The sequence below is a fragment of the Lathamus discolor genome, chromosome Z (assembly GCF_037157495.1).
Source record: "Lathamus discolor isolate bLatDis1 chromosome Z, bLatDis1.hap1, whole genome shotgun sequence".
NCBI lineage: Eukaryota > Metazoa > Chordata > Aves > Psittaciformes > Psittacidae > Lathamus > Lathamus discolor.
This window is the reverse complement of record NC_088909.1, coordinates 11,655,165-11,785,455: the sequence shown is the minus strand read 5'-3', so window position 1 is coordinate 11,785,455 and position 130,291 is coordinate 11,655,165. Positions and strand designations below refer to the sequence as shown.

The window sequence follows — 130,291 nt, the reverse complement described above, 5'->3', positions numbered from 1 at the left end:
TAAGGGCTTAGGCTCTATCCACCACCCAAACAGTAGGATGGGAGTGATAACCTGCTCTCTGTGGGGCTGACCCATCTCCATGGCCTCTCAAATGGGGTAAGGCCAAGGGAACTATTTTAGTGTGATTGCTGTGCCTGCCTTGGCCTGGTGAGAGTCAGCCACTTCTGCTCAGTGCTTTGGGTAGCTTGAATCAGCTGTTTCACTGCTGATTTCCTGAGCCCTGGTAATGCACCACTGTGTTCCCTTGGCTCAGGCTACTTGCACGGTCCTTAACAAGGAGAAGTGTTTTTCCCCAGCCAGATCTCTTGGCCTGGCTTGTCAGTGTATAATTAGCATACTGCTGAAAACATGAATCTCTTCAATGCCCAGGGAAGAGCCATGGACTGATGAATGCAGTCATACCGTGCTCTAAGTCTGCTTGTTGATCACCTTCAACACCAAGAGACCTCAAGAGAATAAATACTGGTTTCCTTCAGGGAGGCCCATGCCACATAGTGAAGATGTTGGCTGCGTAACTGAGGGGACTTAATCTGTACTATTCACTGACTCAATGTAGACAAGAGCAGCTCTTAAGTTGGGCGCAGGGCCAAGGTCAGAAGGCCCTGGAGACCCCAGCTTTTAGGGACCTGTGGTATAACCACGTTGGGTTACTGCTCTGCTACAGGCTCTGAAAAGCCATTTAATCCCTTTCTACCTCATTTTACCCTTGTGTCTCCATATGCGATAGAGCTGAAGGTAAACAGAAAAAAGGATGAGATGATGCAATACTGCTGCAGTGAGGGCAGTACCTAAAAATGGGCATATTCCCTTCTCCGTTAACCATATAGTAAAGTCTTTACTCTTCAGAACTCAGGTTTTATCCTCTTTCCTGCTGTACCACAATGAACAAGATGCTGAGGAGACAGGAGATGAAGCTAGAGTGGATCTTGAGACTGAAGGCTGACCCATACAGTTACATACTCAGGATAGTCCTTAGATCTGAGGTCTGCAGTCATTTTTATATATGGCTATATCTTATATGCCACATCTCTAAACCTATTTAAGCTACTGCTGACTAAAGCCAAGTCCAGATTGTTATCAATGGCACATGAAACTGTGAGGCTGAGTGGTGGCTGCTGACTGACAGGGTGATAACATTGTTGCTGTAGCAACTACGCATTTGTAAAGAAACAGGAACATTTTTGGTGTGTTTTTTGTCTGCAGAGCGCAGGCAGTCCAGTGCAGAACCCCTTGCTTGTCTTTTGTTGTAGATTTTTCCCAACAATGCAGCTTTTGACTTTACATTAATGAAAACATGGGTGCGTTTGTCACCAGCAAGTGAACAAAATGTAGTATGGAGTGACATAGCAAAAGGCCTGGAGCAGGCTGCCATATAGGTGTTTTCCTTCCCTAGTGCAGCAGCAAACAAAAACGTGTGTCTATAGCCAGAGTCTGATTTTGAGTGCTTGCCGAAGGCAGATAGGGAATGGTGATTGGACAGTCAGCCCACATACATCACACGAATCCTATTTTTTTTACATTTAGTTTAATTCTGTCGTTGTATTCTTAGGACTGTAGCAGCCAGAGGTGTTTGATATGTGAGCAATCATAGGCCTTGTTAATGCTGTCGAGTAAATGCTTTCTTTCACAGCAAGTAGAAAAACAAATGAAAATCCTTTTCTGGAGTTGTGGCAGTGAGCAATAGGAAGCTGGAGACAATGGGATGAGCTGAAGGCAAGCTGGGGTTGATGGATAATTTCTCTAGGAATGGTGGAAAGTGTATGGGGACCAGGGAGTGCTGAGCTTCATCTGTGCGGGTGTGCACAGCAGGGAAGAGGAAGCAGGAGGTAAGAGAAGAGGTTCCAGGCAGAGAGACAAGATTTCCTGAGACCCACACCTGGCTAAAAAGGTGTGCTTGGGATCTGTAACGTAAGCGGCTGCTTGCTGCCATCAGCACCACGCGTTTATATCAGAGCAGGTTTGGGTATGTTTCTACTAAGTATGGAGAACTGCACCAAAGAAATACCTGATCTCCATTTTCAGCTGCTCATTGGGTGGTGCAGCCCAGTGCTGAGTGCTTAAAGACAGACCAAAACAAATATAGGCAAAATTCACTTTTGTAAACCAAAATTTCTTCAGGCAACACAGACTAAAATGTTAACAGTTGAGCAATTGGTGGGTTTGGGTTTAGTTGCTGGTATTTTGTTTTGGTTTGTTTTTTTAGAGAAAGAAATCCTATAGAGCTGGCAATTAATTTCATTTTCTAATCTCAGAGATAAGCATGGTTGGTGCTTCTTCTCTGTATGTTACCTAAACACACCTCATGCACACAAATATGTCACCTGGCTTAGCCTTCATTCCTTCAAAAGTGAGAGAAGTCCCCAAAGTCCATTAGCTATAACATAGGAGATATGTAAGGCTTTCTTATACACCTGTTCTTCAATTTATACAAACAGCATTCTAATAATGCTGTTTTGAAGATTAAAAACCCCTTATTTATGGTCTCTGGTTTGACTTCACTCAAGTATTCCATTTTTTTAGATTAATTTCACTAAGGGAAACAGTAGCTTCCAGCTGTAGCCCCTTGCTCTGTGTGATGTTTAAGAAATACTATATCGCTTCTTTGGTTTTATAGAACCATTCAGTCAAACCTGAGTTTGAAGATTTTGCACTTCTTGTAATATATTTTAATTTCTTTCTGTTTCACATTCCTCCTAATGCTGCCCTGGCTACCTTTATAAACATCTGAACAGTTACTCTGTTTTCAGATACAAAGAACAATAGCACCTCAAGCACAGCGAAAATACCAAATATTGATCTGTCCCTTGAATGCCAAAAAAGCTCAGCAGGAGGCATACAAAATATTTCTGACAAGCGATAGCTTATCGCCTGCAGACCTCGAGATTGCTGTCTGTTATTACAAAGACTTGCTGGGGGGCTCCAGTGACCTCCAGCCTTCAGCTATTTGCATCTCTTCCAAGGCAAAGAGAAAAAATCTCAACCCTCTCCACAGTGTTTGCACTGACCTCATTTCCTGGGTCTTTCACCTCATTCTATGGAGGTGGACTGCAATACATCAGCCACAGTGATGCAGCAGCATCAGAATCTCGCAGCAGTGGAGGAACCTGATGCATGAGCTACTTTCAGAGTAAAGATCTGGCTGGCTTGTTCACACCCTTGCAAATATCCCTATCACTTAATGAAGTGGTGCTGGTGGGGTGTCTGGGGACGTGATTCTTGCTGTATAATATTATTAGATACCTGTTTAAAACCAAGCTGCACCTGAATGCTGATTTGCACTGTGCGCTCTGATGTGCTAATTATCTCCCTGTTAAAAACACACTTGCATTACCCTGGGGATACCAGAAATGTTAATGCTGCTTTTCCAGTCAAATATGGCTCCATGGGGACAATGAGGGTTTCTGTTTGCTCTCCCTGGCTTGTAGGGTGGGAGCAGCAATGCACCCACTGCTGAGACAGGCACTCATGGCCTCTCAGGGTACCACGGGGAGCTGGAGGAGTCACTGTAATCTCCAGAGTAATCTTTTCTTAGAGGCATAGAAACTACTTCTATTTTGGCCTTTGCTTTTTCTCAAAGTCTCAAAGACATTCATGTATGGTCCCACCATCTCCACAGTTCTTGGGGCTCTGCACCCAGTGCTTCCCAGAACAACAGTGGGTCTGGGCTAATGGTCTGTAACCAGAGGAAGAAAAGTACAGTGTTTGAGTGAATGACTAAGGAGAATTTGAACCCTGAGCATGTGGTGGAAAGGGAAAGAAAAACTGATCTGTGAACAGTAAATCTGCCATGTCATGAAGAACACCCATCCCGGACAGTCCTTTGGGATTGTGATTGCAGGACTCAAATTGTAAGTGTGGTGTCCATGCATGTTGTGGAAATGGGTGGCACAGCACAAAGGTGGCAGTGCTGCTCCATGGTGTCACACAGGTCTCCTGTCCTGCCTGCATGTTTGTTTGGGTTTTTCATTGTGGCCATAAGGCATTAGTGAGCAATAGTATCTCTCAGTTCCCCCTTTTACCATCATAAACCTGGGTGATAAGTGTTACAGCAGTTCACCAGACATTGAATTCAGCTGGAATAACTAACTTGGAGTTTTGTATGGGGATGTGGTGGTGGTCAGTCTGTGTGTGTGCCTGGCTGGGGAACAGCAGGAGCTGTTGCCAGACCTTGGCTCTCCTAGAAGCCTTTTGGATGGAGAAAAAGTATTTTTTTCTGCTGGGAAGGGACAATAATGTAGAAGCTTCTAATTTAACAGCTATAAATTGAAACTGTGCCTGTCCCTTCTGCGCTCATAGGAGAGGTGGTCATACTCTTCCTTTTGTCTGGAGAGGAAATAGGTGGAAGGTAGTATTTGGGATGGGCCAGGTGCAGCTCTCTGGCAGGGAAAGCTGCATGATGAGCAGAGAGAGAAACCAAAGCTGAGCACAGTTGAACTGTGTTTCCTTGCATGCTTGCAAAACTTAGACATACTGACACAGAATGCAGGATTGAGTGAATAAAATGGTCAGTGTCTGTGTACAGCATAAATCCACATCATTTCCTCTTTAAAAAGACTTAAAAATCTTTCAATATTAAAAATGTTACGTTCAAATTTCTTTTTTTTTTTTTGTTTTTTAGCCACAAAAATTGGTAACCTTGGGGTTACTAATTCCAGAGATTATTCAATTTAGCTCTTACTTTTACATTTCTTAAAACTTTTTGTCCTCTCCTATATAAAAATGATCAGCAAATTGCTCTGAGAATTAAAATTAATTTTTTTTTCTTCTGTTTTACAACAGAGGGAGCTCTAAAGAAGCTTATCTTTCCATAGACAGGGTAAACAGACCTGATCTTCAAAAGTGCTTCAGAAAATATCAGGCGTGTATGCCTCTTAGAATGAGTACACACATGCACATTCATGTTTCAAAGTGACATTAGGCCAGCCTTGAGTTCTCTGCCACAAGTGAGTTGTCATTAATTGTTGTGTAGAGACTGATCAATAGCTGTGTCTTGGTGGGAGCCTCTGGAAGACTCATTTTACTGTATAGTTCTCTGAGAATGCCTGAGGGCTCTGCTTCCTGGTATTGCTGTACCAGGGAGCTAGGAGGTCTTCTTTAAAGGAGATTTACAGCACAGCATATATATCTGGATGGGTGTTTTCATATAAGTGAGTGCTGGACAACTTTAATGGAAAGGTTAATTCACACTGACTGGTTAGAAATCATGCTCTGTGAGATTGGTACTGACAGGTGGACTAGTTATAATAAACTGTGGTCACAGTGATGCTAAGGTGTTCCTATGTGGTGAAGCAGACCAGCAGCGTGGTTACAGTGCCCACTGAACGTGGGATCACTACTGCTGTGGCTTTGAATGCCTTATTTAGCCACCCTCTTCCTGTGTATAAAATGCAGTATCAAAGTGCTTTCATAATTTAAATATAGAAACCTACTATGGGGAGCCAGGCTGGTACTGAGCATGTAAGTGCTGTGTGTAGAGACTGGGTCTGGCTTTATCAAAACCATCTGTTGACAATATATACTTAATATCTGGCAGGGACCTACGGATTTTATTTTACCCAACTTTGTATATGCAGTATCTGGAAGCACAAGACAAAGCTCTTCCAAAAATCATTTTGATTTTCACTTTTATGAGGAAAAAAGCATAACAGTTCTTAAAACCGTTATTTTTCTGTTATAATGCAAATATGCATTCGACTGTATCATTAGGGCTTTTTCCAATGGGTTTCTTTCCCTAAACGCGTAGGGAAATAGAACTGAGAAAAATGACAAATGCCATCCAGCCTTGTTACAGCATTAACTTTTAGAAGAAGCGGGGTGTTGCTTATGGACTCAGTATACTTTTGCTTTCTGAAGATCATCTTTGCTGTACTCCTTGCACCAAGCCCTCTTATTAGCAATTGCATATTCATTATCTTTCAGAGACTGTTGTACTAAAATGAGATTACTCTTTTTCTAAAAAATTAAAGATTAACAAACCCCTGTTCCTTGCCCAGATGAAAAGTACTATTTAAATTATAACATAATGCTGTAACCTATACATCCTGCTGACTTATTCATAGAATCATAGAATAGTTAGGGTTGAAAAGGACCTTGAGATCATCAAGTTACAACCTCCCTGCCATGGGCAGGGACACCTCACACTAAACCATCCCACACAAGGCTCTGTCCAACCTGGCCTTAAACACTGCCAGAGATGGAGTGTTCACAACCTCCCTGGGCAACCCATTCTAGTGCCTCACCACCCTCACAGGAAAGAATTTCCTCCTTATATCCAATCTAAACTTCCCCTGTTTAAGTTTGAACCCGTTACCCCTTGTCCTGTCACTACAGTCCCTAATGAAGAGTCCCTCCCCAGCATCCCTATAGCCCTCCTTCAGATACTGGAAGGCTGCTCTGAGGTCTCCACGCAGCCTTCTCTTCTCCAGGCTGAACAGCCCCAACTTCCTCAGCCTGTCTTCATACAGGAGGTGCTCCAGTCCCCTGATCATCCTCGTGGCCCTCCTCTGGACTTGTTCCAACAGTTCCATGTCCTTTTTATGTTGAGGACACCAGAACTGCACACAATGCTCCAGGTGAGGTCTCACAAGAGCAGAGTAGAGGGGCAGGATCACCTCCTTCGACCTGCTGGTCACGCTCCTTTTGATGCAGCCCAGGATACGGTTGGCTTTCTGGGCTGCGAGCGCACACTGAAGCCGGCTCATGTTCATTTTCTCATCGACCAGCACCCCCAAGTCCTTCTCTGCAGGGCTGCTCTGAATCTCTTCTCTGCCCAACCTGTAGCTGTGCCTGGGATTGCTCCGACCCAGGTGTAGGACCTTGCACTTGTCATGGTTGAACTTCATAAGGTTGGCATCAGCCCACCTCACAAGTGTGTCGAGGTCCCTCTGGATGGCATCCCTTCCCTCCAATGTATCAACCGGACCACACAGCTTGGTGTCATCGGCAAACTTGCTGGGGGCACACTCAATCCCACTGTCCATGTCAGCGATGAAGATGTTGAACAAGACCGATCCCAGCACTGATCCCTGAGGGACCCCACTCATCACTGGTCTCCAGCCAGACATTGAGCTGTTGACCACAACTCTTTGCATGCAGCCATCCAGCCAGTTCTTTATCCCCCGAGTGGTCCATCCATCAAATTGTTGTCTCGCCAATTTAGAGACAAAGATGTTGTGTGAGACAGTGTTGAACCCTTTGCACAAGTCCAGGTTGATGACATCAACTGCTCTACCCCTGTCCATCAGTTCTGTAGCCCCATCATAAAAGGCCACCAAATTGGTCAGGCAGGATTTGCCCTTAGTGAAGCCATGCTGGCTGTCACCAAGCACCTTGTTGTTTTTCATGTGCCTTAGCATGCCTTCCAGGAGAATCTGCTCCCAGATTTTGCAGGCACAGAGGTGAGACTGACTGGTCTGTAATTCCCCGGGTCTTCCATTTTCCCCTTCTTGAAAATGGGGGTTATATTTCCCTTTTTCCAGTCGTCGGGAACTTCACCTGACTGCCATGATTTTTCAAATATGATGCCCAGTGGCTTAGCAACTTCATTTGCCAGCTCCTTCAGGACCCCTAGACTTGTGCACATTCAGATTTTTAAGATGGTCTCAAACCAGATCCTCTCCTACAGTGGGCCCAAGGTCTTCATCCTCACAGTCCCTGCATCTGCCTTCCAAGACTTGGGTGGTGTGGTCAGAGCATTTGCCAGTGAAGACCGAGGCAAAGAAGTCATTCAGAACCTCAGCCTTCTCCAAATCCTGTGTAGCCAGTTCTCCTGATAGCTTCTGGAGGGGGCCCACATTGTCCCCAGTCTGTCTTTTATTTGCAATGTACCTACAGAATCCCTTCTTGTTGTCCTCAACATCCCTGGCCAAGTTTAATTCTAACTGGGCCTTAGCTTTCCTAACCTGGTCCCTAGCCTCCCGGACAACATCCCTGTACTCTACCCAGGCCGCCTGTCCTTGCTTCCACCTTTTATAAGCCTCTTTTTTCCCTCAATTCCCAATTTAGCTTTCTATTTTTGGCCTGTACAATTCTGCATCATTTTAAAATACAATCTGCTTTGTATTGAATCATATGACTGAAGAATGCAAACTTCTATACTATTCAACTGAATTTGAGTTCTCCCTCCTTCCCCCCGCAATGGCAGTTGTAGAAGGCTTTTATTGTTCTGTGCAAGTCAGGCTCTATGCAAGCAAAGGTCAGACTGACTGCAGACATAACTGTATTAACAAAACGATTTGCTAGTAGCGGTTGTTTTGCTTGTAAACCGATACATGGTGAAATTGATTTAAAACCAAATAAACAGTATCTTTTTATAGCATGTATTCTTCAACACTTTGTCCATTGTACCTGTATGTGCAATCTTCATGAATGGGTCTTGTTTTGGATAGAGGTATTTCACAAGGGCTTGCTTCAGATTTTCAGGAGTGTGCTGCAGTTGCACAGGGGCAAAGCTGTGTTGAACCTGACACCTCACAAGGTGGGAAGCAGGAAGCTTTCTCTGTGATCCTTATCCAGCTAGATAGAATTATAAAAGCTTAGTTTGAGAGAAAATCTGTCACCGCTGCTTGAAGTCTGTTGAAATTTTCTTAGGTAACTCAATGTATTTTGTCCTTATAATCTCTGCGGGCTCTTTATTTCTCATGCACAGCCAAAACCCCCAAAACTTGCACTGAGAGGCTGTAGTTAAACAATGTAAAATATACATTGTGAGTGGGGCACGACTGAGGCCCATGTGAGGACAGTCTGGAAAAGAGCAAGCCCTGACCCAGGTATGTTCGTCCAGGCAGGAGGAGATGCGAACCCTAGTGGTGGGTTCAGGAGAGAAGGGCAAGCACAGCCTCTTGTGCTGGTGTCTCGTCCTCTGCACCGCTAGCAGGAGAGCTTGAAATGCAAGATGTATTGACAGGGGAATTTAAGAATCCCCAGCTTATCCTGACGAAGGCGTAGCCAGGAGATGTTTTTGACTGTCAGCTAATAAGCTGTTGCCACTGTGACACATGACATCCACCACATACTTTAAATTCACTACTTTATTATGTTCAGCTGACTTTCAGTTTAATAACACAGAGCTGTTAAGGAGGGAGCAGTGGTATAAAAACTCTAATGAGGCAATAATTTGAAATAGATCTACCGATGTCTGTCTGGCAATGCAAAACTGGTATCTGTCCTGGAGCAGTGTACTCTGTATACGGTTATTTGTATCGTTCGTAGTGACTATTCAGTTCTCATAGCCACAAGCCTATCAGCAGTCTTTCAGTTATTTTTAAAGGCACATAATAACAAATACCAGTTGGCGAATAATTTCTTCTTTTAAAATGTTTCTTTTCAAGACCACAACAACGTACAGCTTTGCAGAAATGCCAGGTTTGAACAAAGTCCATGTTCTTTGAACAAAAACCCTCCTTCAGTACTACAAAACAGGAGTAGGCAGAAATCTCTTTGCAGTGGCGTGTTTCAAATTTCAATTTGCTGCCAAGAGCAAATGGAGACACCCGGTGCCTGTGCCCTCACTTTGGCCAGTTTGCATCACCTACCCGAGCAGTGCCTTGCTGTCTCCCAGCCAGTGCCAGCCTGAGGGCTAGGCTGGAGGAGACACCTTTCTCTGACCTGGGAATAAAACCTTGCTTGTTCTCCGTGTTGGTTTGCTTCTCGTATATGTTTGAGAGTATGGCTGTGCTTTTCCCAGAAGTCAAATGTGTAACTGCAGGGTTTCTCAGATACTGCAATATAACCATGAAGCACAGGTCCTTGCAGATAGCTGTTATACAGGAAAATACAATTGAATTTTGCATACATGAACTAGGGTGGTAGTTTTGTTGGGTTTTTGTGCGCGTTGGTTTTGCTGTTTGGGTGTTTTTTTTTAACCAGGCTGATACTAAGAACACGCCTTTCACCTTTGAATATTGATGCTGTCTTTATTTTTAAATGTGAGTAGCCAATTCTATTTGTATTTACCCACAATACCCATGAACAACAGCTTTCACAAATCCTTGCTTTCACAGATTTCCATTAACGTGAGCATATACCTTATTTAAAGTATACAGATAGGAATTATTCAGTGCAATACTTTCAGTGTAATTGATACACTCACATTCATATTTGTTACGCTTCAAAAATATCAGCCAGTAGATATGCCATACAAATACAAAAGCTATCCTGCTTAATAAATTTTCAGACTGAAAGTCTATGCAATACAGAAAAAGGCTGTTTGAGATGCTCAGCTGGAGTGATGATGGGAGCAGGAGGGCAGGAGAATTCTGTGGGCTTGCTTTTCTGCTTGCTTTTCTGAGGTGGATTTCAGGTGTGGAGTGTGGCAGCAGGGTCTGCAACCTGTTCCCCATCCCCTGTCTCTATCAAAGCCAGATGTGATATGGGGCAGCTGTGTAAGCTTGGTGAGAAGGCTTCTTGAGGGCTTTCTCCCTTTGTTCAGGAGTCGCATTTAAGCTCAGTTCCCTGCCTGAACTACACTGTGAGTGTGCCTGTACCTGGCTGTGTGCCTTGCTGAGCCTGACCTTGCCTTGGCTTGGCTTGACTTGTCTTGGCTTCCTGGCATGACTTTGGACCTACCTCATCACTGCAAACTTGTCTGGTGAGTGTGGCTGACCCCAGTTAATGTCACTGGACCTGTGCTGCTTGCTCAGAGACTGTGGGACTGTGTCTCTTGCTCATGAGGTCCCTTCCTGCCTTGCTTTGCCCCTTGCTCCTGGCTCACCTCCCTGGGCAGAGGTCTTGCTGCTGAGAATGAATTGCTGTGTGGTTCTGAGTGTCCATGAGAACAGACAAGTTTCCTTGGGAGGATGGATTTGTGGACATATGTGAAGAGGAATTATTCTTGATGGGGTATTGCCTTAATCGTAAAAAATCAGCTGTACTGATCGGTGCTCATGGATGGTTCTTTATGTCAAAATGGTACCTGTTGTGTGCTTTTGTGATGTTGAAAAATAAAAAACAAGGTATATAATTGACTACACTGTAAATTCTTCAGACAAGAGGCTAGATCTGTCTTATGATCCAAGAGAAGGAGACTATATCACATATTATAATTTTTGTTGACTTAGTGGCTCAAGATTTGATAGCTGGTAACTAATGCTTTCCTAAGAAGCAATTCTCAAACAAAGGGTACTTTGACAGTAAAAAACCTCATGTTTTAGGTCAAAGATCTTCCCCTGCCATGACTCTGGCTTGCTGCTCGTGGTAGCAGAGCTACCGTGAGCTCCTCTGTGTCATGCTGCCTCTCGGGCTGAGCTTTCCACCCTCCTCTCTCTGGAGGGTTGCCCACTGGCAAGAGTGGTGGTGGGAGACCTGTGTTGTTCTGCTCAGCCACAGGGCATGGTGCTCAGAAGGAGGATGTGTGGACCCAGCAACCACAGCCTGGAGCAGTGGGTCCCAGCCTTGTTTATTGATTGAGCCTTATTTGAAACAAATGCTGCTCCTGCTCTGTGCTTGGCATCACACCCTCCCGGCTAGCCCAGAGCTGCTCTGGCCCATCTGATCTTTCCTGTTGGACACCCTTTGTCCAAGGCTGTTTCACTGCTCTCTGCTCTTTCCCTGGCAGCTCTGGGTGCTTTGGTCTGGGCCTATGCTTCCTGAGGACTTTGAGAGCCTCTTGGGTGCTGCTGTGCCATGCTGCAGTGGACATCAGGCCAGTCCATATGCTGCCACTGTCCAGCATCAGGCCCTAACTTGCCTGCGGAAACCCTCTTGTTCTGCAGATGTAAACCAGCTTGTGTGATGGAGACAGTTACAGGACGTAAAGAAATAACTGATTATAAGTAATAATAAAAAATTCACTGTTTTGGAGGCTGCTCTTAATTTTCAGCTTTGACAGGTCATTATTAAAGGACCAGACGTGTTTTAGAAAGGGTGAGTGTAAACATTACTTCATCTCTTTGCTATGACTACTTGGTGGAGCTCTGCTCCCCCTTCTTCTTATTTTTTCTTTTTCCTTAAGAAAAGAGGAATGTTTTTTCTTTGTGAATAGGTGTAAAGTACAAGCTTGTGCCAAGATGCCTGGTATTTGGCCTCCTCACATGCTTTCAGGACATGGGTTGCATGTAAAGCAGGAGAAGTGTAGAGAGTTGGGACAATGGATATTGGGGAGTAATTGAAAGATTAAAAAGAAATCTCAGACATTACAGGGAGACAAAGATTATAATGAAAATAAAGGAAGGTATAAGGGCAAAACGTTGTAGGGCAAGAGAAGCATTGCTTTTTTTGTGAGGTTTTTTTTTGTTTTGTTTTGTTTTTTTTTCCAGGGACAAACACAGCTTTTCTTTGTTTCTTGGCAAGTATGTGCTTTTAGTATAACAGGAATATTGCAGTGGAGCTGTTTGGTAAGGACTTAGGTTAAAAAAAAAGAAAACCTATAGTGGTTCTGTACCCTGACTTTTCCTGTCCTCTTCATCCTTCTCTTCCCCTTCTTTAATTCTCTGCAGGCAGAGTAATGGAGAGATGGTGCTCCTGGCACCTAAATTGTTCTCTTCCCTCTGTATGAATCTCTTCATTTGAGTTATTATTTGAAATCCGGTGAACTGTTTTCTAAATAACTGGAGACCAGTTTAGAACTTCACATTAAGCAAGTGAACAAAATCTCCTCTGTTTTGCTGCTTAATTCAATAAATAGATGTTCCAGTTTGCCTGTTGTGCTGTGATGTACTGCATTCCTTGATCAGGCTGAACAGCTACCGCCTGGCAAGTGCTCAAGTTAGCCAGAGCTCGTGCATTACACCCTCCTGAGACAGAAGCAGGAGGCAGGAGCAGGTCACTGGCCTTGCTGTGGATCAGAGTAGTTTGAGCCTTCCTCTGGAGTAACTTGAATCCATCCCCTTTGATACATTTGGAGGAAAGGTGCCTGGCTGCCGAAGGAGTCAAGAGCAACCGGAGCTGATATTAGCCCCGCGGGTTCTTCGTGTACTTCAGAAAACGGTTTTAATTGCTTCATTGCACACAGCCACGTAGAGTAAGGCTGTACCTTTGTCTCTGAAGCAGAACAGCATGATCTGTTCTGTGGTAAATGGCTGTTAGGAATGATCAGAGTAGTGTAAGGCCCTATCATGGTCTCATAATGATAACAGGGTGGGGAAGGCAAACTTGCTGGCTTAAAAGCTTTCAAAGTAATCAGAACTTGAAGAGCAATTGAAGGTGGGGAATTCATCTGTGCACAGATCAAGTATTCTTCACTGATGTTAAGGGACCTTTATCCATCTCTGACACTGCAAATTTACTTTGAAGATGAGATTTAGCTGACTTACCAGTTCTTAAACAGAGAAACATTTTCAGGAATCTTGATTCTGTAATAATTCGATAAAATTTCCAACACAAATGACCTTATTCATCAGCAAAACTTTCCAGCAAAATAAATAATCCTTTAATTCAGAAGACTATAACTTTAGAAACACTAATTATTGTTCAAAATACCTCAGTTTTTAAAGTCTTTTTCTTGTAACCGAACATACTTTTACACCACATCTTAGGAAGAATGCATAGCAATGTTATATCAGATTCTGTCCCAATGCAAAAGACTTCATGAGTATTTAAAAAAAAAAAAAGTAGTACAAATGTAAACAAATCAAAATTATTTCCAAGTACACCTGAACAAGAGTGAGTGTTTACATTCTTGCATAGAAATTATCAAACTTCTAAAACCTCAGAAGTTTTTCACAAAATAATATGCCTAACCTCAGTACCTAAAAATAATATTGGAACTACCATAATATCATACATGCTATGCTGTAGCAGTGACACTGTGTTTCGATAAAAAGCTAACGCAACACTGAAATCCTGAATTTTCACCCAGAAAGTCCCATTTGTAGGAACCTCGAAAATATTTTGCATTTCCTACTGAAAACAGCCATCACGATTTTCTTTAAAAAATAGAAACTCAACTTTTATGTAGCTGCATTAATAAGCATAAAAAAAGATGTTTTCAAAAGAAATTCCCACCCTTGTAAGAAGGCTTAGATAAGGCTCCAAGGAGGCCTCATTAGAGTCTTTCAATATGTAATGGAGGCTTATAAGAAAGATAGGGACAAACTTTTTATCAGGGCCTGTTGTGATAAGACAAGAGGAAATGGTTTTAAACTAAAGCAGTACGAAGTCAGACTAGATATAAGGAAGAACATTTTTACAGTAAGGATGGTGAAACACAGGCTGCCCAGAGGTGATGGATGGATGCCCCATCCCTGGAAGTGTTCAAGGTCAGGCTTGATGTAGTTCTGAGCAATGTGATCTGGTGGAAAATATTGCTGCTCATTGCAAGGAAGGTTGGACAGGATGACCCTTAAAGGTCCCTTCCAACCCAAACTATTCCATGATTAAAAGAATTACTTTTGAAAACTGGAATGCATTTTCCAAAAGATCTTAAACCCTTGTTGTGATTTTGTCTTTCATATGTGAATACGTGGTTGACTAAGGAATCAGCCTTTTGGGATAGGAATTGAGGAGTTGCTGGTGTCCTGGTGTCATTGAAATATGGTATTTTTATTTATTTTTTTAAATAAGCAGTCACTAATGGGATGCAGACCAGGACACACATTCAAACTTACCAAGATCTATTAGGTTGCTGCTGTTCCCCTGCTGGGTGCCAGGCACATGCTCTAAGTCACATGTGGCAGGGCCCTCTCAGTGTTTGGGCAGTACAACATCCACCCCTGCCCAAGAGCAGGAAGGTGCCTGAGGAGGGGAATAAGGCATCTTTAGGGAGTGTTTTACCAAGATGGTTCAGCTTTGAGCAGCTGCCTGCAGCCTCACATGTGCCACACGCTGCCTTTGCCCTAAATGCCCAGGGAAGCACCCGTGTGTGCCAGCTTGCCACAATTGTCATCTCTTGGTAGGAAAGTCCTAGAAAACTGCTTTTCAGAGATCAAATGTAAGATTGCTCAGAAAAGCCTGATTACGGTGGGCTGAGCATCAGGAAGTGGAGGTCGCGGCTCACTGCCTTGATGGAATTCTTTGAAGACATCGCTGCACAGGAGATGTAAGGGAAAGCACACCTAATGCTTGCCAAAGTGGGTCTGAAAATGATGATGTGCTTAATCTGCATTTCAAGACTGCCTTTTTAATGCCTTTATGAAAAACTATATGTGCTACTCCGCATTTACAAAGTACAGCGAAAGCCAACGTTGTAAGCATCATTGATGAGGTCTTAGAAAAATGAGTTAAATGGTGTGTTCTGAGTGAGTACGAGTGACAACTACTGCCAGGAAATTAGGCCTGATCAACAGAGTATGAAGATGCAACAGAACATATAATTTGAAAATTTCACAGAGTAGAATTCATTTAGATTCCGTTTCATATTTGTATCAACAGTGAAGAAATTCAGGGACAGGAATGAGAGATTAAAATACTAAGCAGAATGGATGGTCTGGATTTGTATGTCTGAGTAAACAGATCTGCTTCAGGTTCTTTTCTGAAAGACTTGGAACTGGAGAAGCTGTAACCTCTGTAATACCATCCCTTCTTCTTCTATGAATTCCTTCAGCAGCTGCTCCATGAGGCTTTATGTTCTGCAAATGGAAAGGGGGTCAGATCACAAGGGCAACATCTGTGTGCCAGAACTGACCCTCAGCCATGTATGCTGGCCTTGTGAGTTATGCAGACATGAATAATGTTACCTGCTAGATTGAGGTGATTCTTTTTCATATCATGTTCTACGCTTTGTATCACTGAATGCTGAAGGACAGCCATTGAGTCCAGGAGGATGTAGTATCCCTCCTCTGCTTCCCAGAAGACCTCTTTCTAATTTCTCAACTCCACACATCTAGAGAATCTGGACCAAGTTTCAGTGCCTGGTGCACAGTAGGTCCTTCCTTGTTTACAAGGCGAAGAGGAAATGTGACCCTCAGTAATGATGTATGATAATTTGTGCGTCTGATCATAGCATCATAGAATCAACTAGGTTGGAAAAGACATTTAAGATCGTTGAGTCCAGCTGTTACCCCAGGAATACAGTATTTATTGTTAAAATTGTGCAGTTTCAGTCAGTTGGCAGACTTGGGGGAATACCAGCATATAGAAACACTTGTGTTCTTAAGATGACAGTATGTCTATGAAGGCATGAAGTATGAAAAGCCATCTGAAGGTGTAGGACCTCCTGAGCTCTAGAGGTAGCAATGGGGACTCCTGAGCAGCTGGACTGACCAAAATGTGTGTTTTCTCCAGAGAAAACATGGAAGCCCCTAGGGGAGGGAGAGGAAAGGAGAAAGCAGTTAAGAAAACTGCCTCGTGAGCAGAGGAAGAAGTGGTGGGGAAAATGAGGATAGGCATCTGTATTTCAGGCTTCGTCTACCAGCAGGAACTGAAAGCAGGCTGATGCTCAACAGAGCTTTTAATTCAGATGCCTGTTGAACTCAGGCTCCATGTGAAATAGGGAGTAATATCAAAGCTGTGAGGTTGTTTGTGGTATTCAGTTCCTTCCTGGAAAACTGAATGAGGGTGAGGAAATGCATAGTTCAATCTATCTTTGCATCTGGGAAGTAACAGAAAGGCTGTGTTAAAGCTGAGAGCTAAAGCTGTAGATAGTAAGCACCGAATTAAGTCTGGACTGACTACCTGTGCATACACATTCTTCTTAGCATATAATCTTCCAAATCAATATATACAAACTAAACACCTTTTTTACAGCTGTGGGTTTGATAAGGTCTAGCACAGATGGTGTTTTTTTGTTTGTTTTGTTTTTTTAACTTCCATAGTATTATTAAGCCTTTTCCTAAAGAAACTGTGCCAGAAACAGGGATTATGCCATTGCTTTATCAGTCTCTGTCACTTCAGAATTTTGGGCAAACTTCTAACCAAATTTGGTTGTTCTTGAAGTGATGTGAGAATAGTTGGGGAGAAAATAGAAAGGAACTTTAACTTTTACTGAAGGGAAAAACTGTATTCATTAGAGAGTCCTCCGAACACTTGAACCTTAAGACATAAAATCTATGAGAAAGAATACCTTATTTTGTTGCTTAATGTCTTAACAAGTTAAAATGTTACATTTAAAGAGAATTGTCTCCATAATTTTGAAGCTATTAGTCCCTTGTGCTCCAAAAATTTATGTGCAAGACTAGTCTTGGCAGATCATGAGTCTCATTAACTTCTTCAAAGCTATTCTCCATTAAGCCTGTGCATAAATACTTGCAATATCTGGCCTTTGCTGAAACGAAATAAATGCTGAGAAGAGCTCTCAGCTGTGGCTGGAATGAAATGTCTTCAGTGGTGGTGTATCATGTCATTGTAACATTCAGCTTGCTTGTGGTACATGGAACTGAGTGAATACCCTTTGTAGGTCAACTTACTGCGCCTCTGCTCTGGCATAGTATAGCTGCGAAGACAAACACAGATTAGATAAAAAAATTCTATTTTATGAATTATGGTGGTAAGCAAATGCCTGTGATGTGCAATGCCGTTTGTATAGTTTAAAAAATTTGATAAATGTTCTAAGGCTGTTGGAATGGGAGCTGAATCAAATGTTTTGTTTTTTAAAAGCAACACAGTTGCTTTTGATTATTTAAAAAATACGAAAAAATGCCCCACTCTGGAGTTAGACTGTGTTTTAGGATTTAAAATTAGCATTGAACAGTCTGTTCTGGGAGCCCATGGTTTTAGCACATATTTTTTCTACCACAGTCAGCTCTGGATTGACTAGTGTTGCTTTCCTTCCTTCAAATACTGTGGCTGTTCAGTCAGGAATGTAAAACTAAAATGAACAACAGGGAGGAGAAATTATTAGGATTGTTTACAAATTTAGATTTGCATGACGGAGCGGAGATGTTGACAGTTATACTTTACGAATCAAGCTACCGCAGCTGGATAAACATTTATTGGATATCTCAAGGCATTTCTTCCTCCCCACCCCCGTGGCAGAGAATGAACCAAATGCAAGTCCAAGCTAATCTGAAAAATAATAGAACAGCTTTCAACAAAACCTATTTATCTATGAGGTCAAAAAGCCTCAGCCTACTTACACTCTGAGATAGGCTCTTCTTGACAACATCGTCATACTATCTAGGAGGCCAGGAGTTGTAGTGTTACAGACCACCCAGAATCATTGCTCCCACAAGACAATGATAATGATGGTATGATTTCACTGCCTACAGACTTGAACTAACCTTTTAATAGCTTGAGTAGCCATGGGAAACGTACAGCATTGTTGTGTTTTATGGATCACTTTTCCTGGCTGCTTTTTACTCACCGGTAATGTTGGTTGATTGGAAAAATAAAGAAAAATTGTAAGAAAAGAAATGAAGAAACAAGTTGGTATCATCGTGCAGAGCTTATCAAAGCTAACTGTGATTAATAAATGGCTCATATTTTTGGGATTCAGTAAATTTGACACACCAGAATTCTGTCAAACTCCTTATAGAAGGAATAACTGATGTTTCTTGTGGTAAACAGATAACAGTTTGTCTTTTGGAATGAAAATGTGAATGCATCCTAAATGCAAAAGGTCTGCAGTTTTCTGAATCTGTAAACAAAACTTCTGAGGCCTTTGGGTGCATTAGCAATATAAGTCTGAGCGCACTCTGCAGGAAATAACCACTTCAAAAGCTTTACTGACCTCATGTTGAGAAAAGATTGCAGAAATAACTTCTGATAAATCCATTCCAATTGCTGAATGATTTTCAAGTTGATGGACAGTCCCATATGCAGGTCTGATTTAAAAAAACCAACCAGCCGACCAAAGCCCAAACAACCTTGAGAATGTTTTTACAGAGGTTGAGTTTCTATTCTTGCTTCCTCTCCGGCCAAATGAGATTGTGCCATAGGTTTGAGCGGGAGCAGATTTGGCTTAAGAAATGAGCAGCTTTCATTGGGAGACGTTTGTACACATGGCGATCTGTTTGTGTAAGTACCGATTTCCATACTCAAGTATCTGTTTGCATAAGGAAGCATATTTGGGCCCAGCTGTTCTTAAATACTTCAAGGTGCTCATAAATCTCCTTTTTGTCATTGCTATTTGAAATTTTCTGCTACCATCCAACTACCACTGAAAAGTAACATGACCTCATTTGTCTTTTTCCTCTCCAAGCACCCCCTTCCACAAATCCAACAAGATAGCTATGAATTTATGGAAACTATCATGGTGCTTTCCTGGTAAATCCTTGGTATCTACAAATATCTTGCAGATAAGGTTATCTTTGTTACAATCATGCAGACATGAGTAATGTTACCTGGTAGGTTGAGATGGATCTTTTTATATTGTGTTCCACCATGGAGAAATGCTAGCAAATACTTCAACCAATGTGATTTCTCTTTCTATGGGTTGTTGGATTGTTTTGGTTTCTTTTGTTAGGGCTGATGTTGGGGTATTTTCAGTGCATTAGGATGCACTCACTAAAGTCTGTATGTTTGTGGAGGGTTTTGGGTGAGCATTTTGTTTGTTTCATTGGATTTTCACACATTTCCAACTCTGAACAGTGAAGTCATATCTAGTACCAAATAGGAATGGTGCCATCAATGTCTTTCAAAGAAGCTTCCACATTTGTGACTGCAATTCTACTCCTTGAGCTGTAATTTAGCATAAGCACAAATATTAGTAAAATATAAGATTAACCTGTTAGGCTCCAATAGGCCCTCCATGACCACACCTGGTGTCGTGATCCCTAGTATATGAGCAGTTGCTTCAAAATGCTTCCCAGAAATGATTAGCTCTGGTGGCTGGAAAAGCACATGTGGAGGAAAGAGGCACGGAATGTTCTGATGTTTCCCTCCCAGGTAGTTCAAGTGACTTTGATCCCAAGAACTCTCAGAATTCAATCCCCTTCAGTGGTTATAAAGGTGATATCAGATAGCATACACCTTTTGGTCTGAGCTAACCTCTGAGAGATAGAGGTAAATGTTAGCTGCAGATTGTTAGTAATGTTTCTATATGGCTAGAAATGGGTTTCATTTAAGCAGGATACTGTAAAGTAAAGATGTCTTTCCATAGTCAGTGTGATTTACTTTGGATGCTGCAGCTCTTCTTGTTTACCATCTTGTTTTATATAAAACTTTGTCATCAAAACAGAAGTTTGTGTGATTTTCTTCTTCACTATATCATATTAGTCATAGATTTCTTTGGTGGGTTTTTCCTGTTTGTTTTGTAAACCACAGAGAAATGTCCCACTCCTTTTGTTTTAATTCCATGTGCAGTGTGCCAGGAGAATGAGGTGTCACAGAAACATCTCTTCCCATCTGAGTAGATGCATTTCACAGCCAAAAGAGTGTGGGGTTTGGTGTGCCTCTCTCAGCAGCCTTAGTCATATAGCCCAGGAACAGGGCTCCTTTCCTCCATTGATTTGGCAGCATATGGTCCCTATAATGTCTACAAAAAATCATAGAATCATAGAATAGTTAGGGTGGGAAAGGACCTTAAGATCACCAAGTTCCAACCCCCTTCCCATGGGCAGGGACACCTCACGCTAAACCATCTCACCCAAGGCTCTGTCCAGCCTGGCCTTGAACACCACCAGGGATGGAGCATTCACAGCTTCCCTTGGCAACCCATTCCAGTGCCTCACCACAATCACAGTAAAGAATTTCCTCCTTATATCCAATCTAAACTTCCCCTGTTTAAGTTTTAACCCGTTACCCCTTGTCCTGTCACTACAGTCCCTAATGAAGAGTCCCTCCCCAGCATCGCTATAGGCCTCCTTCAGATACCGGAAGGCTGCTATGAGGTCCCCACGCAGCCTTCTCTTCTCCAGGCTGAACAGCCCCAACTTCCTCAGCCTGTCTTCATACGGGAGTGCTCCAGTCCCCTGATCATCCTCGTGGCCCTCCTCTGGACTTGTTCCAACAGTTCCATGTCCTTTTTATGTTGAGGACACCAGAACTGCACACAATGCTCCAGGTGAGAGCTCACAAGAGCAGAGTAGAGGGGCAGGATCACCTCCTTCGACCTGCTGGTCACGCTCCTTTTGATGCAGCCCAGGATACGGTTGGCTTTCTGTGCTGTGAGCGCACATTGAAGCCGGCTCATGTTCATTTTCTCATCGACCAGCACCCCCAAGTCCTTCTCTGCAGGGCTGCTCTGAATCTCTTCTCTGCCCAACCTATAGCTGTGCCTGGGATTGCTCCGACCCAGGTGTAGGACCAGTAATAAAAAAAAAATTAGAATAAACTTGTGGTGTTTCTCAAAGGCCGCATGGTCTCGTCTTCTGAGATAACTGTAAAGCCTTTCCCTGTTTCGTTTTCTAGATGAAGAGCGTTTTTATTGAAGAAAGGCCCAGTTACTTGGTCTTGTTTGAAAACTGGCACAAGTGCTCTTCTCACCTTGGCACAGCCAGTGGCTGGAGGCATCTGAAACATCACCTACTTCCTATAAAGTCTAAGACCTCAGTTACTCAGTAGATGAACTCAATTTGCTTCTTAGGGGCAGAGTGGGTTTCTCTGGGCAATCATTGCAAATAATGCAACACCAGGCAAAAAACACACCTACGTATGAGAATACATGATATTGCAATATAAACATGTAGTGTTGTCTTTTTGTGAATCATCAGGATGTTTTCAACTAGGGGAATATGCTGCGTTGCTTCAGGTATTCAAGGATAATAGGGTCATAACTGTAGCTTCATAGAAATTAACTTGGGCAGTGGGTATTGTGCATCTACCAAACATTTAAACATTGAGAGTGGGCTTTTTGTATGTTCTAGAAGTTGTTTTGAATTAAATAAGATCTTGGAAATTAAATTAAACCATTGTGCAACTGTCACTTAATTCTTTACAAGAAAAGATGCATCTACTCCTGTGAACTATTTTAGCACTTTTCCTCCTAAGAAACAGGTTTTTTCTTGGAAAAGAGAGTTATTCTTACCTTCAGAAATCTGCTTTTTGTCTTGTAACTGTTTGAGATGCTAGCATGGATCTCAGTTGACTTCAAAGTCAGATGAAAGTATCCAAAATATTTGCAATGACATTTTCTGCTAGGAAACAGCTTTCAAAATTTCATCTGATAATGGAAAACAATCTGTCTTGCCAAAACTTTCCCTCCACGTTTAACAGGATTTTAGTTTAAAAAGTCTATTTCCTACTTAATAGCAGAGCAGCTGCATTTTGAACGCAAGGTGACTTCATATTTTGCTGTTTGGAAAACTTGTGTTCAAATGCTCCTGCAGTAAATGTAACTGTTTGTTATGTGTCTCTGTTTATCAAGCGTAATATTATTATGTTACTAATACTTGTATTTTGGTGATTTCAGTGTTTTGGCTCAATCGTATCAATACCTGAGACATGGCTGTGTAAATGTGAAGATTGCAGGAAAGAGTTTTAAAGTGTCACCATATTTTGATGCAAGATAGAATCATAGAATAGTTAGGGTTGGAAAGGACCTTAAGATCATCAAGTTCCAACCCCTCTGCCATGGGCAGGGACGCTGAGATAACAATGTAATCAGAAGGATTATATTTTAGGAAAATATGGGTGCAGTGTATTTGCCATTTTTTAAACACAATCTTATTTTTTCATGAATAAGAGTATTAATTGTACTAAATACACAGTCGGTTTGTGTTAGGCAGGGTTCCTTGGGCACTGATTCAAAGGCTTTTGTTAGTTTGAGATCCATTTCTTCCCAACCTTTAAATTAAAATCTTTGTCCCAGTTTTACTTGTGCATGTGGATTTTATCTGGTGATTCTCGATGATCAGCAACATAGATATCTGTTATTCTCCTAAGTATAAATATTTTGTTCTGTGCTTTTGTATCCAAGACAATAACTTTTCACACAGGACAAGTCAAAGTGACATGACCACAAGGAGGAAGGATATAAGATAAGATTAGAGATAGTCAGACTAATCTTGGCTGAACAAAATGTGAACAAAATGTATCATGTTACTGGAACATCTCTGTGACAAGTGAGACAGGAGAAGAAACATGGGGAGATAAACACTGATTGCATTTGAGACATGAGAAGACAAGTACTTGCTATGTTTGAGACAAAGTGGAGTTTTTTTCACTCCAGGTCACTGGAGTCTGACAAGATGAGCCTTGAGTGTGGCTCATCCCAATGAAGTCCCCAACATCTGCTCTTGTGTGTCTTGATGACCATTAGTGTTTGTTTAAAGGAATCATGCCGAAATGTCCATGCTTTGCAGGAATTGTGTTTCTTGTGCTGTGTGGCTTTAGCGAAAAAGAAAAAAGCAGTACAAGATGCAGATCCTTATAGTTGCAACAGAAGAGGCTTGTCCTTGATCTGTTTTAATTAGAATGGAGTCAAACTACTAATTAGATCTGGAGTTGGCTATGTTCTTTGAGTGTGATTTCTGTGGGAATTAGTGCTCAGCAGCTCTTTGGGAGCTTCTGGCTAGAGTAATTTTGGTCGTACTTCTCTCTGTAGAAAGGTCTTTTTCCCTGCAAGCCTTGTGTTCCTTCCAGTCTCCACCACTGGAAACGTCAAGGGAGAGATTTTTTTCTGCTCTGCTGTTGTTTCTGGGACATGGGTGAGCATGACCTGGGCAGACTGGTTTCCAGAAGGGTGAACCTGAAGCTATGAAAGGAACAGGAATTAATGCACAAAAAACAGTAAAGAAAATAGACATGAAATATTAGCAACAAATTCTGGTGTGCAGAAAACTGTGGTTTGTCTCTATGTCTTGCCAGACTTTGTCAGCTGGCCTTAATTGAGGTAGAAAGTGGTGTGGGATGATAACAAGAATGTACCAATGACTAACCATAACTAAAACTGTTCCAGATAAGCAGCTTTAAGTGGTTGTCCCAGGCACTTTTTTATTATTTGTTAATTTTTTCGGTTCTCTGAGATGAACAACTTGTAATGCTCTTAAATTGTGCCTCCTTTGAAAGTTAGAGTAAATGCCCATGTTACCCAGCCAGTTTTCAAGTCTCGATTAAGGTATTAAAGAAGCCAACATTATTTTTTACTGGTTCTGAAAATCTGTTTTGCAGGTTATTGTGGTGGTGGTTGACTCAGTGAGGCACCAGTCTCTGAATCCTGATATGTGGGAATGGAGCAGCAGCAATATTCTGGTATTTAGGGCCAGCAGTCTGTGAAAACCCAGATCAAGGCTTTATTGCGTACAGAAACTTCTTGTGAGTCTCCCCTCTAACATTTGTTGATAGTATCCTAACTTTATTGATTAATACAAGAAATCCTTCCTCCTTAAATGTCAGCTGTGTGATTCTAACACATAGTATGAGAGGGTCTTTGCTAATAAGGAAGACGATCTTGTCCTTGGTTAATGTTCACACAAGGTTTGCCTGCTGGAGTGCAGTCCTTATGTCAACTTGGCTGGCTGTCTTCTTTTACCCTCATCTTAAGGAGGAAAGAAATGCTCAGTGCAAAACATCCTCTCTGTTATCTCACAAGCAGTGCTGGGGATACTATCATAGAAAGTATAGTCATAAAATCAGCTAGGTTGGAAAGGACCTTTAATATCAAGTGCAACAGTTCCTCCAGGACTGCCAAGTCCACTGCTAAACCATGTCATTAAATGCTCCATTTACGTGGTTTTTTGAACAATTCCAGGGACAGTGATTCCACCACTTTCCTGGGCAGCCTGTTCCAATACCTGGCTATCCTTTTGGTGAAGAATTTTTCCGTAATACCCAATCTAAACCTCCCCTGCTGCAGCTTGAGGCCATTACCTCTTGTCCTACCGCTTGTTACCTGGGAGAAGAGATCAGCCACTTCCTCGCTCATCCCCCTTTCAGGCAGTTGTAGAGAGCAATAAGATCTCCCCTGAGCCTTGTTTCCTCCAGACTAAACAACCCCAGGTCCCTCAACCGTTCCTCATCACGCTTGTGCTCCAGACCCTTCACCAGCTCCGTTGCCCTTCTCTGGACCCACTCCAGCAACTCAGTATCTCTTTTGCATTGAACTCTGTGAGGAAAAAGCACATCGACCTTCTGTTGTAGTTCAGTTTGTTCTGAAACCATCCTTTAATTATGCTTACCAAGTAGTTCTCTGTCAGACAGATTTGGATTTATATAAGTACTAAATATTATATGTTTATACATTCACAGGTGGTTTGGGTATTTTTCCCCTCTCCACAGGCATCTGTTTCTAAATTTTTTTCTGGTGCCCCTCACTACAGAGTCAAAACAACTTACAGACATCATTGACAAATTATTTCTGGTGGTATTTCAGCTTTGTGGATGGGTTATTGAGGATTAAGCAAATTGCTTAAAGAAAGACAGTGAGAGAAGGCAGGAACAGAAGTGTTAAGTAGCGTCCTTGCACCCACTCACTAGGGAGGGCTGCACAAAGGAGCTATCCATTCAGCTGACAGGAACCCACCCTGGGTTATGACACTGTCTCCCTTCAAAACTTTAAACTATGTCAGCAGGCCAGGCATCCATGGTATCCACAATGGACTTGGAAAGAAATGTCTGTTTGCACTTTGAGCCCTACTCGTTTTGGAAATCTCAACTTTGGAAACTTGTTCTGCACAGAATTAGAGGGATGCTCAAGTTTCAAAATGTGGTTCTCATCTTTTTTTGTCATTTTGTTGACTCTTCAGCTCTGAGGTTTGGTTTCGGCTGTATGTAGCCATAATAAGATTGCAGAGAAGTCTTTTCTGTATGTGTGCAGGCTTTGGCAAAATGCGCTGCAACTTTAGGTGAAGTTTTTCCTTAAGAGAAAGAGCCGTTACTGCTCTTCATATAATACTTATCTTCATTACCAAGAATTGCATTATTTCACCTATTTAATTTTTTTCCAAATATCAATTTTACATGCTTACTTGTGGACTTGCAGTGGTTTTGGGGTTCTGTATATAACTACTGTCCCTAAATTCTCTTTCCCAGTGTAACTGTGTGATCATGGTTGTAGGTTGCTTGCCTATTCAGCTTCTTATGGTGAATGCTAGTGTAATTACAAATGTTGCTGCACCTCAGAGAGTCAGTTCTCTGATGCTGATAGCACTAAGTTACCAGTGTTCTGCTTTATTTGAGAGGTGTCCCTGGCCATGGCAGGGGGATTGGAACCTGATGATCTTAAGGTCCTTTCCAATTCTAACTATTCTATGATTCTAAGTCTGTGTTACCCGGATAAGTCTGTAGACCCAACAGCTTTATTTCTGCCTGGATTCCAACAAGTCTTTGTTTTTACACTGGGAAATGTAAAGGCTTAGCTTCTGCAGGAAGCTATGCATGTAGCTGCTCAAAAATTATTTACCCACTTTCAAATACTCACCAAGTGATGCTTTGATCCATGAACAGGATATATTTGTGACATCTCCCAGACTATTCTCTTTTACAGTCTGTCTTTTTATTTTTTTTACTTCATAAAGTCATCTGCACTACTTAAATTTCTAGAGTGAGGCTTCAGGAGGTCAAGCACACAGGAATAAATAAGAAAGAATATGGGGTGTGTACATTTGGAAATTACTGATTGTACCTTTCCATTTTGCTTCCATTGTTTTCCACTCGGTCATGAGTTACTGAGTTATCATGTGATAGGAGCACACCAGTGATTACTGCATGGTAAACCATGATGTGTATGTACAGTCTGTACCTGCACCCTTAGAATCAATCAGATGGGAGATGTGGGAGACTTGTTTCTGAGGACGTAACCAAACTGGAGTGTTCTGCTGGATTGCCAGAAATGTCCCATTTCCAAAAAATCACAGTAGAGAATATAAGCTTTTGGGTTTTTGGCAATATTATTATATTGCTGCCCTACAAGCAAAGGAAGAAAGCAGTAAATGCATAGTTTTAATCCAACAAAAGTTTGCATATGGATAGAGGCTTTTCTGGATGGAAACCAGGTTCACCATTACTGCACTTGCTGGTGGGGCCAGCTGTGGTGCTTGCTGGTTACTTACAGGAGGCACAACATGCAAATACATGAAGGGAAGAGAAAGACTGGGACTGGGGGGGGGGGATCCCTGTAAATGAGCAGATGATGACGACTGTCAGCAGGAAACTTGAGGTAAAGTCAGGCGTGCAAGCAGCAGTGGTGCCTGCTGGTGTGGCTGTTGGTATTTGACACTGGTGTGCCATGTTACTGCCACAGAAATGGTTACTGGGCTGAGGTCCTCCTAAGGACAGCCAAATGTGCAAGGAGAGGTGCAAGCAAGCTTAGCTTCCTTGGCATCGGGAATCCATCAAAGGTTATCTTGGTCCAATCTCCCTTACAGAAATGTATCTGGTGAGTGCAAAGCTGCTTGATTTGGCTAAAGTGTGCATGGTAAACGAAATATCAAGAAAGTAAAGTAGGAAGGCACCTGAGTACAAATTCTTAAAGCTCTTAAAACCTCACATGGAGTCTAACTTAGCAATTGAAATCTTTTTAAATGCAACTGATTTCTTGAGCCTGCAGTCAGTATTCTCATGGGTTACATTTCAAGCATTTATGCTGTAGCTATATAGACCTCTGTGTATATATTTGAATTCCTTTTTCCTCCCTTGTATCATTTCAGAGCTTGAGGCTACAGCAAAAAACAAAGTGGGGGGGGGGAGTGTTTCTTAGGGTGGATTGGCTGATTTGTTTGTTTGCTTCTCCTCATGAGCCCTATGAAACATTCACTACCATGAAGAGGCTTTGTGAATAATTTGGGGGAGCTATGGGAAAAGCTACATCAGCTAGATCAGCCTTTCTGATCTATTTTAGTCCTCCAAGATGGCAAAAAAATACCTTCAAAACTGCAAAAGTAATTTGGAGGTAGGAGGTTTACTATTTCCCCTTTGCATGCCACCACTGCTGCTCTGGAGACTTTTAAAAGCCCTGAGTATCATGAAAGGTAGATGTGACATTGTGCAGGGAGTTGCAGATGGTAGGCTCCCACAGGCCCATGAAAGTAAACTTTCTGAGGGCAGCTGTTCTGTGTCACTGCTGTCACACTGTTGTTTAACGGGAGGCAACAGTAATGAGAGAGAGATGGTGCTGCACAGAGCAGCTTGCTGCCAGTCATACAGGGAGTTTTATCCAAACCAGGGGAGTCTAACAAATGGAAAGGGAATCATCATCAAAGTAATAATGCATTAATTCAAGACTTTACATTTTTCGCGTTGCCATACTCTGCTGTGGGACTTTCAGATGCAACAAGTTACAAATGGGAAAATCCAAGCCTCCTGACTGCTATTTCTGAACACCTTTCAATCTCCCTGCTTCTTGGCAGATGACTCTGAAGCTCGGCTGCTTGGAAATGGTGGTTGTTCTGGTCGCTTATGGCATGATTCAGAGGCTTAAAATTCAGATGATACTTTAGGACTCTACCTGATACCCTTTTTTGGAGAAAGAGGGTTTGGGGGGAAAACCAGAATACTCCACTGCATCATTGTCTTTCAGCGATAAGGTGCCACTTAAGACACTTCTGGTGACGCATTTCTCCATTTCATGGATACAGAAGCAAAGAATAGGAAACCATACAAATATTCTTATTAGTAAATTTGGCTGAAGTTTAACAGGTTTGCTGGAGAAACTTTTCTTCCATCAGAGCATGAAAATTGGCTTTCTGCTGTGCTACAGTCATGCCAAAGGGCATGTATAAATGTATATACAAAGATTTGGGATGAATTTTAACCTTTGGGTTATCATTGCTGTTTCTTCTTTTTCAGTACACTGTCTATGTGCAGATTAACTCATGAAAAAGAATAAATAACAGACTGTCTGACTCTATTATCAGTGTAGGGCAGAGTTGCAGATACTCTTTTAATTTTGGCCAAAAGGAACATTTGTCTTTGTTCAGCATTAAAAATGACTTGTTGGTGAATCTTCATTTTTGCTGATAAGACAAACCTTTAAAAATCATCCCAAGCAAGTCCACTGGCAATAAAATGAGTTTACCATGAATTAAATTAATAACTTCATACCACTAATACCAAGCTGATGCTTTACATGTTACAGGAGAACTAACCTTCAAAAACCATTTTAAAAATACCTCTCCAATTTAAGGCAGAGCTGGATTGCTTTGGTGCTACTTTATTATGTATCCTCATCTAGGAAATTGAGATTTGGGGGGGTTTCCCACTGAATTCAGTGTTCAGAATACATGAGGAAAATGCTGCAGTTGTCCTGGGAGAGCACCTGTGGGTGTCTCTCACTGCTAACCAGCAGGAGCAGGAGCACTGGTCCTGGCACTTTCATTTAAACACCGTAACATGTAATATTTCTCTGATGTCCTTTTGGTCCTTTTTCTTGAGGAACTGTATCTAGTGAAGCCGTTACTGTAAACACAGGAGACATTCAGTGATGTTCCAAAGTGCACATTTTTGGCAGCAGTAAGCTTTCTTCGGATAGCTGCCTGGGAAATTCACAAATCGGTCACATCTGAACCCATTTTGTGAACCTTACATGAGTCTGCACCTGCCTCCCAGAGACAGAGAAAAAGAGAGAGGCTATAGATATGTTATCCATTTCCTGATGCATAGTTAGACTGAAAGGAACCAGCCACATTTTAATGGCTCAATTACAACACCTTGGGTGGCAAGACATCATGTTGCTAGTTGGAAGGGAGCACTTGGTGAGCCAGTTCTGCTTTTTTGCTGTTTCCCACTGGACTACAGGGATGTATTTTTTCGGAATGAAGCACAATATTCTCCAGGTTATTTTTGCTGAGAAGAGCACACAAATACCAAAGTAATGGACACTTGAGTCACCGAGCTGGAGGTATTCCTGGCACCGTGTGTTTATCATGCATTGGAGCTGATACTGGAATAAAGAGGGCAGCAGCGAGTCATGATTGTGCAGGGTTGGACGGGATGAAAGTGGGTCTGCGCGTAACGCAGCAGAAACCTCTTTGTAAAGATTTGAGTGTTGAATTGTGCTAAGAACACTGCAGCAGTGTTCGTGCGTGTTTACTGGTGAAATGTAGGCCACAGCAACTCTTCCTGCAAAATTTATCAAAATGTTTGTCCATAAAATATGAAGGCTTGTTTATTACTGGCAGTTGGCAGGTCGTCCTATTAGATTCAGCTATAGAAACTGAATTTAAAGCTTACTAGCATATTTTCAAAGTGATTTGGTTCTTGTTCCAGCTCAGCACCTTTGGAAATGCACTGAAATTCTTTTAAGAACCACACAGGATTCTTAGTTGATTCATGGCTTTTTCTATCTGCAGGGCAGTTTCATTACTGACCATGACACTCCACACTTGCTGTGTTATGTGATTGTTACAGGAAGATTGCAAGTTGTTTTGGTTTTAATGTTGCTCTAGTCCCAGGTACAACTTGGTTGATGTGAGCGCCCACTTACTGGTGGAACTGAATGCTCTGTAATGACAAGAGGGGACTGAAAGCTTCATTTCTTGGTAACAGCTTTTGGTCAGCCAGAAAAACAAACCCATGGATTTAAGTCTTTGGGTGCAGATGCTTTATAGCCCCGCTGGTTTCAATCAGACCAACCACAGAGGTATAAAACTGTGAGGAACTGACAATTCATGTTCTTCCACGATTTCCAGAGTTTTGGGAGGGATCTCCTGACCCATTGTGTCTCTAGGGGGCTTACTAAGAAATACATCTACATAGGCACACATACATACTGGCTAAAACAAGTGCTTTCTCTCTAATCCTTTTTGAAGTCATCCTTTCAATGCTGGCAATGACATGAAAGTAGAGTATCTACTGGGTTTTTTTAAAATAATTCTAATATCTGCTTTCTAATACTTGTTTCTAGTGGGAATAGCATCTCTTAAAGTCTTCCTGGGGTTTCATGAACAATTCCAAATGTAATTCATGATGTAGCCTCAGAGAGGCAAATATTGCTCTACAGATACAAAAAGCATCTGTACAACTGCAAGGCATTCTTTACTAACAAGGAATTGAGTTTTTTGCAAATAAACTGTTGGATTTTATCAGTTGTTCTCCCTTTTTTATGGCATGAACTTTGCTGAAGAAGTTTGAGGCAGCCTAATGGTGACACTCCGTACAGTGCAGCCTATCTTCACAACAATTTACAACAATACCTTTTGTTTCTTCACCTCCTTGCTCCTGCTTAAATCTCCTGATAAAAGCCTGGTTTTATCTGGGAAGGTACCAATAGCATCTTTCACACCTCAGCTAAATAGTTGTTCACATGGCAGCTTTAAAAGCCTCTAGGTTTATTGGTGGAAAAAATGCTTGGAAAGGAGAGATTTGGGACCTTAAAAAGTGCTGATGGTATTTTTTTTTTCTTTTTTTTTCTTTTTTTTTTTTTTTTTGGCTGGGACTTGTTCTCACAGAACTTCAAGCTGGATTATTTGTGTTAAACTTCCTGACTGAATTCCGAACAAGTCATCCTGCCCCACAATGCTGACCTTTAGTACAAGGCCAGAATAATTTTATTTTGTTTCAAGTTTTCCTTATAAGCAAGAGAACAAGAAACTATGCCCTTCTAAGACCTGGTTAGCTATCTGCATGGCAAAATATTTATGAATTCAAAGGGGAAAAAAACAATAAATTTGGATATTCCAAACTGACATCCAAACAGCACACTTCCTGAGCGGGGTCAGCTCTGCCATCTTCCAGGCAACCAGTCTGAAAGCTATGGAAGAATAAAGACTTTAAAGAAAGGTATTCGCTACCTAACCTGGATTTAATCAGGGTTGTCCCCTAATGGAGGCACCACGGGGCACATTCTGTTCTGTTTTCTGTTTCTGGCCATAGTGGGGGAAGAGATGGTGAGCTGGGCTGCAGTTTGCTGAATACATCAGACCATCACCTGCTGCTGGTGCTGCCCCCAGCCTCCTGTTGGCACGAGCATCTGTTCACCCATGCAGTGAACAGGAACCAGCTAATTGATCTGGCTGAATGCAAACTTTTTGTTCTTTCTTTTTTCTTTCTCTACTGGATTAGTTTTAAAACAATCTGGTTCACTGATCTGCTCCACTGCACACCTGCATGATTGCTTGTGCCACCACATGGGAGGAGGTGTATGAACCTAGGAGCAAGTGACTTGGAAAGAACATTCTGTGGTTTTATTTTATAGCTGTGCTTATATGTGAGGATAGGCAGTCTTCGTCCTGCAATTCCAGCAAGGAATTGCTGAGAAATGAGAAGGATTTGTTTGAAGCAAATTTTGATAGTTCCCTGTTAGGAAGAGAAGAGAGGAAGCTGTTTGGAGAGTCAGAGCAGGGAGGGCCAGCAGTGGGGTCGGCAGCTCTTAAAAGAGTGGGTATCCTTAAAAATAGGTAGATCTACTTGCTACTCAGCCCAGCACCACAGAGGAAAGATGCCACAGATAACAAGGGCCAGAGAATCCACAGCCAGTAGCCATGTCTGTTGTGGGATGTTTCTTTTTTCTTTATCGGGATAAAAGTGCGTTTCCTGTGTGCACAGTTCATCAGCCGTCTTGTTCTCAGACTTGCTGCTGCCCATAACTGGAAGTGTGCATTCTTGACTTTTACAGAGACTTGGCTTTTGCTCCTCCTTGCCCGACTCTTGGTCTCAAATACGGGACTGCAGAGGATAGTCACAGAGTGGGGAAGAGATTTTGTTTCCAGCACTAGGTGGCTGTATGGAGTTCTGCAGAACCCTACACACAAAGAACCTAAAAGTTGGCAAATGGGCCATTATCTAACGTAAAACCTTCTGCCTTTTCACAGCTCTTCCTCAGTATGACTACTTTTTCCTTTTAAGTTAGAAAATCAGAGAATATAGAAGTTTTATTTATATAAGCTTGCCACTGGCTGCAGACACCTTCTCTGAGGAGCGCAGGCAGGTATGCAGCCCACCACAGAAGTGACTCAGGCTACTGGACAGTGACTGCTAGAGTTGGCTGGTGTTGCTGCTACTGCTCTTTGCTTAGAGGCTTGGATTTAAGTATTAAAGGGATAGCCTGTGTGTGCAATATCTGGTCCTGCTCTTTCCAAATGCTCATGCTATTTGGAGGCCTCTTGGTGCCCTATACAAGACATGAGGATGGCTGGGTGGAGAGTGTCAGGTCCCAGACTGCAGGTGATCCTCAAGTGCTGTGAGGGGTGCAGAAGGACAGGATTAAATTGTCCTAAGACCTGACTGTGCCTCCCCCCAGGCTGAGTGGCTTTGCCAACGCTAACAAACTGCCTGGGGAGCCATGCTTGGCTGTTGTTTTTTTCATGAACCCCAGCCCTGAGAAGCAATTTGTTTCCAAATGAAAGGCAGGCAGTTGTTTTCCTTCCCCCTTGCTGTACTGTCTTCTCTCCTTGCTTTTTCTCAGCCATGATCTAGTCTCTGTGCATTTCCCTGTACAGGACGTGCCTCTCATGGGCAAACAACAAGACAGAGAACTAGAGTTCAGTGTAAAAGGGAATATAAAATCCTAGAGTAGCGGCTGTGCAATCTGGCATATATAAAGACTGATGCAGTGTCGGTTTGGCAAAATTCGGTGGTGCCTCTCTTTACTTCTTTGCAGTTAATTGCAGTGAAAGAAGCTTTTATAACCAGGATCCTTTATGTGTTTGAGCTTCACCTTCTAAATATTTTATAATGATTGAAGCTACTGTAATTTTCCTCCTTCCAGAAGTCTCGGGAGTATAGCTCACGCAGCTCCACACAGAAAACCGCAATAACACGAAGCATTTATTTTGCATTCTTGTGGTGGCACATCCAGTGCGATGATACATATTTTTAAGGGAAGAGGCCCAGCTGGGGATTAAAGATGTTGGAGTATTCAAAACCCCCATAAATGCAAAAGGTAGGACATCTAATGAATTATCAGATCTGTTAAAATGAAAAAGTTTATTAAACTATAAAGCTTAGGTGCTTAATGATAAGTTAGGTCTCCAGTGTGCTGGGTACTGTGTGCGGACAGCAAAAGGCTGGTTTAGGCCCCAGTGTTTTTTGTAACTCTGCTTAAATTTTTAAATGACGTCGCTTTGCAGCCTTGTTTCATGCTTGCTTCCTCTGAATGCTCTTGAATGAAGACCCCCAGGACATAGGAGTAACGTGCAGGAGTATTTGTCCCCAGGATTTTGCACAGTTGATCAGACGTGAAAGGGAGACGCTGCAGTGACTCATCTGACCTTGCAGACCCAGGGCTAAGAGTGATGACAGTGGTCTCTCGCTAAGGTCCCCATCAGAAGAATGCAAAAGCATTCCAGAAGCTTTCCTCAACAATTCTGGATAGTGGCCAGCAATTTTTCTCACCACTGTTATCTATAATGGACAGAGAAAGCAAAAGACTAATTGGGTAAATTATCGTGAACTGCCTGTGAAAATTCTTTAAGTTATACTTACATAAACCCACTGCAGGAATGGTACTACTAAGGAAGGCTGTGATGGGTTTCTTTTATTTATTTATTTATTTATTTAATTAATTAATGAGGACAGATTTCAGTGCTAGACACAGAAATAATTTCTATAGCAGAACTGCACTACATTAAGCTAAGAAGATTCTGGCAATATTGAAGGATTTGCTGGCATTTAATTGTAAGCTTGCTGTAGAGTTGCAAGTCTGTCCTCCTGGTAATTAAAAAATAACTTTTTGCCCTCAAAAACTTACTGTCCAAATTTAAGATGGGATAGATGGGTACAGATGGTAGCCATAGTGTGCTACCAGCCCTAATTGGCAAAATTTATTTAGGTATCACGGCAGATGAGGGTATTTGGGAGGGATTTGAAAGAAGATAATGAGGTAAATAACTTTGCAGTTCCTTCTCAATGCCAAATCACCATAATTAGGAAGGGCCTTGCAGGAGAAGGCATGTAAGAAGCAGCAGGCAATAAGCAGAGGGCATGCTCTTAGCTGATAGCGGGGTTTGAGCTCTATCACAAATGCCTACACGTGACTGCAGTGGGATGTGAGCTTCCAGCCCTGGCCAGGAATTTATCCAATGGTACTGACAGCAGGAGGGGAAAGAACATAAATGCTGGCTTATACAAACCAAACCACTCATATACATGTGAAGTACTGTCGTGGAATATGTTTAATGGAGAAGTAGTAGTGCAAGAGTTTGGGTTTTGGTGGGGATTTTGGAAAGACAGCTCCAGTGCCTAATCTTACATTGAAAGCAAAGTTTCTTGTTTGCTGTCTGGAGGCAGCAGCCAAGCGTGATGGGTCTCTGGGGGGTCAGCGGTGCTGGACGGAAGTGGCCTGCCAGGGCTGCTCTGGGATTTGTTTTCTTTTGATTATGGGAAAAATAATCCGAGATATTTCTGTGCATGCAGAGCATTCTTAATGACTGAAAAATCTCCTGTCAAGTAGGGGCAAGGGGAAAGTGCCATATTGAAGGACGACACAAATATGTGTTTAGATTCCATTTAAAAACACAAACAAACGTATTTTTAGTGAATTCCAGAAGCTTCTAAAAAAACCCCCAAAACCAAACAAAACCCAAACTAAAAGAAAGAGAGAGTTGCACAGCTAAACCTAGATTTGCTGTGGTGGAACTCAGTGGAGTGGCTCAAGTGGAGCAGGCTCAAGAAGAGGGTCTCCTCTGTGACATCTCAGAAATTAGTTACTGATATTATCCAGGCAAGAAACATGGCAGAGGTGGTGTTGGGCCTCTTTGGGTTACTTATACAAAACAGGGGGTGTGAATGAGGCTTTGTGCCAGCCCCCCTTAGAACAGCCATTTTGGAAGAGGAGGAGAGGGACTGGTGGTGCTGCTCTTGCCCTATTAATGCTTGTTTGCGGTGTACACCAGGAAGCAATGGGGAGGATGGAGTATACACCTCAGGGGTGTCTGTTTTGCAATAACTTTGACATTTGCACTGGAAAAGGAAAAGGGTGACATTCCCATGTCCTTCAAAGTCAGGACATTGGCACAACGTGGGAAGCTGAGCGGAGGCCATCTGCTCCTCCAACCAAGCCATTGACCGGTCACCTCCATTTCTCCCAAATCTTTGCCTTGTTTACTTTAGTCCAACATGCTGCAACCGTGTCTTCCTCATCTGAGACTCAAACACAACAAAGGCCAGGAGGGTGCCTCTTGCTGTTCTCATAAGCCTGTGTTCTATTGCAGCAGGCTGTGGGGCAGCACCTAGAAACAACCACCCAAAGCAGAACAAGAGTTTGATCCCCATCCTTTGCCACAGCCCTGCCCCAGCTTGTGCCCCTCCACAGCTGCAGTGGGCAGAGCTCACGGGTCCTGTTTCTGCTGCCTGTCCTTGTGCACGTATCTGGAACTTGGGACAGGGAGAATTCCCTCCCTGGTAAAATGGGATAATTAGTAAACTTCAGCTGGAGAGGGAGTGAGGAGTAACATACACTGCCAGATAGCAAGAGGAAATGTGCTTATGTATGTGCAAAGATAGCAAGAGGAAATGTGCTTATGTATGTGCAAGCATTGTTACCACCTTCTTCCAAAGAATAATATTAGGATACATTTAAAATACTCTGTAAACCTTTGCCAGTGAACCTCCTGTGGCCTGGTTCCCTCTAAAATGAAATCTTTGCACAAACCGGCCATTCAGCCCACTTACACTTCTATATGCAGATTTATTATTAATGTATATTGTGTACAGTATAGACAGTAAGTTCATCTATGTGGGTTTGTTTTCATTTTGAGTTGGGAGTAGTGTTAGGACAAGAAAAACCTTTGCCATTTCCACAGGCAGATACAAAGGATAGCATTCAGTGATAGTAAAGCTGCAGAGATTGTGGATGAAGAGACTACTCTTACAGCACAGCAAGAACTAGTGGCTTGCTTTGCTGTTCCTCTGCAAACAGGGATGGCAGCTGGCAGGTTATGTACAGTCCTGCTCACCTCTTCACTCCTGTTCAATACAGAAACATTGCTGAGTCTCTGCAGCATCCTCTTTACAACGCTGCTTCCTTTTGGGCTGTGAGTACACACAAGGCTGCAGTTGAAGATCGGCTCAAAGAAAACATCAGTCTTTGGTACCTGGGGTGCAAATAAAGCCATAGAATTTTTAAAGGTGATCTGGAAATTACTGATTGCTGTGCAGTAGGTGTCGAGCTTCAAACTATCTTTTGGCTCATCAGCAAAGGAAAAGATTCACCTTTGAAGATGTTATAATTAGTGAAAAAAAAAAGAAAAAAAAAGAAGAAAAGAAATCTAATTGAAGGTCAGCTATGTCGTGGAATCCAGCTGCTTTAGCAAAGCATCGTCCAGTGGCTGCCAGAGACATTGATTTAGCAGATTTTCTGCAGCATGTTGCAGCTTACAAAGAAACATTTAAAGAAATCTTTGTTTTATCTTCTTTTTTGAATCCATTTGGAAGATGCAATGGCACGTTCTTTAAGGAGTTCTGCTTCATTTCAGAAGCATTCATGGACTCTTACATATAGAAACGTTAGTTATTTTTTCCCCATTCTGATGGGACTTCTAAAAAATAATAAGCAAATTACACATAAACTCGCAGTGAATTTATTTTTTTTTTTTAATTTTTTTTTCCCTGGCTTTAAAAAAACCATGGTTTTGGTCCGGAGCTTGGAAAATGTGCTGTGAGCAAGAGAGCAGCGAGCAGCTGATGCAAGGCAAGTTATGTTATTTAAAAAAGGTTGCAAACATTTTTTATTTAATTAGAGAATGAAGTAATGTTTATAACCAACTAAAGGCAGATCTTACTACAGCTGAATGTCAGTTATTTTTACCATTAAGTGTGGTATATTGGGGTGATAAAAGAATAATGAGCTATATAAACTGTAGGTATAGCTTTACGGGATGGGAATGTAGGTAGCAAATGATCTATTCCAAATGATAAAACATTGCTAGAAGCAATAGTGTGTATAAAGTGGCCAAAATGTTTGTTGGACCAAGACTTGCTATTTTGATAAGAGGAATCCATGTGTGACAGAATGACCACTGGCAAGCAGCCTGTGTTGAGGTGCCAGAGCCCTGTGCCAGGCAGGGTGTCATCTTCCTCTTCTTCCTTGCTTCGAAGTGGAATGTGATAAAGTTCCTTATAAGCAATGGAAAAGTGAATGGTGCATAAAGCTGTGATGATTTTTTTCTTTTCTATTCTTTTTCTGATGTAGGAGGGAGGAGTGAGGAAAAGTGTCAACTGCAGAGTAAGCCCAGGTGTGGAGGAGTGCCACCACAATCCTCTTGAACGACACTCAGCAGTTTCTGGTGCCCTTTTTTACCTCAGCACTTTAAAGATGATCTGTGAAAAAAAAATATCTGGGAGCCATGTCCACCAGTAGCTGTTAAGTACAGTTTAAACACGTGGCTTGCAAGTATTGAAGTCTTGTTGCTCTCTCCCCAGCATTGCACCCTGCCACACATGCCAGATTCATTTTTTCCCCTACTCTACTGCTGTATCCGTCCTTACACACAGTGTGTTGACTTTTGCAAACTTCAGGTAAAGGCACTTTGGTGAGACCACAGCCACACAATAGCTGCCCTTCCCACAACAAAATTTACTGCTGCTTTATTTCCCCTCTGGTAAGCTTGTCACATTTGGCTCATGAAGCTTTCAGCTGCAGAATTTAGGTGGTAAGAACACAGCTTGACACAATAATTTTCTTTCCTATTCTAATGCCGTCTTCCAGAAGGAATGAGACACTCACACTTAGCACGAACCAGCTTAGCTTCCTTGGTTTCAGTAGAACAAGACCCAGTTACACCAGTTGGGAACTGAGCATGTCGCCTGGAAGCATTGAGGGGTGCCTGTGGCTCACCAGAGCAGCCAGTAATTAACTGATCAGTTGGCTTTAACATTCCTGCAATAGTTTAAATGTGCCAAATTTTTAATGAACAGTCCGTTTTGGACAGTTCATTTAAGCACTTGAATTACTGTTAAATAACCAATGCAGTACTTGTTCTCCGAGATGATGACTTCCCAGACATGCACATACAAATATGGGGTTTTGTGAATTTTTTTTCAGCTATGAGACAAACCTTTAAGAATTTGTTGTTAAATTTATTGCTGGATAGATACTTATCACTACTGGAAAATCAGCTCTCCATATGGTTTCTTTCTCTTTGTACAGTTTGTACTTCTTCGTTGCTGGTTATGTGAATACGGTGATTTATGTTATCTATCTAACACAGTGTATTTTTTTCCAATGAGACAAAAACTGCCAGCACAGGAAAAATGCAGGTATGTGCTCTTAAACAATATGGTAACTTCTTTTTGTTGTCCTAGTGTTAAGTGAAGAGATGGTGAGAACTGCACTGAGCACTAGGATAGGATCTTAAATTTGAGTTTTGAACTGTTTTCTGCAGTTTTACCAAGAATTGTGGTTAAGTCCATAGCTTTTGAAATACGTAATTCAACTGGTGATGAGCCCTACAGCGGTGACTGAAGCGCGACCTGCAATTTATTCCAGAAACCATGCCCTCTGCCTTGTGTGTGACACTTTTATGTCCAGCTTAGGCATCCAGAGACGACTGATGTGTCCTACTCAATGTCCAAGTTGTGCAGACCCCAGGAACATCTGGGAAGGTGAAGCGCAGGGCTAGCAAAGCCTCCTGAATAATCTGCATGCCAGATTTAGCAACCATTTGTCATGCAATAGCTTCCAGTTACACACTTCCCTGTGGCTCAGACGCCATGCCAGGGAGTCCTACAACACTGTGGACTTCTGTGGTGCTCCCCTCTGGGAGCTATGTCCTGACTCACAGCCTTCCTGCAGTGAATCTATGTTCATTTTCCAGTATGTGTTTCCTGCAAGAAGGCCCATGAGGGGCAGTTAATATATTTAAATACTCTGTTCTTTTCTACCAGGCTTGTTATGGGTTGGTATAAATTCTTCGTGCATTAAGAATATGTCCTAGATTCTACTGACTACATTTGTGTCACCTTTGTGGTAAGGAACTGTGAAAATGCTTTCAGATGGCCAGCCTTAGTCGTCCCATCCCCTCTCCCCTCCCCCACCGTTTTTTTAATTCAAGGGTATGAATTGCTTGTTTTGAATGAATTTTAAAAAAATTAGGAGAGTGAGAAAATGGCATGTGTGTGAAGGCCCCACAGAAGTGCATACATCTATTCCGAAGCACAGAAGTGCAGACTGAGTCCCTGACACAGCTGTGGTGTTGATAACTCCTTCTGTTCTGACTGTGCAAAAGAAAACTTCGCCAAAATAGCCACTGTGTGAAAAATGCCTGAAAGTTCCATTTCCAAACGTGAAGGCAGTTGTACTTTGCAAAGCCAGGGTGAGAGTGCTGCAGGGCAGGCCTTCCTCCGCTCAAGTAACAGCTTGAGAATATTTGGACTCTGCGAGTCACTGGAGAAAAGAGCATCCCGAGGGTGGTAAACTGACCAGCTTAATGGAAAGGAAACCCACTAAACATGAGGAAACCAGGAAGAAACTGGTTATTGTACTCTTTACGTGGGCATTCACTTCTGACCATAGTAGGAGACAAGATACCAGCGCTGATGAACCTTTTCCTTGACAGGTAAGAGCTGCTCTTGCAGGACCGCTGTGTGCAGAACATAAATGTAACCCATCTGTGCCATGAAGTTGGAGACAAGAAAGAGGCAAAGACATTCATAAAGGTAAGATATATATTAAAAAGCATCTTTCTGGTCCTATGAGAGCTCTGGCTGAATTACTGTGACTTAGTAAGAATATTGGTAAAATTGCCCCCCACCCAAGGTCTGAGTGCTTTATGCAAGTTCATGGCCCAGGCACCACTCTTCTGGAACACTCCAAAAAATGTTGTGAGCCTTGAGAAGAAAGTGTTCCTCAATACTGACTGTTCCACACGTGAACTAGCCAGACTGGTTAAAGCTTAATTAGAAATTGCCAGAGTGGCTAAATTCTTTTCTAAGTGCAGCTGCAAAACGTTAGCTGTGGGCATATTTTAGCCATTAATTAGTAACACTTGCACTGGAGGACCAGAATCTTTCATGAATGCAGCTGTGACCAACTAATATCAGTTAGGCATTTCTGTAGGCAATACAGGGGTCTCCTGAAAGTTGTTTCAGTGCCCTCCTAGATTAAAAAAACCAAACCAATTTATATGCAACAAACTACAAAATCAAAGATCACTACAAAGTGTCTTTATTGAAAAAAAGCAGATTATAGCATCTAAGGTTAAATGAAACTTCTGACTTTAATATTAAATAACTTAGAATGACAGGAAGTAGCTTCTTCTTCAGATAAATAAATCTACATTTCCCAATTTTTTCTTCAACAATCAAGAGAATCAAACACTGAAACACAAAACCACAAGTAATTCTAAAGACTAAGACAGAAGCACATTGAAAGGTTTTACAAGGATATATATATATACAAAAATAGTTAAACTAATGTATATTTTCAGCATGTAAACTAGTTACATGATATACAAACTGGGAATTTATATATTTCCTACAAAATAAAAATCAACGTTGGTCCAAGTTCTTGGAAGAAAACTATATTCTTTTAAAGAAAATGAAAATATTTCTTAAATGAAAACTTAATTTAAGTCAAATTATATACTCTAGTTACGGCATTAGTTACAGGATGAATCACAAACGTAAACTTTTCTTGAAACACAAGAAAGCAGTTTTTGTCCCCTTTAGAGCTTTGGTTTACTTTACTACTCTGGAATTTCTGGTCTTAAAGAGCTCCTCTAACCATGTTTTTCTTTTGAAGCTCCACCTTACAAAATACATACACACACGTGCACACAAGTTAAAGGAAAGAAACCCAAACAAAACCTCTTTGAAAGCTCAATTATCTGAGTGCATTCTTGTTTTGTTTCCCGTTATTGTTTTGGTCCTTTCTTTGGAATGCGTTCTCCAGTGCATGAGGGACTCTTGAATTGCCTACAACAGCTTTGTGCTGTAGGGACTTCATAACATTCATTACCAAAATGGAAAGGTGTTGTCCTGATGCAAATGAGAACAAGTTGTTATTGGTTTAACTTTATGGAAATAGTCTGAAAGTACAGCAAGGGCTTCTGAAGAACAATCACATCATAAAATGAACTACAGAAAGTTTACATCTGTGTTGAACTTATTTAACATACATAAGAATACTCTTTAAGAAAATAATTAAGAGAAGCTTTTACATTTACATAAATCCCCAGACAAGAGGTAAAATGTGCATAAACTATCACTAGCACGAAAGAGTACAGCATATCATTATTTTAGATTTGCTTTTATTTTTATCTTTGATTGAAAAAAACTTAAAAAAACCAACTGGCAATTTTCACTCGAGCTTGTTTTTATACTAGAAGTTGGAAAAGCAAAGCTGTACTTTGTTATACAGTAATGGAATGCACTTGTCTATAGAAAATACTGGAATAATAACTGCTGATTTCTGGTTTTAAACAAATCGCTTACTCTATATTGAAGTATTGATGATAACACAACAGAACTGAGAACTACAAGAGACTGACAAATTAACATGTGAAATGAAATAAAATATTCTGTTCTACTGTATGATTGTTTTCAAAAAAGAAGAAAAGATATGGTATGTACATGTTAGCTAGTGTGCTGTTGCTTGAAAACTATGCTGCAGTGGAAACTTGAACTTGCCACTTAATTTGGGTCCCTTAATATATGTTGTAAAGACAAGCAAGTGAAAATGCTTCAAAGCTAAATGTGGTCCAAAGCAGCTTCCTTACATGGAAAAGTATTACATTGCAGCTGACGCTAAAAAGTGTATCCTGAAGCTCTGATATCTTCCATGTTTGTAATAATCTTAAAGAACTTAACTAGTAATACACTCCAATTTAAGGCATTTTTTTCTCCTTTTTCTAGCATTTGCTGTTTGGACAAGAGGCACACATGTACTTCCACTTCCTTCTGAGGCTGGGCTGGTGATTATGAACACAGAGGTAACATTTGCAAATGCAGAAAAAGTGTGCATGCACCCAATGTCCTCTCTTCCACTCCTCTTAGGCCAAACTGTAGAAAAGAGGCACTAGTTGCACTGTAGTTACTTGAAAACATGTCTATCACACTAAATATGCTAATTATAAACTGATATATATTAATTAGAAAATGACTTTTTAAAAGAGCATCTGACTTGCCAAGGAGCATTCAGTAGGACAGGTTAATCTAGGCCAATCAAAGTTTGGCAAAAGTTCAGAAAACATACCTTTTGTTCCTTACTAACAGAAAAAAAACGAAGTTCATAGGAACTGTTCCTGCCCCTCCCTTTCCCCCTTAAGGAAATTCCAGACTATCAAAAAGTTCTGCTAAGGGAGTTAATTATTCCACTTAGGAATTAGCGTCCATTGGATGTTCTTTGTATTTTTTGAGAGGGGCTTTCAGAAAGTCAATGGAGCATAAGAAACTAAACAGCAATGGTGTTGCCAAATAAGTAATTTCACCAGTCTGCATGCTGACTTTAACATGGGATCATTTCTGAATGGATCCATTAAGATCTCGATGTTTTGAGAACTGGCATGGAAATGTCCCGATTTACAGATGGGGAGAATCTGGTCTGGTATTTCCACTTCCTCTGGAGCAGAATAATTTTATTTTATTGTAATTTTTGGTATAGTTGACGACAGCAATGATGGATTTATTTAAAATATGAATTCAGGAAGGCTGGATTAATTCTCATGAGAATGCAGGGATTTTTTTTAAACGTATTTTCTGTGATTTGCATGTAAATCATCAACACATGGTAGAAAACAAACCATAAAAAAGATTCATCTAACTTCCTATATGGAAGACATATATTTCCCCAGAGCTCTGAGGTTACTGTAAAAGCTTATGCAAAACATGAAAGTGTGTACATTCTATGTACATCTAATACTTGTTATAAAATACCAATGTTTGAATGGTCTCTCTAAATTATTTTTCTGCTAAACTGGACTTTGTTTTCCAATTAAGAAAATCACCGTAATCAGTTCAAAAGTACATCTAGAAAAGAACACAAAGCTGAAAAGATAATACAAAAAACACTGTCCCCTCTTCTTTTAATAATGTATCAACATACAATCATAAAGCAGTTGGTAACAAATGGAGTCTTGTATAAAACAAGTAGCATAAATACAAGTGTACCTTTGCATAGAAAGGGGCAGCTAACCCTATTAAACAAAAAATAGCTGTGAAAGATGAATTATTTATTAAGTGCCAAATCATCAAGCTGATATGAATGCATTTTGAAACCATGGCTACAGTTGTACACAGCAAGCAATGACAGAGGTCTGCAACTTTCTTAAACTGTTACGACCCTGCGTGTGCCAACCGTTTGGATATAATCCTCTGTAACGTAGTTTTTTTGAGAGATGCTTGCTATGTTTGTTCAACACGTCTTTGTATGACTGTGGAACCTTGTAGGACGGAAAGCTGGCCTAATGCTACTTTAGAGAATGCTATTATTTAACCCCTGCTGAAAACTGTCCTTACTAAAAACACTTGTTTACTTCATGTTATCTACTTTTGGGCATCTAAGTTTTAAAAAATGTGAGCCTGTATTCTCCAAGACCAGAATTCAACAAAGCTAGCTAAAATACTAGCATTTATCTTACCAAGCTTGCTGCAATATGATAAGGTGCTAACTTTTGGGAAGTAATTCAACACTCCTTACTTCGGTGAAAATCCCCACTGAAATAAAGTGAATAGGGAGTGCAGAACAGCCCTTTGTACCATTGCTTTAAGAAATGCTGCCATTTACAGTTACAGTTTAGTGCTGAATTATTTGTTCAAGTAGATGGTGTCTCAGTGAAAACATCTAGATAAAAGAATGCATATGTACAAGATCAGAAAAGGACCCCTCACCTCTGATTTAAAAAATAAATAGCTGGTTTAGATCGTTATTACTGGAATCTCATCTTTAAAGGAAAGGAAAGGGAAGGAAAGTAATTTTAGATATTTGTCTTCTCTTTCAACGGCTTATTGGTTGGAAATGTCTTTCAGAGTTCTGTGACATGCATCGGGTAGCTCGGAGGTGGATGTGATGGCAGTTTAATATTAAGGCGCCTGATATGACAGCCATGGCAGAGCAAGTGGCCCTCTAATGGGTAACAACGATGGCCTTCCTCATCATTGAGCTGCAAGCCGCAATCCTAGAAGAAACATATACATCTCATGTTACTGAGTGATTCAGGTGTCATCGCACAACAGTGTTGACCTACCCAGCCTCTGAAGCCAGCAACCTCAAGAGTTTTCAGCAGGTGGACTGTGACTATCTCATATTAAGCAAAATGACATTACTGAAAGCAAACAGGACAGTCTATAATAGTACGTAGCATTTTTTTTCCTGTTGTTTTCCATTCTGGTCTCTTATCTAATAAATGTTGATGCAAATCAAACAAAAAAAAAAAAAACCGAACCCAAACCAGGCCAAGACCCTGACACATACAATCTGGAAGAGGTTAGGAATGAGAAGGAGCCAATTCTACAACAAGGCAGCAAGCAAGAAATGGGGGAGCATAAGTGGACAAAATGGGTAAACAGCAGTGGAGGAACAGAGATAAAAAGAAGAGTAACAAACAATGATCCTGCCTGCTATTATGTACGCTGCAACAGAGACAATCCTGGTTTTCAGTTGTCATCATTATTATTTGGGCATATAAGTCATTTTAGTATTGAAAACTGCTGCAAAGTTTTTAATTGGACACATGCAGTTTTAGAATAGGGGTCTACTGATCTATAACCCTACTTAAACTTCTCAGCATAACTTAAGTGATTAGACAAGAAAGAGATCATAGAGAAAAGCAGCAAAGTTTCACCACTGCCCACTGACCTTTGCAAGGCCACCAGGTGAGGACAACTTTAACAGCATTTCAGAAGTGGCTGGTCAGAGACTTTGCAGAAGTCTCCATGTGAATACCTCAAAATACTGGCACTAAAATACTGGCACTAACTTTTCTAGCACGATTCCGGGACAGCAGTGACCCAGCATGCACAGTTTGAGAGCCTGATTTGAGACCATGAGGCAATAACTTACCCCTCTTAACACATGGATAACCCCTGATTTCTGTACATAAATGCACTCTGCCATTCTGGGCAGATGTGGAGGCAGCTTGATTTGCCTCAAACTGGAAGGAGAATGGGGAAATGAATAATGAAATAGAACAGAAAATAAACCCCTATTGGGACATTCTAACATAAAGTCAATAGCCTGAGAGAGAAGGGGAGGGAGCTGTCATTTTAGGTGAAGCCTGCACAAAGCAATAGATGGGGGAAGAAGGAGGAGGGAAGTACAGCTCTCCAAAGTACTGCAATTTCCTGTGCCAATTTCTTGTTAAAATTTAATAGAAAAGGATGGAGTATCAGGTATCTCTGTTGGAAGGAGACAGCTGAGTGGAAAGGGTCTTCCTTACACCTAGGTTCATATACTTTTCAATATACTCCAAATTTTGTTATTTTCTCCCTCAATCAGAAGTCTCTTTTAAAACTTTTTTGTGTGAAAATGCATGGAAGATAATATCGCTGCATTTCTGCCTCTGGTGCTAAGACAGGTGGAATCTGTGTGGATATTTTGTATTGATTTCAAATTAAACAGTTTGTTTCCCTCCTCATACCTCTGGATGGAAAGCTAGGACTGAACTCAGCTCTTCTCTCCAAAGCAAGAGCACTAATCCCACAACTTAATCTGCCTCAGTAGAAGTTTAAATTTTCTGCACAAAAAAGAAACTACTGCCCAAAAAGTAACACACTGCTATCTCTATCTATTTTCTACTAAACCAAGACATGGTACTGGGGATGGCAGCACCACTTGCAGACCAGTTAGCACTCATGCCTCCCTCCAGGAGCCATGGGGCAGAACCCTACCTGCCCAGGCATGTAAGAGCCAGCAAGTGCGCCCTGGGTTGTGCGTCAGGCATCCACCAAGAGGCTGCTAGGTATTAGCAAAGCCTTGCCATGGGTTGGGCCGTACGCTTACCTCGCAGTGATAGCACTCCACATGGTAGTCTTTGTCCATTGACACCACCCGAATGGTCTCCTCAGAGCCCTATTGCAGAAGCAGAAAGAAGGTAAGAGTGGGCTTGTAAGTGGTGTTTTCTCCATCTTCTCCCAGTGCCCGACCTTTTGCTTTCCAGAGCTGCTTCCCTGGGCGATCCCTCCTTCTTTGCAGAGCAGGGGTCTGTGACCACTGGAGGTCTTGTTCCTGGTGCACCCTGGTTTTGATGTAAGGAGCAGCATGGGTGTCTGAAACACCTAAGCTGTAGCAGTCATCTGGGAAGTGTGGCCAATACTTTATCCTCAAGGGAGAAACTAGTCTTGAAATCAAATTATTTTCCAAGGACACCCAGGTTCTCAACGAATTACCAGCCAAAAACTATGATCTGCCGACTGGGTAACTTTTCATTGTAGACATCCTGGCCTGAGTTTTCCAGGACTTGTATTCCCCGCAAACCATCTGCTGCACAGCTATTTTGCACATGCACATGTCACTGTATGTACCCCACAGGGAGTTACATACCAGTCCAGCAGGTAATTATGTGCACAAGCCAAAACCTCAGCATGAGAGTGGATATGGTGGAGTTGTGCAATTCCTGGCTAAGCCCCAGGCCCTGCAAAGCAGCCTATACCCTTCTTGTAACCTGACAGACTCCCTGATCTGCTCTGAAGCCTCTGAAGACAGAGCTCATTAAATCTCTTGCCTTTCATTGTTTCCAGTTCTAGGTGTGGTTTAAAGCATCAGATATGACGTAGACTATGTCTGAGAGAAGCTACGGGCAAGTTAGTACCTGCACTGCTAGACTTGAACTACCTAAGAAACCTCCATGGGAAAGAATGTGAAGGCTACCCTGCTAGCCATCAGATGAGTCAGCAGTAGCACTGCTTTTTCTTTCCCCACTTTTTTTAATTTTTAGCTAATTTTGTAAGACACAAATCCAGTGAAATTTACAGAGAGGTTTTCTCCTCACATCCCATCACCAGAACAAGCAGTTCTGGCTCAGCCTTTATGAGGTTTTTAATTATGTGAAACCTGCCCATGTAACAGAAATAATAATGACAAATGAGACTAACGTGCAGAGTGATGGAGGTGGGCATGCTGAGAAGCTCTATCCCCAGGCACAGCAGCTTATAGGATGCAAGCTATGGCTCTATAAACTTGACAAGAGGAAAAAGAGGGAGGTGCTGAGGCCCCTGCTTACAAGTGATCTCATCAGTGACCTCAGCAATGGGTCCTGCACCCTGAGAGTTTGAGGTACCACCACTGCAGGCAGGCAGAAAAGCAATGTCTTAATGCAAAAGTGTTATCATGCTAACTATCCTGTCATAGGCTGAGGTTGCAAGTATGTCTGCACTTGGCTTCACTTTCAGCCAACTTTTCTGCTGCTTTCTCCACCCTTGTAAGCACTTTTATTACATTGCCATCCCAGGACAAGAGATTGTGGCCTTCTCACAGGGTCAGGGTAACCCTCAGCTGCCTTTTCAAGTTTGAGCATCTTAACAGATCCACATCAGAAATGCAGATGTAGCAGACAAGGAAAATTGCTACTTGAGCTAATAGGAGATTCTAAAAATAAGCAAGGCTTCTTGGGTTGTTCTTGGAGCCCCAGTCAGAGCTTTCAATTAAATGAGATTTATATCAGCATAATTAAGAGCTGGAAAGCACCCTAAAGATACAAAGTACTAAGCTCCATAAGTAGTATGACTATTACAACCTCTGTGAATGTTTGGGAGTGACATTACTCTGAACTGTATTTAATTTAGTATCTGACAGTATAGATTCTGGGAGAAGGGGGAAAAGCATCAAATGTGTTTTCAGAAAGTGCTCATATGCCAACAGCTGTTTTCTCTAAAGAGTCAATGCATGCTAACATGTACCTGTGCTGGGAGGATCGGCTGGTTACAGGAAGCGCATTTTGGTGCAAAAACCCTAGGGTGCAAGAAGAAAGTGTTCAAATCACATTTAAAGCTTCTTCAAAAAGTACAACCGAAAGACCTATCCTGATCATGCCTTGTTTTTAGCAAAATGGGGATCCACAGGATTCAAAACTACTCTAAGTGTTTGATGGTATTCAGGGTAAAGGAGATTGATGCTAGTCCAGCTTTATTGCTTAGCTCTTCCTGACTGCTAGGCATAGTGAACCCAGCCCTCTTCCCACATACGCCATTTCTCTTACCTTCCTTTACTCAAGTCATTCAAATTCTTCCAGAGATTCACTGCTTTGACTGCAAAGCAGCTCCTGACTTGGGGATTGTTACTGATGTCTATGCTAAATAGAAGAGCGGCTACTCGTGGCTAGGTTCTACTTAAATCAAATACATCAACTGGTCTTACTGTTACCCAGACAATATAACTGGGCCAACACTCACTCTATCCTTGTAACACAGTCATGTAGGTACCAATAGAATTGAGTGCTCTTGCAGTGTAAGGTGAGTTACTGGTTTACTGGAGCTAAGAGCACATTACCTTTGAGCAGGAGAAAGGAGTCCAAATGCAATGACTTAAACCACAAAACTTTTTGTCAGGTGAGGCCGTAATCATTCTAACACTGGCTGCTAATTACATGTCTACTGTCCAGTCAAAACTAACCTGATTTACACTCCCAGTATCACGCACTACCAGAAAGTCAATTCTTAGGAACAGCCAGTAGAAACCTACCATCACTTGCAGAATTAGCCTGATCTAATAAATACTGAAAGTCCTAAAAGAAGTAGAGAAACAGTCACCAGAAAAGTACTTCCTCTGACATTTTCAATCTTACTTGGCAACTGTATGTTGCGCGGGGCCCATGAAGTGACCTTTATTATAACTTTAAAAAGCTTTACAGATGCCAATGTGTGAGAGCAGCACTTAGACATCTGAGCAAACAGGAATGACCCTTTTTATTTACAACTTACATAGGCTTATAATTATACACTTTATAACTATAAGGCTTATACAGGCTTATAACTATACCAATAATTTAACTACTATAATTTTACTAAGCATCAATGGATTTGCATACTTACGTATGGTAATCTTTGACACAGTAAATATTGTTCTCCACATCTACAGTGAAAGGGACTCCATCCAAACACTCGTTACACACCACACAGCGGAAGCAGCCAGGATGGTATGACTTTCCAAGGGCCTGTAAGATCTTAAGAGGTGGCAAACAGCAAAATAAGCAGATGCCTGGTTACATGAGATCCAACCCTCATATACTGCTGTGTCTGATTCTTAATAATGACAGTGAGAAAAGCTCTTCAGGATGAAATTACCACTCCACAGATCTGTCAGCAGGAGGCTTTTAAAACAATCAACTTGCTTATTTCAGTGGGTTTCAGTTGGCTTCCAATAAAGAGAGCTAACTGTGAAAATCAGTCTAACACCCATCAGCCGTAGCTCTGCAGGGCCAGTACTGCCAACAGAAATTAAAAACTACTTCAGAGACCACTTCTTGGAAAATCTGTGGCAGCCAAACACAAGTTAATGGGATACAGAGTTAATTCACAAAACAGGCTCTAACAGACAGAATCCAAACCAGTCATTACTCAAACTTTAAAATACCAAACCAATCAAATAAATAGGTGTCCCTTCATTTATTAAGGATGCTAATCCACCAGTTACTGACTCAGTCATAGGGGCCCATCAGTTTCTGTTAAAATTCCATCTGCATCCATGTGTACGGATACAGATTCATCCATCTGCCCAGGCTTTTCCCATGCTGACCTTCCCTACTTCATTTTAAAGGTTTCAAGTGAAGTGTTTGATGCAGTCAGTCTCAGTTACACCACCACAGAACAGATCCCCACCCTCCTGGCATCCCTGTCTATTACCCTCACTGTGGCACTGGGACATCAAGGAGGAAGCACCAAGTCTATGAAAAAGCCTCTGGGAAGAGTGAGACATGGTATCATCTTCAGGCAGCTCTCAACAGGTTACAGCACCAACTGCATACATTTCAGGTATAAGAAGTACCTTTGGAAGGTAATTTCAAAAAGTATCTGCTAGCAGCAGTGCTCAGCTGAGAGCTGCTAATAAACTGGAGATGAAGAACCTCCATGTGCCAATCTTCATGGCCCTGTAGATGATTCTACGAATAACAATCAGATCAACAGGAAATAAGAAGTGCCACATAGGAAAAATGTGCAAAGTCAATTGAATTTATTTTCATTCTAAAGAAGCCCTATAGTTCAGTTCTGGTCTGCAAGCCTGTTCCTAGCCAGAAACAACTCACCTGTGTGTGTTGTGATCGAGGCAGATATGCAACACACATATGCCATAGCCTGGCATAGTTGTGCAGCCACCCTTTGCACAGAGCAACTCCTAATTCAACTGCACTTTCAGCCTTGAACAGCTTCAGGTGTGCCCTGGGCTGTTCTGCAGCTCCCTGCTCCTTAGCTGCACATGGGCACCACTGCTGTGCAGTCATTCTTATTGTTACGAGCACTCCCAGGAAGCAACATGAAGGAATCAGCCAAACAAGACTGCTTAATTCCTGGAGCTCCCAGAGCTGTTTCCTTTTGTCAGAGCACACCTCCAGATGGAAGAAGGGCAGACAAGCACCTGCCATGCTTCCAGCTACAGAGCTCCACCGATTATGGACTCTTGCCTGGGATTCTGCCATTAAGGGCCAGCGCAAAGCATGCAAGTCAGGATACCCCTCTCCCAGTATGACAGGACTCTCAAAATTTGCTCTTGGGCTAAAACAAACAATATCCTTGTCCAACCAGTGGTGCCAGGATATGAGCCAAAATCCTTGTTAGATACGTCTCAGTTCCAGCTCGTACCGAACCTCTGTGTTTGCATCGCAACAGCTATTTCCATTAGGCATACCGAGGTTCACATACCTTTTAAAGAAAGAGGAAAACAGATATACTACAAGATCTGCACTACTTTAGTGTGGAAGCCACTTCATTTTGTTTGGGAATTTCTCATTAGGACAAACAGACTTGATTCTTCCTACTTCCACCTACTGAAATAAATGATGCCAGCAGTATCTGGCCCAACCCACAGCCCTTTGATTCTGACTGCTGCCTCCCTGCAAATCCCAGGGCAAAATACATTTTAACTGACATGGAGCAATTGGCAGAACGTAAATAAAGTAAGTAACATATCAGGAAACAAGCCTCAGGACTACTGATACTGTCTCCTCTCTAGCCCAGTTTCCATCCACCTGGCCAAGCTCTTGCTATTCTACTGTCTTACAGAGCACACCCTATGTTCTTTTACCACATTCTCATACAAAGCTGTGCTGTATTTTCCCTCCTTAGTACTAAAATTCCATTTATCTTTTTGTTCTTAAACTGGCATGTGGCAGAACAACAGCTTTCCATGAGCTCAGCTAGAAAAGAAGCCCAACTTACTGTACTTTAAAAGTAATAGAGCATGAACGTATTTCTGTTTATTTACTGCCTAAGTTTCAAATGATAGGTTGAAAGCGGTGAGGACACAATGACAGTCTGACTAGTGAAAAGCACAATGTCTCACAATGCAGGGCCTGAAGAACATGAACAGCAAGCTGCTCCGCGGTAGGGATTTAGGTTTCTTACCATTTCCATTATGAGGTGTCCACAAACAAAGCACTTGTCTGCTGTTTGCTGAAAACCTGAATACTATTCAAATGACAAAAAAGAGAGAATTATTAGTAGCCACTCCTCTAGCTGCAGAAATACCTTACAATAAGTGAGCACAATGCTATTTTCCAGCCTGTGCTATATATATGGCAACAAACTTATACAATATGTTTGGGACACAGTAGAAGCCTTTGCTTTGCTCTTGCAGCATGCTCAGATACCAGCTTGGCTTTCCAGTGCAAGGTTTCCACTGAGATTTTCAAAGCAGCAATATTATTTTAAAGTTTGATTTTTATTTTGGAAGCTTAATTGTTGAGTTTGGTGTGTTAGAACTCACTTGACTTAACTTTTTTGGTTGATATTGTTGGGTAAGTAAGTAACACAGAACTTCCCTCCCAACTCCTGTTCAAATTAGTGACCAGATGCTTACTGATCTCAGATATTGGCCTACATTTCACTCTTACAGGCAGGCTACAAAAATGAATACAGGCCCAAGGAGGATTTAGCTGTCTCATGGATATCAAGCATTTTATCCAGGGAAGAACTAAAAGTCCAATCATAGGAGATCAGGCTCCCTGCACAATGCGAACAACAGTGAGCTACCTCAGAACGATGATGATACAAACCCCATCCACCAGCCTATGCTCCAGCCTTCAGTGGCAAATGGGAAAGCTGGGCATGCCTGGCAGCAGAGCCCTCTCGGGTCCAAATGCAGGGGCACAGCAGCAGGGAGTCACTTGGCCCACCTGGGACTAAAGCTCTATGTTCCCTGCCTCAGTCGTTTTGACCTTAACTTTGTACTTGTGTCCCCAAAGCAGATCCTGTTTCAGATGCCAAACTCTGTCTTTAGCCTTGCGTTTAGAAGTGTACAAAAAATGCCAAGGTTATCAGGCCAGACAACTTACGCACCAAACAACCGCCCTACAGGCAAGAGGAACTCCAGCCATGTAATTTTGAAACTGGTATTTGCAGTGGCTGAGCTTTACCCTCAGCCACTGCAGTCCCATATAAGCAAAGTGGTGTGTGCTCACTCTTTCCTGCCAGAGGGAAGAGATGCCCAGTTATTTGTATGGTGCTGCAGAATGATGCTTATTTCAGCAATTAAGGTTGTAGCAAAGCTCACCTGAAATGTACTTCAGTTGCACAAGATAAAAGAGAGGGAATGGGGAGAATGACTGTAAACTGGACTCTTCTCCCAGGGCACAGGTTAACTGGCTCATGCATCTAACATATCTTCAGAGCCTCAGCCCAACAGAGCTTAGGGCTTGCTCCATTGCCCCTTGATTTAGTGAAGATTAACTGTCCTCTCACTTCACAAGCAAGTGGTTCCTGCCTAGAGCTGCCTTATGTTTTCCTTTTTATTGGTGCTAGAGGATCACATACTATTTCCAATCAATACATTGGAGACAAAACTATTGTTGCTATGCAACAGAGTAATTATAAAGGAAAAGGTCTCGCAGACCCTCTGACGGGCCCAGAAAGTCAGTACATGACAGTATGGCAGCTGTCACAGCTCAAGATTTACTACACACTGAGTAACACAATTTATGTAATCCTAAGAAACTGAAACTTCATCACAAAAGACTGGGGTGCTGAGGAACAAATACAGAGTCAGACAGTCCTAGCTGGCTATTACTACAAGATACCGGTTTGCCTTTTTCTTACAGATGCAGAACAAAAGGCCTCACTGCTTGGGATGCTTCTTGGCTGCACTGTATCTGAGTAACCATCTGGCTAGACTATTTCCTAAGGTTGCAAACTCGAGGGTTACTGGAAACAGGTGGGTAGGTCCAAGTGGCGCAGACAGCAGAAGACTAACAATAGTACAAACCCAGCTAATTCTAAAATCCTGCTGGAATGAATTTACCAGCTCCATCTGGCTGTCATTTGATAAGGAATGCAAAGGAGCATTTACCCAGCTATTGATTAAGAAGGAACATTATTCCCCTGGAACAGAATGGTACAGTGGTCAGAATAATGTCATTTATTGCTAACTAGATTGTCATAAATTACACTGTTTGTCTGAAAGAAAGGTTTTGCTGACACAAAAATCACTCTTTATATGACTAACCCTATTAAATTAAAACCATGATTTGTTTTTAACAAGAGAATTGTTATTTGTCAGACACATCCAGAACTGGATTACCCAATTAAGACTCTGCAAAAGGGCAGTAAGTCTAATAGCAGTGATAACACATTTCATGGGTTCGGGGAGTTGTCCTTTACCACTACACATTCTTCTGATCACAGTCTTGATCCCAGACAAACAATGAGATCAGAGTTTTGGATTCGTCTCTGCTTGTGTTTTAAATCTACTTGGACTGGAACAGAGAAACAGCCTCAGATCCCTGTAGCAGTTTCCTACATGATGGTAGTACTGTGAAGACTGGTGTTTAAATGTAAATAATAACTAATTTTCTCTGCTTGTCAACTTCTGCTTTGCAGTGTTTGTTCTTAACTTGGAGACTTCAAACAGGGCTCTTGTGCTAAGTTTTCAATTTTAGAAGTAGAGCTTACCAATGAAGTCTTAAAATACTAATTAAAATTGGCAACCTCTGTCTTTGAAGCATTTTATTGTTATTAACCGTCAGAAATCCTGAGTGTGCAATGAGAAGTTGTGACTTGCTCCAGACTGCAGACAAGGCAGAATGGCCTCTTTATTATCTCCCTGCACACCCAAGAGCTTCTCCAACGGTGGATGTCCAGTGTGGCTGGGTGGAAGAAGTGCTAGTCCCGCAGCACTTGTTAACTAGGTGACTGCAAGAGAAGAGGAGGTTATGATCTACAGACTTGTAGCCTCTTTTATTACTGACACAGTTGGAGCAGGAAAATGAGCTTTTGCACACACCAGCCCTCCCTCACAACCTGGAGATGTGAAAAACAAACTGAGGTGAACCAGTGAAGTAATACAGGCTGATAGGCAAGAGCCTTGTGGAGAAGCCGCCAACTCACAACTAATCTTCCTGTGCACAGGGTATCTTACATTGCAGTTTCATTTGGGATGTAAGCAGTCCTGGGCTCAGTTCTAGACTTATACTATGAGGTTTTGTACGTGCCAGGCTTTTTTTTTTTTTTGTGTGTGTGTGTGGTTTTTGTTGTTTGTTGTTTTTTTTTTTAAATTTTGTTGGCATACCAGTACAGTGATGTAAATACAAACCGGTCTCAAACTAGACAGAAATGTTCAGCAGTCTACAGACAGTCTGTACCCAGGATACATAAGAAGCTTAATTTTCAACTGTCCCACATATTCATTATAGATAATTAATAAGCATATATAAAAACACTGAAAGAAGTTGCTATAAAAACACAAGATTCAAAGCTGAAAATGAACTATTACCCTCACTCTCACTTCTGTGACTTAGAAATAAGATGCTAGTTACCAAGACGGAAAGAAAACAAGTGCATCTTGAAGAGTTGGCATAGTGTTTTTCCTGATTTCTTAGTTTGGTCCCAGGTGTTTCCTCACATATTTACCTTGTCCTCCCAGGATAACAAAATCACACTTCATGTGCATGAATCAACACCCTGTAATCAAGCTTCCCAATGATACTCATATAAAATAAGACTCTGGGAAACTAAATAAACCTTGAGAAATATGTTAATTATGTTAGAATAGAAGAGTAAAAATAAAGTAGAAGACTTGGTTTGCTGATCCTTTCTTTTGTTTGCTGTCCAATATACTTTGATTATCAAACAGGCAAAAAACCTCTCTAATGATTCTGTCCAAGAGTCTTTGTTTCAACGCAAGAGGAAAACAAGTCCCTTTCTGTCCCAGATACTTAGGCCTCTTAGTGTCCTCCTGTGATAATCTTGAGGCTTATAACTCTTCTGTCTAATGTGAAATACATCCAAAAGAAATTAACAATGAATTTTGAGCATATAATGAACAATTATGCATGGAGGATAATCCCACCAAGTACTATGAGAACCCATTTCTCCTGTCTGCCCTCAGTCCTGTAACCAAGCCTGGTTGTCTACACAGGGTCTTTTAAAGTTTGATCTTCACATCACTGTTTTCTAAAGCAAAAGGCATTCAGAAAATAGCATGCCTGAAAAAGGCTGCAGGACCCCAAAATTCTACCTTAGGCAACGTCAGATCTCTGAAAAGACATGTTGCAGCTTCTCCTTCACATGCCTAACTGTGCCCAAGGAGAGGCTCATACACTTCCCTGCTGTTATGCACTCAACAAAACAAAACCTTCCTCCTGGAAACAGACCCTGGAATCTCATTCAGGCCCGTTTTCTTCTCTGATGAGGATGTTCAAAACCTGCTAAAGGTTTGTGCAAGCAGACAAGAGGGTTACATTTCAGTAGGTGTGGCAGTTGCTGCCCTGGTAATGGTATGAAGCCGTAAAAACTACAATTCACTGTTACAGCACTGCAAACTCACCCAGTGTGATCGCTCAGCCTAGACTTGAGATTCCTACTCTTTTATGCTTTAAGGGCTTCTGAGAGGGATGATCAGGAGTTTTTGCCAAAATGCCTCAGGCATTTAATTCTGAAAACTAATTTCTGAATTGGGTGCTATGCTAATAATGTATTCCAACCCCAGGCTGCCTGTAATCCCTCACAGACTCTCTTCTCCTTGGTTTCCCATTAGCGGAGCATCTGTCTTCTCGCTGCTTTATTGTTTGCTCTCTGCATGGGATCCTCAGTACATGGGACGCAACAATGCAAGAAATTCATGGGATCACGTTAAGAGAGGGAGAAAATATCAAATTTGGTTTCATGCAGATGGGTTTTACTGTTGTTTTTTTACACACATATTTAAAGGCAGCGATCAAACTGAACCGAACAAAATGAGGCCTTCTCAGGCTCAAAGATATGGGAGCCTCATGGCAGGTGGCGCAGAGATTAAAGGAAAATAGTCCAGAATTTACTCTTCATCTCACCGAAACCGCTTCATATACCCTGTTGCTTAACCCTGTCTTGCTGCCAGTGAGGAAACATTACCACAGCTTATCTTCTTGCTTCTGCGTTTCCACTTTGTTATGTTTGAAGGACATGGGTAGGGCAAGAAGGGACTTCATGTTCTGCACAGAGGCAACAGTTGGTCTGGCTATGCACAAAACTCTGCCAAAAGTTAGGAATTCAGCTGGCAGCTAACCTTGCCTTAGCAGTCAGGCATTTCACAGGCTCTGAGAATGGAGCAGCCATTTACTTCCTAGAGAGCCTACAGAGACCCATGTGTACACTCCCCAAGACTACTTTCTGTCCAATTAATTAAGAGACAATAATGATTTTCTCACCTAGAACTTCCTTAAACTCCTGTGGAACCTTTGAAGTGACAATGATCAAGTAAAAAGCTTGAAGCAACAACTTCAACTCTGCCTCATACCATACAGCCCAAAAATCTATTAACTTGACCCACATCATACATTTATGCTCTTGCTAGGGGTTATTTATTGTCACTGCTACCATCTATTGTGTACACTGCAAAAGAGCTGCCTCCATTAGAACGTATCTTCCTGGAAAAATGAAATTAATCTGGATTTTATTCAAAACAGTTGTTGAAAGATTCAATTCAAAACATAACAGCAACTAATACCAACGTTTACTACAGAAGTGGAAACACCACTTTCTCACGTGTTTTTTTTTCTGACTCTCCCATAGAAAAAAATTAATGCTGTCTGCTTCCAAGTGTTTGGCAGGAGTTACACATAATTAGAAAGAGCTCTAGTTCTTTTAAGTGTGCTTGAGTTATTGTAATTTATTTTTCAATGTAGGATTAAGAAAAATGCGATAATCTGACTTTTGGATTGCCATCTCAAAAGGAAACAGGGCAGTGACTATCTGGCATGAAACCAATTGGACTTTGTAACATACTCTTCAAAACATTCCACTAAATGCAAATGTAAAGCACGGACAGTTGCAAAAGCTAGCATCTAGTGATACATCTCCAAAAAAACCCATCCTTTCCTTGTCTAGTTTGTTATTGCTCAGAGAGCGATTCCTGTGACTTATTTGACAATTTGTAACCTAGCTGAGGAAACGCTGAGCATCCTTTAAGTGAATACACACCTTTCATCATGTTATGGTTATCTACATTATCAACCGAGTCTACGTACTGCCTGTGTATTGCTCTTGAGAGATTTTTCTGGGCTCTAGTTGATCTTCTATTTCAAAACACCAATGTTCTTCAATTAGCAGACCTGCTAACGGCACTTGCTGTGCCATGCAGCATTCACCCTTAGCCTCTCAGCCTTGTATGCCAACATTTTTACGTAGACCCTAGCTCTGGGATGAATTCCTGGGAGAAAATCCAGACCCCCCTGAAGTCAATGGGACTTCTGCCACCAGCTTCAATGGGCTTGTAATTTCTTGATATGGAATGCAGCACTACAGTATTGTGTTGCAATGACAGGTGAGCCCAAACTGCCAGATCGACATGCTCCTCATGCTGATTCGCATTCAAGCCCAAAGTGCAGAGGCCAATCAGAATTTGACTATCCCCAGATATTTTGAAATTTGAATTTTAAAGCCCATCTGTAGATTTGATGCAACACTCTAATTAGAATACCCCAATTAAGTGTCTTTACTGTCAAATTTGTTTATAAAATAAAACCAGACCACTGGTATATTACAAACTTAGGAAAAACTAAGGAAGGGAAGTATTCAAGTTTTTTTTTGGCAGGGAGGGGCTGGAGCGAGACACACACAAGTAGCAACACAAAGTTCACTCCCTCATGCACTGATTACAGTAACAGGTTATAATCTGTTTGCCTTTGTTTTCAGTGACAGTATCTGGGACCACAGCAATGCTCGGCATTCATGATACTTCTGGAACTTCAAAGGCACTTTCTGTCATGCCTAGAACCATCAACGCCTTGAAAACACTCACAGAATTCCTTACACTTCTGTACATCAGGAATATTGCAGCAAATCCCTTTTCAAGCTTTGATTCCATCATTCTGTTAAACATATCAGTAACACCCATATCTGTCTGTTCTCTGACTGGAGTATGCATTTTAATAGCAAGTCTTCTAAACACAACATCTTCATAATTACCTAGAACTCCATTTGCTCTGTGATTCCCATTAGATATGAAATGGACATAAGCTGCAACTTCCCTTTTCAACTGAGTCTAGCTTTTTTGAGAGTCTCGCTCAGCAGCAGTGGGCTCTGACTAATGCACTAGTCCCAGTGCTCACCTCCCAAGGGAGATCTCCAAACATTTATACTCACTCAGATGGAAAATCAAACCTCTGACTCCAGCTGACACCAGCTTCCATTACACTAAATGAAAACTCTCTTCCTAGGGTCCCAGCAAGTGGGCAGGCCATTTCCCCCACCACCAGGCTTGGAAAACAGCATGTGCACAAACTGAGAAGAACAGCCTAGTTAGTATTAATATTTACGTTGCAGCCACGGCCAGAGGCCCAAATTAGGGTATGGGTCTTGTGTTTGGTGCTACAGGAGATGAGGGTGCAAGCCCTGCTCTCCTGAACTGTTTATCACCCAGATAGTCCCCCACTGACATCCTGTTCCTTTCTCCCCATGAAAGGCTCATCATTTCCATTTGCCACCTCTCTATCAATCTCACACACCTTCATCACCTAATCACTGAGAGTTTTACAGCTGTGGATAGAAGATGAGGCCCTGTATGTTCCCTGCAGCCAGCTTTGGTTAAGTAGATGGAGAGGAGAAGGAAGACTTGAGAGGCAACCTGCAAGGCCCTGGAGGCTTACAATGCACTAAGTCTCTCTCTCTGGTTGGCACATGCAAACAGAAGGTTTTAGAACCTTTCTCTTGAGGATTTATGGGCAAAGTGACAGATTTTCCTCCAGTCTTACTCACTGAAATGGATGAACAGCTTTAGTAAAACTTTCAACAATTAATGACAGCAAAGTTAGCCAGAAGCAAAAACCTGGCATGAAGAAGTTCAACCTAGACGATTAAATTTGGCAAAGTTATAAGACAGTGAAAGAGGTAATCTTAAAAGGGGAAGGTTTGGATGACCTTAATGCTATGCACTGCAGCTTGTGGCATCTGTAATAGGTTATTTTCAGAGCATCTAAGTGTCTTCCAGTAGTGCATTAAGCACTGTAACTAACATCTGTCACGAGGTTCATTTTACCCCTCTCATCTCCTCCCTGGAGGGAAATTCTCCAGTTTCTTAACCTCTACTGGACCCCCACTCAATAATGTTCATTACCTCAAGAGAAAAAGGGAAAACCTTTCAAAAAGGAAAAAAAAGGGGGGGGGGGGGTGCAAAAAGAAAAGATAATAGATGTAAGATTCAGGTTGCTTTGGTGACATTTTAAAGTCTTTTTTGCCAAGAAAAACGGTAATTTCTTTTAAATTTCTTTCCATGATATTTAAGCATTGAAAGGGAAAGACAGAATTATTGAGCTGTTTTTCCGTCACCCGTGATTATGCAGCAATTTATCAACAAAATGGAACAAGAACATCTGACTGGGATTATTTATTACACAGCAAGGCATTTATTTTTCATTCACTGCACCAGGAAGTGTCCCTGTTATGGCTAGTTACCCATCTGTGTCCAAACAGCTTTCAGGGAAGGATTAAACTGCCATTTGTTTTATTTCCTTTCATGAAATAACCATCCTAACAGGGCTAAGGCAAGACTTGGATATTGCTGGACTTGCTGCTTTATGATGGCATGAAAAAGCATGACTGGATCTTCCCTGGAGCTAAATCAAAGGATGTATGAGGATGACTATGGCATGCAGCATCCCTTCCCCATCCACAGCTCCACAAGCATGTCTAAGAACTTCTAGCATTTCTTTCCTGAAAAGAATGAGCAAAAAAAGCTGCCTGATTCAGAGAAAGATAATCTGTGCCCTCAGTAAGAGCAAACATGTGGGGAAACTATTTGCTAGAAGAATGTACCTTGTGGCTATTGCCAAAGGTTTTGATGGGTGTATCTGCACTTTGGATAGCTTTATGGCTGTGCAGTGGAAATTGTTCATAATGAATAACATCTACATTTCTCTAACACCTTTTGTCCAGAAATCAAAAGCACTTTTCAAAGGAAGGCCCTAATTTTGAACACTTGACACTAACAGCTCCTTATGTCATACTTTTATGGACCCATTTGTTTGGAAACAACTCTGGCACTTCTAAGGATCAGGTAATGACTTTTCTCAAGGTCTTGTCTTCATGGACCATATGCAATACTGCAGCAAATTCCGCGCATCACCTCTGACAGAGGTAAAGAGCTGACCTGTCTTGAGTGGGAGTTAAAAAAACAGGTATCACATATAAGCCATCAACCACAGTTCTGGGGGCTGTGCTCCAGCAGGAGCCATTCTGATGCAGAAAACAGCAGTGTTACTGTAGAGTTAAATGCTGACATCTGTAGGATGTTAAACATTTCTAACAATTACAGTAAGAAGAAACCCATAAATGATATAAATTCTTCCCTAAAATTTCCCACATTGACTGGTTCATAGCAAGAACAGATTCAGCTTTTCCACCCATCATTGTTCATGTGCCATTTACTGCAATCCTAAAGTGGGACTGACAAGTTCCTGTGTCTTGCCTGGCCTGGCCTTCAGGACATCCCCAGAGTGATGTCAGGGATGAAGGAGAAGAAGCACCTGCATTATGTTCATGGGATACACAGAGGTAACAATTGGAAGGGACAGAGCTCTGCAAGAGCTACAGCCCTCCATGCTGCTTGCTGAGCGTGGGAAGGGGCTGGGTTCTCCTCCAGGTCATGGGGAGACTCCTACCACCCCTGCTCCCAACTGGCATTACATTTGCAACTGCTTCTCACCAGCATGCCTGTTGCTGAAAGGGCATATGAGGGGATCACTCAAACCACTGCTGCTTCAGTAGACTGTGAGCAATGCAAACCCTCACATCTGTCCCTGGCAATCCATCAAAAGAGCATCCTGCTATTGCAAGCCTAACCATGTACACACAGGCCCCTCCAATTCAGTTGTTACTACATGGATTTCACCACTGACCCCAGCCTGATAGCACAGTACCTCCTGCCCGATTTTCTGAAGCTGCTCTGCTTTCCAATTCCTATTATCTCTGTGTCATACTTGACATAACCAGGTCACAAGTTGCAGGGTCACAGCTCTGAAGAGCTGTGACCCATCTCCCATACCTATAGAGCATCTAATTTTCCTGACCAGCTCCCAGGCAAGCAGAAGCTAAAGAAGAGCAAGGATACCCCCTGGGGACAGTATTTTATTAGCTGGAATACAATCATAACAGAGGTAGACTACCTCTGTTACCTCTCCAAATTAAAATAATCTTTTTCCTATGCTCTTACCTAAGAATGACATCCCTGACATCCCACTACCATACTGTTAGCAGAGAATCCATGTATAAGATTGCACTGAGTCACAGTAGAGACTGAAATTCTGTTAAACAGAAAAAGGTTTGGTTATCTGCTTTGGACTGAAAACACCTCTTGTTAGAAAGGACTGAGGTTTCCAAGTGGATAAGAGGAAATATGGAAATATGAAGTAGTTAAATAATTTCCTTTATAATTGCCACTTTGCAGCCTTTTCCTCCAACTTTGAGAGAAGCTTTGAGCTTTCTCTGACCACAAAACTCTAAAATAAGCAAAGTTGTTTTATTTTATTAGGGAAACAAGACAATTCCTAGTAATCTTGCTATAACATTTGCTCAGGGGAACTGAGAGAAGATGAAATCACTTTCTGAGAAGCAGCTGGCTTAACACAGGCAGGGACAATGTCAGAATCTGATTTCTTTGCTGACTTACACAGCCTAGAGTCCCTTGGTCTGCTTCTGTCCCATTCCTCTGTACTACTGGGAATCTGCTAAGACACACTTGCGGGAGGTTAAATCTGTGTCTTAAATGTCCCAACAGTTTCCTAATGTGCAGAATTTATTCCTATCAGGCCCTTAATCTCTTTGGAAAATCACTGCAAGTATCTCCCCAAGCTGACTACAGAACATGTTGAAGAATCAAAGAGGTTCCCCATCCCCTGAAAATTGAATGTTCTCCAGCAGATTGAAATTTTAAGATTTTAAATTCTCATGTTTAGGCTGGAATTACAAGCCAGTAACAATAATAATTTCATTAAGTCTGGATGAAAGGTTTTGGCCATGGGGAAAGTAGACAGTTCAAAATAAAAATCTCAAAGGTCTGAGCCCCTCCACCTCACGCACCACCTCTTCCCCCTCCCCCCGTGCTTCTGCAGAAACACAGGGGGAAAAGAAAAAAACTGAAAAAGCAAGGGAGAAAAATAATTTTCTCTCCAAAATGCCAGCAAAACAGTAACACATTTAAATTGTAACAAGAAACTTACTTTCTGCACAAAATATAATTTGCTCCTTTCAACAGGGTCCAGCTGTGGTAGGCTGAGAGTAAAGGTATAACACATGAAGGCAAATATGGCTTATATTTTGGGGACTTTCCATGAGTTTTATGGATTGAATAGATGAGAACTGCATTTGCACACTCTTTGAACCGCCAGTAGCATTTTTGTTGTGGGATGTATTTTGAATAATTCCTTTGCAAAAAGCACAGCCATATTTTCATTAGAAATGGAAAGTAGTTCTGGAAGACCCAAGCTGGTATTTCAATAAATACAGGTGGTATACATTCAACATACTGGCTGTCCAACATCTCATCCTCTAAGCTAAAATATATCACTCCCCTCTCATTTCAATTCCCAGACATACTGTCTTCTTAATCTTAATTATAAATGGTCTGCCACTTATCAAATCATTCTCTGTGTCCTGCACAATCCTCACCCCTAATTGCACAAATATTTTATTTCTGGAACAACACAGCTCAGCAACAAGCTTCATTTTTCTTTTCATGACTTAGTCCCTATTAAAGTAAAGCATTTATGAAAGCTCTGTGTGCATGGAGAGAAAATTAGTTGCTCCTCCGTGGCTAACAGTTTTTAGCTAATCACAATGCAGCTCCACATCAGTCTGAGCACCGGGGTGATTAAAACTGTGCCTGCAACAAAGCAACATTGTACATGGCGATGACGTGCTCCAGTCAAAAACGTCTCCCCTCTTGTTATGACTGGTATTCCCCAGGTGTTTGACTTTGAGCTCTAGCTTGGCAGGCGAGCCTTTGTGGCTGCAATTCAAGTCCCAGGCTTGAGCAGCTCCAGTGTTTATTCTCATAATTTACACTTTGTGATGGCTTATGGACAGTTATGTACTTGGTTTCACAGCCACCACTTCAAATCAAGGGCCTGATCCTGCTGTTACGGAGTTAGGGGTAAATGCTTCCCGATTCCAGCACTGGCAGGAGGCCTTAGATGACTAAACTGTGTCTCAAAGCAAACAAACCAATATAAAAGAACAATGTGGTTTAAAAACAAAACAGAAAAAAAAAAAAAAGAAGCCTGAAATCTTACTTACTAGAAAGTCTTCTTCACAGTACACCTTCCCATTGACACTGTAGAACGCTTTTCCTCGTAGTCTTCTCCCTGTTAAAACACAGTACTGTCAGGATTTGTGCTATATGCCCAAACCCAAACTCAGGATGCAAAGTGGAAAGTACACCCTGCTGTGCCTGCCTGCATGGCCGGCTCCTGCCCCGGCCCCTGCTCCTGGGTCAATCCAAAGAAATGGGTGGTAATTTGGCTCTCAGCTCCATTCTGCCTTAACAAATTCCTTATCAACTAAATGTTGTTCCTAAGTGCAGGTCATGGAACCCAGCTGACACCAGTGTCTGGAAATCTAAACCCAAAAATTACTATTCTGGGGTGAGGGGAAAGGCTCATTTGTAAATTAAGACCATTTCCTTAGCAGGTGAAATCACAGCAGGCATACATCCACTGCAATCAGCAAGGTGTTTGTCTCTGAAGGACCAAACAAGGGTCAGACACTGCAAATGGATGTTCTGTAACCTTTACAAGTATTAATGCATTCAGCAATGCCACAGCAGCTACACACACAGCTGCCTACATTACTAGAGCAGTACAAGGCACACATGATGGAGGGAAGGGCAGAAAAATCACACTGAAAACAAGAGATCTCATTTTCAAGTTTGAATGTTTGCCATTTCATTAGCACTTTTGGAACTCTATTGACAAAGCCTGTGATCGTCATTAACTGATGGCTCCCTTTACAGCTAAGAATGTACAACAGACTCCAGAGAGTCACAACAAAAAGGATTAAAGCCAGGACTTCAAAAACCACCCAGCCCAAACAGCTCAGATAGATCAGATTTGTCTTAACCAGAGCTGCTCCACTGAAAGCAACGCCATTTTATCAATGAAAACCAGTGAGGGAGAAGGGAAACCGCACTCATCCTGACTCACCTTATTTCCACTCTGTGCCAGAGTCCCACTGGCCAAAGCTCCCAAATGTCTGGGGGCTCTTACAAGCTGTTTGCAGCCTTGGCAAGCAGAGGGCATGGTGCCTACCATGTGTACCTGCTGCTGTTAGCAGTGACACAGAGTGAGGAAGAGGGCAAGAGGCTCTGTATTTACAGGTCAACAGATGAGCCCCCTGGTCGCTGCCTAAGCTTTTACTCCACAGAATAATCCTGGATGACTCCCATGAAGGCAGAGTGAGTGGCTCCACCATAAACACGGCTGGTCTTTGCAGAGGGTTTGACTCCAAGGGCTGGTGAGCTGAGCCAGCTGGCCGAGTACAGAGGGGCAGGAGCGTTCTCCAGGGTTTCCATAAACAATGTTGAGGAAAATATGATTAATTTTCAGTGCCTGAAAATGCCTTTTACACGTTGCCACTGTGATCTGATCCTGGGAAACAGTGTGTGGCACAAAGAAGTTGGGATCTGGGCTGATGCTTTTGGGAAATCACATGCTGCATGTGGTTGTCTGGCGGTTTTACTGTCGTGGCCGAGGGAAATGCTTCTTTTGTGTGCACATTCTTGGGCTGTCGATCTCACGGGCTGCTGTCTCCATACTGCTGGTAGGTGGAGTCAGCTCTTGTTTGTCTTTCCAGCTGCCTGGTAGCATGGGCAATGCACTGAGACTGCCCTATCTCCTCTGGGACTCTTAGGTCAAACTGGTCCATCCTACATGTCACACAAACAAGGCACGGGGCTGGGACAGCAATTAGTGGGTCACAGGGCCTCTCTCAACTGATGCAGGAGAAATCACCTATGGATCATCCTCCCTGTTTATCCAAGCTGTTTTAAACCTCTCCACTGAAAGGTAAAGGAAAGGTAAATGGAAAGGAGGGAAGAAAAGAAAAGAGGCAAGAATGCCTTTTTAAAAGACACATTGGCTCTGTCAGACCCAGAACTGATGCACAGCTTGTCTTTAGATGATGGAAGTCAAGTGGCTGCACCCAGAACAGGGACTTACTTGCCTTACTCACTCCATCACCAGTACTTCCACCTTACTTACACCATCACCAGTGCAGAGCTGGGGCATTTGCTTCAGGCAGAGAAGCACTGGCCACCACCCTAACCACACACCACTATTATGGTTGAAAGAAGCAGAGATAATTAAGGGACAAATCCTGAACTCCATTGCTGCAAGGATCTCTGCAGGAAAGGAAATCCCTAATTCGGGGAGGCGTAAGCATCTCCTGAGGCGCTGCAGAAGGTCCATGAGGACCTGGACATCCCACTTTGTATCCCAGTGTGCAGATCCTGGCAGTGCTGAGATTGATAGAAACACCCCAAATTCTGCTCCTGTTGTTTCCATGTTGTCTGCCATCACTGGCAGAAGCCTATGGGAAGCCTATGACCCAAAGCTAACAAGGCAAAGTGATGTTTTGGACTGGGTCTCAAAGACATTTATGTTATCAGATGCATTTGGCAGCTGATGGCCCTGTGACATCAAACAAGCTCACCTTGCTGCAAACATCCTCCTCAGCCAATGCACAGCCCATGAGCTCCTGCTCACATCCTGTTCTGCCAAACACAGACCCCTGCCTTCCCTGCCATACAGCTGCCTTGGTGAAACATCTCTGTCACACACTGCACTCACAGAGCAACACCTCTCAACACTGAGGAAAAATATGATCTTCCCCATTTTACAGCAATCTATTAGGGAACTGACTTACCTAAACCCATAAAGCAGGCAAGCAGCGTGCTCACATGATAATTACTATTATTAGCAATAATTAATAAGATTGACAGGCCTTTTACCTTAGAAGAATTTCATCCAGGCATCTTACATTATCTCATGAACAAGAAACAGCAGATTTTCACACAAATAACCCTGGTGCACTATGTTGGCTTCTACATGCTGCATTTTAGAAATAAAGGCAAAAATACACATTTCACTGTCCCTCCAGAAGAGTTTGCTAAACGATAGCACTGAACACGGTCAGACACTGAACTCTGCAAATGTCCAGGCATCATGTGAAAACTGCAATCAAGAGGAAAGTGATAGCAGCTGCAGCCAGGGAGATACAAATCCTGAAGAGATGCAACAGCACTGATGCCTCCCAGCCTCAGGGCAGCCTTGCAGATGGGTGGATGCAGCATCCTGACGTTAGGATACCTGCCCTGAGCGCAATGTACTCGACAAGGCAGTTTCACCTCCCAGGTCATACCATAGAATCACAGAATGGTTTGGACTGGAAGGGACCTTAAAGCTCATCCAGTTCCAACCCCCTGCCACGGGCAAGGACACCTTCAGCTAGACCGAGTTGCTCCAAGCCCCATCCAACCTGGCCTTGAACACTGCCAGGGATGGGGCAGCCACAGCTTCTCTGAACAACCTGTGCCAGCACCTCAGCACCCTCACAGGGAAGAGCTTCTCTCTAGGATCTAATGTAAATTACCTGCCGTCAGTTTAAAGCCATTCCCCCTTGTCCTGTCACTACATGCCCTTGTAAAAAGTTCCTATCCAGATTTCTTGTAGGCCCCCTTCAGGTTTTGGAAGACTGTTATAAGGTGTTCCTGAAGCCTTCTCTTCTCCAGGCTGAATAAGCCTAGTTCTCTCAGGCTGTCTCCATAGTAGGGGTGCTCCAGCCCTTGGAGCATCTTCATGGCCCTCCTGCAGCAACTCAGGGGCCTGCACAGCACCAACCTCTTCTCTGTAGCCATAACATATTATTCTCAATCAGCAGAGATTACAAGTTTAAAACCCCTAATGCTGCTTTAGCCAGCTGAGTCAAGCGCCTGGCCAGCTAGACAAGTAATACCATCCTGCCCACTGGTCCACAGAACCTGCTGCCTGGCCTTCCTTTGACTGGCTTCATGTAGCCAAGCCTGGATTACTGTCTGCTTTTGTAATATTGAAACAAAAATGTCAAGAGTTTCTGACAAAACTTGATGCAACTTGCAGATAGCTCATTATAATAATAATGAGCAGTTACAAAGAGCAGCCCAGCACAGAGTTCAAGAAGTACGGGGTTTCACACACACACACACTGTGCTTCCCTCCTCCTCCTGCTGGATACCCACCTTGGCACGTCTGCCCTGTCAGACCAGTTCCCAACAGCAGTGGGAGGCTCCAGTTCACACCGACTAGGGGAGCAGCAGGTCGGCCAGGAACGCACTGGGGGGACCATGGATGGGGTAGAACCACCCAGCCTGCAGCCCGCCTGCAGGCACATAACACCAGCTTTGATACAGAAGCTCCTTTTTCCCCCCAAAGTGTTCTTTAGCCTTGTTTTACTGTAGAAAACAAAGCTTATGCACTCACGGTGACAGCAAATGCTTGCTGCAAGTAACTTTTCCTGACTGATACCACACCTTTGAGGGATTCTTAGTGCCAGGATAAAGGGATTCCCCCATCTCAGGTGGGGAACAGAGACCTCGCAAATGCTCCAGCAAAGAGAGCAAAGATTCCTGTAGATAACCTAGTAGTTAATAAAATGCAAGCTAGAAATGACTCTGTCACTACGAACAATTGTAACTGGTGTTTGCAACCAACACACAAACATCCACGAGAATGCAAGCTTTTGAACTTCAAAAATATTTATAAAATCAGAATCAGTTCTAGATTTTTAATATAAATTCTCATATTTAACCAGTTTATGAGTCTCTGGTATTTAAATGTGTCCAGCAATTGCTTGCTGCACAGTTTTATCTTCTATGCATTGCAAACTAAATGTTAGGAACAGGAGAGCTGCTGCTTTAGCAAAGGACTCAAAGGTTCAGCTTGCAAAAGGAAAAATGACCCACAGTTGACACCGGCTGTCCACAACTATTCTTTCCAGTCTCCACCACACTTTGCTGGGTGGTGAAAACACACCAGCCAGGCAGGCAAGATGGGGTAAAACTCTTTCCAACAGTGTTTCAAAAGCTGCTCCAGGCCCTCATGGAACAAAATGTGAAGCAGACCAGGTTTTACAGCCTTGAGGAGGTGCTCGAAAGAGCACTGAACATGTCCTGCCCCTCCCCACTAGCCTCAAAAGCATCTCCAAAGCCCTCCCTGCTGCTGCTGGCAGCAGGGTATTTGCCTATAGGGAAGTAAGTTTATCAAGTCACAGCTTTCAGTGGCAGATCTCCAGTCTCACATGGGATGATGCAACCTCGTCGGGCGCTAACACCCCCCTCGCCTTTGTAAAACAAGAGATAGCAGTGTCTCACTGTCACAGCATGGTTATTAGACGTAATTACTGTTTGCAGCGTGCTTTGAAGTTGAAAAGTGCCAAGCATTATTATAATATTTTAAGTACTTTGATGATTAAAAACATACAACCATTGGGTAATAATCATGATTTACTAGTACTGTAATGTAAGCAAGTTCATGTGAGAAGCCTGCATTGTTTCAGTGCCTCATGCTACTTGAAACCAAACAGCTCCCTTCTGACATAATGGGAATTCTGCAGCCCCGGCCCCGCCTCCCAGATAAAACCAGCGTCCCTCCTCAGCATCACGATCTCTCGCATGATAGATGTGCCTCTTGTCGGAACTTCATGCAGGAAAGTTTCAGCGTTAGAAGAGACAAAGCGCAAGACGACTAATAATATCCTTGTTATTTCTAATATTACAGCTCTGTGGACCAAGAGGATTGTATTTGAGTCAGAAAATGTAATTAAAACCTCCTCATATGGAGTGCAATCAAAGAGTTCAGCTGTATGTATCTCTGCTAAAGATAAGAAATTCGTTAAAGCAGAGCTAATTAAAAGCCTGGACAGCCCAAGCTATCGCCATGGAGTATTATTCAAGTACCTGCTATTCCTAGTGGCTGAGGACATGCCTGGGTAGGTCTGACCACACAGGAGTACAGACCTCAGCTCTGCTGCCACTTCTGCCATGGGGCATGGCCGCTCTGCACAGGCAGCATGCGGGGTGCAGGGTGCGGCAGGACCGATCAGGATGGCTGCGGCTGCCCTTGCAGCATCAGGGCTTGCTTGAGCCCTGAGGAGCTCGAGCTTGTCTCGAGGAGAACCCATGAGGAGCTACACACTTGTCTCACAGCAGCAACAATGCACAGCATCCTTCTTTAACTAACACCTCTTTCTGGAGGAAAAAAAGCACATCACATTGCTTGCCTCATTGCTTAGATGGGGCTTTGAGCAACCTGGTCTAGTGGAACGTGTCCCTGCCCATGGCAGGGGGCTGGAACTGTATGAGCTTTAAGGTCTCTTCCAACCCAAACTATACTGTGATTCTCACTGGGATTTCTTCCCTTTCCTTTTATTTTACTTATTGTCAGTTCTAAGGATGAAATGGACAGTCAGAGAGAATCTCTGCATTCTGGAAGCTCTGGTCCACGACTCACACTGCTTCCTGAGCATGGCAGCCCCGACTCTTCATGCCTGACTGACTGAAGAACTGTGCATAATTGTTTTAGTTAGCAATGTTAAATACAGACCTAATTGCTTGTTAACTGCTTCAGACACCATTTCTGCAGTGACTGATGTGACACGAGCATCGTCACCAGTCGCCCGTTAGCACCGTGACAGTCTCTCGAAGTGTCCAGACTAAAGCGACATGTAAACATACACACAGGATTAATATGCAAAAAACAGTTGCTCAAATATTTCCCAGCTTCTATAATAGGGAAGGAAAATTGCCACATATTGCCCCAAAGCCCTGCAGAAGTGAAACCAGACACAAGGTGCCTTGAGCTTAATCTGCCTGTCCACTGCCCATCTGGGGTCACAGCCTCTGTCACTGTTCAATGCAAATGTAAACTTCACCACATCAAACCTGGTGATTTTGCTTTGCAAAAGCCCCTCACGCAGGCTGCTCTGATTCAGAGCCTGTATGTGGTGAACATTCACAGGCTGCCCATGCTCCCAAATGCAGACAGCACCCAAATGCACTTTTACACCCCACAAGGCACCCATGGGCTGTGGCGGGGCCTCTGTGCTCTCTTATGTACACATCCTAATGATTGAGAAACCGGGACCAAAATAACTCGAGAACCGAAGGATAAAGGGAACCTCCAGAATCCAGTCTGCTCTCCACAAACCCCCAGGCTGGACAATTACTATTTCTAAAAAGTGGATGCTAAACTTTAAGTCACAGGGTGATTCCAGGAGCTGAAACTTCAAGAGAAATAGCAAGTTCACACACGGGATAAATAGCTGAAAACATTAAATAATAACAACCCACCTCTGCTACCTCCTCTTCCCAGTCATCTCAAGATAAAACTGAGACAGGATTTCACTGTTCCCTTTCACTTGGTAGAGGAGGCTTACCTGCCCAGGATTCAAGATGTGCCAAAAGAAAACAAAAGCTTCCAATACTTTATTGCCATTTCTCTTTTAACTCACATGTGAGTTTGGGCCTGCCATTCTCCATCCTTCTCCTCTGGCTTATGACTGTCTATCTGCACAGAGATTTTCTTTACATGGGGTTCCTGCCACTCCACCTGCTTGAGAACAGGGAGCACCGAGGCTACTTTAGCCCTGGAATAACTGCTAATCACATTTTCCTCTTCCATCTTCTACAAGGGACTCACACAAAGCCACCAAGAAACATGAGCACCAGCTCTTCACGATGGGGTCCTGCGTTCCAGCCACAGTGTCCGCTGCGGGTGCCAGGGAATGGTGCAGTGGGAATGGAATGCGGGAAGTGGAGGACCACAGGAAGGACTGCAGGAGGACCATGCGGAGGACTGCTCCAGCTCCAGCCCTTGGGCTTGGAGAATCTTCCATCCCCCATCGGCACTGTCCCCTCCTCACAATGCTCAATTGCTCAGGCTTTGTGAAAGCAGGGGTGAATTTCTGGGGCTTTCAAGGTTTTTAAGATAGAAAAAAAAAAAAAAAAAAAGAAAATCAATGCCAGATTCCTTTGAATAGAAGATACTGCCTGTTGGCAGAAGCCACTTTTCACAGACTCCAGCCGTTTGAAATCTGAAACACTAAAAAGCTACTGTGGATGTGCTGTATTCTTCTTTTCAAAGCAATCTGGCACACAATTTTGCTCCCCTGTTTCAGGACCCAATCCTGCATTCTTTTCACGCTCAGACTCCCATTGACTTTAAGGAATGCAGGACTGGATCCTAAATGTGTGCTTTACTTGCACAATAGCTCCTCATGGTTACGATCTATTGAGAAAAGCACACTTTAAAAACCATTTGGAATTGCAGGCTCATCAACCAGGCCAGAATGCCTGTAAAGATCCTCCATTATGTCAAGAAAAATGCTCAGTGTGTGAATTACACACACACACTCTCACACATTTTCCTGGTTTCAAGCTGCAGGCACAGCTTAGCTTGAGATGCATCAAAATATTTTGAGCACTGGCCTTATAGCTCATACAGAAACCATGTGTAATTTTTGGTTTGGAAAAAAAGAACTCCAGGGGAAAAAAAGCCACCAAAGCAAACATATAAGCAGCTGAACCTATAGCACAGTTTTTCAGAGAACTTTTTTAAAAGCCCCCAAAAGACCGGCACTGCCCAAGACAAAACAGAGCCTTGCCCTGGTATTTTTGAGGATGCTGTATATTGAGTTACGAGGCTATTACGATGCAAATCTCAGATGTACAAGCTTTTTACTTGGCCATAAACACAAAACAGTATACATTGTCCTTTCAGAAGAAAAGGTTTGCTGCTAAAATAGCAGAAGCCCTACGTAAATAACCAACATTCTTTCTGCCTGAGGTCACCGACTTGGCCTATTCAATTCCGGGCTAGTCTGGGATTTGACAATCTAAGCAGGGGAGAGGCCCTTTCCTTTTTTTTTTTTTTTTTTTTTTTTTTCCCCCAAAAGAATGCTGGGATTTTGTTTGAAATTTAAACTCTTGCAAACAAAAGGTGACATCGTATGCTAGAGGCCTATGAAGGTGGAGTACAGGATGTGTATTGTTTTCTGCCTTTACATAGGTTCTTTCAGGGAAGAGTATTCAGAGTCTGTGAACAAATTCTAATGAAATATTATCATCAGGTAGGTAGACACAGCAAGATATGAATGAACACTTTTAAGAGATTGGGAGATTTACTTTTTAAAAGAATTGATGTTGGAAAAGCATAAAAATGTTTTAAAATTATAATTTATCATTTGAAATAAATTATTTTTAAAATCTTAATTGAAAATACCCCCATAGTTTAAGTTCCTATAATAATTCATATTTGTACACTAAAAAAGAGCTTTACAGTGCAAATTAAGTGTGGCTACAAAGTCAGTATTCATTCTCGCTCTCCATCTCAAGTTGATATGTCCTGGAGAGGCAGATGGCAGTTAACTATTTTTCCTCCCGATTACTTCTGCCCAGCTCTTACTTGGGCTCTCACAAAAGTAGGCTCTTGTATAACACAATTATCATTTCCATTTCTGGGCTGCTGTCCAGGTTCTACACTGCTCTGTGCTCTGTGCCACCTCTCCGGAACGGCAGCAGCATGCCAGCTCCGGCTGCACAGACGTGCTAGTACCACTCCCCTCCCACCCCAGCAGACTGTGCGAAGCTGAACTTGCAGCTGGTGTGAATCGTGACAGCATCACCAAATTCATCACCATTTATACAAGCTGCAGACCTGCCCCAAGGAACTTGCTTTGCGAGAAAAAAAAAGTCTGTCTTTGCTATGCACTCACTAATGTGCAGTAAAATCCAGATGAAAACAAGGCAGTTCATCATTTTGACATGTTTGTAGCCCAGGGTAAACTCCAGCATCTCCACTGCAGTTTACCTTAACCTGCCACGATGTCAAGTGAAAAACTTCATTATCTTCCCTAGCATTTTGCCTTGTGTCAGCTATCACACTGAAGGAAGCACCCATCTATCCAGAAAGCACACCACTGCTGCCAAAAACCCTCGCACTGAGGTGGATAACGTGTCTTGCACTTATCACTCTGCAGCATTCACTACCACCAAAGCCAGCAAGCCAAATACTGGGTGGAGAGGAAGTGGAGGGTACATTTCTGCCCCAACCTAGCTGTGTTACTTACACTGTCAGTCTCCAGCAGGATTATGTAGATAGCTAGCTAATATCTTTTGTTACCTTGCTGGAAAACCACACCTTTCTTGGCAGGGTATCCATAATCTCCGTGCCATGTTTACTCTAGTGTGGAATTCTCTCTTCCCTCCCCTCTCCTCCTACTCTTCAGTCAGGTTATTTAACCAAAAGGTTACTTAATGCTGCAGGGATGAGAAGATCTCTGACCTCTGGTACTCGGGCAAAGCGTTCCTGTGCAGACGGTATTATAAACTTAGCAGATACTTTCAAGCTTCCATATAATTTGCAAAAGTTAAAATTGGCAGATGTTTCCTTTCTCTCCCACTTATGTATTTATTCTATCCCATACCACCCATCAATCTCAGGGCTAAGGCATAAATTATTTCCATGGAGCTCCAACAGGACTCATGTTGAAAAGGAGTTTGTAAAAACATAAGCCAAGCATGTATTTAAAAACAGAAATACAAATGCCTGCCTTGATCTAATAGCTATTTTAGGTGTACAGATTAACATACATCTTAAAATACATTTCTTAGTAAGCTAGCAAGCAGGCACACTAATAGGGAAATGTAAACTAAAACTAAATGTAATTTCATTAAGTTGGTTTTTATTTTTCCTGGGGCTGGCTTTACAAAGGCAAAAAAAAAGTGAAGAACAAAGGCAAAGCAACACAGACCACTGAGTAAGAACCACAAGAGGCCTCCCCAGCACTGAGCAAGCTGTGAGGGGAACTGGTAGAGCTCTCCCTCCAAGGTGGCTTCCACTGTGGGAAGCTTTCATCACTCCATCACAGACCCTGCTTGTTATCAGCAAAAAATGCCACTTTCCCAGCTGCTGCCTCTAAGCCAGGACTTGAAAGAGTACTTGTCTTATCACACTATCCCAGGGTCTCAGTGCCAACCCATTCTATGGCAAAAGAAATCCATGAATCACCAAACTGCAGCCTATTCCAGCCCAAGTCTTCCTGGCTCTCGCAGGACGCAACCTTCCCAAGCAGCTCTGCTGGCAGCTATCCATGCAATGTGGTAGGTGGTTTTCATTTGAGCTCCAACAAGAACCACCATGATGGCAGCAACAAGGATCCATCTAGCACGGTATCAAGGCCTGGCCAAGAGTGGAAGCTGAATGGGAAAGAGCATCAGAAACAGGGCTTGCACAGGCTGATGTGTTCCCAAGAATAACCTCCCAGCTTCCAGCAGCCAGCACTTAAGGCCTTCCTGCACTGCAGGTTGCATCATAACTATTATGTTTAATAGCCTCACTGGACCAATCCTTCTTTAATTTGTCTAATTCCTCTATGAGATCATTTATACTTTTGGCCTCCACGCTGTCCTCATGGCAGCGAATTCCACAACTGCATTATGCATTGTATGAACCATTCCCTTTTGTCTGTTTAAAACCTCCGCTGATCTCAAGCTCCTGTTGCATCCTAAAACACAAAGCCTCTACAGCCATCACGAACAGACTAGAGAAGAGCTTTGAAAGTCAAAGCCTGAAACTTAAGTTTTCAACTGTGGAAATGAATGGCACAACTGGCATTTTTATCTAGCATCTCTTTTTAAGATTCTGCTCAGGTACTCTTTATACAGCACGGAGGTGGACACATGTAAGTGGAACCAGCAGTCCTGGCTGAAAAAGTCCTTGCAGAGAACTTGACCAAGCCACTGAGTTCTGTACTGCAATGAGCAGCTTTCACAAGGCTGAACTGCTGTAAGACACAACTGGAAACAGTTTCTCTGGGAATACATCCAAAAGATGGTATCTGGTTCCTACGCTATCTGGACTGCTACCTGGACGTCTGGAGCAGGGCAAGAACCCACCGGAAATTTCACCTGACAACTAGTAAAAGTTAGGTAGGTAAACTTGTTGAGATAAGCACACAGCAGACCCCTCACCATTGCTACTAGGTTCTTCCTCGCAAGGCATCATTCTCTTCTTCATTCAGCCTCTACTAAAAATCACAGTTTAGCCTGGCTCTGAAACAGATAATCAGAAATCTGATCAAGACCTGAAGCAACAAGTCAGATTGCTGAATGTTATCCTTGCACAAAGTGAGCTGCAGCATCACCTTCACTCCTAATACTTTGCACATAAGAGTATGTTGAACAAAAGGAGTGGACACAGCCCAATCCTGTGGCAACATGCAAGACAGCCTCAAGGGAGATGAGCAATTTCCCTAAACTATCTTCTGCGTTGTCTCAAAAAAACAAGAACGGATTTGCACAGGAACAGTTTACTTTCTTCCTCCCCATAGGATTGCATGCGTCAGCACCTCAGTGTGAGCAGCATCAAAGGGTGCTGCTGCTGAACCTCAACATACCAGCAATGCTGCATTTGCGTCATGTCCAGAGAGTGCTCAGCAGTCAACACCAATGGCACCCATGTGTTTCTGAAATCAAGTGCACAGTGCCCTGCTCTCATTTCCTTGAGATAAATTTTCACAATAAAGTGAAATTGTTGAGATCCACAATGCCTAGAGATAGTATCTTGAGCAAACTTTTTTTTTGTTTGATAATGGAAAACTGTATTGGGGAATAATCCCCAGGTCCAGACAGGTTAGTACACAGTAAAAAAAAAATCTAAATATTCTCAGGATAGCAAAGTATTAAAACAATCTGCCAGTTTTCAAGCACATTTTTGGGTTTAGATTATTTCACAGTATTACACAGAGACAACTCTTCTCTTGCTCACACTGGTGAAGAGTTACACTGATGTGAGTAACATTACTTCAGATTTACTCTGTATAACTTTAAACAAAACCTTACTAGAACCTTAGCTATGTATTTTACACCATATTCCAGTATGCTCTGCTGTAGATAAACCTGAAAATTACAGTTGTACCATATTATTGAAATGAACTGGGGCTTGCTCAGCCAATTCCAAATGTAATCAGAAATCAGCCCTCCAAAATGCCCTGTCCTTGATGTTTTGTGGTGGACTTACCACAGCTTCCTGCAGCAGGTCACATTAGAACTAAAACCGCAAGCAGCTTGTAGACACAAAACTGAATAGGTAGAATTCCTGATAGTACACTAGCTTCTTTTGGCACTCAGGTACAATCAGGATATTGTTCCTTTAATGCTTAGCTTTCCTTTTAAGAAGTATGTGAGATTTCAGCCAACTCTCCCCAACGATTAGTTCAGGATGAATGTACTTAACTCAAGATTCAGCTGGAAAGAGCCCAAGTAGATGCAATCAATTTTCCACTAAATCCACTTCCTTCCTCTCTTCTCTACCCAGCATGAGACATCAGCTCGCCCCTACAGCCAGCAATGACTAAGACAACCAAAACCCCTGCTTTCAGCCATGCTCATATTAAACCTGGTTATTCCTTCTTTTGACTTCCCCTGGTTTTCAGTTTTTGCATATCCTGTTCACTAGCCCACTATTTGGGCTAGGTGGAAAAGCAGCTATACAGCAAATATGAAAAAGCAGCTACAGCAAACCACAAACACCAAATGCACTGTCTGCTATCAACCCCAAAGTGCACAGGATCAGCTGCAGAGCTTCACTGATAAAAGACAACTTTACCCTTTGCAAATATTTAAGTGGAATCTATCCAAGGTTTCCATGTGCAGGTACTGTATGTCTGCATCTGCCAGCATCAGTGCTGTGCCATCCCTGCATGCAACACCAAATTCTCTTCACCATCATCATCTGGATGCCACAGTACTTCTGAGGTATTACTAGCTGCTGGCCACCTTACTAGAACCAACTTTATGCAGTGTGGCCTGAAAAAGAACTGTTGTAACAACAGTGATGATTTGCTACTAGAATCTAATCAGGCCAATAAAAAAAAATAACATCTATTAAAAAACAAAGCTTAGAAAACATTATCTCTGGCTCTCACCTACTTGCATTCTTAAGTTTAAGTAGATGATTTCCACCCTCATTTTCCCAAGCATATACATTCTCCTTTGCCAAATAACTTGTGGAAACAGTAAAACAAGTCCTGGTGGCTGTATATTCCTCAGGGTTTCTTCCTCTAGGACAGCAAGTGGTCTCCAGACTTCTCCAGTCTTGCTCCCCTATCAGTAAAAAATGTTTGAGCATGCACCCCCAATCCAGGTATGTTTATTTGCTTATAAATTATAAATGCTTCCACTTTGGAGACTGCTGCTCTAGAGACCACTGGACCATTAATACTGACTCACAAATTGTTTCCATAGGTCTGCATTTACCCTGCTGTGGTTCCTAAGGTCGGTAATCCACTGACTCACTCAAGTAAGTTATTTGCATTATTTCCAGGAAAAATTTTGCACGGAATGCAGCTGGAAGAGGAACAGTGTAGAGTACCCAGGCAGCCTGCTGAGTTAAGTGACTGATGTTCTATGACTATATGCAATTTAATGTTAGGAAATACCACACTTGTGTTTTAAAACATGCTGATAAGACAACCATTGAGACACAGCAGTCAGTAATAAAAAATGATTGCTAAATCCATTCCTGCTTTTAAATACTCATTAAATCAGATGCCTTTCACTCTGCACAGGTACAACTAAAAGCGCTGGCACATAGCAGCAGCTGTATTCTGCATGTGCGCTGGCACTATGGGTCACCCACACCAGCCGATCAACAGTGCTCTCAAAAGCCAGCAGCCACTACTGATTTTATTTCTTGTTACAAGACATACTTTAAAGATTCGTTACTCACTTCCTTGCTTATTTCTTGCCTAGCTCATCATTCACTTTTTTTGCTACTATTCCAAATACGCTGCAAGCTCACAGGAGCACAGCAAAGAGTCAAGACCTGATGGTTCTAGGCAAGAAAAACCAGCTCAAGGCCTAAGGCAGAAAGAAGCAAGCCTGAGGATATATCCACAGCAACGAACACTGCTGGAAGACGACTCCCTGCCAGTGGAAAGCAAGGCAGCTGGGCTGAAGGATCAGGCAGGAGATGGCAGCACTAGAGACTGACCATCTGAGTCATGGGGGGAGATGCGGTAACACCGGATAACGAAGTGAGGACAAGGTTACATGGGACAATGAAGAGGAAAGGGAAGGAATATGGGGGGGGGGAGGGAGGGTTTGCATGTATTAATGCAGAAGGAGTGGGACAGCACACAAAGCAGTGAGGGAACCCCTCAGTGAGCACCCAATGCCTCTGTGCCACCCCGTGATGAATGGGCCAGAGGAAAGGAAGGGTATCCATGCAACTGGAAACCTTGCAAGTGCACCCCTAACACCACAATGCAGCAAGCACTCACAGGGGACATCGGGAATGACTTTGCAAGGCCCCAGTAACCTCACAAACAACTGAGTTTATCATGGGGCTTGAAACCCATTTCGGAGGCCAGGCTTGTCAGCAGCCTCCCCTGAACCTTCCTGTTCCAAAGCACTCTTACCAGACTGATTGACATGATGGGAGTGCTTGCAAAACCACTCACCAGAAAGATGCTTCAAGAGTGTTAAGCCACGCTTAGGTGCCTCCACCAGGCTTCCATACTTCTCTGGTCACGTCTGATGCACAAACTGAAACTTAAGTGCAAACATACTGACCTACATCTTCATGTGCCACTTGGCTCTGTCCAACAGGACAGAGACTGGAACGCTCTGCATCATTTCAGCTTGCAGGGTGGTTGTTTCATCACCCAGGAACAGCTAGGTTGTGGGTGAAATGCTGAAGTACCTGAGCCTCCACTACCTCAAACAATGGCAGGAGGTTATTCTGGCCCAGAACCACCGAATGCAGACCTGTTTCCTCAAGTACTAGAAGTCCCTGAGGAGCGAGAGGACCTAGTGCCCAGCAAATGTTCAAAGCTGTTCCCTGAGGAAACCCTCCTGACTCCTTCCATGCCCTAAGCCTGTTTGAGGCAGGCAAGGAACACAGGACTGCACTCAAGGTTATTACACTCCCACTTTCTCCACCACTTAAAAAAGGTAATTCTCATTAATTTATTTCAGCGCTGAGGCAGGAGAGCAGGTGAGCTCTCACGAGAGGGTGGATCACCAAGAGAAGGCGACTGCTTAAGGGACAGCACAGAGCATCTGCCTATCAGGTACCAGTCCCAGTCAGACTGCTTCATCCTCTGCAGCCCAGCATGGGTTTCCAGGCATGCACCAACACTACAGAGTATCACTTTACCCCTGCTGGCTGCCAAAGCGCTGCCTGCGCTCAATCAGATACTGGTCCTTAGAACTGCCAAATTGAGTCAATAATCCTATAAATGGAGGGAGTACTGAATACGGACTGGACGCGGGCCATCAGGAGGCCACGGTGGAGTTTTGCTTCAGGTTTGTTTTTAGAAAGTATTTACTGTACCTAATTCGAGACTGTGGGATTGAGTTCACAAGCATGAAGATTTCCTATTTTTGTCGGTTCAGTGCCAGGCACCCACACACAGGTTTCATGCTGGTAAAATACTAGGAGTTGCTCAACAAAAACATAAAATATTTCCTTACTATTTCTGGCAAGGTGTTCATAATCAAAGCTATATTGCAAAACTTTAATACAAGGCTCACCTATGGCAAACTACCGTTCACGTCAGTGTGATGGGAGCAGGCTTCTGCTGACCAGCTAAGAGCTCATGCTACTCTCCACGAAGTCAAGAATACATTGACACTACCTGAAATGTGATTTGGCCATGGGTGATGATAAATCTAAAAAGTCCTGGTAGAAGTATTGGTCAAAAGTAGGATTTTCAGGAAATGAGATATTTATTGGAAGGGGAAAAAACGCTTTCTGGCCAAATTTACTGAGTTTCTTCCTGTGGTGTGTTTCGAGGGAGAGAGGCAGAGAAGAGTGGCTGGGAACAAAAGCTCTCCCTTACCTGGGTTAAAACCAAGCTACAATTTCCTGAGAAGTCCAAGGACAGGAAAACATCCACTGCTGGTAAATAACTTTTGAAAGTGACGTATAGAAGTCCATTTACCAGAACCAAGCTGGTCACTCTATAACAGTAACTTCATAAACAAGCAAAACATTCCACTCATGTCAAATACCAGGGGTCACCAAAGCACTTTCTTTGGTGCTCAAGGACAGCCCACTGCAGCTATAATCAGCCAATCCTCCTGAGTCCCGTCATCTAAACGAGAAAAGATTTATGGTTGTTTATGTAGGCTTCATGCCAAGCCTGTTTCTCTGACAAGCTTCTCTGGTGCATTTGTCTCTCACATCCGATTTAGAGTCCTCCAAATACTGGAGACAGCATTCCTTGGATACTTAAAATAAATTAAAAACACAACTTTGGGCTTGGACAGAGGAATGGGAACGTTATTCACGTGGCTTAGGCACTAGGGGCTCTGGGGAGTGGTGCTGGGAAAGTAGTCTTTTAAAAATCTTCATTAGCCTATGTATTTAATGACATATAAACCTCAAAACAGTCCTCCATAAACTGTAAATATGCATTATTTGACCAAGGAATTATTTTCAGTAGCATGCTGCAGCAGCTGTATGGCTTGGCTGCCAGACACTGCAAGTGCTTCCTCCAGCAAATGCATCTATTGTGATCTAACAATAACTATTTAATAATTTATAAAACTTCTCAATTCTCCAATACTTCAACCTCAGGATCTCCAAAATTTCAAAGTGCTAAAGAAATCAGCACAATATCACCCATGTGAGGCAGGTGAGTCGAATTATCTCCATACAGCAAGTGATCGGCCCAAGATGAGAAGGAAGCCCATAGCAAGTGGAATAAACCCCTGTCCTCTGCCTTACAGGCTGATTTTGTGACCACCAACCCATCAACCCTGTCAATCAAGAACTCTTTTCTCTGTTGTTTGCCAGTACCCTATACCAGAAGAAAGCCTGAAAGACAGAACACTAAAGTTTGCTGCCAACATTAATTTTATAAATGTGAAAACAAACTGGAAAAAAACCCCAAAACTTTAATTTTGTTTTGTACATGGTAAGATTCTTATGGGAAACACCTTTTCTAGACCTGCAAGAAGTAAAAGCATTTTAAAGGTGAAGAGTGGCAGTGGAAATCTTTGATCTGTAAAATTAATTTGTAAGTAAAACCCAGGCTGTTTTCTGGTGTGGAACATCAATGAGTTTTCAGGCTATACTGACATCTCTTCCCTGAAATAAGCAGTAAACAAGAATTACTAAGCATGAGTTAATAACCTAGCCTAGATGGGAGGCATGGATGAAATGCAAAGCAAAAGAATCATTTTGTTAGCGCATGAGAATGAAAGTAACAGAAGCAGCAAAAACAGCTTTCCACTTCACGCCATCAATTCTTCCAACATGCCAGGAAAACAATGGTGGCCCAGAGACCACAGCTTGGGTCGGTACAGAGCAGTAATGGCGAGAGGCACACATCCAAAGGAATGGATAAAGATGGAGATCCAGGATTCAGTCAAATAATATTAAAGTATCCCAGTGAAACTTGTTTAGGTGGGAGGCTAAATGCATGAAAGCAGGGGGGTTGGAACTAGATGATCTTAAGGTCCTTTCCAACCCCAACTATATCATGATTCTATGACTGTATGTTTGTGTACATGGACAGGCATGTGTGAGAGGACCAAATTTACAGAGAAAAGCACTGGAAAAGAAATTATTAGTTGGTTCTGTTAGGAAGAAGTGATTTATTAAGTGATGAAGGACAAAACTGATTAACTGGCACATGTGGAGACAGAGCTGAGTTATTGTTGAAGAAGTGATGATGATCTTTATTAAATAAGAAATTATTTCAGAGAGTTATGGCATTCTGGCATCTCATGTTCACATGATTAAAGGATCAAGGACATCATTAAAGGACATTAAAGGTCATTTGCACTTCGCAAAATACTTAGGGACAACATGTAGCAGAAACTTAGATTACTGAAATTACAGGAAGCCAACTGTGTGTTTCATTCATTTCCTCCTTCACTTTCTTCTTGCCACCTGTTTTCCCCCTTTAGTTTTAGGTAATACTTAAAAATTACAGAACAGGGGAATAGGAAACAGAAACATATGTTGATAATGTCAGTGACTTGCCTGTGCTCTGTTCTGGATTATCTGGATTTCTTCTCCTTTGAGAGATGAACTCAAGAGCAGCCCAGGGAAATCTTCTCTTTTGGATAAACTGAGATGTGTTCCAAGAAAACATTTTAAACTGGGGCAGAAGAAGGCAAGGCGAGAAAGAGGAGAAAAAAAGAGTAGAATGGAAAGACAAAAAAAAGGTGCAAGAGATGTGGCTTTCAGACTAAGAGAATCGAGACCTGCAGATAATAGATGCTGACAAGGAAACAGCAATTTTAGCGAATCTCATTACACTAAACAATAGGTGGCATTCCAAACACACAAAACTATGCAAGGAAGTGATTAGGTTCTCTCTGGTTTTTACAGAGAAATAAAAAACACAGGAAGAAACCTTGTTAATTAGAGGTTTTGGGGTTTTTTTTAATTTTTATTTTATGTGTTTTCCAGCCGCTGTCAGTGATTGGCTCTGCACTATGAATACTAAAATATTGTGGAAGGAATACATCTATGATCATCAATCAACACAGAGGAAAGTTTCCATCATTAGTTGCCAGGCAACCCCCTCCAATTAAAATAACCATCAAAAGCCACAGATTTCATGCTGGCATAATTAATAGCAGAATGCAATTACCACTTTTCAAGGAAAAAAGGGGACAAACCGCCAGCCAACTATTGATCACATGCTCTCTGATAATCAGAAATAAGGAATGGAAATATTTCCTGTTCCTCTGTCAGCTAGCTACCTATCTACACCGCCTTCCCCTGAGGATCAGCCTCCAGATCTACCAAAGCTAAAACCAAGCTAAAAGCAGCTTCCAGAGAAGACTGCCCCAACCAAAAAGGAACTTTCAGCACACGCATCTTCAAGTGTCTGAGATGCTCCCATGGAATTAAGGCCCAGGACTGGGCCAATCTGATAATCCACCCTTAAAAAACAGGTTCTCTCCTCAAGTTGAACTAACTTAAAGTAGTCACAGAATTGAAAACCTTTAATTGTAACATCTAGTAGTATCATCTGTAGAAGGGGCACAGTCAATGGACTGGACTGAAGTCAAGCGCACTGATCAGTGTCCCACTGGACTAGAGCTAGCTGGGACAACAGACAACAATGCAGAGAAACTACTAAATACCTCCTAAAATACAAAAATCCAACTAAATACATTCTAAAAAAAAGGAGAGTTTCCTGTCAGTCCCATTTCAAACATTTCTGATTACCCTTTTCCCATCCCATCATTTTTTGGTTTTTTAAAGCCTGGAATATTATCAGACTAACCACAAATCAAGATAAAGGAAACATTTTTCTACCAATCGGTACCCGAAGGTGTCTTACACAGGCTGCTATCCAAGTTTGACTTTCAGTTACCAAAAGACATTCTTTTGCCGAGACTCATTCATGTTTCAGCCTTGCGCAAGGTGAACCTGAACCATCTGAAGCCAGCTGTCATCTCTACCATCCAACTGACTGACTCTCTAAAGCCAGCACCTCCCTTTCCGTGAGCTCTGCATTAATGGGTCTGTCTGGGACTGCAGCTGCAGACATACCTGAAATAGCTTTAGCTATCTGTCTCGATAGGTGTTAAAAAGGAAAGCACAGGGCTAAGCACAGGCTGTAACTTATCCTGATGATGCAGAATGGCTCAGGCAAAATTCTGCAGTCCTGCAGCAGCGCTGCAAGTTATCTCCATTACACATCTACACAAACCGCAGCCTTAGCAGAATGTACAGCAAATCCTTCAGTCCTTTTTCCTAACAAAACTCCACTTTTTCTTAAGTGCTTGGCTTTTCCTGTGAATCACACCTCAAAGTAACTGCCCATAAGCGGTGTGCATCAGGACCTACTGCCAGCTCCAGTTATGGCTTGGAAACCACCAAATGCTCAGGTGGCCATGAATTCAATTCAAATGCAGGGTGTGAGCTTGGGATGAGTAACAATCACAGTTATGCAAGTTGAGGGCATCCAGCTCTCACGCTCCAGGCCATGGGGGTCGGCGAGGAATGTTCCCACATGCACAGCACTGAATCACCCGCTGGCTTGTCCTCCCCTGAGCACCAGGTATTAGCCAACGGCTCTGGCAGGATTACAGACCAAAAATCCCAAAATTCCAGTCCGCTCCAGTCTGAGAGCATGTGGTTAGAAAACAGCAGGGAAAAATGTGCAAGGACATTAGCTACCTAGCACTTTCACTGCACAGCAATGTACCCCTTGCAGCAATACTCATTAGCTCCTTTCCCTTAAGTGTTCTCACTGTGTTTCCCTGGTGCTCAGAACAGCTGCATAAAGTGGTGGCACTCAGATGAACAGATATCAAACCTACACCTGCATCAGCTGAAAGTCTGCCACGAGGTACTGAAGGGTTAAAAGCCACTGACACCCACACATGTATCTGTACCACTGTGATTACCAACTCTAATACTGGTGGACATACAGTGTAGAGCTCACACATTTGACACTCAACTTTGTTTTAGTCTATGTGAAAATCACATCCACAGAGAATCTGATTTAAGGCTACAGAGCAAGTACTGGCAGTGTGTAGTTTGGGTGCAGTGACTCATGCCAAACTTATAAATATGCTGTGGGGACAGAACAAACGTGAATTAAAAATGAACCTTCCACTGGGAACTGGGGTATTTTAAAAACTCACCAACCGTGGATAAATATACACTGAAGGGACACAGCTCCCTTAAGACGTTCTCTGCCTTACTACCACCAAGAGCAAACAAAGGTTCAACCCAGGGCAACAAATACACAAAAGACCATTTCCAGTGTCACAAGGAACTTCTCCCTACAAGTCTGGACGTGAGCAACCTCCTGTTAAGAGACATCTGCATACAGTAGCACTGACTGGCCTCAGTCAGAAGGGAGCTGTTGTCTCCAAGACTTAATATGAGCAAAAAAGCAGGTTGGATCCACAACCATGAACCAGTTCCCCTTTCACACCAGCTGGAAGGCATGGGCTAGTTCAGAACTGCTCATTATACCTTCAGGGTAATGATACATACTGCTACAGCTGTCCCACACTGGCCTTTTCAAACGGCAATGCTATCAGCCCTCGCTGTGATCCTTCTCTTAGAGGATCATATTGTAGCAATGAGCTTGTGAAGCCTGAGCAAAGGTTGGTGTTGAAGCAGCAGCCATGCCAGTAATCAGCTGAACTGCAATACCTTTACAAGCTGTCACTTAAAATTAAACTGCTGTATGAAAACCCCATGAGTGCTCCAGTCTGATCAATAGCTACCAGGTAAGAAATAAGCAATATATCTTTGCGACTATATGGCTTGCTTTAGGCTTCTGATTGACTTGTGATGATTTCCTGTGCCTTAAAACCATCAGCAAAAGTGCAAATTAAAGATGAATGCGTTGCTCAAACATTTGCCATCGTGTAAGAGCAGAAAATGTTCCTTGTTTTTATGGTCAAATACATCTCAGCTTTGATAGTACAGAGGCTTGAAACCCTTAGCTCTCCAAAGCTCATTCCCTGCTCATTTCCTACACCCTCAGAGTAACAAATAGTAAACTGATATTCCTCATTGTAAAGATGTATCTTACTGTAGTTTCTACAATCACTGCCACTGGATTCAAATTTTCAGCCTGAAGAGATTCTGTGGATGGTACTAGGGTCTGCAGACTGGAGGCACATGGTAAGTTACCTTCTGTAATGAGTATCAAATAGACCCCATTAATTCCTGCAGCAGATCACCTACACTTATAGCACACAAGCAATCTGGCATTACTGCAGTTGTTTTTCAAGAAATCTTGTTATGCTCTGAAATACTACCAAGAGGAATTAGATGATAAGCTTTTCAGGCAGATACCAGCTTTTATCTTCCATAAGCAAAATTTGCAACTGAACTCCTGCCAAAACTAAAATTTTACACTTAACAGAAGGGATAGTGTATGTTGCTGCCTGAATTAATCTCTGTTATTTAAGATTCAGCAAAGCATGATTACACATGAGCAATATAACAAACTTAAGCAGATGTCCATGTGTTTTGCTGAATCAAGAGGTTCCACTGGTGTTAGGGCTGAGAGAGGATTCGAATCTACATTTAAAAACTATCCTAACAAGCTTCATTTGTTTTCTATAAGAGATCGTGGATAAAGATCTGCATTGAACTACTTGATCCTAGGAAACCAGACTGCTTTGGCTTTTACATTACCTGAAGAGAGTTATCAGACCTCTGAAAAAAACGCTATCTGAGGAGCATGGCTTTTTGCAGAAGGCAACAGGAGTTTACACAGAAATGTAATAAAAAATTAACTGACAGAGCAAAGTTCTAAAATGGTGTTATGGGAGCAAGGCTCAACTATCCAAAGCCCACTGAACACATTACAGAGCCAGAAATGCAGCACATAAAATATGCCTGCTAGGTCGTTTACTTTTCCTTTCCATTCTGACCTCAGCTCACTGGCAAGATTTCCTTTTTTTTAGGGACATCCTGTACAACTCTGAATTAATGTATTACAGAGTTTTATCCCAAAGTTCTCAGAACTTAGGAAGACAATTAAGAGATTTACCATCTGAGCATTTACAAAAATGTCTAAAGGGGACAGAAGTCTCCTGACAATTTACTGTATCTCTGGAGCATTTCCCCATCTTTCTTCATTCGTGTTTCAAGAGCTAACCACCATCACTGCAGAAAACCCTGAGAATCCATCCTTTGCATCCTCACACTTCTATGCTCGCAAGGCTGGAGTCTTCACAGAAGTGCCTGCATCTGCGAGTGTATTTTAGGTTAACTCTTAACTACAAGCAACACAAACTCTCCAGCAATGGTGGGAGTTGAAAAGGACAGCACTGGGGCAAGTGCTACACGCTCCCCAGAAGGTGCAGGATGGCCCATTCTGCCACAAGCTGCCCTTTTCAACCAGGGCACCCTGAGAGATGGCACTTGGCACTGCAACCAAAGTTAAAGTGCCTAAGAAGGGACTCTGACTCAGGCAAAATTTCCTATTGAGGGTCCCTTCCCACTTCTCTACATAACCGCACTTGCCTTTGCTGCGTTGAAAATTCTCACTTCTGAGTGCTGAAGCGAGGCCCTTGGAAGCTGCATCGCTCATTATCACATTTCAGCCTGAGCGGTCTCTAAACCACAACTTTTCCCAAGGATCTGAATTATTTTTTTAATTTTGCTGGTTAAATATTTGGCCCTTACCTTAATCAAACATCTTCAGGTACAGAACTTTTCTTCTTAGCTACTGCCTTTTACTTTCTAGATCTGTTATATTGAAAGTAAGACCACTAACTGCTGAAGGACAGTTTGGATCCCTTTTGTTATTTGGGAAATAAAGGCAAGCTTGCACTCTGACTCAGATTTCTAAGTTGTATTGGGTTTAGCGTGGCAAAGTGTTGATAAGAGTGGCTTTGGTGGGGACTTGGTGTCCAGCTGGGGTCAACCCACCACGTAGATGAGAACTACTGTATAGGTACCTGTTCAGGCACAGAGTACTAACATCCTTCTCTACTCTCCTGCCAAAGGCTCAAAGGCGCATTGGTGTGTGTGCTGTGACCTCTTGCCTAACAAAGGTCATTAATGATCACCCAGTTACCTATCTATTGAATCTAAAAGCTTGGCTCAACTTAAAACACTTTCCAAAGGGATATTTGGTCTTAATTTGAAAACAAAGAAGAAGAGAAAATCAACCACTTCTTTTGCTTTTTCATTCCAGCATTAATCCTCCTCAAAAACTGTCTTTGATGTCCTATTTGACTTGTGTAATTTCAGCCTCCAGAAAAGATCTCTCATGTTTGCAACTAACAGACGAGACCACTTTCTAATGCTGCTTAATGGTAAAAATATTGATGAGCTCCAGCCTCATGTCCCTCCCGTAATTTGCCCATACACAGGGCTCCCACAATTAGCTTGTCTCCTCCCTTTTAATACTCTATGTAACTCTGCCACATTAGCAGCACACCCCCCATTTCAGTGCCTAACGTAAGAAAGTCACCACACATTCCCCTTTCAATGGGACCTCGCCTGGAGCATTGTGCGCAGTTCTGGTGTCCTCAACATAAAAAGGACACGGAACTGTTGGAACAAGTCCAGAGGAGGGCCACGAGGATGATCAGGGGACTGGAGCACCTCCCGTATGAAGACAGGCTGAGAAAGTTGGGGCTGTTCAGCCTGGAGAAGAGAAGGCTGCGTGGGGACCTCGTAGCAGCCTTCCAGTATCTGAAGGGGGCCTATAGGGATGCTGGGGAGGGCCTCTTCGTCAGGGACTGTAGTGACAGGATGAGGGGTAACGGGTTAAAACTTAAACAGTGGAAGTTTAGATTGGGTATAAGAGGAAATTCTTTCCTGTTAGGGTGGTGAGACACTGGAATGTGTTGCCCAGGGAGGTTGTGAGTGCTCCATCCCTGGCAGTGTTCAAGGCCGGGCTGGATGAAGCCTTGGGTGACATGGTTTAGTGTGAGGTGTCCCTGCCCATGGCAGGGGGGTTGGAACTAGATGATCTTAAGGTCCTTTCCAACCCTAACTATTCTATGATTCTATGATTCTATGATTGTACCAGAGGTTGCACGCAGAAGGAAATCCAAGCCCTCACTTGTGAAACATCCTGGTGGATGACAGCCGGGCCCTCCAGCCCACAAGCAGTACAGCAAGAAGCTTGGAAGACCAGTCTGGAACACCATTTCCTTGTGTGTGTGTGTGTGACTCATGGGAAGTGCTGTGAATCACGAAATTCCGCTGGCATCGTGAGGTGGGCAAAACTATGCTCCCAACAGACATGTCTCAAGTTGCCCTGTGGTAGATGTACACTGGCCACACACACCTTGCTACAACAGTCAGAAGAGCTTGCTGTCCTTTTGATCAATGAAGTTGGGTTTGTATTTTGCTGTTAAAATACATTCCTTGGCCCTTACGCATTCTTCTGAGGAACAGAGTGACCTGTGTACAGATCTCTGTGGTAGCAAGCTTGTATCCTGATTACTTAAATAAAACACATCTGCCCCGCAGAAGAAGCTGGAATTCACCCATACAATTAGGTTAGGTTAATGTTGGCAATGAGTGGATAGATATTATCTGATACCGTATTTTGTAATCCTCTGCTAAACAGGATGCTGTTCACTCTGGGAGCCAACAAAATAGCTGCTCGTTCACTGTCAGACTTGAGCAAAGTCAAGAGCGATCCCTGAAGGTTTCGGATGAGTTTACTCTTGAACTTGCTAATGCTCCAGAGTCATTTATAAAGGTCACTAAATTCTATGTTCAGGTTACAGGTTTCTTTAAACTAATATTATTTGTACAAATCTCAGAAGAAAAGACAACATTTCTCCTTTCACAAATCAACTTTACAATGGTCTTTTCATTATCAACTTATTTGTTTCTATGCCAATAATCTTTTACTCTTCTTCTAATCCTTAATTAATCCTTTTTATAAACAATGTACACTTGGCATATTCTACTCAGAATAAATCTTTTTCTGTGTATATCCGTCGCAACAAGATCTTCAACATCCAGGCAAATACTTTCAGAAATTAGGTACCTAAATAAATGTGTGGACATATCAAGAAAAATTACCTGACTCATGAAAACTGAGCTCTCATACTTCCCTTGAACTTGTGCAAATTTGTGAGCTCTCAGCAGCTACAGACAATACACTGAGGAAGTTTCCAACTTAAATTCACAATGCTTGACTGAAAGCAAACACTTCAGAAAGTGCTGCCCTGAGTTTTCCAAGTCCTGTTTTCTCTGACAAAACCATGACTTCCCCAAATCACATACGGAATAGATTGCTTTCTGATGCACTCAGGTTTGAAAAGAAAACTAAAAGGGTCCCAAGAACAGCAAAGAGGAACTAGTGATAAACCTGTAAGTTTTCTCCTGCAAAATGAAATAGCTTGAAGTATTTCAACATGCAGTTTCTATTTGTTTTTACCGCATTCAAACACAAAAGAACAATTTTGAGCATCAGGTATACACAGAAATGACAAATATATGTGCTTGGCTAGAGTTACATTTGGAAATAGGAAGTGAGGGAAAATACAGTTTTGGCTGCACAAGTTTTACTGTTTTTCTGTAAAAATGATAAATGCACATTACGGTTCTGTAAACACAGGTGATCTGAAGTATGTAGTGCTTATAATGGCCAGGCTGAAGCCATTTTGTAAATGGAGGCCTTAAACCAACCAAATACTACTTTTCTGGGCTGTTGCTTAGGAAAACACCATTGAACACTTACAGATGGCAAATAAAAAACAACTTCTGAAGCTGGAATCTTGCATGGGAATTTTGCCTCAAGAGCAGGCAAGATAGGGTTTCACTCTGCATACTGGTTGCTAAAGGAATATGTATTACAAAATAAAGCCACTTAATAAAGCTATGGTAGATTTGACTTACCACAAGAGCAGCACGTGAAGCAGTTGGTATGATACAGGTTACCCATAGCTTGGCAAGCCTGGCTCGCTCCATACACACCTTTTCCACACTTTATACAAATACCTATAAAGGAGAAAGAGAATGAAAGTTAGAACCTTCCACTGCTCCAGGCCATTGATTTGCATCACTCATGATACCCCCCATCAGGCCCTAAATCAATGAGATCCTCACCTTGAACAGATTCAAGTACCCCAGACAGCTGCAGATGGCTTTAGTGAAATAGATGCATGGAAATTAACCCAAAATAAAAGGGAGGGAAGCGTCTGCTGGTGTTTCAATCCATAAAGGCTGAGGCTGGCTAAAGACAGAAATCCAAAGGAGGGCAGGTGCAACAAGAGGGGACAGAAAAAACACACACTCTCCAGAAATAACTCTGTTTGCCCAAGAAATTATTTCACCTTCACAACTAGGTGCTCAATCACATTACGTTCAATAATCACTAATAGTACAACAATCCAGTCCAAACACAAAAGACTTCTCTTTGCCCCTCTCCAGCAAGACAACACTAAGAGCACTGATCCATGTTGAAAGCCATGCAGCACCAGAAAAATGGGCCTGTCAGTCACATTTGAGAATTGTTTGACTCTCCGCAGTTACATTAGATAGCAGTATCTAACCACATAAACATAACCTGGCACCTTACAAAACAGAAGAGCACAGCTTCTATCTTCCTAAGGGAAAAAATACTGGCCAGCAGTTTTGCTTCAGTGCGGTCAGAAATTCACCTTCGCTGCCCAAACCTGCTCTTGGTGATGCTGGGGATGACTCTCATGAAGCTTGCATGAGACCAAAGTGTGAAGAACCAGAGCAGCACTCATAAAGTTGGTGGTTAGCTCCACACACAGCTGGGTAATAGCAAAGATCATGATTTCAATAATCTCTCTACAAAGAGGGTTTTAGGAGTGGTTATTTGTTCCATTTTAAAAAGCTTTTTCCTCATAGTTGCAGCTTTAAGAGTCTTTTGCCTATGCATTTATTTCTATCTATGCATAACCTTCCTAAAGTCAAACCAGGGCAGGCAGGTTTGCCTGCAAAAATCACTGCTTCTGTATCCTCATGAAGAGGAAATGGAATGCTGGAGGAGAATCATGTCCTTCTGTCACATAATCAGGACTACTGATTGTAAATTCTTCCAAGGTATCCACTGGTCTCTATTTGACAACAGCAAGACAGTACATCCCAAGAAAAGGCTGTGTGATTTTTCTAGAATAGTACCATAGAAAAGAAAACTTGAGATTTTGCCTCACACAACTCTATAATGATCCATGTGTTTGAGGGTCTCTTTCTACAAATACACTCATGAGCTTAGCATTAATCATTAGCATCAACAAGATGGCTAATACGCTTTCAGAGTTTAGGAACTTGAGAATTACAAAATTTGGCTTTAATCATCCAAAATTCTCCCCTGCTGTGCTGTGAACATTTTATACAGACACACAAAGAAAATACAAATGCAACCTCTTTGGGGGTAAATTAGCATATTATGAAGTGGTAGAAATTTTAACAGCAGAAAAAACAGAGTTAAGCTAACAAAACATAAGCAGTACATTAGCACTCTCTGCCTGAAACAGTTCTTATGCAGTAGTTCCTATGTACAATTAGATGGCGGGTTGACCCTGACTGGACAGTCCCAGAGCAGCTCTTATCAGTCTCCTCCTCAACTGGACAGAGGAGAGGAAATATAGCGAAAGGTTTGTGGGTCAAGATAAGGGCAGGGAGAGATCACTCACCAATTACCACCATGGGCAAAACAGACTCCGGTTTGGGAAATTATTCAATTTATTACCAATCAAAACAGATTAGGGTGATGAGAAATAAAACCAGATCTTAAATCACCTTTTCCTCACCCCTCCCTTCTTCCCGAGCTTAACTTCACTCCCAAATTCTCCACCTCCTCCCTGCCTCCAGCACTGGAGGGTGATGTGGAATGGGGGTTGCAGTCAATTCATCACGTCTCTGCTACTCCTTCCTCCTGAGGGGAGGACTCTTCATGCTCTTCCCCTGCTTCAGTGTGGGGTCTCTCCCATGGAAGACAGTCCTCCATGAACTTCTACAACATGAGCCCTTCCCGCGGGCTGCAGTTCTTCATGAACTGCTCCAGCGTGGGTCCCCTCCACAGGGTGCAGTCCTTCAGGCACAGACCGTTTCAGCACGGGTCCCCTGTGGGGTCACCGGTCCTGCATCAAACCTGCTCCAGCCTGGGCATCTCCCTCCTCACTCACCTTGGTGTCTGCAGAGCTGTTTCTCATATTCTCATTCCTCTCTCTGGCTGCAGTTGTGCATGTTTTTTTCACCCTTCTTAAATGTGTTATCCCAGAGGAACTACCACCATCACTGGCTGATGAGCTCAGCCTTGGCCAGTGGTGGGTCCATCTTGGAGCCGACTGGTGTTGGCTCTATCAGACACAGGCGAAGCTTCCAGTGGCTTCTCACAGAAGCCACCCCTGTATCCCTCCCACTACCAAATCCACACCACATAAACCTAATGCAACACCATTTCAGAAACTGAGCTGTTTCAGTTCAGTGTAGCATTAATGCAGCAACCTGTATGGGCTGTGTAGTGTGATCAGTTTAATCAGGATACTGTCAACTTAAAAACATATTGCATTTGAAGAAAAGAATTTTCCTATACTATTAATTCAAATGCGGAAATGAAAGATTTTTCTTTAAATCACAGGTTTCTTGGTGTTTATACCTTTAGCTCTCTTATTTCAGATCACAGAGAGATTAATTAACCTTTCACTCAATTAGCTCAGCACAATGTTATCATTTTGGACTGTAAGCATATTTGCCACATGAAAACGTAATTTTGAAAAACAACAACAATTTTAAAATCTTAAACCTGATGTCAGTGTTTCCGTGAAGCAGGAACTACAATATTACCAGGCACCAATGTTCCAAGCTAAACCTGTAATACAAATTAGCTGACAACTAGATCCATCAGCTCATTCCATATACAGTGCTAAGAAAATGCTGACCCTCAGGGTAGCTCAACTGTGATCCAGAAAATGGGAATTTCAGAAAATTTGCCTTATCCAAGGCTGTTACGTCTGTTTATTTTTTTGTAACCAAAGGTTATGAAAAACGTGTGCTATTTGCTGTGAGTTAATGGTTAGCTGCTGCTGAAAGATGGTTATTGATTACTGTAGATACTGTGATCAGAAAAGGTGCCCCATCAGCCAGCAGCTGCAAGAATTACTCCCAGCAGCAGCACAGCATCCATAAACCTGCCCTCTGTCTTACCACGTACCATGAACTCTGCAATGGTCCCTCCTAAGCCTGGGGACAGAAAGGGTTGCGTGCACAACGACCATGAGAACATGGGGTTCACATCTGAAAGAAGCAATCTGTTACTTCAGTGTCAGGTCTTGGTAAGAGATTCAGTTCACTCTTGGCAGTAGAGCCAGAAGGAAGCCCCCTTGGAGCGCCCTATCTCCACCCTTTTTGCCAGTCTTTTCATGCCAAACACGTACCCAGGACTGGCAGCTATTAGTCTGTCCAACTGTGAGGTTACACCAAGAGATCTACCATTTACGCTTAGTGTTACTCAAAGAGCAGCAGAAATCCATAGTCTGTAACTCCCTTGCATCTCTGTCTATAAGCTCTCATGCTCAAATCTGCCATGAACTGCTTTGATAAATGAAATTACTGGCTTATTTCTTTGCCATTGCTCCACTGAACCATCAGAAGCAAAAGAAGGATTTATTGTGAATGTTAAACTTACACTGGCCTCTCCGGCAAGTGATTTGTTAGGAGCAGCTGTCAGTTTGTTAACTCATTTTCTCTAAGAGACTAGTCATTAACTCCAGGAATGAATGACCACAGAGACGATTAGCATACTAAGAAAATGTATGTATAATTCCAAAAGTGTATTTTGGAAAACATATATGCAGCTGTGGTGTGAGTATAGTGTGAGCTCATAACTGCCTAGGAAAAGCACTGATTACATGGCTGCTCTGGTCTGGTTTTCTACCAGTCACAGCCCAGACAGCACACTGTAAGCTTGTGAAAGCCCTGACATAACAGCTACATCACTTTTTTTTTTTTTTTCCAGATTTAATTCCAAAGCTCGTTAAACTGCCTATGAAGAATGTTCTGTTACAGAGCAGCATGTCTCGTTTCTGACACTTCACATGACTTCAGATCAACCCTTTTAGCCTCTATACAATTCCTTGCCCCACCCCCTCCAACACCGCTATTCTAAGCAGCCAAATGTATCTCCATTTTTTTTAACACATCAACTATTGCATTTCTACCTAAAGACATCAGCTGTCCTACAGATCTGGTGTCTCTCTTTAGCTAGAAAAACATGTTGCATGTACCCAAAGTTTGCATAAAGATTGGTTGAACAGGAGCACAGTGTCACAGCATTCCTTCACTGCAGCAAAAAGACGTCTGCGTCCTCATGCAGTGTTTGACCAAACATGAGAGTAGAGACTGAACAAACTCTGTAGGCAAAAGACCACTACCAAAACACTAGCAAGATAAGAAGCTCCCAGAGATTCCCTGCTGGAGTCAGCCGCAGAACACTGCCAGTGCTCCCAACACATTTAACCCATTCACCTCACTGAGCCTGACCATGTCAGTTAGAACATCATCTCTGGATGCAAGCCAGGCAAGCCTCCAGCACTGTACGGCAACACAGTCGTCAGGAGCACCATGCTCTGGGTAACTTATGCATCAACAAGAGCTAATATCAGCACTGGGGGAAAATATGATGGGTATCTTCTCATGTAAGCAGTGATTTTGCTCCAGACCCAAAAGCATGCAATGCATTCTAACAAGTAAAACTATCAGCAACAACCCAGAGAGGATATTAAAGCTATGTGATTTTTTCTCAGCCTGAGTTCCCTGTAGTAGCCTACATATCAGAAGTTCCATCTGAGACCTGTACGTCAAATTCTGGGACGCTCTTTTGACCATGCCAGTACAGGCTGGCACTTCACACAGACTTCAAGTACACAGAATTAGGGAAAAAGCAGTAGATTAATGTTAAATAAAGTACCTATAATAGCAATGTATAATAACGATGGATGGAGAGACTTGTCTGGCTAATGAATAACAACCTTTTGGCTAAGCTTTGTCCTCAGAGATGTGTGGAACTCAGCCTGTGCCTACTGCCATCCTTACTTAACCTGAAGTCAAGGGTTTAGCACAAATTCAGGAAAAATGGTACCATATGGTACCATTGCCTCTCAGCTCCAGTACAGGGCAGCTATGTGAGTCAGAATCTGCCTATCGCACTGCTTGACAGTGCACTGCAGCTCAGGGACGAGCTGTAGCTTTGCTGTCTTACAGCCACACCGTATCTCCAGGATAAGTGCTACATGCTGCCTACAGTAGGAAACACCAAACCCTGTCATCAAGAGTTATGGTAAGGCTAAAACTAACAAACAGCTAACACATGGCACAGATGACTCCCTCCATGCCTCTGCAGTTCTGTTCATGCTGCAGTGCTGGAAAAAGGGCCGGTGAACATCACGCTGGGTGACTGCAAAATCCGCTCTTCTTCTCTTGGACAGGAAAAGACCATCTCTGTGTAAGTCCCCAACATGGTTTTCCACACCTGTGGCCCAGCCAAAGCACAGGGACAATAAAATGAAAACCTACAGCTGTAAAACGGGAAGAGCAAAGGAGAAGGAGAAGCCTTAATCCAATTCAAGAAATGAAACTGCAGCAACAGGAGCCAGCTACATGAGCAGGAAGCCTTGGAAGGGCCACAGCCATAGGAGGTGTTCTCCCACACAGGCTGCAGTGCCTGCAGCCGGTGATCTCACACCTGGCCAGGTTTTACACAGTGTTGCTACTGCCTTTAAAGAAATACACTGCTAAGAAGATGGGTAAACAGTGAAGCATCAGAGCTGCCCGTGCCTGGGTAGCCGTGCCACTGCTGCAGCAGGACCTGCCCAAGCTGACAGCAGCTACTGTGAAGACATCCTGGACTGTGGCAGCTTGGGTGCCCAGAGCTGACTTCAGGAGAGAAGAATGCTCTCTTCCTTCCAGCAACCCCAGGAGGAAGGATCCTCTGACACACGTCATCTCCCAGGCAGAGGCAGATAGAAGAAATGAGGCACCTATGCAGGGCAGAGCCTCTACCCAGCAACCAGGCAGCAGCAAAGGAGGCAGCCCTTGAAACCCTCCTGGGCTCTTGCCACCACAGGTGGCTCTGGCTGGAGAACTTAGTCACCTGGCAGACATCTAGCAAACGGCTTGAATAGCCAACAAAAACTAAATGGTATGTACAAGTTATAAATAAATAAGTAAATAACTATATCCCAGACACACTCAGCATCAGCATCTGGTGACAGGAACAATGGAGGGACTTGTCTGGCTAAGCTGCTGGCACTGCCCTCTGCAGCAGGGGAAGACCAGAAGACACCACAGCTTGAATTAAGGTAGAAAATAACAAACTAAGAAAAGTGGGAAATGCTCAAGTAAACATTTTACACTCCCTTTCCCATTTACACCTGACACTACAACACCCCACAGCCAGGAGGGACCTCACCCCATTCAATAACACCACTCTGGCTTTCAAGTACCCATGCGCTCCCTGCAGCAACCGTGCTGGAGGCTGGGGCATGCTAAACTGGAGGAAGATGGGCTGCAACACTTACCCCAAATCACAACTTAAGCAAAGCAAGATAAGAAGCAGGCTGTGGACCGAAAAACCCTTTGCTGTCATTACTGAACCTTATTCCTTGAAAAGGTGGTAAAAACCCCACAAATAAACCACTTACAGGACCTTGAGATATCTACCTACTGACTTAAAAATATGTCCATCACTTCAGCACCTGCCTCCTACAAGAGACTTTACTCCATGTACAGACTTTAGGCAGCAGGGATGCATGTGTTGAACTTACTCAAAACAACCAAAATTTGAGGTTAATTTATGTTTGGTTACAAACACAGTGAAGTTCACATTCACTGGAAGTTTTGCAGAAGCAACTTCTAGGTTCTAACTCCAGCTCCTGGAATAACTTTCAATTATGTCCACTCTGCCTATCGCTTAGCAAGGCTATGGCTCGAATAGGACATAACTGCTGCGAGACGTCATGGCCACTAAGGGAGGTGCTGGGATCAGTTCCAGGAGTGACAGTGCTGATTCAGGACACAGGAGTTAAGCTCTACGTGCCTAAGGACTTGGTGCTGCCAGCAAGGCTCAGCCTCAACCTATTCCCACTTGCTTTGGTAAATACATGGCCTGTACTGTTTTGTCAGAAACCTTGTAGGATGAGGTGATGGGCAAGAGTCTGGAACATAGAAGGCTGCAGAAACAACCCTAAACACCACCCTCCCTGACTGTATTTTCACAGCTAGGAGTCCAGGGCATGTCTGTGCTGGCGAATTAAGCCACAGCAGCTCCAGGTTAACACTGCAAAGCAGGAAATGTCATGAGAGCTGGTATCAGCTCTGATTAGCAGCTGCTGGAAACTGGAAGGCTTTTGTTACTGTTCAGGTAGATCCACCTGGTCGCACAGCGAAAGCCTGAAACTAGCACAGCAAACACCTATTGCTTCATACAGAATGTGAAATTACTGCTCTGAAGCATGAAATTACTGACGCTATCTGCACACAGTTCATCCTGCCTCAGCCGCAGCCGGCTTGCCTCTGCATAACTTCCCTTTGTGTGGATCTCTGACTCTGCCGTGGAGCCTCCCGACGGCACAAGGCATATCACAGGCCTGTTGTTCTGCACCGTGTTTTAGTTACACTGACACTTGGTTTACAAATATTCATTCATTTCTCTGCTTCTTGATTCAGTGCATGGCAGTTCCAGGATGATTTATACATCTCGCTTGGCATTTATAGAAAGATCTTTTGCTACTGAGGCAATGAACTGGAAGACCGAGTTGTTCTGTGGCTGCTCTATCGTCTGTGGCACTTTGGGGTGCTTTGTCCACAATTCAGAACTCAGCTGACTGCTCAAGGTTCATGCTCAAGCTGACAGCCACAGCACACGGGGACTTGCAAGTAACAGCAACTGAATTACTGACAGAAAGAAAAAAAAGGGTGGAAAAAAAAGACACAAAAAGACACAAGAAAATCCTGCTCCTAGAAGAACCTTGTGATTACTGAGATTAGTAATCAGCTGCAGGGGTAAGGCAGAGCACCACTGGCAATGAATGACTTGGAGGGAAAGAGTGTCTGTAAAGGTCTTTCCATGTCCTACTGCCCCTCTGCTGCTGAACATCTGAATCTCTCACTGTTAACATGCATCCTCATACAGCGCAAAAGGACTGTGCCAACCCAACCTTTCAGCTGAAACCATGCTTAATTTGCCTGGAATTACATGTGATTGCATACATAATTCAGCTTAGTGTAGGAATGTGAAATTTCTAGCATGGTGGATGTAGCAATCAGGTGAAAATAAGCCAGGCCAGAAAAAACTTGAGCTTGTACAACTTCTAGCAGCAGAGGATACATCATCCCATCCAGAGTCACCAGGCGAGCCCAACAGACACGCACACATAGGTCACACAGACTGCAGACGAGAGCAATGCTCCTGCAGGTCCCAGTTTCAGTTGAGAATGATCTAATACCAACATCCAAACCTCCCCAGTGCTGCTGAGCAAATTTCTTGTTGTGAGGCTGCTGTAAAGCACCAAGGGCAGTCAGCCCAGCCGTACACGCACGCTGAGGATGAAGACAGACCTTCACACTGAATGGGCAACAGAAGAAGTGGCAGCTCGCAGACAGTGATAGAGAAGATTTCTCAGGGAGAAAAAAAAGAAGAAATCAGGTTGCAAATGCACTCACACAAAAACATTTGGGTTTTAATTAACATAGATACTGCAATTTCTAACAATGTTTTAATTTCTGCAAGTTTTACCAACTGAAGATTATCCAAGCTCTGGGATGAGATGCTTGCCGTGCCATTGTTTTAGACTTATTCTGGCATACTGCAGGGTGAAACGTGCACATGCTAAGCTTTATTCAAGGTGTTTCCAGTGGCAGGTTTGCAGACAATTTTATTACAGCAAGTAAACAATAAACAAATACCTAAAGCTTGTATTTTCATCACCTTTCCTTTGTGCAGGCTGATACCACATATTAGTAATAATCTATTTATCTAGACAGAGCAGATTTTCCTATATATACAACAGTACAAAATCAGTGAGCAACTCTACTGTACCAGCCCCCTTTTCCAGCTTTGACTTTCTTATCTGTCTTTAGCAAACCATTTCGCTTCTCTGTGTCTTGGCTCTTTTCGGTATTCTATGGGAGCCTCTGACACCTGTGTGGTCTTCAGAGAAAAAGCCTCCTAGATGACATGGAAAAGACAAAATCAATATAAATGCTTCGGCTTAGAAAAAAATCTATGCAACCAGGTGACAGCAGTGATACTGAAAGCACCAACAATGCAGCCCAAATGCCCTGTGCTCCACAGCATGTCAGACCTGAAAGCTTTCAGCTGCACAGACATCAAGCTGGAGAGACTTTCATTACATTCTCCTGACATTGCACATGAGTCATCACTCTAATATATGGCAGGAAAAGGTCATTTATTACAGCTGCCCTCCCTGGCATATTTAAAATGGGTTCATGATTAAACAAGGAGACTAGTCTAAAAGTTTCCAGGTGCACGTCTCCATTTCTCAGATAACGGTTCAGTTCCAGAGCATGCATGACAGTCTGGAAAAGGCATGGCATTAGGTAACCATGTCTGGTTATAAATTAAGCAGCTGCTGCCACAAGCGCTACCCAAGCGCTACATGTCCACAGCAGCCCCACATTTCCACTACCCACCCTGCAAAGGTGCTACGAGCACTGGCTCACTAGCTCTCACCTGCCTCATGGAGGTTCTTTATCATTTCCAGATGTATAAATAGGTTTGCCTGAACAAAAGCATGCATATATGTAGGTAATACATGAAGATATTTAGAAAGACTGAATTACTTGAAGAAAGCTAGAGATTACTTAAAAACCTGTCACTTCAACCCTCTGAATGTGTGGGGTTTTTTCTCAGTCACTGCAAGTCAAGTGACTCAATGATGCTTTGAGAACATGGGAAGGAGGGCTATGCCTTTCTGTAAGGATATCATTCAGGAATCATAGTCTGGTTTGGGTTGAAAGGGACCTTAAAGCCCATCCAGTTCCAGACTCCTGGCGTGGGCAGGGACACCTTCCACTACAGCAGGTTGCTCAAAGCCCCATTCAGCCTGGCCTTGAACACTTCAGGGGTTTCTCCCTTTAGCTCATAAAAGATTTTAGTTCTGAAGTACCTGGCCTGGCAAGACTCACTCTCCCTGCCTCAGCTGCAGCAAAACGCCCTGTCTCTGCAGCTGCAAGGCTCAGTTCAGAGAAGTGCTCAGGGCTTGTGCAAACAGCCACATTCCTCTATCGAGTAACACAGAAGACCCTCAGACCATAACAAAAGCTTGTCCTGATCTAGCAAGCTGAAAACCCTTAGGACAACTGGTCAAATACAGCACTAACAACATGTAAACAGGATATTCAAATTTTGCCTCCCCAACCTCCAGGAAACAGTAACAGCAAATGCTACATATACATATATAGGCTCATGTCCTTCCTATGGATCCAACTGGAGGGGAAGGTAAAAGTCAGAAAATCAACACGCTGCCAATTTCCATAGCAAAATGAGGCTTCTCAGACCTGGGCAGTCCCATGTGCTCAGCAGCTCACCACTGCATATCTAAGGCAGGCAAGTGATGATTGTTTCAGGCTTCAGTCAGATTTCTGTCTGCAATGATTCTTACAGGAGGAAAGGACCATGAAAGAACTTGAGCTCCATTTTCACCTTCAGTGACTTGCTCTTCAGGGCAGCTGTGGCCAGCCAGCACCGCTCAGACCCATAGGAGTAGACAGATCTTATTTTTCTCAATAGCAAAGCAATCCTTCCAATGAGATGGGCAGTAGTACTGCAGTAGATGTGCTCCAATGACTGAATATAATCTGCCTTTACAACTCTTGGTACTGTACAGAAGATGCTACACAGTGTAAACTACTGACTGTTAACTTTGTATTAGCACGACTTCTGCTAGGTTAGGTATCATCTGTCTGGACTGATTTGACTTTTTGGTGGATCAGGTAACAGTCTGCTCTCAGCAGCTGGCGTGAACTCCAGGGTATGTGGTCTGTCTGGCTAATATGACAAATGTGAATACACACTTGAACCTTGTCCAACTGGTACCGAGGAATGATCCATAAATGCATGAATATCACACTCGGGACCATCCATCTCCCCTGCTTTGTCCCTGTCTCACTTATCTTGACACAAAGTGGGTATAAAAGGCTGGAAAATTAGAAAAAGAAAAAAAAGAGTAGAGCTAGTTTTCTCAGATGAAGACGGTGGGAAACAGGTACGGTCACAGCACTCAATAAGTAGTATGTGTTGACTGTTTCCCAGCTAGTAATAAACCATCCTCCAGGTTAGCAGGGTGCATGCCTACTTGGGGTTTTGCCATGCACCTTTTACATTCTCAAGCCAGACCAACGGTAGAAGTGCCTGGCTGCTCTGCAAAAGCTGAGCACAGAGCTGAAAAAAAGAAGTGCAAGACACTGATGAGTGAGTTATCTCAGGAAGAACATGGCAAAAAAGGCAAACCCCAACTATAATGGGGTTTTGGCATCGTCTGCTCTTTTCGCAACCTGCCCACTGCACCTGCAGCCAAAACCCTTGTCCAAACCCTCTAGGGGAGAAACCTGCAGCCGCTTAGCTGAAGTGCTAAGCTGCTCCTGTTAAAGAACACGTGTCCTGCTATAGCACTTGGCACTGAGATGCAAACAGTGAGATATAGTTTGGCCCCAATGGCTAATGTCAGAGGCTGTTTGTTTGAGAGGATAAAAGGATTTATCTTGCAAAACAATCGCTTGTGTGGCACTGGTGCCCTGGTGCCTAATGAGTCTGGTCTTCACAAAACAGATGCTGGCAGCTGCCAACCAGCCCTCAGCACTGTGAGACCCAACCATACATCACAGGAGGCCTGTTCCCCAAACCAGCACTAAGTGCATTCTCCAACCCACCCTGCTCACTGTCTCCATGCCAAAATGGCAAGGCACCTTCATTTTAAGCTAAATTTTGGAAGGTGGACTCTGTTTATTCTGGAGATGGATGACACGCTGAAGTCAAAGTGATGAACCAGAAGCGAGATGCTCTTCTCTCTCCTCTCAACATCCCACCATCCCCTCAAGCATCCCACCACTCAGACGTCACTCATTTAATAACTGATCAGCTCCACTGCCCCCAGGCATCAGGCAGCAAAGGAGTTGTGGGTAAATTTTTTGCAACACTTACAAAAACACAGCTAAGCACAGCTGTGGAGCAACCCCCTCCAGGACAATTCATTAAAAAACTTTCTAGAGGCAGCAAAAAAGAAAATCAAGAAACGCAAAACCAGGGAAACCATGAGCAGACAGAAAAGACCACAGCGTTAGGAAGGTGATTTTCCACTTTTTTAGTTACAGTAAATATCTCCAAATAGATGTGATCTGCAATTTATCAGCCAGACCTCCCTTCTCCATTTTGAAAGGTTATACAAAGTGGTGAAAGGTTAGTTAATTTATGTCCTAGGAGACGGACTAAAAAATAACAGAAACGTGTCATCTTCTTTTAATTGTAAAATCAATGCTTAACTGATATGAGAAGCCTCTATTCATAGCAGCTAAAAGAAGCATTCATTCCTCTTGACATTCCTCTCTTGACAGTCCTCTTTAAGTTCCTGATGACTGGAAAAAAGGGAAAATATGACCCCGATTTTCAAGAAGGGGAAAATGGAAGACCCAGGGAATTACAGACCAGTCAGTCTCACCTCTGTGCCTGGCAAAATCTTGGAGCACATTCTCCTGGAAGGCATGCTAAGGCACATGAAAAACAACAAGGTGCTTGGTGACAGCCAGCATGACTTCACTAAGGGGAAATCCTGCCTGACCAATTTGGTGGCCTTCTATGATGGGGCTACAGAACTGATGGACAGGGGTAGAGCAGTTGATGTCATCTACCTGGACTTGTGCAAAGCGTTTGACACTGTCCCACACAACATCCTTGTCTCTAAATTGCAGAGATATCAATTTGATGGATGGACCACTCGGTGGATAAAGAACTGGCTGGATGGCCGCATGCAAAGAGTTGTGGTCAATGGCTCAGTGTCCGGCTGGAGACCCATAACGAGTGGTGTCTCTCAGGGATCGGTGTTGGGACCAGTCTTGTTCAACATCTTCGTCGCTGACATGGACAGTGGGATTGAGTGCGCCCTCAGCAAGTTTGCTGATGACACCAAGCTGTGTGGTTCAGTTGATACACTGCAGGGAAGGGAGGCCATCCAGAGGGACCTCGACACACTTGTGAGGTGGGCTGATGCCAACCTCATGAAGTTCAACCATGACAAGTGCAAGGTCCTACACCTGGGTCGGAGCAATCCCAGGCACAGCTACAGACTGGGCAAAGAAGAGATTCAGAGCAGCCCTGCGGAGAAAGACCTGGGGGTGCTGGTCGATGAGAAAATGAACATGAGCCAGCTTCAGTTTGCGCTCGCAGCCCAGAAAGCCAACCGTATCCTGGGCTGCATCAAAAGGAGCGTGACCAGCAGGTGGAAGGAGGTGATCCTGCCCCTCTACTCTGCTCTTGTGAGCTCTCATTTGGAGCATTGTGTGCAGTTCTGGTGTCCTCAACATAAAAAGGACATGGAACTGCTGGAACAAGTCCAGAGGAGGCCACGAGGATGATCAGGGGACTGGAGCACCTCCTGTATGAGGACAGGCTGAGAAAGTTGGGGCTGTTCAGCCTGGAGAAGAGAAGGCTGCGTGGAGACCTCAGAGCAGCCTTCCAGTATCTGAAGGGGGCCTATAGGGATGCTGGGGAGGGACTCTTTGTCAAGGACTGTAGTGACAGGACAAGGGGTAACGGGTTCAAACTTAAACATGGGAAGTTTGGATTGGATATAAGGAAGAAGTTCTTTACTGTGAGGGTGGTGAGGCACTGGAATGGGTTGCCCAGGGAGGTTGTGAATGTGCCATCCCTGGCGGTGTTGAAGGCCAGGCTGGACAGAGCCTTGGGAGACATGGTTTAGTGTAAGGTGTCCCTGCCCTCATTGGACATAGCAGAGGGGTTGGAACTTGAATGATCTTAAGGTCCTTTCCGACCCTAACTATTCTATGATTCTATGACATCATTCCCTTAGTGTTATGTATTCATGTAATTTTCAGCAGCAGGTGAAATCACTAAAAAATGGAAACCATGTGAAAAATGTTCCTTTATCTGGTTTTAATTAAAATACTCAGCAAAACACAGCGGATCAATAAAAAGGAGCGATAAAGAAGGGTAACCCATTCTACCTCAACCTCACCGTCTGTTCATCCACCACTACAGAGCCTGGTGGAAACCCCACGTGCAACGTCAGTGGTAAATACCTTCCCTACTACTAAAGCAGTGGTTCAGATTAGAATCTTGACAAAAGCAACAGAAGATAATTCACATCTGATTATGGTCTATGTGGTACATGTTTTGTGGCCTTTTAAGTTTGAAAGGGTTCACCTGAGAAGTGGGCACCATTGGGAAGACTGGCTAAGACCTGAGCTACCCCACAGGCTCACATCACAGCAGCAGCACCTTCCATCTAGGCACTGGGTGAGAGCTGGCACCTCTCCCACCCACGACCTACCTGACAGAAGCTGACACAACTCACTCCAAGCCTCCAAGCCCTGCAGTCCCCTGTTTACACACAGCTCTTGTGGGCAAGCTGCCCAGACATTGAGGAACCATTCTATGACCTGCAGCGCATGGACAGAGCATGCGGGTGCCCAGTTTCCAGGCAGACATCCAGGGCATACATTCCGCTTTGATATTCCCATGATCCAAGACAGATGGGTCTGAACACCAGCTCAAGATGGTGTTGGCTTTCATTACCACAAGGGCACACTGCTGGCTCAGGTCTAATAGAACCCAGAGGGTCTTTCTGCAATGCTGCTTGCCAGCCAGTGGGCCCCCAGCTCAGACCATTTTACAAGGTTGTTGCTCCCCAAGTGCAGGACTTTGTGCTTCCCTTGTTGAACTTCCTGAGGTTCCTGTCAGCCTGTTTCTCCAGGTCCTGCTGAATGACAACACATCATCCACCTGATCTGCCAGCTACTCCTCCCAGCGCAGTACAATCTGCATACTTGCTAGATGTGTACTGTCCCATCATCCAGGTCATTACTGAGCAAGTTAAGCAGTACTGACCCCAGTACTGACTCCTGAAGTGCACCACTAGTGACTGGCCTCCAGCTTAACCTCACACTGCTCGTCACAGCTCTGAGTCCAGCAGCTCAACCAGTTTTCGGTCCACCTGACAGCCCACTTATCCAGCCTGCACTTCATCAGTTTGGCTAGAAGGATGCTACGGAAGGCAGTATCAAAAGCTTTGCTAAAGCCAAGATCAACAACATCCACTGCTCTCCCCTTACTCACCAAGCTTCTAACCACAGAAGAACAACCCAGTACCCTGCTCCACATTTTCACTCTCGATCATACATCTGCAGAAGCACTTCCTGACCTTCACATCTTTCACCAGATTCAGCTGCAGGCTACCCTTGGCTTTCCTGACCCTATCCATGCATGCTCAGATATTTATATTCCTGCCAGGTCACCTGGCCCTGCTTCCACCTCTTATACATTAACATTTCCATTTCATTTCTTCCTTTGGAGCTGTTTGCTGATCTATGCAGGGCTCCCACTACTCTTGCTTGAGTTCTTGCACGTCAGGATTGACCGTTCCTGAGCTTGGAGACAGGAATCCTTGAAAAACATCAACCGGCTTTCCTGGATCCCTTTTCTCTTCTTCCTATATAAAGTATAGCTACTTTCTAACTCCTCTCAGTTGGCAAGGTACAAAATTTTTATACGCCATAACCAATGTCAAGACAGTCTACAAGAATGCTCTCCCCTGTCGTAGGTTCTAGTAGAGACTGGACTTCAGTTTTCAAGTAAAGCTTTCCCTAACTAAATTGACAACCAAATGACATGGGTACGTAAAGAGCTACCTGTGAGTATTTATTTATACCTTCAACTTCTATTTAGAGATTTAAGTCCCCAGTGGATTCTTCAGATTTCCAAATTAGAGTTAAGCGCATTTCTGAGTGACCTGTAATCAAAACATTCAGGATCAGTGTGTAAATCACTCAGTTGGGATTTTCCTTCTCACACTAAATCAATGGCAGCATAACCTAATGCAACCATTCCCTCACCTGCAGCAAAGTCCTTCTGGAACATCTCTTTTCATTGTATCCACTAATAAATAAATTTGTAAATATTCCCTAAGAAAGACCCACAACGCATAATACTTCTCTTGAAAACCAGCTAAAAGAATTGGTGCATTTGTTGGGGGGGTGTACTGTACTTATTGTTGCCCCCCCCCTTAATTAATAAAGCCTTTGTTTCCACATGAATGTAGCCTCTTCAGTAATTATATTCATGGAAATAAGGGTAGCTTTTATTAAATCTATAAAGAATCTCTCTACTGTGCTGTCTCTGTAAGGTTAAGAGTGAAGTACAGAGTTGGTACTGAGCTGGTGCTTACACATCCCTTGCTTCTCTCACTGGTATCTTTGAAAGATGAAGGATTTTATCATTTCTGCAGAGGAGCTATTTGTTCATTTCAGAGAAGGAATCATTGTTTATTCTCAAACAAAACATTCTGTTTCAATTTAGTATCAGTCACAAAATGTTTTCTCCAGTTATCTTCCATCATAGCCAAAAAGAGAGATGTCTCTTCAAGCAAGCAAGTAAAACTAAGTAATCACTACAGATGTTTGCTCCCCGTTGGTCTTCATCTGATGGGAGCCACAGCTTTTATCTTGCACTGGTATCAATGACTCAGGCTGACAGGAATGGCTCATGCAAGTTTCTGTCATGGAAAGCACAGGATCTTCCCTTGAACCAAAAGACTTGCTGTAAAGATGTGTGATATCACTCAGGAGTTTGCCATGAAACTTGCATCTTAAAATAATAATAATAATTAATTAATTAATTAATTAAAAGGCCCCATTCCTCTACAGTACTGGGTTTAAGGTTTACATCCTGACAGGTATCCCAGTCCTTTACCTAAGCATCTGTTGACAGCAGAAGGACGTTCAGCTCAGACCTGAAATACTGGGTGTCCCCTGGCCTTCAGCCTCTTCTTCCCCTGCACAATACTGCCCAGTGCCCTGCTTGGTACCATTTCTTTATTACCTGATCCTGGAGCTCTTTGAGGAAAGAAAACTCAAAACATTGTATTCCTATTTAGGATCACTGTTCCCCAGTATCCATCCTGCACAGAACAACCCCATCTCCCCATCCCACCACAGGCTTAAAAATTATGCTGTGACCCACAGGATAAAAACATATAGCTATTTATTATTAAACTGTCACACTTGACCTTGAAGTTAGTCTTACTCTGATTTAGACCCCAAGACAACACTAACTCTGTTCTCCTAAGTCAATTGCTTGGGAGAAGCAGCAAACTATAGTCCAAAAAAAAATAAAAAATCAAAGTACAATTTGTTCACAGGCTTATTGAATACTTCTTTTTTTCTGGCTGGTAACTGTTTTTTTTCAGAACAGCAGCGTTACAGAAGGAAATGATATGTGCAGAACTGAGCCTGCACCAGCAGCGTAGCCAGGCCTCAGCTACTGATCCTTCTTCAAAACAGGAATGTCTTCTGTTTAGGGAGATGTTTATACAAATGATTGCTACATGGGTGTGTACTTCTTGTCCTTTGAAAAGGGAAGACTCCGATCCACCTCACTGCATTTTGGTTGCAGTCCAAATCCAATGTAAAACATATATAAACAAAATAAAGCTTACAACCTAACATTCCCCCTAAATGCCCCTATAACTTGTTCCTGTGCTCAAACTGAAAACAGCTGAAATTAAAAACAAAGTGGTTTTATAGCCACTTTCAGCTCAGCCCTGATGCTGGCAGTTCTGGAAACAATGCCTTGAAATGGCAAAAGCCTAGAAAATGTGTGTGTGTAAACTCACAGGTACAAGCTTCACAATAAAGGTGAAATAACAGTTCTCAAAAATTTAGGCAAATATTGCCACATATTTGCTAAAACCCTCGGCAGCAGCCCCCTCTCCTGTTTTGAATCAGTCGTCTGTTGTGTTTTACACATTGGTTAGGAACATGAATTTAAAACCTCTGCAGACGCACATGCTGGTGAGTGGGCACATCATCCTCACCCCAACCACACAGGCTGGGCGAGTGGGAGGAAGATACTTGGGATGTAGAAGGGAAAAATTCTTCTATCAGTTGTTACCCTGATGTCTGTGCCTTCAGGTCCAGCTAATGTTTGTGCATGGTTGCGTGCTCTCAGCAGCACCCCAGAACCTACCCTCACCCCTTTAGCGCTGCTGCCGCTGACCTCCAACTCCCACGGGTGGGATTCAGCTCCATGCTGAAAGCCCCCAGGCAGAACACACAACACTGCCGGGAGACAGGGCAGCCAGGTCTGCTTCCATCCAGGCACAGTGGCATTCAGCAGCTCCTCTGTCATCCCACCTGCAGAGCAGGGCTAGAAATTCCCCACGCAGGCACACTGTGCTGAACAACCTATTTGGGAATGAAAAAGCTCCAAGCCAATACTCATTATTCAGGGGGTACTTTGTCAGAAAAAAATGAAAGACCCCAGACCTTGCGATGTAACCTTTCTCTGACCTTGCAACAACCTAAGACCACGCTTCCCAATTCTGCCAGGCTTTAACCAAGCAAAACACCCGGTAATTTGAAAGGAAGTTCTGCCCACAAAGGAGTCCAAGATTCAGCCTTAAGCTCAGGAGCTGGGGTGTTCTGTGGCATTCTTCTCTTTCATGAGCCTTAGAAATAAATTAGACACAAGTGACCCAGCCAGAGCCAAGCCACTGCTGCAGCCAGATGAGTCTGAGCTGCCCCCCTCTCCCTTCCCACCACCCCATGGGGAAGCAGGCAAAGCGCTGCAAGGTGGGAAACAGAGGCAGCAGCAGGGAAAGGCACAGCTTCACACACTTGGCACACCAGGAAGCCGATTTGCAAGTCTGCACTTGGAGTATCTTCAAAGTATCTTCTTTGTGAATAAATGCAGATCAGCCTGCAGGGATCACCTCTTTCTGGGCTGGTTCTTCACCAGCCTGAATTCCTCCCAGGTGTGGAGCAGGAGCTGAGAAAGCCTTTTCCCAAAAGAGTAACAGCAGTTTGCTCTTACACAGCATTCAAGACTGTTTCAGCCTAACCCAAGCTGCCCCTTCTCTTTTCCCTTTCCTTAGTATGTCAGGGTGGTTTCTTGGTTTTGTCTTTTAAAAGAGCATGGCTTGGCACTCTCAAGTCTTTGCACCCCACACAAGGGCTCTTTGAAGCTCTAGGGTAGTGTGGAATTTGGTGAGTGAATTGCCGCATCTCCACTTTGCCAGAAACTACAGCAAGAGGCAAACCTTGCCTTGTGTCTGCCCTTGCTGCATTCAAAGCTCCAAGGCCAAACCTGCAGTGGGTTCGGTTTTTCTGCTTTCTCTGAATTGGGCAGTGACATGCTCTGCACGTGCTATGTGTGTTGCTATCGCGAAGCCCTGAACCACTCTCCAAGACCAGGCAACACCTCCCAGCACAGCCGTTCTTACCAACCTCACACTGGAATGTTTCCCTCAAAACTAAGATACAGAAATAAGACTGGGAGAGTCTCTTTCCTGGCAAAGCAAAACAGAAAGCTTCTTCCAATTGTCCGTAACACAGCATCTGGATCAACACCTGATGGACACTAACATTTTAGGAAAAACCATTAAATATCAATAAGCAGGACCTTTTATTTTGCTGGAAAAAAGGCATCAGAAGGAACAAAAGGGCAACAGTACCTGGAGACCCCAGCATTCATTCACAGCACACACAGCATCAAGGAGCTCTCTATAATTACCTGCAAATCAGAGGCAATGCGTGTCACATGAATCACCCATGCTCCTCTGCTCTGTACATCCTCTCCCGGTTTACGTTGTGATATTTTTTTATCATTTATTAGAAGTCATTTATTAAATCACTTCTGTTCTGAACACAAAACAAGGAGAGGAAAAGCAGAGGATGCAGAACTCCACTTCCAGACACTACCTGAACCACACCCTACCAAAATCACACGTACGGAAAAGTCGGGTTCAGTTTCTGGATCTAGTCTCTTCTCACTGGCATTTCAATGCCCCAAGATGGTGGGATCCCAGCTTCTGCTTTCCTAGGATTCACACACATCTTCCATAAACCTGTCTCCTGCAAGCAAGCAGAGTAACTTGGGAAAACAGTGGCAATAGCTGGCTTTGCACAAGCTGAAAGAGGTCAGCGAGACTTAACAGAGCATTATAATCCTCTTTTCACACCATTAACTCCACCTGCTCTTTGTTATTTACATCATAATTGGCTGGAATCTGGTGTCTATCCGTCAAGGTACTAAGCTCCCAGGGTCGCTTTTGCAGCCGCAGCTCAAAGCAGCTATATACTAACAGCTCTACAGTGGATATATCCTGGGAGGTGCAGAGGCAGCCTGGCAGGCCAGGAAGAGAAACATGGCAAGGGTAAAACACAGACATGAAAAATACTTACTCCCTGGTCTCTGTGGTGTAATAAAAACAACTAGAGATGATTACAAGCTGTCAAAACCAAGTCAAACACGTCCCTGCGTCCTAACCAGGCCTGTCATGAAGGAGAGAGGTCTGGATTTATCAGGTAAGTGTTCCATTTTCTAAATAAAAATGTACTTAGTTAATACCCTGCATGGATTTCATTGTGAGATGTCTTGAGGGTGTTTCCTTCCCAAGTTAAGCCGCTAAGGTCTGCGCCTGTGTTGCAGGGGTTTTCCACCAGAGCAAGTGCATCCCTTGCTGTAAACCACTGCTGTTTTCCAGGGCTGTAACACAGAGGCTCAGCCCTGCTCTAGCGAGGAACAGGTACAAGCCAACCCGCTCTTCTTAGAAGACTTGCACTTCAGAAAATTACATGCTTATTTCTCAAACCAGCTCAAAATCTGGACTCTAACACGTTGTTGTGCAGCTCTGTTTTCTATTGAGTGTTTAGATCTGGGAAACGTGGCTTTGATTAAAAGTGGGCAACCCACCAACTGCAGAGAATTTTCACATAACGGCTTGGCAGAGATCAAGCTGCAACAGTTATTAGCCATTCATCAAAACTTGTGCCTTGTCCCTTGAGGAATTACCCGTTTCCCCCACCTACACCTGAGAATTGAGACGCTCAAGGTTAACAGCATGGCAACTGCTGCAACATAAAGAGAAACACTGAGAGTGCCAATGTTTTACCAGTTACAGCTCGTTCTGCTGTCTGGTATAAACAGTTGTTTTGGCTCAGCTGGACTCCAAAATCTTTCGCTTCTTCTACCTTTTTTGTTACTATTTCTTTTTAAAATCAACATTCTCTTTGAACTAGCTTAGTTATGGAGAAGTGGAAAGAAGAGTGCCAGGTGAGACAGTCCACAGAGACCCTGGGTCTGGTCCTGCCGTGTTTCATGTTGATGACAAGAACAGGTAGGGCAGCAGACAGCAGCACATGGCCTGGTCAGCATGCTTTCTGAGTGAAGGAAACCATGGACAGTGGCAAAATCTATTCACTATCCCCTTGGTCAGAACCACTTCCCACCATTCATCGCCTGGCCCACCCTAGTAGGAATTTCACACTAGGAAAAAAGACATTAAAACTGCTCTAACATTACCGAAGGCAGTGTCACATCCACAAGGCCAGGAAACTGAATCAAGCAGCAGCAGCAGCGATTTCAGCCATCTCAATTCAGTCAGGCCAGTGCCTGATGTATTACAGTAACAACCAATCATACTTCTCACCCTATCTCATTAGATATCTCTTCCTAACACAGGTTTCCAATTGGCTACATCCTGCTCCCTGAAACCCCACCGGCTAGTACTGCCAGCACACAGAGAACACTGGAGGAGACTGAGAAAGCACAGCAGAACCACTCAGCTTCCAGCCCCAGAGCTTTACTCATGGGACCCCAGCTCCCTGTACTGCATACACTTGGGGACAAGCCTGCAGCACAGGAGAAAGGTTTATGCAGTGACCACCAGAACAAAAGGGTATTTCCCATGCCTGGGAGAGGCCACAGGGTCTCCACAGGCCACAGGAAATATGATCCAAGTGAGCTGCAGCATCTAAATGTGCGCAAGTGTCAAACTGCATTTAGGAATTGCTTTTCTCTTTATTTTAACTTTGAAATTTTCCAATTTTTTCAAGTGGCCACATTAAAAGGGAGACAACATCTTGTTTTCATTTTCCAGAAGTTGTGTGGTGTCACAAGTGAAACAGTTCACCAAATAAATTAATGTTTGGATGGCCAGTAAAGCATCCGAGAGTCCCCAGCAGTTCTTCCACAGTAGCCATCTACTCTTCACAAAAGCTATAAACATGTTCTGAACAGAAACATGCCTTATTCAGCCAGACATGACCTTTTATAACCTATAAAATGCCCCCTCGTGGTCCATTTGATCCACTCCCTGACTATCTCATGCCAATATGTGGTATTAATATTCTTTGTGTTTACATGCTGCCTTCCCTGCACTTCTCCTGACACAAATACACACATTAACCCTCACAGCAACCCTGATGCATTTCAGTGCTGCTGCCTGCAATTAGAGACTTCAGAATTAACCATCTCCCCCAGATCTAGCATTTGCTATTGGTGGTGGTATTCCAACCCACTCAAATCCCTCTTCAAAGTCATTCGACTTCTCATCCCTGGCACTTGAAGGAACTCAGTTCTGTCAGGTACCTGAGCTCCCAAAACCTCATCAGTGGGTAAACCCTCACACATGCCTGCAGCATGCAAGCAGTGTGCAGCACCCATCACCAGGTCCCATGCCAGCCCAACCCCAGTGGGCAGCAGCTATCGAACCAGACCAACACACCCCTTCCTCCAACCATGCAGTAGCTGCCACTGCTGCTCCCTAATCTCAGGCACAGGGAGGGTTGGGGCTTGCATCTAGGTTGGGTTACAATGGCTGAGCTGCTCTTGTCAGCACACGTGCACCACCACAGCCCTAGCAACACGAAACTGAGGTTTGAACCCAACTGCCTACAGGTTTTCGTGCAAACCTGCCAAGAGAAGCTTTTCCAGCATCTCAAATTTGGAAACAGATGTCACTAGCAATAAATCCTGACCCCCAGCTGAGTCCCCCTGTGTAAGCCCTCACATGTTTTATACTCACAGTAGTTCTCAGCTGAGCATTAAATGAGTGTTTGTGCTCTGGGATGCTGGGTTTTTTTCCTTAATGAGTCATAGGCCTTTTCTTAAAAGTTTGCTGGAACACATAAATGTGACATTACAGATTTAGTAAAACTGCTCCAAAAAAACAAGGAATGAAGTTTCAGATGATGTGAAATATTCCAGCTGGAAGAGATACATGACTTGCTTGGCTGTTTTCTTGTGCTCCTCTGTATCACAGCACAGTAATAAACACGGCTATGCTGATCGGGAACTAAAATACCACAGTAACTTTAACAGAAACAGGTAACACATACCACACAACAGAAATATCGGCTCCAATATAGGAAAAAGGGACAAAATATACTTCCAGAGACAGCATCTGCACAGGGACAGTGAAAAATCATGTAAACGTCCAGTCAAATACTGGCATTTACTGGTCAATTGTTAGCACATCTGCTAATTTTGTTAAGATCTGGAGGCTGGTCCTTCCTGCTACCAAATAAGCCAAAAGGAATCCTGCCGCGAGCCATGGGATCTGTCACGCCCCTGGAGCATCTCCAAGCAATGCCACATCAGAGCCCCAAGCACCTCCATCCTGTCAGGACTTGATCCTTGCATGCAGTTGAATGTAGCCCTCCAAAACAAGCCTTTTTAAGCTCATAATAAAGTTTATAGATACCACGCACATTCCTGCATTTCTTCCTTTTGGCTGCTTAAATTTCGCTTTAATATTAAAATACGTTCCCAGCTCTGTCAGAGAGGAGGCACTTTGACCAGGATGGACATAAATATCAAACACCACATCATACTCTAAGAGAAACCTAGTTTCTCCAGCCTACAACTAATTCTGGTTGCAGAACCACTCCCCTCAGGTAGGCTGCAGGACAAAGCCCCGACCTTAAGAGACTACAGCAGCAGCTGCACCTCCTCTTCCACCAGACAGGCAGGGGACCCAGGTAGCAGGGTCCTACAGGATCCCAACACTTTCACCCCAATGACAGTGATTTCATAGAATCCCCGACTGGTTTGGGTTGGAAGTGACCATTCAGCTCATCCAACTCCAACCCCCTGCTGCGGGCAGCATAACCTTCCACTAGAACAGGTTGACCTAAGCCCCATCCAACCTGGCCTTGAACACTGCCAGGGATGGGGCAGCTGCAGCTTATCTGGGCAACCTGTTCCAATGGCCTTCCCTGTGAGTTCCAGTGCCTGAGCACTGGAACAGAGTGTAAGAACTTCCTTTATCTAATCTAGATGTACCATCTTTCTGCAATTGTTTCAGTTTTAGTAGAACTGTTTGACTTACCACTGCTGGGTTTATTTTTTATTTCCCTTCCATTGCTGAACAAGCCTTTGAAACATCTGGAAATTACTGTGCCAGATTTTTTCCCCCATTTTTTAATAATCATTTTAGTATTTGGCAAATACTTTTGAGAAGGCTTTCTAAGCATCCAGTATCCACATGGCTGTAACAGAGACATCTACATCCTAATTTATTAACTGTGGATATTAAGTATTTCAGTCTAGACCAGTATCTTTGCTGCTGCCATCAAGCCATCAGCAGGAGCACATGAAGTTACATTTAACATGTGTAAATGATATAAAAGTGATAGAACTTCAGGGGAATTTTCCACTATGAAACATCAACTTCAATCATGTTGTAACTGCAGCTACTTTGAGAGCTACCTGTTCCTTCACAACACCATCACATTCCTACTCCACAACCTACAGCAGCCACAGAATCCATTAGACTATTTACTCCCAATTCACACTCCACCATGTATGAACATCCAGTGCATGATTTAACACCAAACTGGGACATTTGCGCCCATAAATCTCTGTGGAAGATGAGGCACAGAGGGCAGGTGAAGAGCTGACAACACAAGTTGAACTGCTCACAATGATTTTTGTGCTTTTAATCTCACTTAGGATGTCTCCCTGACCACCCTAAGGCCACGTACGTGATAGGGTTTTTTGGGCACAGGGAAGGGTGTATTTAAAAGCCTGATGTTACTTCTGCGAATTTGAGAGCTTTTGCTTGGGGAATGCAATACAGACCTGGCCTGGAGCTTGTGACGGAGCCCTAAGAAACCCCGAGCAGAAATAATGAATTGCTCAGTGTTTCAGGCAGCAGTCCCCTTGGGTCTGCTATCAGCAGGCACACAGCACGCTCCAAACCAAACTGCAACACTACTGGTTTGCAAGGGCTGAGTGGAGCCCGTATCCTTTCCACAAAGATACAGACTCTCTGAAACTGGAAAAAAACCAACTTCCTTCTCCACATGCAGTTTGCATATAACGATCCCCTCAAAAGCCACCAGGCACAATGTTCACAGGGCTACACACAGTATGATGTATCAACTGTTACCTCTATTTTCACAGAATTAGAAAAGATCTAGTATTTCACAAAGAAAAGCTTAAAACACTTTAGTAAATACATCAAGTGTTCTGGTCACCAACTGCAAGCTCACCTAAATTCCATTCAGATTTTCAAATTTCATCTTTAAACAATGCAGCTTCTAGGGACTTATCACTGTTGTCTTAATTTTGATCTCACTTGCACATTTGATCACATTTGATCTCCCCATCCCACCAACCTGTACACACAAAAATTAACTCACAGGCATAGTGTAGGGCCCAAAAACCAATCCAGACTTGCATGGATGACTATGCACATAAATGGCAAAAAGGTCCTGGATGGGTCTAGGAATCTATTTCTTCCCTTCACCTACCAGGCCAGAGGCTTTTCATCAGGATGTTATCGACAGCATTTCCTGGTGGTGCTCCAAAAAACCCTGTGCTGGTACTACTGGGTGGCTTTCTGAAATGATGCAGGAGCTCTCAAAAGGCAAGCCAACTTGCTAGGATAACAGCAGACTTTTGCTAGACAGGTGACTATAGTTATTAACAGGATTCAGACTTTGCATCTCATTCTAAGACATAACTCACTCCTGATTCGCTTGGTAAACCTCCTTCATGGTATTGAGAAAGGGGCTGTTTCCTTCAGGGTACAGAAGGGTCAGACAAAGGCATAAAGTAAGAAAGGTGACAACTCTGCAAGGAGACTGCTTGTTTCTCACTACCACGTGGTATGAACTTGCTGTATCCTGCATATCTGATGTGGGAGGTAACGGGGTGAGGTGACCACAAAGTGGGGAGGAAGACACTTGATGTGCAGAGGGGGAGAAGAGCACCTTCACAAAGGGCACAGCATGGGGGTACCAAAGGATGCCAGCAAGACTGCAAACCTGCTCATCTCTCTAGGCTTTGCATAAGCAGGAAACAAGACACACTTTCCCTGCCTCATTTTCTCACAGTGCATTTTCCATTTCCTCTTCACTTCCAGACAGTGAAACAATCCAGTAACTTCTTGCACTGGATCCCCCACCCTGACTACGATGAGCAGGCAGCCCTTGTTGGACGATGGCTGCAGCACAGCAGGAGTTGCCAGGAGCACACGATAGCTGCCTGCACCCCTCCATTGGCTTTCCTTCTATTCCTGACAACAGGCCAGCACAGCCACAGGACATATAGAGATCTTGTTCAAAAGCAAGAGCCAAATCAGCCTGACTGTTCAACACGATGACGTTTCCCTGCCCAGCAGATGACAAGCTGCAGGTTTACAGTCAGTCCCACAAGGACTGCTTGATGTGAATAACCATGCCAAAAGCCAGTTTTTTGCCTTAGACTGCCTTTTTCTACATGTAGACAGACCAAAGAATTCTGCAGAGAAAACAGGATTTAAGACAGCGCCTGAGCTGACGACTTTCCAACACCCACAAATGTTCTGTTGACACCTCAGGATGCACATTCAATTCAAAGGATCCCTGAAACAACTCTGGCAATTCACCTCATCACATACAAATACTCAGCTAAGAATAGTTATGAAAGCAAGTGAAAATACTCTTTTATTACCACTCTTCTCAGCATCTGCCACTACACCAAGCACATTACTAAGCTGTCAGTACCTAGACAGGGGACAGGCAGGAGGTCTCAGAGGGTGGAGGATGAAGCAGTTTGGGCTGGGGCTGCATAGGAAGCAGCCACAAGCTTTACCCAACCCAGCTGTAGGCTGCTGCCAAAGGAACAGTCTCAGCTTCCCAGAACCCTTTCTTTGCACCCTCTCCCTCGGGTCAGCGCAGACACCTCATCGACAGGGATGTATCAGAGCAGCTCACCAATCCAGCCCGGGACAGCCCTCCCTCTCCCTTTCCTCCCCTGCAGGCTCCATATTCTGCAAGATCAGTGCACCCATGTGGCTGCAACGTGCTGGCGAGAGCACTTGGAAGCGGCAGGGCGCTACCCTGCAGCTGTGCAACTGGGGTTAGGGCAGATGCAGAGCGCTCCTTTGCGGCGCTGTCATCTTCGGTCAGACTAAACCAACTGCGGAAGGGCGTTTTCCTCCTCGCTACAGATGCGCTGAAGCCTGCCGGAAGAGAAGGGATGATGGAGAAGGTGAGGCAGCAAAGTAAAACACCCGGCACAGCACTGCTCAGAGCCATTCATACCAGCATGGGCAGAGATATCTGTCAGTCCCTTAGACCTGCTGGCTTGCACACTACTTGGCTCCCCCAGAGCCTCTTCAATGCTCAGACCCTGCACATGCCCTCCATTGCCTATTTATTTGCCTCACACTGCAGGCTCCTACTGAAGCAGAGCAGTGAGATGTGGGAGAGCAGCCAGGGACTGCCAGCATGAGCATGGCTAGGGAACACCCAAACTAACCCACAAACAGAATGAAGACAGGGTAGAGTGCTCTTCCTCCTGTTAGTCACTTGACCTCAGTTTCAAAGACGCTGCTCAAATTTTCAATTAATTTTCAATTCCTCGCCCCTTTTTGTTTCTGGGGGGAGAGTGGGTATGAGTGGAAGGGGACAACAGGGGAAACAGGGGAAAACACTAAAATTACCAGTGTCCTCATATAAGCATTTATTCACTGGACAACTGAGCTCATCTAATTAAGGAGTATTAAACCATCTCCTTACTAAGGAGTATTAAACCATCCCCTCTGTTCCCTCTACCTTGTTCGACTCCAGGCTCAACACTTGGGTTCTCTGTGTGCATCACAAAACACTTCACTACTGCCTCCAGGGCATGCCAGACACTGGCACTAAGGGAGTGAACACCTAAGCAAAGACTTCAGCTGCAGTATGTGTGAACTGCTACACCAACCAATGCATTTCTCCTGGCTCCCTTTCATTATCACTGTGTAAGATCCTCCCAGGTACAGACTTCTCACTATCCTGTTATCACTTTCCTTGTCTTTGACCCATCAGCCTGCAGTTATTCCTGCCAGCCCTCATGTGCTTGCTCAGCTGAAGCTCAGCATTCACCTGCATGTGTGATCTGAACTAAAAAAGCAGGATCAAGCCCACCAGGTTTATCAAAACCTCGACAACTCACACAAACCAACTTTCTCCTTTAAAGAACCCCAGTTTTCTGAGTTTCAGCCGCTTCCAGAGTATGAGTCACAGCGGCAGTCTTTGTGCTGCTACAACAAATATCCACAGAGCAGCTGGTACATATGCTCCCTAGGCATAAAGGCACAAGCTTACTGCTGATCCTACACAGGACACATCTGCCGACATTCACAGCATGCTGCAACATGTTACTACAGAATATACCTGCAAGTAGTGACACTTGAAACTGGCAAATTCTTACAAATTAGGAAAAACCCACCCACAACAGATTCCCCAGGGCTGCTCCTGGAGTTGCTGATCACACATGCAGCTCCCCTGACCACTGAAAACCCCGCTCACAGCCTCAGGACAAGCTTGTTTCTTACTCTGAATACATCTTATTTCTCAATCTCCAATGCATACCACAGAAACTCTGAAGGCAGCATTTCCTGCACTCAGTGAGCGTGTTAACTGAGCCCTCCCATTCAGCTTCTGCACAGACAGAAGCAAACTCTTACTGTCCTCAGCTGCTGAGGAGCACCATGCCAGGTTCCAGACCCTGCAAAAGATGTCATGGATGACCCTTAGCTTTCTTACCAGTCTCACAAGGGATGGAGGGAGGCAGAAAGCACTATGTTCAGCTTCCCTTGGGCACAACAGCTTGTAGAAATGATGCTGCTGCAGTTCACAGAAAGGTTTTTCCTAGTAGGCGAGGGTACTGCTCTGTTAGCTACCTTCAGTTATCAGCCCAGGTCTGTCTCACTACGAGCCTCTCACAGATGCTTGCAAAGAGCCCTACAACTCCACCTTTCCATGCAGAGTGCACTAATGCCATGCCAAAACGAGTCTGAATCCCTGTGTTTAAATTGACAACTAAGGCAATGTATGACTCCATCCTCAGCAAGGCTTGTATCACACACCACTAAGAAGCAACTCCCACACACGAAGGCAGCGCACAAAGGCAGAGATAAGTGTCTCCTCAAAGGCCACAGATGGGGGCTGGCTCACCCACAGACCCTCTTCTTCTGAGGCTTCTTTATCCCTCCTCTGCCGGGAGCTCTTACACCCCTACATATCAGCCCTCACCCCACGATCGAGCTGGGGACAACCTGCTCCCGAGGACTGCCCATGTCCTGCAGTCACCCAGCTCATCTGCAGCCCACAGCACACCATTTGCATGCTCCAGGATCATCTTTCAAAGGCATCTCGGCCTTTTCCACCCAGTACAAAACAAGAAAGACAGGGGAGCTTAATCCTAACTAGTGTGACTACAAAATGCATTCACTCATTTCAAGAAGTTACTTTTGTTCTATGAAGAAGCAACAACAGTTCAGGAGATGACCAATGGGCTTGGTTAACCTCAGCAGGGACAGAGGGCTCTCCTTGCCCCAAACTCCCATGCCTGGGAAGATGCCGACCAAGCAGAGCCTTTCAAGCTCTCAAGGGCAGAAACAAAGCCAGGATTCCACTCTTAACGCCAAACTAACACACGGATTTTACTGAACGAGGCACTAAACGTTACTTCACCAGCCACACTCATGTCTCTAAGAGTTATCACACAATGGCTGAGAGGACGATGTCAAACGCCACAGCCTCAGGGGTGCAGGAGGTTATCAGTAAGCTCAAGAGCAAGAGACACAGGAAAGTCACTGCAAGCACAAACGGCTCCTGCAACACCTCAGACAAGCCTCCCATCCGCACGTGGAAGGGAAAGCACCACACGTCCCGGCATTTTCTGCCTAGTCTGTGAAGACTAGATAGAAAACAAGATCACACACCAGGAACCAGCTATGGTGCAAGTCCTTCTGACACCAGCTGGACAGTCAGAACCGCGGCGATACGGGCCTCCAGCAGGTGCCTGGCCAGGAGCAAGTCCAGGCACCACCCGCGGCCCCGCACCCCGCCGCCCCTCAGCCCCTCACCGCCTTTCCTCACTCACCGAAGTACTCCTTCTTCATGTGCATCTCCAGCTCCTTCTCCAGCTCCAGCGTCAGCGCCTCCAGCCGCCTCTCCGCCTGGCTGGGGCCGCTCTCCCGGCACGGTGTCACCTGGTAGGGGAGCTTGAATTTGGGTGCCGAAACGGAGCCTTTGGTCGGGCTGTAGGCGTAGGGGGGCACGGCCTCGGGGACAGCGGCCGGGTGGTGCTGGTCAAGCCGCGGCGGGGACTGGGCATGGATCTTGTGGTAGACGTCCCCCAGCTCCGGCGCGGCGCCGTCCTCCTGCAGGCCGGGTCCCAGCAGGGAGGAGCGGGGAGAGGGCAGCTGCAGCTCGGGGTAGGCGCTCATGGAGCCGCGGGAGCTCCGCGAGCTCTGGCTGGAGATGCTGGAGCGGGGGCTCACCACGGTGGCGCCCGCCGCGACGCGGCCCTCGGGGCCGCAGAGGCTGGAGCGGGGACTGGCCAAGACGAAGCCAGCGCCGCCCGCAGCCTCCGGCTCGGCGCTGCTGCCCGGCGGGCCGTACCTAGAGTCCGAGTAGCTGGAGCGAGGGCTGGTGGTGCAGGAGTACTGGCTGGCGGTGCTGGAACGGGGGCTGGCGTGGCGCTGGTCGTAGCCCATGCTGATGCCACTGGTGCGGTTGCTGCTGGGCTTGCTGCCGCCGCCACAGTCGTAACTGGTGAGACTGGCGCGGGGGCTGGAGTGCTTACTGGTGTCGCTGGCCGTGCTGGCGTAGCTGGAGCGGGGGCTGAGGGCGGCCCCGTCGTACTGCACCAGGCTGGTGCGGGGACTGCCGTACTTCTCTTGGCCGGGCACCACCAGGCTGGAGAACTTCTCGTAGGGCAGCGCGGCCGCGCCGCCCAGGCTGGAGCGCGGGCTGGAGAACTTGCCGTGCTCGGCGGCGGGGCCCGGCGAGGAGGCGGCCAGGCTGGCCCGCGGGCTGGCCGCGCCGTACCTGCCGTCCGGGCCGGCGCCGGCCACCCGCCCTCCGCCCTTGGCCACGTAGCCGCCCTCATAGGCGCTGCCCGCGGCGTAGCGGTAGCCCTCGGCCGAGTAGCGCTTGCCCTTGTCGGCGAAGCCGCTGTAGCAGGGCAGCGCCACCTCGGAGCGGGTGCACAGCCCCTCCTCGCAGCACGGCGGCCCCGCGCCCGGCGGTGGCTCGGCGGCGCGGCCGTTGGCGGCGCGGAGCGGGACGCCCGGCGCCGCGGGCGGGTAGACTTTGCCGCAGGGGGCGGCGGCGGGGAAAGCTTCGGCGGGCGGCGGCGCGGCGGTGCCGTTCATCTTCCGGCCCCGCTGCTCTGCCGTCATGTGGGCGGCAATGACCCGCTTGGTCTCCTCCAGGTCGGGGTGCAGCACCATGTCCCGGCGGCCGCCCCGGCCGTACGGACCCTCCGGGCAGGGTTCGTAGAGGGACAGATCCTCCATGAACTTGGTAGCCTTCAGTGCCATGTCCTCCACGTACTTCTCCATGCTCGGCCGGTGCCCGGCGGCGCGGCGGGGCGGGGGAGGCACGGCGAACTCCGTGAAAGCACAGCCCGGAGCAGAGAAAGGAGAAAAAAAAAAAAACAAAAAACCACTCCAGAAAGCACCACAAAACCAAAGGAAAAAACACCCCAAAAGCAAGCGCCTTCCTGCGGTCCTGGCAGTGCAGTGCCGGGGACGCGGCTCCCTGGCCGGAAGGCTGCGAGGCGGCGGCCAGGCGAGGCGGCAGTCACCTCGGCGGCATCCCCGGCTCGGCACAGCCGGCCTGCCCGGCGGAGCGCGGCGAGCGGAGATGAGGAGCCCCTGTGTCACTTTCCAGCCTTAAATAAGTTGCTCGGTCCAGTCAATGGCGCGCTGCGCGGAGGAATTTGCGCTCGGCGGCTCCCTGCCCCCGCCGCCCCCGGCCGGCCGCCTCGCGGAGGGGCCGCGATCCCCCCGGCACCCCCGGGGAGGGGGGCGATAGGCGGCGGCCGGCACGGAGGGGCTTTGCGGCCCGGCGAGGGGAGCGCGGGATGCGGCGAGGCAGGGACTCCTTTGTGTGGGGCAGGAATGCGAGGAAGGAGACTGGGCGCTGCGTCCCGCTGGAATGTAGTTAATGCTGGAGCCAAACAATGATTTTCACCGAGTCAGTCTGGGAGAGGGCGGTCGCGGCGCTGCTCGCGGCTTCCCCTCCGCAGCACCCGCTCTTCTCCGTGGCCGGCACTCGCCAAGACCCCCTGCCCAGGGCTGGCTGTCGGGCGGTGCCGCCGCGGGCCGGCGGGGCTGTCACCGGGAAGCCGGGGACTTCGGCGGAGCGCACCCAGGGCGGCCGCGCACGGACGGGTCCGTCGGGGAGGCAGCCGCTCGGGTCCCGCTTTCCGAGGGGCTCCGCTGCCCTCGCCCCTCGACGGAGCTTTGGGGCGGGACCCTCGGAAAGAGGTGCTCTCTTCGACTCGTCGGGGTCGGGGGCTGCGGTCAGCGCCGTGCTGCCCGTGGCTTACACGTGTGCGTAACCGCGGAGCAGGGCCGGTGGCCCGCTCAGCACCCACGGCCCGCACCGCAGCTGATCGCCATTAGCAGTTAGGTAGCCTCCTTGTTTTCTTTTATAGGCAGTGCTGAGACATATGATAAACATATTGTGGCCTAAAGCAATCTATGAATTGACACGAGTTTAAGAAAGCAAGCTACTGTGTAACTTTTCAAGAACTGCATCTGTTGATCTGGTAACAAGACCCAGCGCTGCTTGCCATTCACATCTGTACATGCACAAAAAAGGCTGCCAGAAAATAGCACCCCCAAAACGGCTACTGAACTGAGAACTCTCTTACTAAACCAGCACCTTACAGTTAATTTTATTGCAACTAAGCTGAAATCCCTGACGATCATTGTGTTCACGGCAAAAATGCTGACAAAGCCCTAACAATGGGTACCTGAACAATGTTCTCACACTGCCAGGTGCTGGGCGCCCTGAGAGAGGAGAAATACGTTGCAATATTGAGCTATAGCCATTGTGCCATGCCAAGAACATTTTATCCTGTTACCATACCTAATTAAACATTAAAAGCAATTGTGTACTCAAAAATGTCCCCAGGTGTGGAGGGCAATTGACTGGCAATCTGTTTGTGTGGAGGGGTGGCAGGGGGGTGGAAATCCAACAAATCATATAAGTACATAAAGCAAGACATGAAAAGCAAATCTGTTTGATATGGGAGAGGTAGTCACAGTGAATGTGATCATCCATGTGCCAATACAAACGATATCGGGAGTCAAGTGTTCTTTTCTAAGTTATGTTCACATCTTTCACTACACTTTCTGCCAATCTCCTAAACAAGGTGTTACTTGTGGGACAAGTTACATTTCACCTGTAGCCTGCAGGTGTGTGATGGTTGGAAGCACCTCATGCAACTTTGTGTCCTGGTGCATGCCATCCCTGCTCCAGCAAACACAGTGCAGGCCCATGGACCAGCAGCTAAAGCTTCCCAGCAAATGTGCCACAGCACAGAGCAGGATCAAAGCAGTAGTTCAAGTCCCATTCAAGCCTTGGGCTTTCTGGTAAAGCTGTCAGCAAAGACACAAACTGTGCTGCTAGCCACATGGCATGGACACGCACCCACCAAGAACAAAGAGAGGTTCCTTCCGCAGAGCACATGGAAATTGCCATTAACTTGAGCCCTCCATCTACCCCACCTGGGACTCAGCACAGTGTTCGTTTGGGACAGTGGGTGTCTCATGAGCTGCTGCCTTCCTGCGCAGGAGCTCCTTCTTCAGCCCTTCCTGGGGCCTGCAGTAGGATGCTCTATGCCATTACAGACTTTGAGCTACCTACTGTGATTTTTACAGTGTTGTCTTCCTGAGAAACTAGGGGAGGGTCATGGGCAACCTGGGGACTTGGTCTATCAGGGCACATGTAAGGAAAAATTAATTTAAGTTTTTGTTTTGTTTTAAAAAACTTTACAACATTAGATAACTTTACAATTAATCTAGAAGTGGGTAGGACATATTGGGAGGCCCCTCTGGTATGCTCATGCATGGAAGCATTATGAGTGTCTGTCTTTACAGTAAGAACTGCAGAGCTGATGCTGCATGAAGTCAGAAGTGTGAGCTGCAGCAGAAGCTCCTTGTCCTTCTGTAGCTCTACCCTTCTCAGCCAGAAATCTGGCCCTTTTTCCACCTTTTGAGGCAGCACGGTTCTATACTGCTTCTGTTGCAAGCAGATAGTAAGTTTCTGTGGTAGCAAGTCTCTTGCTACCTAAGTCATTCAAGCATGTTGAGGATGAGCTCCTGGGAAAATCATGCAGGAGACCAAGAGAATATGGGGAATATAAGGAAACACTTTTTTAGTAAGCAGTGTGAATCAAATGATAAAAATCACTTACTTTTACTGTTGAGAGCTTATGCTCAATAAGTAAATCCTTAAAGCCAGGCCCAGACGAGCCTGCTGTAGCCCTGCGCCAGACTATCCCTGTGTTCCCACCTCAGCCCTGCTCCAGGGGTAATACTATAGACCCCCTCTTCACCAGTAAATTGTACTTCTGTCATACATGTAATGAACATAACATTTATCCACACTATAGCCACAGATGCAGGCCACATGGGTGAAATAAATACGCTTGCAGTGCTACATAGCACACTTGAGCACTGCTGCATTTCTCACAGAGGACCATATGTGCTGGGCTGTGCAAACAAAAAGTATGGAGTTGAAGCTGCTGTTGCTGTAATAAGTACCCCCATCACTCTCCTAACTCTTATGTACTAGAAAACTCAAAGTTACAGCTCAGCAATCCTGATGTAGTTTTCTTCTCACTTTATTCTAAACACATTTGCTGAATTACAACAACCAGCAGTAAAACATATATATTTCAAAAATACTCATGTCCACAACCAACAGCACAAGAGCTGTCACAGAGCATTATAAAAACTGAACCTAATTTCTCAATTTGGGGTGGCAATCCTTACGCCTGATCTGAAGTTATATCAGTAAATCTGATATTAAGGAAAGCCAGCTGCTTCTGTTAAACTCCTTTGAGACTTAAAGGGAGCAAAAAAGCCAGGTGGAGTTATTGATCTGTGAATACCAGCCGGCTGGGCCTTGCAGGCAGCACGCTTCTGTTTCTCCTAATTGCCAGTGCCTTTAAGGAAAGGCTGCCCAAGCCAGCAGGCAGGGGAGTCTAATGGATTGTCAGGGATTTTGTGTCCCTGAGTTGCAAACAGCTTAATGCCAACAAAGAAGTGAACATGTCCGTGTAAGAGTCCACCAGTGAAACTCTAGCCCTATTGAAGACAATGGCAGAAATCTCACTGGCTTGTGCTGTGGTGTGTGTTGTATCAAATGTGGTTCTACTGATGCAATGCAGGAGGGGAGTGCTTTGTCTCACTTCATCAATTTAATGATTTGAAGCTACTCTACAGATTTGCTTACTGAACTGGATGCTACCTGAGTTTTTGCAATTTCCCTCCTTGTCTCCAGCTTTAAAGAAATCAGTGAAATTATACCTTGAAGGCCAGAAGGTAAATAAGGCTTCTTGTTACTCAGGGATTTACTGTTCTGATTTCCAGTTTTGAAGGTTATTGGTTTCTTGGTGAGGAATATAATGATTGTCCTTTTTCTCTGGTCTGTTTCAAATTTAATTAAAAAAAAAAAACCCTCAACAAAGCAAACCACCAAAAACCTCGTGAATTTCATACAAAAATTAGGCTGAGGAATGTTTTTGTTTAGGATGGGGAAACTGAAGTTTTAGTTTCATTGGAAGTGATAGTGGTCTTGTATTTTACATTGCTTTGTTTTGCAAGTTTGGGTCCTGTCTGTTAATTTGTATTGTGGTAACTTTAAGCAAGCTTTTTGGAACGTAAAGTTTGGATATTAATATGTACTTGGACTTAGGCGATTTGTTTGTAAATCACCTTGTTCTGCCATGTTTTTAAATATACTCATATACAGTCGATCATAGCATTTAAAAGCTGAAATTTTTGACTGCGTTTTAGGGCACCATCTTCTGGTAGACAGAACACACTGTATTTGAATGACTGCCCTTGCGAGGCACAAGTATTTAAAGTATTTTTGACTAACACCACTCTGCAGGCGTACAGGTCATTTCTCATTCTAAATCTGCAATAAAACACTATTTAACATTTTTTACATTCTTCTTATTCATTGCAAATGCAGCTATTCACTGTGCTGCACAAATTTAACTCGGGACAGGCCTCTGTGAAATTCCAGTCACAAGAGGCGCTTTGTGGACCTGCTAGGTTAGACAGACAACATATGTCCAAGCACTTACAATTAATACACCATTTATGTATCTTATTTCTTTTATAGTTTCATCGTCTACTTCTCTTACATATTTCAGACAATAGCACTTCTGGCTAAAGCCCTCTTTTGGCTTGTACTTTGGAGACTGCAGATGGCCTTAGTCATACTTCCTTGCAGTCACAAGACGTAATCCCTGTATATCCGAACACAAAGTTATCTTAACAGCAGCCACTACATTTGCATAAATACATAAGTCAGCTCAATTAGCAGTGTACCCACTTAGTACTTTTAAGGAGTTCTTAGGTTAATACAGCTTCTTAATTCAGGGATTTAGGACTCTAAAGAGCTAAAATTTATCTTGACCCATTAAGAAGAAAGTCCTCATTATGATACTGCAAACCATCATCTGGCAAAGAAATCAGATAGCATCAGTGCATTTAATAAAAACCAGAAACACTTAGTGTGAGGGTCAGACTGCTATACACATGCTTCCCTATTCTCTGCTGGTGAAAAGCATCAGATTAACTGTATGCATCTCTTCATAGCTGTTTAAGAAACAAGGCAAGCTACGAGCACGAACCTCCTGACCTGGCAACACAACACACTTCAGCTACGATGAGAAGGATCATTGCAGAAGAAAGAGGACATTGGTTTGTGGACAACACCAGTTACATTTACATTTCATGGTATTTTCCATATAAAATGGTATTACAGGGATAACACTTGCTAACTGAAAACAATGAACACATTTGCAAGAAGTATAGAGCTGTTTTGTAAGCGTTGGAACTAATGAAGGATGGTCTCCTACAGGTCCGTATTCTACATGCTTTGCATTCTCCTGCTTGTAACTTCCTCCCCAAAACCCCAGTAATGCTGCAGTTCTATCACACCCTTTGTCTCACAGAGCTGTCCCACCACTACAGACTTACCCTACTCTTCAGCCACTATAAGCAGTACCTCCAGGTTCCTCCCACCATATTCACCTACATCTCTAGCGTTGTCTCTGTTCTTTTGTCTCTGGAACTCCTCTATAACCTTTTTATTCTTCTCCCAGGCCTACCGACACACCACCTTGTCTCTGTTCCCTTTATACCCACAGCTCCCAGAAGCTTCCTAAGGTCCTAGTTTGGTCTCTTAGCCACCCTTTCTTCTCAACACTCTTGGGCTACCTCCAGCTGTCACTAGTTAGATGCTAACTCCCATGTAGACTTGCATAAAGACCGGCATAGTACTGCACCTCAGAAGGCTAAGTGCTACTGTAGAAGTGGTTCTGTGTGTCTGTCTCTCCTTACCTACAGCCACTTACTGATGGAATTGCAGTAGCTTTGAGATCACTGATGTAATTGCTTAATGTTTGCAAGTAGGTTCAAATGCTGGAGAGGACTGGCAGAGCAATTCCCTATCTTTTCTTTAGGAAGTCATACTGAAAATTTGTCTGTGTTTCTCATGTGAGTGAAGAAGTATGTGGATGAGAGACAAAAATAATGACATGTACCTAAACAGCAATTTCCCTCTCTTAACAGAAACAGGTATCAGGCTATATCAAGGTGTACCTTTATTTACTTCATCCTATTCCTCCCTTAAAGAAGAATCAAGGCCTCCAAAACAAAGCACTAAATTGCCTCCCCCTCCTATTCCATTTTCTCTACATCTATCTTATTTGTAATCCCCCTGCTTAGACACCAGCCCAGAAATAACCTCAGGTAAGCAAAACGCAGATGGCTGACCTGTGTAAGGTTTGTTGGGTTACTTTGATCCTGGTTTCTGTGTTTTAGATGCACAGAAATGTGGGCTTCTTGTCCTTATAGCTGCAAAGTGAAGAAAGAAAGTATCTCTACCTATAGACACAGAAACAGAACACACGGAAAAACAAATCTATGTTCCTTAATTCAGTGTTTATTCAGTATTCTAATCCAAATTTAAAATTTTGGGTCAGTAGAGAGATGGCTTGAAACAGGTATCGATGGTATACACTAACTGAACAGAAGCCTATTTTATCTTCTGGGATTAGCAAGAGGTCTTTGTTGTAAAGGTCA

At 43.7% G+C, this 130,291-nt stretch overlaps 1 protein-coding gene across 2 annotated transcripts; it reads right to left on the bottom strand.

The window, feature by feature from the left end:
• Nucleotides 1–40,706: 40,706 nt before the first annotated feature.
• WTIP (WT1 interacting protein) lies at nt 40,707–124,278 on the bottom strand. 2 transcript variants are annotated; one of them, XM_065662426.1, is made up of 8 exons: nt 122,050–124,269; nt 91,524–91,625; nt 64,408–64,475; nt 52,054–52,116; nt 49,528–49,658; nt 48,397–48,448; nt 46,502–46,570; nt 40,707–44,678 (listed from the first exon to the last, which is right to left on the bottom strand). In XM_065662426.1, the coding sequence occupies exons 1-8, from the start codon at nt 123,512–123,514 to the stop codon at nt 44,526–44,528; spliced, it is 2,103 nt and encodes a 700-aa protein (XP_065518498.1). In that variant the 5' UTR covers nt 123,515–124,269; the 3' UTR covers nt 40,707–44,525. The 2 variants fall into 2 exon arrangements, with proteins under 2 accessions (XP_065518498.1, XP_065518499.1); XM_065662427.1 differs by lacking the exons at nt 40,707–44,678; nt 46,502–46,570; nt 48,397–48,448; ... (2 more) ...; nt 64,408–64,475; nt 91,524–91,625 and adding an exon at nt 118,556–119,137 and having other exon boundaries at nt 122,050–124,278.
• Nucleotides 124,279–130,291: the final 6,013 nt, after the last annotated feature.

Excerpts from the sequence above, each read along its gene's own strand:
- WTIP (XM_065662426.1), bottom strand. The coding sequence starts at position 123,514 with ATGGAGAAGTACGTGGAGGACATGGCACTGAAGGCTACCAAGTTCATG. Across the intron at positions 91,626-122,049 it reads CATGAAGAAGGAGTACTTCG|GTATTTGTATAAAGTGTGGA; the intron begins GTGAGTGAGGAA and ends TCTCCTTTATAG. Across the intron at positions 52,117-64,407 it reads ACTGTGAAGAAGACTTTCTA|TATTCAGGTTTTCAGCAAAC; the intron begins GTAAGTAAGATT and ends TCATTTGAATAG.